The sequence below is a fragment of the Megascapheus bottae genome, chromosome 21 (assembly GCF_031878675.1).
Source record: "Megascapheus bottae isolate mThoBot1 chromosome 21, mThoBot2.hap1, whole genome shotgun sequence".
Taxonomy (NCBI): Eukaryota; Metazoa; Chordata; class Mammalia; order Rodentia; family Geomyidae; genus Megascapheus; species Megascapheus bottae.
In genome coordinates, this window is record NC_143529.1 from 19,770,346 (window position 1) to 19,914,524 (window position 144,179).

A 144,179-nucleotide genomic window follows, 5' to 3' on the forward strand; every position below is an offset into this window, starting at 1 on the left:
TGTAGTCCTCCAGATACTAGTGAAGGACAACACTACTCTTGCCTACGTGACATGCCACATCACTACATGTAGTAATGTTGCAGTGAATGCACCAGAATATTGTGAATAATTTTGTGAGCTCTAGTAATGTCACCTCATGGAGGGTAGTGAAGGTCCTTCTCTTTGATATTCCATCCGGAACAACATAGCTTAGAGGAGGCTCTCAAAAGGAGAACCTGAGCAAAAGAGTGAAATGCAGTAGTGAAGGTTCCTTCAAGGACAACATAGTGTTCTTTAATGAATTTTATTTCCAAGTGTATGCACCTACCTAGGTGAAATAATAGACATCCTTCCTCTTGTACTACATTTGACTTGAAGTTTCTCACTTGATAGGCAGGTACTCTATCTCTTAAACTATGAACCCAGACCTTTTATGTGTTAGTTATTTTTTGGATAGGAGAGTGTGTTGAGGTTATTTTAGAAAGAGGGAAGTAGGGATGAGGGAGATGACAAACTGCCTCTGATGAAAGTATATTTTTTGGACAAGAATATATCTAAATGAAATGCTCTTGAATTTATACAACTAATTGATATTAGAAAGTGTAAGAAAAACAGAAGGAACCAGAAGCAGGGAGGCAATAAGGAGAAAGAAAATATTTTAAAGGGATAGAAGTGAAGCCTAAGAAGTGATTGGAGAAGAGAGGCTTAGATTTTAACAGGGAGAGTGCATATATTAAATCAAGACACACTTTAAAATATGTGCAGACAACATGCAAGGCCAGGAGGAAAATAAAGCTCTATTCTGATTTCATTGGTTTGACTGATTTTCAGCCCATTAACTGACATGCAGTTTAATTTCCTAACAACATTTTTTAAAGACTGTTGTTTTGCGTAAGAACTTGACTTTGAAATTAATCCTAGATGTTAATGAAATATGCATTTGTCCAGCATTGTTATTGATATTTTAGGCTGGGATTTATAAACACTGGCAAATGTGAATATTTTCCTATTGTTTTAGTTTGGGGTAAACTCAATCATCAATGTTTTACATGCATTTTCAGTGCTGCCGGCGGGGTTCCTGAAATAGGGGGCAGGGACTGGAAAAAATAGGAGAGAGACAAACACATGGGGTGCGGGAGGTCTGCAGCCCAGGTAAAGACTGCCGCCCTGTTTATTCTCAACTCAAGGCTTATATCCCTTCTTGAAACCAAGGAACTTCCAGGTGTTATATTCATATGGTAAATCTCAGGTCATTTAAACAGAATAAGGCCAGAAAACAGTAAGACAATAAAGCAATTGTCTGATGCAAATCAAGGTACAGTTTGATTCCACTCTGGCTCCCAACACAGTGCTACTGGTTTGACTAAGAACAGAAATATTATTCAGAAGAACTAGACACTTAAAAAACTGAACTATAATGTAGATTGGGGTAGTTTTGCTACCATTGACATACACATTGAAAAGAAATATTTATCACAATTGTCTTATTTTAAAGCATAATATGGTGCCACAATATAGCTCTGTATCTATTGATGAGAAACCCAGAAACATAAATCTAACTACTTTTTCAGTAAAGCCATTATAATGTGGGAACAGTTTGCTTTCTGCAGAAATTAATCTGATAATACAGGGCTTATAGAACAGCTCCACTGTCATGAACACCTCCCACAGAACATGATGAAATATCCTCTTGATGTGGTCAGTAATGAGAAAAGAAAACTACATAGTGCTTATTATTACAAAGTCGAAGATGTTCCCAATTTCTTCCCTGAGGGATTGCTATAGTCTAATTCCTTGGAGTCTGTTGCGCCTTCAGAATCATTTGTCACACATTTTTGAGAAGTCATTAGCATGCCAATTGTCGAAGGCATATTAAATGCCACTTTCTACATAAAATGAACAGGAGAGATGGGTTTGTCATCTTTGAGAAAAACAAAAACAAAGTTTCTTTACATGGTTCTGGCCTTTATTTGACAAGGCTCCTGGAATCCTACCCTTTACTTTATATTCAACTATTGTTTCTACAAGACACTTATTTAAAATAAAGTTTGATCAAGGTGATATAATATCTGAAATTTAAGAAAACTGCAGTGTGGCCCGGGGGGCGGGGGGAGTGAAGTGGAAGGATGCAACTGAACTGATTTGACACCTATTGATAAATGTTCAACACAGATTCATGATTGCATGGAAATTACCCTTTCTAGGAGTATGGAATATTATCTATCTGAAATTTCCACAATAAAAAACAAAAGCAAAGCTTCATGATTTAATTGTTTAGAAATCAAGGACTCACATGCATAATTGGAGTAATACAGCAGTGTTGAAAACAAAGATTAAGAATTAAGATTGAATTTTGTGGAATACGTTTTTATGGAAATTTTTTTTTTTTTCAAATCAACCAAGAAGTGAGTTAATAGCATAAGAACCTTTCTGGAGATTGATAGAGAAATAACACCAATTTTCTCATCATTTTCAATTTGTACTAATTATGAATAATTCTAAAGTCTCTTCAGGATGTTTCTGGGGTGAAATGACATCTAAGTTAACCTCAGCTACTATAAATGACAGCTTGCAGCCAGCCTGAGATTTTTACTGTCTACAAATATACCCATTGAACAAAGGAAAGTGTAGAATGAAGCCATTTGAGAGGGAAATACCCAAGTGAGTATAAAACTGGATGAAGAAACAGAGCATTCACACACACACACACACAAACACACACACACACACACACACACACACACACACACAGTAGAATCATCCTACCTTGTGTTTGAATTCCTCGCCAGTTTCTTTCTTGCAATTACCAGGAGCCATCTATTTTTCCTCCTCATATCTTATTGCTTTCTGTTTGACATATCTTTTTACATGTTTAATGGGAATGAAAACCTATATTGCAAAGAGGAGTTATAAGAGTATATAGGATTTGTTGAGGTAATATTTCTAGAACATACTTGGCAATTCAGTAGATGGAAATGACTTATCCTATCATAATCTTAACTGCCACTCTACTTGAAGTTCTGTGAGCTAAATTCTAAGATATCATTGGATATAAGTGGCATAGTTTTTCAACACCAGTAGCATACAAATTTCAAGCATCTCTTCAGGAATCCCTGATGGAACCAAGCTGAAAGAAGGTTCAGCTAGGTTTGCTCAGAGTCAGTCATGCGATTCTCATCTATACCTGTACCTTTTGGTTGTTTAAATCAAAAGGAAAAAAAATGTAATGTGCATCATTGCATCACTTTAGGTTTCTCATTCTCTGATATAAACCTGTCTACCCAGATTAAAGGGAGCTGCAGTGCAAGGGGATACATCTTCAGAATTCTATGCTGTTGAATGTTAAGTATTTTATACTTTGAGAGACGTGCGTGCGTGCGTGCGTGCGTGTGTGTGTGTGTGTGTGTGTGTGTGTGTGTGTAATAAAAGCAACCCATTGGCTTTAAATAACAATTATTAAGCTGGCAAATTTATCATCAACATGTTTTACTTAGTCTATATAAGTTGTTTTATATCAACATCTAATACTATTTAAAATTTATCTATTTCTTTTGAACAAATAATTATCAAATGAGTACTAACATCTAGGTAGGCACTGCTGTTAAGGATATAGATGTTCACGGGATAAAGTGATGATACTCCTTTAAGATTGTAGAAGACCAAGACCACAATGTTTTCTAAAGTAATGAGTACATCAAGAGGCTCTGAAAAGAGGTCCAAAACTTCCCTCAAAATCAAGAAAAAAACTGTCTTTATTGTGAGAGTTATTTCTGAAGAGACTTATTTGAAGTCCTAATTCTACAATTTAATTTTGGGCACAATCTAATCAGTCAAAATAAATGATCCTCAGGTATCCCCATTAATAAGTCAATATCTTAAGAATTACTTCTTTAAAATAATTTATTTTCAAGTTAAAAATGCTATTAGATGAAATTTTAAAAAGTGATTTTTACCAACCAAAAGTTAAATAAAAAGATTAAGTGAAAATTTATAACTTAAAGCTGATAGCATTTGAAATAAAAGTTTATAGACTCATCACTAAATAAAAAAAATAATATTGTGAAATGAATGGTTTTGCCCTGGTATTGTTTAATACTATCTGCATATATTAAATATTTCAAACTCCACAGAAAATCCCTAGGATGTAAATACAGTTACTACGATCATAGAGATGAAGATGCTAAGGCACAAAGAAGATTCAATGAGAACAGAGAAGAATTGTGGTATAAGCCCAGACTTTGGGCTTTTACTCACTACACTATGTATTATAACTACTTTTAAGTTTTCTTTTCCAGTCCTGGGACTTGAACTCAGTGCCTGGGCACTGAGCTTCTTTTCCTCAAGGCTAGTACTCTACCACTTGAACCACAGCACCACTTTTGGCCTTTTCTGTTTACGTGGTACCAAACCAAGCGCTTCATGCATACTAGGCAAGCACTCTACCACTATGCCACATTCCCAGCCCTACTTTTAAATTTTCTCTATGTTTTATGTTGTCTTGACAAGATGTAAACTTCTGGCTAAAAGATACTGCTCTTAGAAAGACCAGCCAATATTTACAGATAAGAAAGGGCCCAGCATGTCTTTGACACAAACCAATCAATCATGAGTTACACCACTCCATTTAGCCCTTACATACAGGAAGTAATATTTCTCTGCCTTTCTTAATCCATTATTCCAGGGCTAGGTTTTGATCAATGAGGCTATTCTCTCAGATCTCAGCCTCCTGAATAGCTAGGATTACAGGCATGAGCCATCAGCTCACTGTCTTTTACCTCTGGATTCTGAGATCATGAGTACAATGAACTTTTTTCCCCAGGGTTTCTCTGTCTCTTCTTGGAGGTACAGTGGACTGACCATTTCATTAAAAAAAATGCAAAATCCATTATGTGTCCTCTTTGTGTCAGTTTTGAGTATAGCTAAACATGATATCAACAGTTTTTGAAGACTTGTTATTATCTGGAGTCCAGAGTTCTTGGCTGGGTGCAGTGACTCACACCTGTAATCCTAGCAACTCAAGAGGCTGAGATTTGAGGATCAAGGTTCAAAGCCAGCCCCAGCACAAAAGGACCTGAAATTCTTATCTCCAATTAACCTCTGAAAGGAGAGGTGGTGCTTGGCTCAAGGGTTGGGCAGTAGCCTTGAGCTGAAGAGCTCAGGGACATTGCCCAGGTGGAGTTCAAGCCCCATGATCCACAAAAAAAAAAAAAAAAAAAAAAAAAGTTCTTTCACATGCTGGTCGCCTTTCACAGACTGAAAATCCTGTCTGTGTTTTGGTTCATACTATCTAATCCATTGAATCACCACTTTTGATTGGTGAATAGGTCTAATGTTTTCTTTTTTTTTTGCCAGTCCTGGGCTTGAGCTCAGGGCCTGAGCACTGTCCTTGGACTTTCTCAAGGCTAGAGCTCTACCACTTGAGCCTCAGCACCACTTCCAGCTTTTTTCTATGTATGTGGCACCAAGGAATCGAACCCGGGTCTTCATGAATGCTAGGCAAGCACTTTAACCACTAGGCCAAACTCCTGGCCCCAGGTCTAATGTTTTCTTCCTTCCCTCCCTCTATCCCCTTCCTCCCCCACCCAAATAACAACTCCATTTTTGGCCATTAATTGAAGATAAGAGTCTCATGGGCTTTCCTGCTCTGAGTAACTTCAAACAATAATCCTCAAATCTTAGCCTCCCGAGTAGTTAAGATTACAGGTGTGAGCCAACAACACCAGCTTTCTTGAAGACATTATTCATGAAGTTAAAATTATATACTGACAGATACACATACTGATTGCAAATTTGAATTAAGAGTTTTACTTAATCCCAAAAAACTCTGGAACAAACAGTCAAGGTTAAAGCTCTAATTTAAAACTATAGTATAGTACACAAAAAGAAACATTAAAACACAATAACGTTAAGACCTCACGCCCCATGCTCACATTAGAAGTTTGTCCTTCCATTACATCTTATCAAACTTCCATTTCTTAAGCAATAACTCCTTAAAGAAAATAAAGTTGCCCAATTGTTATTTCAACTTGGTTACCTAAACAGATTGCAAGCAATAACTGTTAGCATTTAACAGTTAAAATTTATATTCATAGCTTCTCTAATTGCTGTCAGAGTTATACATTGTTGTCAACATATGACATTATACAGAAAGCTGTTTTCTCTTGTAAAGAGCCCATTTAGCTTGAAGCTATTTTGCTCAAATCACCTTTGTGAGATGCCTGTAAACACAGTCAAGTATGGTTCCAGTATGATAGAGCATCTGATATTCCTGACAACTACAACATGGTTACAACATAATAGGCCACTCTTGTTTGTTCAAAGAGCACTCATGTTTCCATAGTAACTTTCTTTCCTGTTTCCATGTTCAACCTTTTCCATCTAGTAAGGGTAAAGTGAAATTCTTTGACTTATTAATGTCATCCTCCTTTTTGATCTTTCTTTCCTGGGCTTTATTCCTTTTCATTTCTCTCCTTTGCTTCTATTAGCCCCTTTCACTTTCATCTATTTCTTTCCCTGCTTTAATACGTTTTCCACACTTCTCTGGCCTCTGATGTTATTTCTCTCGTGTCTTTTTTCAAAACAGTAAACATTTTTGTCTGATGTGTTTACATCATCCTGAAACCACTTTAACTGGCAATGTGAAACCTCACTCACGAAGTCAGATAGTCAGGTTGCCAAGACAACCTCCAATGTGATCAAGCTCTAGCCCTTCCTTATAGAACACTATTCATGTTGTCATGACAACCTGTAACACTCCCTTTAAGCACCTGAATGTACTTTGGTCACAATCAGGAACAACTAATACATTTCTGAAAATTTTGACATGAGATTAAATTCCCACCCTTCCAAGCTGACAGTAATCAAATATGTAATTCTTAAAACATAAGAATTTTACTCTCCTAGTGGAAAAAAGACATAAATGAAACAAATACATGGCCAGGGAAATTATTGTTTACTATAACATTTGTAAAATTACCTGATAAACTGTGAGCTGTTTGTGTTTTTTAAAATTTAATACATAATATTGAAATCTGTATATTCTTACTATCTCTGCATACTGGCATTTGTTTCTTAAATTTAATGATTCTCATAGAGCTAGGTATAAGGAACACCAAATATTAGACAAAGGCAAGTGTTTATAAAAGTGAAATTTTATGCTGGGTACCATGGCTCACACCTGTTATCCTAGCTACCCAAGAAGCTGAGATCTGAGGATCGGTTCGTGGTTCAAAGCCCGCCAGGGCCCTAAAGTCCATGAGACTCTTATCTCCAATTAACCTCTAGAAGATGAGAAATGTGGCTGTGGCCCCAAGGGTGGGGCAGTAGATTTGAGCTGAAGAGCCCAGGGACAGCCCTCAGGCCCAGAGTTCAAAGCCCCACCACTGACAAAATTTAAAAAAGTGAAATTTTATGCCATTTCTATTAACTGTATCTCTTTTCTAAAAGGTCTCAATGATTTTTATAAGCTAAATATATTTTTGACTAAAGTTGCTTATTTATTGATGATATGTAGATAGGCTACTGAATTACCAACAGAGAAAAAATGTATTACTTTTTAACAATATTTTCCCTACTTTGTGTTATCTAGAAAGTACTACACATAAAACTTTTTAAAATAGGAGATCTGCAGAAGATGGCAGTGGTTCAGTGTGAGTCTTTCTGAGCTCTCGCCAAGATACCAGTTCTAGCATCATAGGGGAAAGTTCATACCCAAAGATCCATCCTAAGTAAACTTTAACACCACAGATATCTCAGTCAGAAAGGAGAAAGGCAGAAAACCAGAGCAAGAAGACAACGTGGAGCGGTGCTAGCCACTCTGAGCCGCCATGGAGACAAAGTCTACCTCCTGAACCTGAGCAGATGGTGCTTCTCGACAGTGCAGACCTGCCGTCTCCAGACAGTGCCACACAGAGCCTGCTCCAGCCCAGAGCCATCATCCAGCTGTGGCACAGACCTGCCAGCTTCCGAACCCGAAATACAGCAATTTATGAGTACCTCCGTGGATGTTTCCACTTCTGCTCGAAGAAGGGCATTGAGAAGGAATCCCCTCCTCAACCAAGAGCAGCGCCATCTTGACTGCTGGCGAAAACCCTGTCAGACCAACTGGAAACTGAGAAGTGGTGCTGGCAGTGCCATCATTCAAAAGGGCAAAGGTTTTCGCAGAGGCAGCCTATCCGGAAGTCCAACCCTGGTGCTAGTAGAAGTTCCTCCCCCTGGGAGGGGCCGCACTCCTGGTAAAGAAAGCCACTCACAGCTCCACCGATTTTTCTTTCTGCCCAATCAAGCAAACTGATCAGAAAAACTGCAAAGCCGAATCACAAGAGAAAAAAATTTTTTGAAGTGACTGGATCCCGAATTTAGTGGAGCCACAAGTTTGTTATCCTGTTCCCCCACCCCCCAAAAAAGAAAAAAAACCTGAAGAATACCCCCCTTTTTTCCTGTCTTTTTTCATTTGCATTTTTATGTTTTTTTTTTTGCCGTTTTACCTTCACCTTTTTTTCTTTTTAATGTTATGATTCCTTCCTTTTTTCTTTTTCTGCTTTCCTTCTGTCATTGTGGTCGTTCCTAGAAATATAGTTACAGCACTGGGTACAGACTGGATACAAATGATATTTTTATTGATAGTCAACTGATTTTTAATCTGTTGGTTCTTAGCCCTAATATTTCTTGTCTAAGAACTCACAATTGTAGAGGATCTCCTCCCACCTTTTTTCTTTTCTTTTTTATTGTTGTTTATTTTTACTTTTTAAAAATTTTTACCATTGAACTCTCCATATATACCTTCCTCTTTTCTTTGTATGTTCTTCTTACTCTTCTTATTTTCATAAGTTTTATCTTTTTCTTCTAAATTTTATACTCAACTATTTTACTTTTTTATCACTTTGAGTCAGTTATCCTTATGCTATCCCTTTTCTTCATTACTATATTAATCTTACACTACTCTTTTCTTACCTCCCCTCTTGTCTTTCATACTATTTTTCTGTCTCTGATCCTCTGTTAATACTTTAACATTTATAATGCATGGATCTATAGTTGATAGTTGTTGAGCAATACTGAATATATAGGTGTTCAATTATACTGTAGGTCCAGAGGTACTTAAATACAATAGAGATTGAATTGAGGGTGGGTTTTTTTTTGTTGTTGTTGTTGTTTTTTTTTTTTTTGGTCATAAAACGCTGACTGGTAGCAGTACTAGATTTGTCTGTAAGTGCACAAAAAGAGAGAGAGAGTGATAGTAGCAATCTAAAATTATGAACAACTATTGTCTGGCAAGCTAAAGAGCTCTAGGTTGGTTATATCTTTAAAAATTGTAACCTTTTGCAGTATTAATCTTGCTCCCATTTTCAAATGGGCAGAACAAGAAACTCAAATGGAGGAATAGCATCTCCCACCCAATATAAAGAGGCAATTGAGCAGTCAATGGCAAAACTAGAGGAGACTCCTCCAAACGCTATACAAATGCAAGTGATAAACATTATCAATGAAAAGTTTTAAAACATACAGAAAGAGATACGCAAGGAAGTTGTATCTAAACGAGATGAAACCAGAAAGAAGGTGATACATGTATGAGAGGAAGCCGTAAAGGAGGCCATAATAAAGGATTCACAAAGAAAAATGGATGAATTCATAGAATCCACAAACAAAAAGCTGACCGAACTCCAACATATGTCCAATGAGAGTAAGCTGCTGACCTAACCTCTCAAATGGAAATCAAAGACTTAAATAAGTCCACACATGATCTAAAACAAGAGATGGAAAGCATCAAAAATGAGCAATTGGAAGGGAGGAAGATGAAGAATAAAGTAGAAAGTATTGATAGCAAGTTAGACAATGCGGAAGAAAGAATCTCCGGGTATGAAGATAACCTAGTTGTTATAGAGAAAGAACAGAAAATGAGTCAAACCAAATGTAGGAAATATGAGAGAAGGCTTCAGGATGTACAAAATACAATTAGGAAGCCTAATTTAAAGCTAACTGGTATTAAAGAAGGCCTGGAGAAATAACTCAATGGTATTGGAAATATACTTCAGGAAATCATCTCAAAGAACTTCCCAAATATCCAGAAGGGCAGGGCCATCCAGATACAAGAAGCTTTTAGACCTCCAAACAGACCTGACCAGAAATGGACATCACACCGCCACATTAAAATTCATATAGGACCAAGAGAGACCACAGAAAAGATCCTAAAAGCAGTCAGGAAGAAGAGAACAATCACCTACAAAGGAAAACCAATCAGAATAACCACAGATTTCTCACCAGGGACCAAGCAAGCAAGAAGAGATTGGAAGGATACATGTCATGCCCTTAAGACAGATAACTACGAAACAAGACTACTGTACCCAGCTAAGCTCTCATTCATAACTGAGGGAACAATAAAAACCATCCATTCCAAGGAAAGTTGCAACATTATGTAGCATTACAGAAAATTCTCAAAGATGTTCTACACATTGAAAATGAACACAAACATGGTACTGACAAAGAAATGGCACCTAAAAATCATACCAACTAAGTACCACAAGAACTGTCAAGCCACAGGCCCTAATGAAAGTTTTTAAAAATGGCAGGAACTAGTAAATATTTTTTTCAATCCTAACTCTCAATATCAATGGACTAAACTCTACAATTAAACAGCATAGACTCTCTAGTTGGAACAAAATGCAAGATCCATCATTCTGATGTCTTTAAGAGACACATCTTGCCCCAAAGAACAAACAATTTTTGAAATTGAGAGATTGGAATAACGTTTATCAAGCTAATATCCCCATAAACAGGCTGGAGTTGCCATCCTCATAGCAGATAAACTAAAATTAGTGAGAAAAGACAAAGAAGTTTGTTATGTACTAATAAAGGATCTCTCCTTCAGGAGGACATAACCATCCTAAATATCTACACACCTAATCCTGGATCATCTAACTTCATCAAGAAAACTTTACTTTCACTAAAACCACACATAGATCAAAACACAGTGATTGTTGGTGACTTTAACACACCACTCTCACCTATGACAGATCAACCAGGCAAAAACTCAACAGAGAAAACTTAGAATTGAACAAGTGTATAGACCAACTCCATCTAACAGACATCTGCAGATTATTTCACCAAGCAACATCACAATATACGTTTTTTTCAGCAGCACATGGAACATTCTCCCAAACTGGCCACATTTTAGGGCACAAAGCAAACCTGTGCAGTCAGAAACACTGAAATTATTCCCTGAATTGTCTCAGACCACAAGGACTTCAAATTGGAACTGAACACCCATCTCCACCAATGAAAACCCTGTAACTCATGGAGATAGAACAATACATTGTTGAATCGCCAATGGGTTGACAAGGAGATCAGAACAGAAATTCAACAGTTTATGAAATTTAACAAAAAGGAGCACACAAAATACCAGCTCCTTTGGGACACAGCCAAGGAAGTACTCACAGGAAAATTTATAGCTCTGAGTGCTTACATTAACAAATTAGAAAAATTGCAAACCAACAATTTAATGTCACACCAGAAGCTCTTGGAAAAAGAGCAACAAACCAATCCTAATCCCATTAGAAGGAAGCAAATTATTAAAATCAAAGCAGAATTAAATGTAGTGGAGCCCCCAAAAACTATAGAAAGAATAATCATAACAAGTAGTTGGTTCTTCGAAAAAATTAACAAAGTTAACAGACCCTTAGCAAATCTTACCAAAAAATGAAGGGAGCACACCCAAATAATCAAAATCACAGATGAGAATGGTAATTTCATGACAGAAATTACCAAAATCCAGAGCATCATGAGGGAATACTTCTCAAACTTTTATTCCAACAAATTTGAGAATCTATTAAAAATGGAAGATTTCTAGCCAATATTAACATACACACACTGAACCAAGAAGAACTAACCAAACTAAACAGGCCTATTTCAAGGACTGAAATAGAAATGGCAATAAGAGACCTTCCATCCAAGAAAAGGCCAAGCCCAGACGGATTCACAGCTGAATTCTATAAGGTCTTCAAAGCAGAGCTCACAACAGTATTCCTCAAGATCTTCAATGAAATTGAAAATGAAGGCTCTTTGCCAAACACATTCTACAAAGCCACTCTAACCCTCATCCCCAAACCAGACAGAAATTCATCAAAGAAAGAGAACTATACACCCATTTCTTTGATGAACATCTATGTAAAACTTCTCAACAAAATACTGAACAACCGTTTTCAGCAACTCATCAAAAAAAATTATAGCATATGATCAAACAGGATTCATCACAGGAAGGCAAAGCTGGTTCAACATACGTGAATAAATTAACATAATTCAACACATCAACAGAAGCAAGGACAAGAATCACATGATTGTCTCAATAGATGCAGAAAAGGCATTTGACAAGATTGAACACCTCTTTGTGCTAAAAGCTCTGGAGAAACTAGGAATCCGTGGAATATTCCTCAGTATAATAAAGGCTATGTATTACAAACGCAAGGCTAGTATTATACTTAATGGTGAAAAGCTAAAGCCATTTCCTCTAAAATCAGGAACAAGAAAAGATGCCCACTCTCTCCACTCCTCTTTAACATAGTATTAGAAGTTCTGGCCAGAGCAATAAGGTGAAAACAAGAATAAAGGGGATCCACATAGGGAGAGAGGAAGTGAAACTTTCCCTCTTTGCAGATAACATGATTCTGTACTTAAAGAACCCTATAGACTCTGCTTCCAAGCTGCTCCAGCTGGTTCAAAACTTTGGCAAGGTGGCAGGGTATAAAATTAATCCTCAAAAATTAACTGCCTTCCTATATGCCAACAATGAGAGGAATGACGCAACAATCAGGAAAGCAACTCCTTTTGCAATAGCCTCAAAGAAAATAAAGTACATAGGAATTAGCTTAACTAAGAATGTAAAGGAACTTTTTGATGAAAACTTTAAAAACCTGAAAAAGGAAATTAAAGCAGAACTAAGGAAATTGAAAACCCTCCCATGCTCCTGTATTGAAACAATTAACATCATGAAAATGGCAAGCTTATCAAGAGCTATCTACAAATTCAACGCAATACCCATCAATATCCCAATGTCATTCTCTAAAGAAATAGAAGAGGTAATCCAAAATTTCATATGGAATAATAAATGATCTCATATAGCAAAAACAATTCTTAGCAGAAAGAACAGGGAAGGAGGAATTTCATTAGCAAACTTTAGACTCCAATTCAGAGCTATAGTGACCTAAACAGCTTGGTATTGGCTCAGGAATAGGATTGAAGACCAATGACATAGAACTGAGGACCCAGATATTAACCCATAGACCTATGAACACCAAATCTTTGACAAGGGAGCTAAAAAAATAGAATGAAAGAAAGACAGCCTCTTCAACAAGTGGTGCTGGCAGAACTGGTTAAGCACCTGCAGAAAACTAAAGTTGGATCCTTCTTTGTCACCCTGGACCAGGGTTACTCCAAATGGATCAAAGACCTGGAGGTAAAAGCAGATACACTGAAAACTTTACAAGAAGGAATAGGAGATACACTAGACCTCCTTGGCACAGGTTGAAACTTTCTTAATAAGGACCAAGAAACACAACAAATCAGAGAAAGTCTGGATAAGAGGGACTGCATTAAACTGCAGAGCTTCTGTATGGCAAAAGATATAGCTAGCAAATTAACTAGAAAGCCTACAGAGTGGGAGAAGATCTTCACTAACCATACAATGGACAAAGGCTTCATATCTAAAATATATCAACAGCTCAAAAAATTGAATCACTCCAAAACTAATCTCCAAAGAAACAACCATCCCATTAAAAGATGGGCCAAAGACTTAAAGAGAGTCTTCTCTGAAGAAGAAATAAAAATGGCCTATAGACACATGAAGAAATGCTCAACATCTCTGGTCATAAAAGAAATGCAAATCAAAACAACTCTAAGATTCCACCTCACTCCAGTTAGAATGGCCAGGATCAGGAAAACGAATGACAACAGATGCTGGAGGGGATGTGTCCAGGAGGGATCACTACTACAATGTTGGTGGGAGTGCAAACTTGTTCAACCACTATGGAAAGCTGTATGGCAGTTCCTCAAAAGACTAATCATAGAAGTCCCCAATCATCCAGAAACAAGGACATACTAAATCCAGTAGCACAACGATGTTCATTGCAGCACTATTTACCATAGCAAAGATATGGAACCAACCCAGATGTTCCTCAGTTGATGAGTGGATCAACAAGATGTGGTATTTATACACAATGGAATTCTATGCTGCAGTCAGAAAGAACGACATCACCCCATTTATAAGGAAATGGAAAGACCTAGAAAAAATAATATTAAGTGAAGTAAGCCAGACTCAAAGAAACTTAGGCTCAATGGTTTCCCTCATTTGCCCTAATTATTAGAAACCTTGGGCTCTCCTAGCAGAGATGTACAATAGAACAAATCCTAGATACATAAGGCCATATAGTATAATGGTAAAATGTAAGGACCTCCATGATATAGAAACAAAAGCCATATAATGAGTGATTGTTTTCCTTAATGTACTATGTTTAATCTCTTTTGCTGTCCCATGGTTATCTCATATTGTTAAAGTATTTCACCTTTTTATTTCATATATTGTATGTATGCTTATTTGGTTATTTGAAATTGGATAGGGAAAGGGGGAAAACAATATGAGGGGCGGAGGTGGGAGTGGGGGAAGGGAAATGGTGACCAAGACATGAGAAAGGATATCAATGTCTGTGACATAATGCACCTTCTATCGGGTGAACATAATGTAACCCTTCTATTAATTAGAATAAAAAATATATGAGAAAATTTTAAAACTTTTGAAAATAAATTTATGACTTCCAGCTATTTTTAATTTTTGCCTGTCTTATAATTCCAACATTTGTTATATTTTTCGTCCGTGGACATCATTATTTCCCATCGGCATGGAATAGTTAAAATTCAGATAGTATCCAGTGGATTTGTTAAAATTAAGGTCAACTGTGTATTTGCCAGGTTAATTGCATGTTTTTATAGTAGGCCTGCTGAGATTAGTTTTAGAAGCCAAATATACATCTAAAATACTCTGCAAAATTCTATAGGTGTATTCATACATGTACTCTTTACTAGAGCATATACTGGGATCAGGGTTGTGTAACTAAGCAAAGGAAGTGTTGCTAAAGACAGTCAAGGACCACAGCCAAAATTCTGGAACATAATAAATCATCACATAGTATTCACATGGCATGGAAAAGCTGATTTAGGGTCCGAAGAATTGATTTAAAAAAAAAAAAACACTGAGTCTATCTCACATGTACACTTTGTATCCCCACCATTTCCACATCTGACCATCTCTTCTACTATGGCCCATCATAACATTCCATACATACTTACATTCAGGCTCAGGGTGGTGTTACGTCTTTAAAAACTAAACAGGCATTTTGAACAACACATTTTTGGCAGCAGAGCCTGAACAACATTTATCAAATACAGTATAGGGAAAGTTCTCACTTTGCATTATAAAAAGGACAACCAGATATCAACTCTTACAGAAAGGAAATAAGACTGAAAATTTCAACCAACTGTTTCCACTATTTTCTTAAAGGTCTCCTCTATTGCCAGAGGTCTTGAATAGCCTCCTGCTCAGTCATCCAGAAACAGTTCTTCAATTAGTTGATGAACTTGGCTTCCACTTTGGGGAGAGAACCACCTTTTTCTGTACTTGCTTCCATTTTTGCTTTAATGTCTTCTACTGAACTAGGTCCTTTTGATGTTTTAGGAGGTTTTTGTTTTGTTTTTTTTTCCTGTTTTTGGAAGGATCTTGAGCTTTTCCATTCTGACTTGGTTTTTGTGCACTTTTGGCTGGAGTATCTTGAATAGATTTCTCCGCTGGAACATTTTCTTCTGCTTCTTCGTCATCAAAATCCTCCTCCTCATCATTATCTTCATCCTCCTCCTCCTCCTCGCAAGTTTTACCTGTTTCTGTGGAACCTTGCTGCCACCGCCATGGGCCGACAGCTTTCCAGACACACTGGGGAGTTTCACATCCTCTTCTTCCTCTTCCTACTCTTCCTCGTCCTCCACAGCAGCCAAATGCTGTTCACTGAGATGCCCAGTTCCTGAGCCACACTTCAGTCTCAGCACCACAGGTGGTGTTATTTCAAAGGCCCCCTCTCCAGGGAAACCCTTGGCTGTACAGACATGTTCAATGTTACCAGTGTAACTTTAATTGGATTTGCTTCACAATTCATCTCTTCTGCTTCTAAGATATGGAACTCATCTTTTGCATCAGCCCCTAAACTAAACGTTGTTACTGATCACTGGTGCTCGTTTTCATCATTATCCACCTTAAAGCGGTCATCTTTGTCAGCCTTCAGTTCACAACCAAAAAGGGAGTCCTGGGGCCACAGCGGACTCACGTTCACGTCCACCGAGTCCTCCACCGGCCGTGCGCGGGGAGGGCGAATGAGCAGAGAGACACAGGAGAATTGATTGTATATAAATGCCCATTATATACAGGTTCTACTCTAAAATTTAGAACTGATCATTGGTTTGATGATACATGGGGGGGGGGGATAAACAATGAAATCTATTGCAGGGAATAACAACAACAGCAACAACAACAACAACAAAAAGTGCAGGCCAAAAATCATTGACACTGATTTCATTTGAAAACTGTCATTGACATACATTAATTTCCCATATAATATTTCTATAAAAATTAGCAGGGAGGTTTTCTTCTTTGAAGCACAGTATTGTCTTTAAAAAATGGGGACTAGGAAAGAATTAACAAGTCCTAGAAAAATACCGATGCCTTTGACATCTTATGTATCAGAGTTATTTGGTAATTCATTGACTTGACATTTAAAACTTGATATCAGTCTTGCTAACCCTAGTGCCCGATTACTATTGACTGGATTTAATAGATATGTATCCTAAGGTACTGTCAAAATAAAGCTGGGTACTTTCCTGGTTCCCTACATATGAAGAAATTCTCTTCCACAAATGAAAAAAACAATTTCCCTTTAGGCAAAAATAGAAAATGGAGCTTTTGCACACAAATCTGTAATTGTCTAATAAAGAAGCACCAAGAGAAAGGAAATAACATCCTGTAAACTCAGTAATGATTTCCCTGATAACTCAAAGAGGGAAGAAGCCATAGATGTGAAAAAAGAAAAAAATTATATCCAAGAAAAAATGTAAGTCAAAGAGAAAAATCTAGCAAAATAAATACCATCAATATACACTACTACTCTGAAATTCTAGTTACTAGAAGATTAAGCCAATGTTTACATAGAGTGAAAGTTAGAATTGCCCCCAAATAGTCTAAAAGGAGACTATCTTTATCTCTACTCATTTATATTTGAGTTCAGTGTCTCACAAACCCTGACCTAACATAGATGATTGATTTAAATTATTTCCAAGTTAGAGGTGGAAATTGCAGGGGCCTTCCTAAACATCTTGATATCATTACTGTATTTACTCTTTTATTGTAAAGCGGACAAGGTGTGTGTAGCATTGTGTTAGCTGTGGGCAATGCAAACAGTTGCTGGGCATCCCAAACGCCAGAATGAGTGAGCCAGAGTTGGGATCAAGGAGAACACCACATACTACAGAGGGTGAGGCAGGGACTGACCCTAGCAACCAGCACAGTTTGGATGGTTGACTCAGGGACTGAGTCAGACGACATTAGTTCACATTGTGGAAAGCTCTCAAGAGGAATAAACACAGTAATGGTGCCAGAGTGTTCCAGATCAGGCATGACAATTCAAGTGAGCCTGGGCTGAGAAACATAAACACTTGGTCAAATGGTCTCTTTTTTGGAAAGTAAGAAAAGAAGAGCAGAAGAAAGCCAAGGAGTTAGTGCAGGAAACAGTGGGACAGGAAGTAAGAGCAAGAGTCAACAAAGGGGATCAATTTCTAAGTCCTGAGATTGACTTAACAATTGTTACCCTGTTTCTGAAGGAGAAAGACTAGACTCAAAAGGAGTACCATCCCCTCCACTTTGTCTTAAAGGAGCCAGTTTGAAAAGCTGGATGTTGAACAAGGGATCAGAAATGAATTTAGAGAGGTAATGGACTTTATGGAGAACACAAATAGTATAATTATTTAACAAGACTACATAAAAGACCAACAAAATCAGTACTAAGAAAGAGGTATTGCAAGCAGTGAGTGTGGGGCCAAAGAGAGACCGGTTGAAAAATGATGAGAGAAAGAAGAGAAGAATGCAGGCAGGAATTCATGGTATATACTACAGAACTGAGAAATGTAAGGGGAGGAGAAATGTAAGGAAGCGAGGTGAAGACATTGAAGTGATGACACAGCTCAAGATGCATGGGCCACATGAAATGTTTTGTGGAGTGGCAAAAAACAATTCAATGCATAACCTAAAACTGAGGTAAGTGAAGGAAGAGGTGGGTAGGGCGGGGTGGGTAAGAACGTTGAAAGTGGTGACATTGACCAAGATTCGCTGTATTCATAAACTGCTTTGGTGATCGGCAACTCCTTTGTACACTACTGAAAGATAATTAAAATATTCAAAAAATGTTTAAGACGTGATGAATAGTGACCGGTAACAACTTTCTGAACTTGTCACAGTGAAGCTAGTTTCAGAGACAGGAGATCTACGTAAAAATACAAATGGAAACATGTGTGTTTGCCACATATAAGATATAATGCTAAGCCTGGGAGAGGAGGCAAGGATGAAAGTATGGTAACTGCCCTTAAATATTTTATAGCCTAATAAAAGATAAATATTAATTCTAGGCTCGTAGTTTTGAAGGGTTAGTGACAGGTGAAGAAATAACTGTGAGGCCAGGATTTAAACTGACTGCATCGCAAACCTTCAGAACTATGCTGTGATTCCACTAGCAAAGAACAGTTCCACATAGGAGCAGCCACAACAAATATTACTGGAAAAAAAAGAATAATCTGGCCAATAATGGATGGAGATTTGCAAAGATCACCCACTTGGTTAAGAAATTTAGAAGCAGTGTTGTTGACATTATCACTTCAACTATATCTGCACAAAGAAAACATGACAGCTGAGCATGAAGTATGTGGGGTGTGTGTGTGTGCGTGTGTGTGTATACTTCTTTTAGTGCCTTCCCATTCTTATTCTTATCATATGAAATGTTTTTAAGCCTGAAAATCAAGCACATAGATGTCATTAATTCTATGCTTTCTCCCATTGCATTTATTTTTTTTCCTCTCTAGTGTGAAAATTCACTTTAAAAACTTTACATAGTCTTCTGCTATTTTTCTCTTCTGACAGGATTCTCTCAGTGTTCTTTTTTTATAATTTTTATTGTAATTAATAAACTGGTTACATGATATTTGCCAGATAGAAGGTGCATTAATTCACATACATTGATACCCTTTCACATGTCTTGGTACCCATCACCCTCCCCCACACACCCCCCCGTCTTGGTTTTTCCCCCCTTCCCTATCAAATTTCAAAGTATCAAAAACAAAAAGCCAATCAATCACAAACAGACTATTTGGAAAAGCATTAAATTTATGGTGTAAATAAATTACAAGTTTTAGATAAAATGCCACTTTCCTGTTTAGACTGCACATCAATACCTACTAAAAAGTGAAATCTTGGTAAACCTGAATTTCTTTTTTCTTTGCCAGTCCTGGGCCTTGAACTCATGGCCTAAGCACTGCCCTTGGGCTTTCTCAAAGAAAGAGCTCTACCACTTGAGCCACAGCACCACTTCCAGCTTTTTCTATGTATGTGGTGCCAAGAAATTGAACCCGAGTCTTCGTGCATGCTAGGCAAGCACTCTACCACTGGGCCAAACTCCCAACTCCATGAATTTCTTTTTAATTACAAATCACTGATTCTGAAGTATTCCCTAAAGGAATAGGTTTTATTTATCATTTAATCTTTGAAAATATTGAGTTTGGCTGTTCAGGAAAGTCAGTACACTCTAATGAATCAGAAATGACAGGTACGGTAATGGAGGATTATGAAAATAAGAAAGAAGAAAATATATTTCAGAAAGTATTTTATCAATACCTGAATACTGATATTTCATTGAGGTGCTATTCACGACAGCCACACTATGGAATAGAGTGTTACTCTGCCATTAGAAAGAATGAAACTTGGGCTGAGAGAGTGGCCTAGTGGTAGAGTGCTTGCCTAGAATACACAAAAGACCTGGGTTTGATTCCTCAGTACCACATACACAGAAAAAGGCAGAGGTAGTGTTATGGCTCAAGTGGTAGAGTACTAGCCTTGAGAAAGACCAGGAACAGTGCCCAGGGCCTGAGTTCAAGCTTCAGAACTGGCAAAAAAAAAAAATGAAGAAAAGAAGAGAAAGAATGAATGGAACTCTATTGTTTTCTGGAAAACTAATGGGACTTGTGGTAATTTATGAATTGAAATAATCTAATCTCCCCTCAAAAATATAACATGTTCTCTCCAATTTGTAAAAATTAAGGGAAACAAAGCTGAGTAAAACAAAATTCCAACATTAAAATGCTAAATGTGGGCTACTACGAAGTGTCAGACCGGATAGGGGAAAAGGATAAGAATAAGGAACAGAGGATATATGTACATATATATGTGTATGTATACATATTATTTATGCATGTATATGTACTTAGGAGAATGTTATGTAAAACTCTTTGCACAATTTGACTCATGTCAATAAAAAGTTAAGAAAACAGAGACAAATGAATAACATCCTCACTCTGATTTATTAAATTAATAATGCATTTTCTGGGGTGAGGAAAACTAAAGAAATTAGACTTTCAGAGACATTGTGTTTGATATATTTATTAGAATGTAATGGGCCATTAGAGACATAATTGGAACTCAGAACATTTGTCAGAATCTAAAATCAATTTGCATGCTACAAGTACTGAAATGGCTATTTAAAACTCAAGAGCCTATAAAACACGAAGCAAAAAAAGCAATAAAGACTGAGGCATGAAATGTTCAATATTTAGAATATAAGGAAGAGTCAATAAAGCCAACTTACAGGAAGCATCCAAGGAGGAGATAATACTCGATAGTGTTCACCATGACTAATTTTGGGGGAGAGAGTACCTTCACAAGGACAGGATAGTCACATGTGCTAAATAAGACCTAGTGCTATAAAAATTGTAATTTGCATTGGATTTTGCAACTCTTGAGACCACTGTTGATCTCTGTTAGAATAGGGTTTATAAGATAATGGGGGCATAGAAAAGGGGGTTCCAGTAGGAGGGAGATGAAGTGGAAGCTTCCAGTATGCACAAGCTAATTACAGGTTGAATTTACCTGGTCATAAGTTATATTTGATATATACATATACATATATACACACATATATGTCTTCAAACTTCTACGAACAAATGTTACTAATAGACATTATAACGTTATTGTATGTGGGTTTTCATTTATTGGAGAAAGGCAGGTTATGAACACTAAAACCCAATGTCAATTTATTATTGAAGAACAAAACTCAGAAACTATTCAAAGAGAAGCTTTAGTTCTAAGGCAGAAAACTAAAGTTTTCAAAACAACAAACTGTACATATGATTTTTTTGTCTAATTTTGAGGCTGTAACATAGAAAAGAATAAAGTCTTAGAGCCTAGCAAAACTTGAATGACCTGTGGAGAGCATAGCTGCCTGGACCTGGGAAGGCTTGCCGCAGGCCATCATACTGGAGAGAAATACAATGATTAAATTTCTATTGTTGTGACAGTAGACTAGACCATTACAGAAATGATACCAAACTAAAAGTAATATTATATATCTTACTTAAAATCATGTGTTTATCATATGATAAATTGTCAGGTGAGTACTTGAGCATGTATTGCCCATGAGTGTTCTCTTGTGGGAATGGCTAGGTACAAAGCCTACTTCCTTCAATGAATTAACTATTCTCGATCCTTTCCTCCTTGACATGACTACTTTGTCCCAGGAGCCCAGTAATCAGGCCAGTTCTACCACTTTTCAGCTAGGGGATGGTTTATGTATGTCAATTCTCAGTTCCTCAACTCCCTGTCCTGACTACATCCTCAATCCAGACAAGTCAATACAGAATGGAAAAACCTAAGGAGAGGACATGCTACAGTTTTCTTCACTGAGGAATCTTTCAATCTTTCCCAATTATGTTATCCTTTATAACTTTAGTTGCAATAAATCTCCCCTCCCCCAGAAATTAACCGAAGTATTTAATTAGCATGGATAGCCAAAAGAAGACAAAAATGGATAGCCTGCACTCTTGAAATACAAATTTCCAGGGATAACAAATGCAGTAGTGATGCTTACTAGACACCAAGTTGAAATGAACTATACAACAAGGTGTATAGGGACAAGAGAGAAAAATTTTGAGAAGATGATGAAGTAGTGACACTTTTCAAACAGAAATGTACTCATTAACTGACTTACATAACTGTAAATTCTCTGTACATCACCTTTACAATAAAAATAAATAAGATAAAATAAAATAGAAACTCTTAAGACATGATATAATGATACCTATTTTCTAAAATCCACACAAAGAAATATACAAAAATATAAGTTGTTGACTAAAATCTGTGTGACACCTGAGAACGAAATTCAATTAACCTTGTACACAATAAATTTGCATCCCAACTTCCTTTAATTTCATTAACTTGAATAAAAAAGGTCTTAATCAGCTGGGTGCCATGGCTCACACCTGCAAGCCTAGCTACTCAGGAGGCTGAGATCTGAGGATGGTGGTTCAAAGCCAGCCGGGCACTAAAGACCATGAAAATCTTATCTCCAACTAACACCTAGAAAACTGGAAGTGGTGCTGGAACTCAAAGGGTAGGGTAGTAGCCTTGAGCTAAAGTGCTTACAGACAGTGCCCAGGCCCAGAGTTCAAGTCCCATGACCAACAACAAAAAAAAGCCTTAATCTACACTCTGTCTTGTTTAAACACAAAGATTAAAATGCATGATTAAATGAAAAATACAAAGTTAAATCTCTGTCATTTTCTCCTGTTAGTCTTTTCTTTTTAGCATTTTGTTCCAACTAAAAGCAACTCTACCAGTAAGAATGTATACATTCTTGGAGGGACCTTCAGTAGTAGAGTGCTAGCCAGTGAGCATCAGGCACTGAGTTCAAGATTCAGTGTCAGACGTTACAAAAAAAATGCACAGAAAAGAATAGCAGTTTTGTTTTCATTATTTCTATAATAGTTCAGTCAAAATTAGCAAAATTAAAGATAACTGAATCAAAAATATTGTTTCTATACTTCTAAGGTAAAGTTACTAAATTATCTGAAAGAATTAATCATTCTGTATTAGGCCTGGATGAAAATAAATGCACACAAGTGAGTGTATGTGTGCGCGTTCACACTCACACGCACATGCATATACATTCAGGTCTGTACTGCTTGAAAGCTACACAAAATAAAGGCAGTAAACACTTTCTCTTCCCACTACTTTAATTCAGAAGATTAACATTAAAAATAATAGTGCATGAAAACAACTCTGCCAAGATCAGATTGACATTATTACGTGGCCCAATTCAAGACAATAATATTTTGGCCGTTGGCTGATCAAATACATGTGAAGGAAGAAGGCCTGTGTCATATACGAACCAATGAATTGTTGTCATATGACCTAAAAAGGGCATATTTCAATTCCTAAAATAGTGAGAGTTCAACCTATAAGACGGTGTACATTGTCTTGCCCCCCAACACCAGATGTCCAGGGTAGGGAGATGAAAGTTTATAATCAGGACCCTCGGGCCCTTATAACCCTCAGATTCAGAGGGCAGCATCTAGATTTCATAAGGACAAATAAAAACTTACCAAAGTTTGATTTAATTCTGGCATGTCATCTAAGTAAGTTCATAATCTGAAAGGACTAGGACAAAACATAGGCCATAAATGAGAATGAATTGGACATGAATGTCACAGATTAAACGAAGTCAGAGATTAAAGTAAAATGGTAATGGAATCTTGGCTTAAAAATAGGCTCATCACTAAGAGCCAATTATCATGTTACTGAAATTTCACTTTTAAGCTTCTTAGAGAGGAGGGGAAAGGAGTCCCCAGGGCCTTAAAAAGAATGCTTGAGCTTTGACAGAGAATTCTAACTTTTTTCAAATCATTACTAAGAACAAGGTATTTTTCGTGTGTTACCTCATATAACCTTTTCCATCATCTCAACATCGCATATGTTGCTGGGCTCACCGTCCACTTTCTAGATGAGGTTACAGTTGCATGCTACAAGTGATTGAATTATTATGTGGGAAGAACCAGGTCCTATCCACAGAGGCCCCGAGCAAGTCAAGTTTTGAATACATGTAATTATACGTAGATCGTTCTGAAGGTGAGAGAAAGCTGCCTCTGGATGAAGAGAGACTCTTCATCACTAAGAAGGGTCACAAAGAAGGAAAGCTATGACATAGAGCAGACACACATCTGTTTAGGGAAGTCTCTATAGTCCCTTCTAATCTGAAGATGCTACCACTGTGTATGGATGGAGTCTATGGGGTAATGGGAAGCATTTCAGGACAGAGGGCCTGAGCTAAGATAACTTGATTCTGCATCGCAGGTATAATACTCCCTAACAACTCTTTGATTTTGATCAAGTTGCATAATCGTCTGACGCTTTTCTCTACTGGTGGAGAGAAGAGTATCTGGCCTACAGGTTTATATATGAGATTATGAGAAACACTGTAAGCCTTGTACTATGTACATATGTACATATGTATGTTACCTGATGTGCAAAGAGATCCATAGCTATAGTTAATACAGTGAAGTAAATTACAAGGTGCTAAATTTATCCACAAACAGAACTTCCAGGAGATTGTAGCAGTAAAGAAGAAAAAAAAGTGTTGCATTGTGCATTCGATCACAGCCACTGAACTTGAAGAAAGATTGGGGCCCTGAGATAAAGAGAGAGGGAAGATAATAAAAGAAGACAGAAAGCCTCAAGTGAATATGGCTATGCATACCTCAAATTCTCTAACTGGCCTAAATGGTAGTTTTCCTTGCTAAGATAATCAGATGAGATAAATCAGTGTGAAACTGTGTATTCAAAATCCTGACATTCTTTTGGGTAGAAATTACTAGGAGTTAGACTTGTGGCGTAATGAAACAAGGCAATTTCTAATTTTTATAAAAGTCTTGTGCCAGTTGTAAAATATTTTTTGTTTTATTAACAAACAAGTATTCAAAAAGGAAATTGCTCTATACAATCACTGTCACTTAGATTATAATTAAGCTGAGGATTTGTATGTCATAAATACATATTAATCTATCTAATAAAACATTATATCTATAGAGTCATTTTATGTTTATGTTGTTATGTTTATATTTCCAATACTATGTCCATATATTGGGTATGCAAATATTGAGTCATAACTCTTGTACTGTTTGGATCTAATAGCCACATATTAAGGATACCATGTGTTTTTTTGTTCCTTTAGTACTAGAATATCGGTAGATAAAATGATCTTATTAATAAGGTTAAAAACAACCAAACATACTGTGGGTGGAAAGATGTGTAAGAAATATGAAGGAAAATCATATCAAAAGTAAAATCATTAAATAGAAAGAAATAAACAGCCAAGTGATGGTGGATCATGTGTGTAAATCCTATTTAGTGAGAAGGCCCGACATCTGAGACTTGCAGCACCGAACAACAACAAAAAATAACACCTACCTTAAGAAGAGAGAGAGAGAGGAAAGAAAGAAAAAAGAGAAAGAAGAATGGAAGGAAGGAAGGAAAGAAGGAAGGAAGGAAGGAAGGAAGGAAGGAAGGAAGGAAGGAAGGAAGGGAGATATGGAGCTGTGACCTATGTAGTAAAATACCAGCCTTGAGCAAAAGAGTACAGAGACAGCACCCAGGCCCTGCATACACATACAAAAAGTAGTAAAACAACTATATAATACCTCAGTCTACTAGGGCTAAAGAAAGAGTCCAAAGTAATGTTTGCCTTTGGAAATTAGTAATAATAAAATATAGTAATAATGGAATCTAGAAGACCAGATAAGGACAAATTCTACTTATTCAAACTTCATGAAACTTAAGAAGAAAGTATTTTAATATATGTGAAAGGAGATAACCACTAAACACAAAAAGAACAGGAAACAAACATGTTTAAATTATTTGCATAATCATCTCAATAGATACCTGAAATTTTGATTTGTAGATAGGATATTCATTTTAATTTGTAAAACTGGTAAACTATCTGTCATTGTTGAACATAAATAAATTATAGTTCTGAGATCTATGTGTCTAAATATTTTTAAAAATCTACTAAAAATTTCAAAGCAACACAACTAATACTTGGCAAATTAATAAAATACTGTTTCAAATGACCTTGAAACCTAAAAGAAGTCAAAGCAGCAGCCTGTCTAGAAATTGGCATAAATGAGAGATCATCATGATACATGAAGGCTAAGTTCAGAGGAAAAAAATAGGAACCATCATTAGAAAATTTAGAAGTAAACCAGTTATTCAATCTTAGAAACAACAACAAAAGAGCAAAATAAATTTAAAGATAGAAGTAATCAAGAAGAATGAATGTATAGATATATATATATATATACATACATCCTAAACAGATAAAGTATTTACTACATGAACAATTAAAAGTCAATAAGCTAGGTGTTTGAAAGACTGGTAAACACAGGAACTCACAATAAGAAAGAAATAGTTAACATTTAAAATGTTTAAAAGCATAACAGCTTATATGAAGAACAGATTAAGGTACATAATTTGCATCTCCATAGGAGTAATGTTGGTGCCTTGAAAAATGAAAATTCATTTAGAAAATGATATTATATTACAATTATGCTAAGTAGAGACTAGAATACAACAGTTATAAAAACATAAAAGGCTTTTCATTTAGGATTTATAAAGTTGATTCATAGTTCTGCCTGTGTTTCAAGGACAGATGAGTATTATTGCATTCTGTAGCACAAAAAGGGAAGCATCTACAGACTTAAGTTTACAAAACTTAGAGCCAAATTATAAATTTAAAATATGACAGAGGTAATTTCTTACTACTAATGAAGAAATCTGAATAGCTACTCATCAGTGGATTGAATCCAGTGACATATTAATATATTCAAGTGCTGTGACTCAGCAGGGCTTTTTGTTCATCATCAAATGGAAAAGAAAACAAATGAATATATCACCAAGTGTGGAAATTTGACACGACTGAGAAAGCTACTGAATTGAAGTGAAATAGAAGATGACACTGTCAACACCTGAGAGGTAGTGAACACATTCTTGTGCTAGGAATTTTCTCCAGGGAAATGGGTAGCATGTGTTCCTTTTTATCCACTTTAGCCAAAGTTCCGGCACTACCAGAAAACAAAAGCAAATAGAACTATAGAGGAAGAAAATGCATTCATGAAGACTCTGGAGTGGTACAAATGTAAAGAAAGACAAATAGAAGCCTGGAAAGGGGGAAAATTAATTGGGATCGTATATACTCTTTTGTAATTCGTAAGATAGAGTCCCATGCTTAATAGCTTGCCTTGTGAACAGGATATTCTCAGAAATATGTGGGAATAACCTTCAAAAGCTTTTCTAACATTTCCTTCTCATTAACTCCCTTGATGGTCTTTAGCATTCATGCAAACACGCAGGATGGAAGAACAGGCACATCCTGCCGGCCCTGAAGTCTTGGTACAAGTCCATCTAGGAGGTCAGAGGACATGGGGAAGTACTTTATTACACCAGAGCCAAACCCTCTTGTCAATCCTAATGTAATTCAATGTGCTATCTCTGTTGCTTAATTTAATTCAATTTTTTTCTTGACTGAATTTTGTTCTGTGTCAAATATATTTTTTATGGGTTTCTGTCATATGGAAACAAAATTCTTAGCAAGCTCACAGTGCAAACTTGCACTGCTGTTATATATTTTTTTCTTTGTTTTTTTGGTTTTTGGTGTGTGTGTGTGTGTGTATGTGTAGGAGGGGGGTCATGGAGCTTGAACTTGGCCTGGGCACTGTCTCTGAGCTCTTCCTCTCAAGGCTACCACCCTACCCTAGAGCCAAGCCCTACTTCCTGTTTTCTAGAGGTTAATTGGTGATAACAGTCTCAAGTCCTATAGTGCTCTGGCTGGCTTTGAACATTGATTCTCAGAGTAGCTAGGATTACAGGCGTGAGCCACCATGCCCGGCTTGTTATAAACTTTCTTTAGATACTAAACTACGTAACAAATTCCCCAATTAAACTATGTATATACAGAAACATGTACATATTCTAAATTAGATCACTTAATTGTAAAACCCATTAAAGCCATAGACTTTTAGGTCAATATTCAATATTACTCACTCCATCCAGATCAATGGGATGCAAAACCACATGACTGAATGCCACCAGTAAACTTTTAGGGAAATGGGAATTACCTCCGAGTTTAAATATACATATCCTACAAATGTATGTAATAAATATGTACCTATGTTCTTCACAGCTATTAAAAAGGCAGGTAAATTTTGAATTCTAGCATTGATGACCTAGTAATAATACTAAGGTAACTCCATTTTCACTGCAGTCAATAAGAATTCTTTCATTCTAGGAAGAATAAGGTTTGACTACTTCCATTTAAGTAAAACTTAAAATAATATATTAAGCTGGGCACTGTGACTCATGCCTGTAATCTAGCTATTCAGGAGGCTGAGATCTAAGGATTGTGGTTTAAAGACAGCACGGGCACTAAAGACCATGAGACTGCTGTCTTCAATTAACCATTAGAAAACCGGGAGGGATACTGTAGCTCAAGGGGTAGGGCGGTAGTCTTGAGCTGAAGAGCTCAGGGACAGTGCTCAGGTTGAGAGTTCAAGCCTCCTGACACACACACACACACACACACACACACACACACACACACATATATATATATTATTCTTTATCACATTAATTTGTATCCTAGTAGTAGAACATAAATTATATATAAAATTCAGTGAATCTATTTTTATTCAATGTTCATCTTAGAACAAATTGGAAACACTCAAAAAGCAAACCTAAATCTTGTTTTATGTCCATTCTTATACCATAAAACACTTCTGAAATTGAGAAATAAGAAAAAATGGACTTGTAAATTTAAATGAAATTACCCAACAAAACTTCCTGGAGGGTTCACAATATTGGAATCATTCTCTTAAGGAGAATGCTAAGTTAAATACCTTTGGATTACTCAGCATCCCTGCCATAGGCCTTTGTCAACAATATCAACAACAATGACAATGAAACAATCACAAAGCAACTAGGAAAAAAACCCTTAAGTCCTGCTTTTTGCTTTATGTTTTTTGCCAGTGCTAGGCTTGAGCTCAGCCCTGAGCATTGTCCATGAACTTTCTCAAGGCTAGAGCTCTACCACACGGATGGGTCTTGGTGCGTGCTAGGCAAGCACTCTACCACTAGGCCAAACTCCAGGCCCCCAAAACCTTAAGTCCTGTTTTAAGGATGTAGACCTTTATTTACTTAATATTTTTCAGTAAGCATACATCTGTATAACTGCTTGAGACAATCTATGAGCTCTGGTATGATCTGGTACCCATTTATTAAATGGCAGCTATTACTTATTACCTTCACCCTGTGTCAAGTACTTAGGTTAGTGTGCTAAAGTATGCTACAGTTATTTTACCTGTATCATCCAAACAGCCTTGTGGAATGAAGATTTTAAGGTCCTTTTATACAATCAAGAAATTGAGACTTAAAAAAAAAAGAAAGAAAGCTGTGTACAACCTTGCAGCATGAGAGGACTGGATTGAAAGTCCAGATCTATAACACAAGAACGATTTCAGTGTTTTCCCTATATCCATGCATGGCTAAAGTAAAACTGAAAGAAGTCCAGGCTATTTGTTTTTCCTCTAGGTTTTACTTCTGAAATAGTCATATCCGTTCACTGTGGGGAAGAAATTAAGCATCTGAACTCTGAATTCAAATGTCTTAATTCCAAGTTCCCATTATGCCTTGCAATATGTGACTTGGATAATAATTTATAACTCTGTGTCTTTGTCTCCTGAGTAATAGCACATCACTTGCAGGACTGCTTTGAAAGTGAAAAGTTAATCTGCATGACCACTTAGAGTAAAGTCAGGCACAAAGTGAGCCACAAACAAGCAGTAGTTATTGGTATGGGTATGTAAATTGTATTTGTGGAGAGTCCGCTTTAAATCTAGTCTCTGTAGAGACTCTCTTATGGAGACTCTGTCTCTAATGAAGTGTGTGTTCTCCTTGATTATAACCGGTTGCTGTCTCCTACCTTAGCCAATGACCAGATACAAGTTTTAACACACAAAACAGGGACTGCATACTATCACCAGGATCATTTTCAGGGGACCAAAGGAGAGAGTGGGAGGGGAGTTGGATAAAGACCAATGATGCCTGGACTTGGGGTGGACAGAAGCGATGGGGGAGGATATATCAAGAAAAGATGTTGAGTGCCTGTCTCTGTATGTGGGATTGAGGATCCCAAATGTTCAAGTTCTCATAGAAGTACACAATTTCAGTGATGGCAAATAAATTGTTAAAATAAGAAGATGAAGATGAAAGCTATCTTCTTCACTTTGTTCAACCTGCCTGGAAGATTTGTGGAAGCATACCTCACTTCCTTGAATCAAGAAGAATATTTGCCTATAAACGACCATATCGACCCACATTCTGGTGACTCACACCTGTAACCCTAGCTACTAAGGAGGTGAAGATCTAAGGATCATGATTTGAAGCTAGCCTGGGCAGAAATGTCTGTGAAACTCTTCTTTTTTTTTTGCTTTTTTTCATATATTTTTTATTGTAATTAATAGAAGGGTTACATGATATTTGCCAGATAGATGGTGCATTAATTCCCATACATTGATACCCTTTCACATGTCTTGGTCCCCATTTCCCTCCCCCCACCCCCACCCCTCATCTTGTTTTCCTCCCTTCCCTTTCCAATTTCAAATAACCAAATACAAATATATCTGATATATCAGGTAACAAAGTGAGATACTGTAACAATATGAGATAACCGAGGGACAGCAAAAGAGATGAGAGATAACATGGTACCTTAAGAACAACAATCATTCATTATATGGCTTATGTTTCTATATCCTAGAGATCCTTTCATTTAGCGTCCTTAAACATCCTTCAACATCACAAGGAGTAACATCACCCTAGGGAAGAAAGCAGAACCACAGAGGAATGGACTGTTGATAGCTTCAACAGTATGCAAAAAGTCTCATAGATAAGAGGACATATCAAAGAAGCCACATACCAAAGACTTCCTATAGTTGGATTTATTTGTATGAAGTATTAAACTAGAAAATGTCAAGTGCTAAAAGCCTAATGCAGACATTGTCAGGAGAACGTTACCCAGGTACTTTCTGAGGGGCTCTTCTGAAGAGAGAGAAGGTCCAGATCTTGATCTGCTTGGTAGTTTGTGTGTGTGTGTGTGTGTGTGTGTGTGTGTGTGACCTTTAAGATATGCATGTAAGATTTGTATATTTTACTCTGTGTGCCATTCTTCAATTTCAAAAATAATTTAATTTAAAATGATGGTTGCAAGCTTTGAATAAACAGCTTGACTTCCTTTAGGCCTCAATTGCTGACTGGAAACCCAGTGAAGTCATACTATATCTTTTATACAAGGTCATTGGATGCGGACAAAATTGGAAGCAATGGTTCCTAGAACACCTAGGGTAATCAGCACAGGCTAGAGACTGTACTGGTTTACTAGAGCCTGTCCCTGGTTTGCTTAAGTGTGTCAGGCACTGTTATAAGTACTTCCAACTTACTGACTCAACCCTCACTAACATTCTCATAGAAGCCTAGTTTTACAAATTGGAGAATAAAGACATAGAGGTTGCAAAGCTCAAATTTCCACCATGCATAGCTGGATCAGTCTTTGAAATGAGTTGATGTCGAGTCAGATTTGTGATGTTTGCAGTTTCTGCTGTCCTTATGGTCTTGCCACAGAGTAAGTGATATCCAACTTCAATGATACTCTTATTTTAACAATGAAAGAATAACTGATCTCTCTTTATCCAAACCTTTCCAGGCTCAACATAGTGGATGCTTTACTTTCATTGACTATATGTAAGGTTCTTGGCCACACATGGTGAGGAAAAGACCAATCTTTACCTAGAATAGTTCAAGGAACATTGCTATGTACACCATATATAGTACCGGATATTGCAACAAGTTATGATGAAAAGTGACAAATGACATTTTAGTCAATCTCCAACACTGAGTACTTTATAAAGAATAGATTTTTTTTTTAACTCACAGTTTTCCAAACTAGAAGTTTGCCCTTGGGTGACTCCATCTATTCAGTGGGAAATCCTTTTCCTGTGTCACGGTGGCATCATGATGAAAGCTCATGTAACAGGAAGTGACTACATGGTACCCCCCGGAAGCAAGAAAGGCTACAAATTAATTTATTGAGAGACTACCATATCTAGAGACTCACTTATTTTAGATGACAGCATCCTTGTAAGGATGATGACATCAGTAACATAACTGACTCCACTAAGCTACACTCTCAAAGTCTCAGCATCTCTTAATATTGACCCACTGGGGACCATGCCTCTAATACCTGAGCCTATGCAAGACATCAATATTATGTAAACCACAGCACAAGGTATTTACTTCATCAGAGATAGCTATGACTAAGGAGCTAATTATCATGCAGGAATATGCACTAGGAATAATTACTCTGCCAATGTTATTTAAATTTTTAGAGTATATTCAGATTAATTCTGCTTTGCCCCACAAGAAAAACCCTTATATTAGAAAATTGCTCTTATTTAAAAAACTATTAATAAATGTTTTAGTATTTACCTGAAAGATCCTTTGGATCTAACTACAATATCATACTTATCCTAAAACTATAACTCCTTGCTATTGTTATTAAATATTCTGGAGTATTCACCTTCTAGATGTCCCATAAATTTCCTTGTTTTTAGCTTATTTGATCTGATTTTATAATAAAATCTGCCTCTTGTGCTGGATGGCTATGTCTTCTAAGACATTTTAGACTATAGGTTCTTTCCTCAAAGACCTCCAACAACTTTATTCTGCTGCAAAACTTCTCTTTGCCTATTTATTATTTTAAGCGGGAAAATCATAATTATGTCATATTTTTAAACATAATCTCACATTGTCATACATGCAAATACCATAGAATAGTTATTGTAAGCAAATGTATTTGCCACATCACAATGCCTTTTTCTGATCATACATTTGAAATCAACCTTGTTATTTGGAAACATATACTGCATTAACAATAGGCCTCCTGCTCTGCAATGGTTAGTTGGTTAAAGTAGATGAAATTGTGTACTTTTTTGACCAGCAGCTCTCATTTTCTGATCCTGTCTCTCCAGGTTTTGGTAATTGGCATCCTATTCCCTCTACTTCTGTGAGTAAAAAGATAGCACATTGACCTGTGATATCATGAAGCATTTTTCTTTCTGAGCCTGCCATATTTTGCTTAGTATAATGTCATCTATATTCGTTCATGCTTACCCCAATGATAGCTTTGCTTCAAGGATAATAATATTCCACTGAATGCATATGTAATAACATTCTCATTCATAAGTACTCAAATTATTACCCTAAACTGGTTATGATGGAAAATGTTACAGTTGATGCAGAGCAAATAATTTTATTCTAAGTTTTATTTTTTAATTTTATAGAACCACCATAGCATTTCTAACAAGGGGTACACTGATTTATCTCCCCATACATTGTTTCCTTTTTTCACATCCTCAGCCCCATTTGAGACTTTCACTTTTAACAAAAGCAAGTTTTCACAGGTCAGAAGTCTGTCTATAGTATCTCACTCCTCTCAGCTCAGCTATTCAAGAAAGGAAAATAGGTAGATCGCCAGACCAGTCCAGGTAAAATAACACATACACACACATACACACTCACACACAAACCAAAGAAAAGAAACAAACAGACAAATCCCACCAGACTGCTCTAAAAACTTGCTAGGGGTCTGGCTCAAATTGTAGAGTGACTGCTGAGCGAGAACATGGCCTTAAATTCCACCTCCAATTCCACCACACAGAAAAAGAAAGAAAAAACAAATATAAGGTTAAATTTATTATTCTAATTTGTATTTCCCTTAATTACCAGTGATAACAGATAGCACTTCCCCATGAATCTTTTGGCCATTTGTATATTTTCTCTTGAGACGTGTCTACTTGTTACTGCTTATCAAGAGTGAGGAAGAGATGTCAACCTTTTCAATATAACTCATTCCTGGGCCAGGAGTTTGGCCTAGTGGTTAAAGTGCTTGCCTAGCATGCATGAAGACCCAGGTTCAATTCCTTGGTACCACATACATAGAAAAAAGCTGGAAGTGGTGCTGAGGCTCAAATGGTAGAGCTCTAGCCTTGAGAAAGTCCAAGGACATTGCTCAGGCCCTGAGCTCAAGCCCAGGACTGGCAAAAAAAATAATAAAATAAAATAAAATAAAATATATATATATATAACTCATTCCCAGGACTAATATTATTGATCGTTCTTCCCTCCTCCCTCCCTCTATTCCTTCTTTCCTTCTTCCTTTTCTCTCTTTCTCCTTTCTTACATACTTCCTTCTTCTTTTTCTCTTCCCGTTCCTTCCTTCCTTCCTTCTTTCCTTCCTTCCTTTCTTCCTTCCTTCCTTCCTTTTCCATAAACTCTGATATTTAAATCTTATAAGGAATCTATACCTCACATACAGACATTAATCCTTCCTATCTGTGACCACATACTGTCTTATGATTTTTGCTTTAATTCCTTTCATCAATGTTTCATCATTTCTAGTACATACGTTCCCTATATCATAAAACTTATACCTAAATATCTTGGTTTTACTATTATTATAAATGAGGTTGTTTTCTTATTTTTCTTTTAAATTATATCTAATGTTATGTACAAGAAATGCTCTTAAAAGAGTTTCCAATATAATTACATTGGAGATCATATTTCAAAGGCGGTTTGAAAATAAATATTTCTGGAAATTATGTAATATTTTTATGTCTATTGTCTTGATTTATTTCTAAAAATCATATTTTTGGACAAAGTATTGTATGTCCTTATTTGTAATTCTTCTTTGCTTTATTACTCCACCCCAGGCCCACTGATCTTACTCTCATCCTTACCCTAACTCAGTCACCTACTTCTTAGTTCTATTTGAAACAAACCTGGGTTTTGTAGGTCAAAAGCTGCACAGGGCAATCAGATTCTTGATGTTGCCAAGATAAATATTAGTCCTGGGAATGACTTAATCAGCAGAATGAAATCATCCCTTGGGCTTTCTGCATCCTCAGGAGGACAGGTAGAAGAAAGAGGGTGGGGAGAAAAGAGATAGCCAATATGCACAAAAATGAATAGATAAAATTTTCTGTATGATAAACCTTCTGTGCATGAGTTTAACTCAAGCTTATTTATATAAAAATATTAAAATAAATTTTCAATGACATAAAGTTGCTACCGTCAATTTCCTCATTTTTTTTCCTACTTTGACTGCAGAGCATCCTACTTTCTCCTGTCAAACCATTTCACATCAAGGTGCTTCAAAAATATTTGACATCTCTTTTAATTTCATGGGACCAGTTTAAGTAGGCAAAGATCCACTATTTCAGCCCAAAATACTGACCTCTCCAGTCATCCACTGGAGGGAAGCCACTCACAGAATTTTCAAATGTCCTGCAATTCTTACGAGTCACGTCTTTGGGTAGTATTATTGCCAAGATAAGTTGTATTAAACTTGTATCATTTTTTCCTTACTCTTGATGAGTTGTATCCACCTGTTCATTGAACTGTCACCTCTTTCCAGGATGACAGAAAGAAGGAAGAGAACAAAGTCTATCCTAAAATGTTGTTTTAACTTCTGAACAATGCTCATATTGTGAAGAAAACAGAACAGTGTGTTTACTAAGTTTCATCAGTGAAAAGACTTTCAACTTGGAACAATCAATCCCAGCTGCAAGTCACTTGATTTCATTCTCCTCTCTGACTTCATCTCCTGAGCCTGCAGAAATGTTCTTGGAAATTACATTTCTCAATTCCTTTGCCACTGAAGATTCAGCTGGAATGCTTTGGTGGGAGAAGCTTGTGAGAGATTTAGAAGGCAGAAGACAAAAAGCAGTGTTGACTCTCAGGCGGCAGCAGCAGCAGGCCTGAGGCAGTGACCTTGCCCATGGCATTACAGGTGACTTAGTTTGGGTGCTATATAAATCTGAATTCATTGGCCCAACTATTCTTGTTTTACTCTTTCAAATTCCTTTACTACATTTTCTGGTTTCTATGAATAACCAGAGAGCTTCTATTCTCCTGACCAAAAGTAAACTTACACTTCAAGAAAATGCCCAATGTTCAAATGCATTCAAATACTAATTTTCATTTCCTAAATTTCACAACACCCCTTCTTTGAATCTCTCTCGAAGATCTTATTAAATAGATGTCTTTGGTGTGACGGGTTATTTTTAGCATGAAATTGAGAAATTTACAGGCTCAACTTCTTTCTGTGAGCATGCTTTTTAGCTCTGTTTAATGTAGGTTAACTGAAACGGGAAGATAGTGGCTCTGGGCCAGTTTGAGTTTTAAAACCAGCAAATATCAGGGCTGGTTGTGTGGACCAAGTGGTAGAGTGCCAGCCAGGCAAATGTGAGACCCATGATCCTGAGTTCAAATTCTAATGCTCTTAAAAAAAGATTTGGTCTAAATTAAATAGAATATAAAATGACAATATAAGAGGATCCATCTGTAATTTTGTATCTGAAGTCCAATTTTTAACCTTGTTTCTTGAGTGATCTCAGTATGGTAGGTACTCATCTAAATGAGCTCACCGAGCAATCCAATGGATTAACTTGATTATCTTCATTGTATCTATAGTGTCCACTGAACCTTGTATATTAAAGATTCTTAGCTATTAGGGTTTTACTACACAAATTTATCAGAATTGGAAAGATTTGTTCCTAGCCCTTGTGTAACAGTTGTATCTGCTGCCAGAATGATGTAATTTTTTTATAAATAATACATCATTATATTAATATCCCATAATTAAAGAGCAGTTACTATATTCCTGGTACTATTCCATTTAATAAAAATTTATTTATAGCCGGGTGTGGTGGCTCACTCCTATAATCTTAGCTACTCAGGAGACTGAGATTTGAGGATCGAGGTTCAAAGCCAGCCTGGGCATAAAAGGTCCTGAGACTCTTATCTCTAATTAACCTCTAGAAAATGGGAAGTGGGACTTGGCTCAAGGGTTCGGATGTAGCCTTGAGCTGAAGATCTCAGGGACAGTACCTAGGCCGAGATCAAGCCCCCACCACACACAAAGTATTAATAGTGTATTCTATTTCTTAGGAAAGAAGATAATACTATTATTGTTTCCCTTTCAGAAATGAGAAAACTGGGGTTAAAAAGCAGGGAAATTTCCCTAAGTCCCATAGAGAGTTAAGTGAAAGAAGATAAAGTTTGTTGTTGTTTATGAGCATATGTGTTTTGTTTGTCTGCTTGTCTTATTTTGAGATAGGGTCCTGCTATGAGGCCCAGACAGTTTTGAACTTGTAGTCTCAATTGACTTTCCTTCCTAATTCTACTAAATAGAAGTTAGTACTATAGTCATATACTAGCATTCTCAGCTATAAACTGCAAAATTTCAACAAAATTGGCCTAGGTACAAATTTATTCAGTTAACATTATACAAATGACAGTGCAAAAAGGACTGTCTATTAACTACATTAATCATAAACACACATAGGAGTCTTATTCATAATTCAAAATAAAAACAGTGAAAAATAACCCTCAACAAATAGATAAAGAATACATACTATATCCACACAGTAGAATACTTTTCAGCACACAAAATAATGCAGACATTATACATGAAGAAACCTTGAAAACATTATACCAAGTAAAACAGCCAGACAGAAAGGCCACACAATTTATTTTTATTTTGTTATTTTAAATGTTTAGAAAAGGCAAATACCAACAACAAACAGATTTGCAGTTGTTTAAAGTCTGGGAATTTGGTGACATATGAAGAATGACTGATGATGGCAGGAGGATAATTTGAGGGTGATAAATATATCCTAACACTTATTTGGGCAGTAGTTGCATAACTCCAAGTAGACCAGAAAATTGTACATTTAGAAGGAAAGGCAAGTTCTGTAAATTTCCTCAGAGTCATTAAGGATGGCCTGCTAGAAGCAGGAAATACAATGGGAAGAAGAAAAATTAGACAAACATAAAATCTATAAATATGTTACAGAATATATTTCAAAACTGCTTTTACCTCATTCATTTGAAAGGAAATAAACAACATATAATAAAAGCAACATATAGCAAGGTGAGTAATAAAGTCCTAAGTCCAATAAACCAATGTACATGTAACACTAAGAAGGAAGGAAATCAGAGATTTCAAATGAAAATGATTGAATTGGTTACTTAGGAGTAAAATTATATTTTATCTGTAATTTTTGCACAGAATTAAGGAAAACTTGTGAAGGAGGATGAAGCCTATGGAAGCACACAAATGGCTTTGTGTACAATTATTTCCTCAGAATCTACTTGAGTCCAAGTTTCCAAACTTATTGAATAAATAAATGACAGCTGAATGTGTAGGAAGAAGGAAGAAGAACCACATGACATTTTTTTCCTAAAAGTTGTTTTCTAGGCTTCATATAGAGTGAGAGTGTCAACTGAAAATGAAGATTGAGAGAAAAGAGGATGGTAGAGCAGGTTGTGATGGAAATATGAACCCAAGGAAGTAGTGCTATGGCTCAAGGGGTAGGGAGGGCAGTAGTAGCCTTAAGCTGAAAAGCTCAGGGACAATATGCAGGCCCAGAGTTCAAGTCCTAGAACCAAAAAAGAAAAAAAAAAGATTATGAACTCCATAAACGTATTCACTCGTTGAATGGAAAACCCAGGCTTGCAGTTTGGGAAGGACAGAAGGATTAGTGAGAATACAGTTTTGGTGGCTATGTGGTATACAGGATAACTAACACCATTAGATCCAGTAAGTTTGGCCTTTAATGAAAGGGGCAATGACATACATTACTAACAGAAATGAGAAAACTAGAAGAAAAAATTTAAATATTATAACTAGATAACTGACCCCATTTGCTGATGGACTGCACTGGGCATGAAGAAAAAAAATGTGGAATTGAGGTGAATTCCAATGGACACTTTTTAGCGTAAGCACCAGATTGCAGAAAAAAATATCACGGTATTCCAATAGGAATTAATTCTGTTACCATATTGGAAATGATATAGATCAGTTGTTGAATTTGTTATGTCTTCGAACTCTACTACTGAACTCCATAAAGTCTAAGTTAAATTTCTGTTTTACTTTAAATCAAAGAAGGCCTTGAGTTTAAGGTCATAGATATACATTCTTCTCTGTCAATATCTTTTATTTCCTTAAAGGGAAAGACAAAATGCTCAATGTGCATTGTTTCCTGCCTAAGAGATTAAAGTGGGAGTGAATCTAAAGATATATATAGTTGGAGATGAACCAAAGAAACATGGTTCTCAAAATGCCTTTAAAATATCAAGAATAAAGAATTATTAAACAAATCAACAAATCATATGGGACTGTACTGTTTTATTGGTTTTCTCCTATGATCTGATTATTGAAGAGATATTCTATTGTCATTTAAATAGAATTGTGGACAAATGATATTTATTACCTAGATTTTATGTGTAATGTCTAAGGCTCTATAAAAGACTCCTTTTTGGATTATACCAGCTCTCATCCTCAGGAGCATTCATTATTTACAGGTAGTACAGTTCACACACACACACAAACACACACACACACACACTCACAAATAGGGAAGGAAAACTTCCTTTATTCATTTTCTGGGATGCACTATATCCTCCCATTAGGACTGAATAAAAACGTGTCCACCCCAGTACCCAGTGGGAAAGTGAAATTGCTTCAGTAGGTAATTTTCTGTGTTAATTCTATAGATTGACCAAAAAAAAAAGTAAACTTGTTTCTTTCAAATAATTGGCTGGAGCTATGTTTGCATTGGGAAACTTGTGAGCTGAAAATTTGTCTTCCTTTTATAGACATCTGTTAAGATTGACATACAATGTCCTCAAAAAGCATTCAAATTTTAGAATAAATATTAAAATTAAACACATGCACTACCAGATATTAATTGTGATATGCATTGTCTACTGAATGTAAAAGTTAATACATTAAAGAATGTATAAATAAGCTGTGAATTGTTTTATTATATTGATTTGATCTAAAATTATACCTGAGTTCATCTCTTCTTCACTATATAAATTAGGGTGGATAGATTATTTTATTATTACTAGTTTTTAAATTACACATAGTTCCTAAATCAACAAAACAGATTATATATCTTAGTATATACTACTTTAGGGATTTGCAAATATGCCTTCATCATAATGTGTAACTAAGAATATGAAATAATTGGTATCTGGTTTTAAAAACCATTTATATTATATATATATGTATATATATAGTTGCATTGTCTTAAAATAGTAAAATAAAATTGTTATAAGATCCTAAGACATGCAAATACCATTCAGACCACGAGGTGGCAGGAGCAGGCCATGCATTGTTCTTTTAGCGTTCTCCCAATGTTTTAGTACTTGATCCTCTTTATTATGTGGTCATCCTGGGTTTTTTTGACACAAAGCATTCACATTTTAAAAAGCCATCCTTTGCTTAGTCTGCATTTGCTGGTACACAGGCCATGCATATCTCATACAGAAAAAAAAATAAATACAATGGAAATCAAGACAATCCCAAGCAAATAAAATTTCAAGCCAATTCAATAATGCCTTCTGAGAGCTTGCATTTATCACTTTGACTTTATTGTTCTGGACTCTCTCTGAATCCCAGTGCAGCAAATGTTTTTTGCATCTCCAGTGTGAGAACATATTTTACAATATATATTTATAAAGTCCCCTTTCACCTATGCCCCAGAGTAATGTCAATGATATTTCCCGAAAATAAGTGCGGACCATAGGTATTTAGAGGCTTTGTGATGGGAAGAGATCAGAGTAAGCCACCTTTCTTCATTGTGTTTTTAAACAGATTGTCTACCCACATATAGAGAGTCAATGTTTGGGGTACAATATTACCTTCTGTACTTGGTCTTTGAAAATGCACACCTTCTGCTAGGATAATAATGAATCTCTAGCACCCCTTTAATGGCGTGTAAGCTTGGGTAAACCACTTAAACTCTGTTTCGATTTTTTTTTTCATATTGAAATAGAGGAAATAGCAACAGCCACCTCGTATACTTGTTCCAGGAATTCACAGAAGTGAAATAATTCACATGAACACCTTGGTCAGAACTAGGCCTGGAGCAAGGATTTAGGAGTGGCAGCCATTGTGTAGATGGATGCTGATGGGCAGTTTAGCAAGTGTCTCCAGCGACCTTTGCTCTATGACTAAAACAGGACAGTGGGAGAAGAGACAGGACAATGGACAACTTCAAAACATTTGTGTGTATGTGTGTGCGTGTCAAGGAAATGATTTACATACTGAGATTCCAAAAGAAACAGGAAAGTAAAGAATGGAAGGAAAAAAAGAGCAGGGAAGGGCAGGGGAGGGAGAGAGAAAGGGGAGAAAAGGGCAGTGGATCTGAGGGGAGGGGGAAAGAGAAAAAGAGGAAAGCTGCTAAGTGAGAGGAGAGACCTAGGAAAGCCAAAAGGGAGGGGGAGACCCACGGAGGGGGAGGACATTGTCACTAACAGGCAATTGTCAGTTTCAACATTTTTTTTTTTTGTTCTTCATGATTTCCCTTGCCAGACAGCACATTTTATTCCGTACTTTTCATGCTTATATAATTAAGTTTTGTCTTCACAATCTTTCTCTGAAATGGTCACAATCATTTATATTACTTGGTAATAAGATCCATCATTTTAAACTTCTCCCACATTAGTAAATGATTTAATGTAATGCAGTAATATAATATTAATAATAATGCAGGGATAATAGTATAATATTAATAATGTAATAACTAATGTAAGTTATTTGCAGTAGTTGCTTTTTTAAAATAGCATTAAAGCAAACACATGTATTTACATGCCTATTTCTCTAGTATTAATTCCATCAAACAAAATTTTGAGTAAAAACAAATGAACTTCGTTGTGCTTATTTCTCTCTGCCTGCCTTCCTTCCTTCCTTCCTTCCTTCCTTCCTTCCTTCCTTCCTTCCTTCCTTCCTTCCTTTTTTCCTTCCTTCCTTGTTTCTTTCCTTTCTTTTTCTCTTTCTTCCTTTGTGGAGTTGGTCCTCTTGAGCCACACCTCTAGTTCTTTTTTTTTGTTTCCTTGCCCTTTTATTTTTAATTGGGATTTTGAATTAGGGTCTGCTAATGCTTGCCTTGGTTATCTTAGAACCATGACTCATCTGTCTCTACTTACTATCATAAAGCAGCATGCCTGCTCTTCAGTCAAAATTCCTTGAAATAAAGCACCAACTTGATTTTCAAGCATTAGAACAATTTTATACTCTTACAGTCCATAGGAGATGATGTGTTACCCAACTCTGAGAAACTACTGTTCTTTTCCATATTTGTTTATTGTAATTAACAGAAGGGTTACATTATATTCACCAGATAGAAGGTGCATTACTTCACCAACATTGATACCCTTTCTCATGTCTTGGTCCCCATGTCCCCCACCCCCGCACCTCATCTTGTTTTCTCGCCTTCCCTATCCTATTTCAAATAACCAAATAAGCATATATACAATATATCAGATAACAAGGTAAAATGTTGTAACAATATGAGATAATTAAGGGACAGCAAAAGAGATGAGACATAACATAGTACATTAAGGACAATAATCACTCATTACATGGCTTTTGTTTCTATGTCCTGGAGGTCCTTTCATTTAGCCTCATCCTACATAGCCTTATGTATCTAAGTTTTGTTCTATTGTAAACCTCTGCTAGGAGAGCCCAAGGTTTCTACTGATTATGACAAATGAGGGAAACCATTGAGCCTAAGTTCCTTTGAGTCTGGCTTACTTCACTTAATATGATTTTTTCTAAGTCTTTGCATTTCCTTACAAATGGGGCATGTAGTTCTTTCTGACTACAGCGTAGAATTCCATTGTGTAAATACCACATCTTGTTGATCCACTCATCAACTGAGGGACATCTAGGTTGGTTCCATATCTTTGCTATGTTAAATAGTGCTGCAATGAACATCGGAGAAAATACATTTTGGTTGCTTGTATTTATGCTAGTCCTAGAGCTTGATGAACTCAGGGCGAGGGTATGGTACCTGATTTTTTTTTTCTCAAGGCTAACATTTTACCATTTAAGTGACAGCTCCAATTCCAGCTTTTTCATAGTTTATTGGAGATAAGAGTCCATTTTCCGGTCAAGGCTGGCTTCAGACCAATATCCTCAAAATCAGTTCTATGTTATTTCAAACAGAATTATATCAAGATATATTTTTAACTTAATGTTATGGGTGGGGGTTTGGCCTAGTGGTAGAATTCTTGCCTAGCATTCACGAAGCTCTGGGTTCAATTCCTCAGTACTACATACACAGAAAAAGCCTGAAGTGGTGCTGCGACTAAAGTGGTAAAGTGCTAGCCTTGAGAAAGTCCAAGGACAGTTCCCAGGCCCTGAGTTCAAGCCCCAGGACTGGCAAAAAGAGAAGAAAAAATTTAACGTTATTGTCTAGATGATATACAGAAAGGTTCCAAGTTACATGTGTAAGGTAATGAGTGCATTTCTCTTCAAATATTATTACACCCTCCCTCATTATGGATTCTGGTACTTTAGAAAAAAAGTGCAATTGCTTTTTAATTAGCTATACCTATGCTTCCAGGGTCCACATCCAGCTGAGAATCCACCACATTTATTCCCACATATGAATCATTGCTCATAAGGTTCTTTCCATAATTGAGGACTTTTTTACAGATTTTCTTACCTCCTCTTTCAACTTTTTAACCAACAATTACATTTGTTTTCTTGTATTTTACATCTTTGTCCTTCATATGAAACCCCCATCACATGCAAAGCCACATCTTGGGCTTATATCTTGGGTGTCTTTTAAGTCAAAGAATGAGTCTTGTACATTTTATATTCTTTATCGAATTTGCAGAGTATAGAGCTAATTGCCACATTTCTACTAATATCATTTTAACTAATATTAAAATAATACTGTCTAGATAGAAAATGTTAAGCTCATAAAGATAAATCTGCACTTAGGAGAGAATTTAAAAATGAATTCCCACTTAACATAATATATTAAGTATAAGATTTAATTTTCAAAGATACATGAGCTGGCACTTTGGTTAAAACTCTTAACAAAGGGAAATTTTTCAATGCTCTAACACAATTAGATGCACACCCACCTGCCCGATGAGCCTGCTTCCATGAAAATGCCCAGCATAATCTAGAGGCGATTTAATAGACTTATAACTTGAGGTTTAAGTGAGACCCATGATGAAAGTAGCTAAAATATCATACATCATGTAAATGTAAGGTTTTGTGTTTTTTCCTCCAGAAGAACACATATCTACATATCTGTGTGTGTGTGTGTGTGTGTGTGTGTGTGTGTGTGTGAAGCATCCAAACTGAATCAGTCAGTTTTTAAGAGATCAGTTCTTTGCAGCTGCCTCCTCACAATTTCCCTTGCAGCCGGCACAGCTGCATAGGACATTGTTGGAGGGCTTAGGAGAGGCACAGCTGTGCTTGCAAGCACACAGCTGTGCACCAGAAAAAAAAAAAATTTCTGGGTGGAGCTATTCTGAACCAATGCCACACATTGTTTTGGCCCCAAACTAATGGGACGAAGCAACTGGATTTATAGGAACACAATACCTTTGAGGTAGGTAGCAGGGGGCATAAATCCACCAAGTTGTATTAAAAACTGGAGGCCCAGTTCAGAAGGGAGAATTGAGTTCTGTTTCTTTCTTTCTCACACCAAACAACACACACACACACACACACACACGCACACACGCGCGCGCACACACTCATACACACACTTGCTCTATTTTGTTCTGTTTCTTTGTAGAGTTAATCTCACTGGATTATCACTTGAAATGACACTCATTTAAGTTTGCACTGACCCTGAAGCAAGTTTTACACATTGGTCAGCTACGCCAACAGAAAGAAAGAAAGAAAGAAAGAAAGAAAGAAAGAAAGAAAGAAAGAAAGAAAGAAAGAAAGAAAGAAGAAAGAAAGACAGTAAGAAAGAAAGAAAGAAAGAAAGAAAGAAAGAAAGAAAGAAAGAAAGAAAGAAAGAAAGAAAGCTTGTTCTTTCCATGTTTTGTTGCCAAGAAAACACAAACTAAAATTTCACAGATAATACCCACTCATTCAGTCTTTAATAGCTAAATTTCTACTTTTGATAATACAGAAATTTATGTCCATGTAACAGAATGTTATGGCATGTCTATAATATGCAACGGACTTAAACATTTTTTTCATTGATGAGGAGGAAAACAAGCATTCAAACAAGATTCATGAACACATTTTCATATTAGTGAATTAAGAGCACAGTCTGCATAACTGTGTGGCATGATTTCTAGAATCATTTTTGTATTTTAAGCAAAGTTAATTGTTTCAAGTTAAACTTTCAGTTCTGTGCTGCTTCTAGATTGAAAACCACAGATGTTAGACTTGGAGTTTGAGAAACTTGAAAAGGAGGTTGTCAGTATCATTTATTTTGAAACTTACATTTCAAAAAAGCAACCAGATAATAGTATTTTACTTAGATCTAATGTTTTCCTTGTGAGAACATTTTAAATTATTATATATTCTAATTATGTTTATGGAACTAAGTTTGAAGCAACACATTTAATAGCTATATGATATATAGATAAAGTGATACATAAAAGGGTCACGACTGTTAAAAAGAAACATTATATGAAGCTCTTCTGTTGTTAGGAGTTGGAAAGATGTGAAATTGGTTTTCTTCTTTTCTGTATGGTAACTATTTCCCCACTGCTGTTTGGACTTGCCTAGAGCTAGTGAGAGTGACTTGATTAATATTTCTCTTCTGTGTGCTAATGCCCAACTTTGCTTTTATTTGAGGTGCGTGAACAGCACTAGGAAGGAAGCTGACTTTTATCAACCTACAGATGAGGTCTCTGTCAGAATTTATCTACCAATCTGTGTGCAGAGTTATGCAAGGACTTCTGCCTACAAATCAAATCAATTTGAAAAATAGATTGCTAGTAACTAGTTAAACAGTTACATACACATAGGAAACATTTACTTGGCAGTGTCTGAGTCCTGTATGTCTCAATTGACATGAGCCTTTTCTCTATTCTATATACACATTTAGGTAATGTTGTCATTATGAGTTCATCAGCTACCCATTAACAAAAATATTCTTTTCTGTTTTTTTTTCTTTTCCTGGCACAGGCTTTCTTCTTCCTCCCTCTTCTACATATCTGCTCTTCTAGTAACTAATCTCTACAGCTCTGGCAATAAGAATATGAAGTGTTTAGCATGTGACTTTAGAGAGAAAAGTATAAATGTCAGTCTCTTTGCTCTAAAGCAAAGAATTAAATTCACACATCACTCCTTCGTACAAGTCTTTACTCATTAAATGCGTTTTAAACATATAACTATCTGTACTAGAAATAGCCATGTCGTTACACATTAGAATGTAGATGACAGCAGAAGAGCAGACTCCTATATCTTCAGCAGTAATTTTAAATGCAGATGGCTCTATGAATGGGAAGCTTATAGAAAGGAATATTTGTATGCCATAAAAATAAAACCTTGACATTTTTCTCCTCTCTCAAATGGGGGAATCATACAATCAGTGATTATGATGAAGATCAGAAGTAAGAAGACATGTTTATAACTAGATTTTCACTTAGATGAAACAAAATATAGCCAACAACTTTCCTAGTAATGTCCACAGAAGAGTGAGTTAATTGAGTATTTAAATCAGGTAGAGAATCTGGAAATATTTCCCCTATTTGACTCCAGATTTGGCAAGTGCTTTCCCATCATATGACTTCATGTCCTGGGAATGTTCATGGTGAAAAAACAAGGTTTTACGTCAGTAGAATTCTATAATAACCACAGAGAGCATCAGTTTTTGAAGTCAAGAGATAGCAAAAAAACATAAGATAGTTAACAAAGAAAACAATTGAAGAAAGCTTTAGTTGATGTTAGAATTTGGTCTAGAAGACAGTACTTGAATATTTTTTGTCAGTATGAGAGCATGAACTCTCAGGGCTCTGTGCTCACCATTTTGTTCAAGGCTGGTATACTACCATTTCAGCCTCATCTCTATTTTTGGCTTTAAACAGGTTAAATAGTGATAAAAATCATACAGAGTTTTCTTGTCTGAATTGTCATCAAACATTATCTGCAAACCTCAGTCTCCTGAGTTACTAGGATTACAGACGTGAGCCACCGGGGCCCATGACAAACTCTCAAATAGCCTTTTCATTCAGATGGAAATTGTGATCACTTATCACTTACATCTGTTCAGACATTTTTAAAACAATTTAGTATATATGAGGCTTGTATACACACACACACACACACACACACACACACACACACACACACCCCATGTTCACAAGTTCTACATCCCCATGCAACCAATCACAGGCAAAAAGTATGATGAAAAAATACCTGCACTTCATATATACAGAATGTTATTTCTTCTCATTTATACTTAAACTATAACTATTTACTTTGCATTTACAATAGGTAAATGATGTGAGTGGGTTATATTCAGTAATAATCCATTTTACTTGAACACCAATATTTAATTTTAGATGAGCATAGTAGAAGGAAGGGAATGTTGGAGTCTTGTACTAATGCCCTAATGTACTAACCCCTGAGATGATTGATTATGTGCATTTGTGAGAGTGGGTATTCACCATACATTCATCATATATATATCATATATGTAAATATATACAAGAATACATATATCACATATACTGTATATTATTTGGGGGGGATATTTACTGTGTACATTGTATATCTGTACATTCTCAAATATATATGATATATTTATATATACTTTCCTAAAAGAAAATGTAATTAATATTCATGACTGCTAATTACTTTTAGAACAAATTTACAAAAGAGGCAGTAAAAATTCACTTTTATAATTTTGTAGCTTAGTTTCTTATCTATGTAGACACACTTAATTGTAAAGAGAGAGTTTAAATAATTGAACCTCAGTGCTTCTAGTAAAGTTATTAGAGATATTATAATACATTGCATCATGCAATCTTCAAGGTAGATCTTACTGTGAACCTCCAGTCTAGGGAAGAAGGCAGATGCTTTTATTACACACAGATCTTCAGGACAAATTAATTCAAATGGTTTAGTCAGTTAGGAACTTAACTTCCCAGACTATTATAAGAAACTCATACTATACCTAAGTAACTTAATTAGTATACTGGGACACTGGGACACAGTCAACATCTGCATTAAAACAAATCTCTCCTAATTGTTAAGAGCAGCTTTTGGGCCTGAAAAGTTTCCAGCCAATTCTTTGTGTCTTTCACCCTAATTCATCACGAGTTTGCCAACCACTATTAAAACACTTTCAAGTCTAAATGTAAGGCCCATATCCTGACATTGATCCAAGTGCGGAACTCCCACTGAAGTCGATGAGAGTGTTGCATAGAAATCAATGACAGGAGATGGACCTCAAGGCTGGACCCTGTCTCCCCTGGAACCTTGCACTGTTTGCATTGACACTCAGAAATTGGAGAATATTACAAGAAATCAGATGCATAAAGCACAGCATTTGCAGGATGAGCTCCATTCTTCTCTCTTCCTTCTCTGTTCAAGTTGACAGTAAATTCAACACTAGTGTGGATGAGCAGAAGAAACTAAAGAGTGTTGGACTGTAAAACAGGCAGCTTCCATGGAGATGAGCTTGACTAGAATTTCATCTCTCACCACACAGGTGAGCAGGGCTTGTTTGAATCACAGCTTTGGTGTTGGCAAAGACACCCACTAATAAGTCAATTGAGTTCTTTTTCTAGCTCAAATTTTTGATGTGGCCATGGTAGGAGAGTTTACAAAAACACACTTCCTATTCAAAAGTTGACTCTTATAGAATATTTTTGTCATCTCATTTCTAATAGCGAACTCTGTAAATTATACTGCAAGCCCATGAATGCTGGAAACAATCCTCCAGATTTAAATGAAATCTTTTATCTAATGAATGTAAAACATTTTACACATGTTGAAAGCAATGCTTTCATTGTTGCAGAGTTTGGGACAATTTTTTTTAAATCTTCAAGAAAATGCAATCGCCTAGAAAGCAATTTAAATGCATCCTTAGCTTTCTAACACTATTATAACCTCGGTTCACTTTTATATATGAAACATGAAATAAGTAGAAAGTTACAATATGTGCTTGGTCTCTTCCAAGTTTTAAATACATTAGGGAATTATTTTCTAAAAAAGGACATTGTGAGTTGCACTTCTGCTCATATAAATATGTGTTTAAAGTGAGCCAGTCCATTATTCACCACGACCTTGCTTTTTTTCTAAGTCAACTGGAAGGATTGTCTAGAATCAAGGGCTTTCAATATTTAGCTTCCTTTACAAATTCTGGTCCAACTCCAGTGTCCAACTCAGTAGTCATAGGCTGAAGACTAAGAATATGGGTTTCTGGCAAGTTCCCAGGTGATATTGCACTACTAATGAAGAATAACACTTTGAGAACCACTTGTCAATAGATCTCAGCCTGTGCCAGTTATAACATTCACCTGGGAACCTCTGATGGTTCTGTCACCTACCCACTCCACCTCAGCCCCAAATTAAATGGAGCAGATCTAGAGGTGAGTCTGAGGATTTTTTTATTCTAATAAACGCTACAGATTATTCTGATGTAGTTTGCCACAGAAGATTCAAAGATAATAGTACCTCTGAGTTTTTTCAACCTGTGAAATAACATAATTTCCTTTTCCTAAATCATATAAAAAATTAAGATATAAAGTCAGAGAACAACCAGAAACACACACCAGTGTGAAAGATATATCAGTGTTAATGCTAAGAGCTACTGTAGAAAGAAAACTTTACACAAACCTGCCATTATAGACTTATTTGTAATAATATATATATTATGTTGCCAACAAGAAAAAATGACAATCAGATTTGATCATTAAAAATATAACCATTATGGGCCGGGAGTTTGGCCTAGTGGTTAAAGTGCTTGTCTAGCATGCACGAAGACCCAGGTTCGATTCCTTAGTACCACATACATACAAAAAAGCTGGAAGTGGTGCTGAGGCTTAAGTGGTAGAGGTCTAGCCTTGAGAAAAATCCAAGGACAGTGCTCAGGCCCTAAGCTTAAACCCAGGACTGGCAATATATATATATATATATATATATATATAACCATTATATCTGACAACCAGGTCTTACATATTGTAACAAATTTGGGTTGGGTCTCTTTTTCTTTGGAACAAGAATGAAAAGAGCTCTAAATGGCATACTAACAAGAATGCCTAGCAGGAGTGCATTCAGTAGGATTCACAAAAGTTGAAACCCAGGTGCCAGTGGCTCATGCCTATAATCCTGCTGTCACTAAAGTGGTAGAGAACTAGCCTTAAGCACAAAGAGGACCAGGGATAGAGCTGAAATCTAGGTTCAAACCCAAGGAAGACTCCACATCCCCTTTCCCCAGTAATAATGAGTATTTCAAGTTTCCATTTGGCAAAGTCAATAAAACTATGTGCTTCATTAGCAAGATTCTATGTACACTTTTGGATTGTGGAATCAAAATCTATATCTAAATGTAATCCTTTTCTCATTACTTAAATAAAAGACAATTTGAGGAAAAACATATCCTTTACCTCATCTTAGGAAACAATGGACCACTCAATATCCTTACATGCCTCAATTCTCTGTGAGGGCACTGATTTTTAGGGCTGTCATTTTCTGACTTAATATTGAAATAAAGATTCCCCACCCCCTTGTATCTGTAGGACCAGTTCTGATAAGTCACTGAAAACAGAAAGAACAACAAAATTTTCTTTTTAAGTTCTTCATCTGCAATGTGAAAAGGTTGCTGGATTATTTCTGAGGGAAGATCTCATCCTTACCCAATTTATTTTTACAACTTCTTGTTTAGAAGTTGATCTAAATGTCTATCATGTAATTTTTTAACCAATACTTACCTATATTTCTATATAACATTTCATTATTATAAATGATTTCACTCCTATTTCATCTCCTAAACTGCAATATTTTTTATCTGAAAAATAAAGTATCTCCCTTTTTGACCACTGATCAGTATTCTTCATATTGTGATTACCTAGTAATTACATTTCTTTCATTAATCAAAAGATTGGGTATTAGAAATTAATTTCTCTTACTATGTATATATTTTTCATGTACTACGCAAGTCTCTGTGAGTGCTATAATTGTAACCCTTTATAATTGGCAGACATTAATTACTGAAATTGTACCAGAATTTCCATATAATTTTACATCAGTGTCACATGAATACCGAGCACATTCATCATGTTTAGAATACCAATGAGGGAAATTAACTCCAAACTACTAAAATAAGTAAGACTTAGTGAGGGAACAAGATATACCAATTCCTAAATTCTAGCTCCCAAATAATATGTCCCTTGTGTTCAAGCCTTATTAGCTCTAGAGCACTTCTTTCCTACTAACTAAAATTAGTCAGCTTTCTCTTATTAGAGGGCTTGGGAAAGTGGAGGGAGAAGAGAGTCAAATCATAAACGGCTCGCAGCCAACATAGACAGTTTCAGCATAATGCATTTGTCCTTACCAACTCATCTTGCAAACATCTTGTTTTCCATATTCCTCCTGATCATCCGGGCTTATTTTCTGAGAGCCTGTCATCTCCCTGTTGCATAGCCATATACTACAGATTCTACTTCCAGAATTTTTGTGTTTTATACATCTCGGAACCATTGGTTACCTATATAACTTGAAATGCAAAATTACATACTCAGCACAAGTTCCCCTTATGTATGGCTTTTTATCAGAGTCTAACAGAGAGCAATCACCCAACTTGTTATGAGGGCCATATATTTTTAATTTGCAACTGTCAGTAAGTAAATCCAGGTCCCGCGCTACTTCTGTTAAACATTACAATTCCTCTTTCAGTCTTCTGGCCCAAGCTTCTTACTATCTTAACATAACCCATATGGCACTATCAATGGCATGGTGCTTGTAATCCACTGCTCACTAACTTCCTGGCTTCTCCCACTGCCCCATGAGCGAAGTCTGAATTCTTCAGTATGCAAACATCATATTCATACTTATACACTCAGTATCCACCTAGCCCAAGATTCTTGGCTTTTGAGTTTTGATGTCAAAGTGTACCCTAAAAATCAGACTCATTCCACTCACTTTCTTTCTTTCTTTTCCTTCCTTCCTTCCTTCCTTTCTTTCTTTCTTTCTTTCTTTCTTTCTTTCTTTCTCTCTTTCTCTCTTTCTTTCTTTCTTTCTTTCTTTTTCTTTTTCTTTTTCTTTTTTTTCTTTGTGGGTCATGGGGCCTGAGCACTGTCCCTGAGCACTTCAGCTCAAGGCTCCCGCCCTGTCCTTGAGCCAAGCCCCACTTCCCATCTTCTAAGGATTAATTGGAGATAGAGTCTCTGGTCCTTTTGTGCCAGGGCTGGCTTTGAACCTTGACCCTCAGATCTCAGCCTCCTCAGTAGCTAGGATTGCAGGCGTGAGCCACCACACCCGGATCCACTCACTTTCAAGAAAGGATTCTAGTCAGCAGTACTCTATCAATTCAATAATTTTCAATCACTTTAATATTGTTACACAAGACCCTTAATGCTTAAAAGGTAATATGTATTTGTTCTGTGCTGTCCCCAAATTAGCAACATACCAAAGAAAACGATATATGGTCGTGTTCTGATAAAAGGTGGCAGACAGCCATGTGAAAAAGTGAGATGAACAATGTAAATAAACAAATCTGGCCACTTATTAACCAAAAGACCAAGGGAATACTTTAAGGTTTCTAGATTGAGTAAAGAGAACAAAATCTCATGTTTTCTAGATTAATTTCACACATTTACTACTTTCTTTCAGAATGCATTGATTTTCAGATGTTTTCAGGATCTTAAATCAAATCTAACCTATTGTGCTTTCCTGTCATAGAGATGCCTGAGCAAAGTCAATAACAGGTGATCATAAGGGGAATTAATCCTCAATGTCAAAGGCACAAACAGCCTTGTGACATTAAAAAACCTGCCTCATTCATAGCAGAAAACCTTTATTCCATCCAGAAAAACAAATGACAGGTATGTGTGTTCTACACACACACTCCACACATACATGTGCATACACGTAAATATACATGTAATATATTACAACACACATCCATGTACATACCATAAGCACAAGAAAACAACTCTGAACACTGTCAAATCAAAGCAAATGCTCTTGATCAACTCTTATCAAGATTTGTAACAGGTGAATTCATTGTCACTACTGTCAGTTGTTACACAGTTGCAGTACTGCTGCTCAAATATTATTGTGATAGAAATTACACTAGAATCTAAGAAGTTAGGGTCAAGTGATATTGTTTGTTAAAGTAATCTGTGGCAAGTATTCCAAACAATCCCTGGAGTTTGGGGTAATACGTTTGGGGGATCAGAAATTTACATGTCGCATGTAAGCTATGCTTAAAAACTACTGGGCTATCTTCCTCAACAAGAAAATTGCCCTGTCCATTACCCAGGTCCTATTCCAAGGAAACTGCAAGGATGTGGGATTCTTGTGCTCTCAACATCCCCAGCCTTGAATCTCCCATATGAAATTTACCTTAAAGGCATTTCTTGGTTTGTCGTCTTTTTTTTTTTCCCCAAGCAGTGTCAGGATTAATTCAACATTGGGTTTAATTAAAAACACATTGATAAGAAAGAAAATAGTAATGATGATTCAGATAACATCAGTTCAATTATTCTGTACAGATTATATAGTTTAGAAAAGCCTCTCAGTAGATACTTTGTATTGCTGATATAATTTACCTGTTTCAAGTGGTAATTTAATTCTCCCAAGATTTTGTTTCAGTTCATTATCACATGCTTGGATTGTTTTGCTTCTATTTATTTATTTTTGTTTCATTTTTCCTTGTGCAAGGAAATCATGTTTTTTTCTGAAAAAAACAAGTTTGTTAGCAAGAATAAGTCTAACAAGCCATTCAAATAATAACTGTTAATAAATGTAATGAGAAAAGCTGAAAAGAAACTTCAGAGAGTGTGAGGAACCCAGAGAAGACCTTTATCAACTGACCCCAAGGAGCTAAATGGCTGAAATCCTACAAGAAGCATCCCAAATACACCCCAAGCTCAAAAAAGGAAGCCTTGGCTTTGGATTGGTTAACAAGTTGATACTTAAGAGACAGGAAGCAAAGCAAGGAGTCAGAGTTAATGTTTAAAAGACTCTACAGTCTTCTGGATAGAAAATTACAGTATAGAGTTCAAATTTTAATCAGCAAGTTGTAGAAAGCGATTGAAAGTTTCTAACGAAGGGAAAAATACATGTTTACTATGAGTTGCTCTATGTAAGGAGTCAGTCAAAAGGACCAAGACTAAACCCAGAAGGCTCTTTTATGTTTATCCAAATGTGAAGACATAAGATTATAACCTGAATTATAACTTGCAATATAGAACTGAAGGAATGAAACTCTGAGTCAATATTCATGATTTCACCCATGAGAATATATTTTGCCCATGTTTCCCACTTCACAATAATTAACTGAAAATTCTATGAGATTTTGGACTGATTATATTTAATTTGAAATTTAAGCCTCAGTTGCTAAGCATGTCTCCAAGAGAGAAAATGTGTAACATTTTATGTTATAATGGATTCTGCTGTAATTTCACTTTGGATACACATAACAAGATGACTGTGGAATACATTTTCTGTATCTTCTTAGATACAAAATTCAAGAATCCCACAGAATAACCATTCTATTATGCTCAGTTGCTAGTGTATTCCAAATTGTAACTAAAATAACTATTTTCATTCTCTCAGGTAAAACCGGTTTAGGGTAAATACTATTGCTATTTTTCACTGTAATCTTAGCTACTCAGGAGGCTGGGATCTAAGGATCACAGTTAAAAACCTGTACAGGAAAAAAAATTCCATGACACTCTTATCTCCAATTAACTATCAAAAAGCTGGAAGTGAAAATGTAGCTCCAAGTGGCAGAGTGATGGACTTGAACAAATAGCTCAGGGACAGCACCTAGGCCCTGAGTTCAAGCCCCTGAGAGAGCATGAAGAAAGGGAAGAAGGGAGGAAGGAAGGAAGAAAGGAAGCAAGGAAGGAAGGAAGGAAGGAAAAGGAAGGAAGGGAGGGAGGGAGGGAAGGAGGGAGGGAGGGAGAGAGGGAGGCAGGGAGGGAAGAAACAAAGATGATAATAAGCAAGATATACACATGCCTGTTAAGTGGAGGTGTTAGGGAAAGGAAAAACAGTATTCTAGAGGATTCCCAGTGGGTTAGAGGGAAGAGGAACCACCTGTGTAGAATACATAATCTTCAAAAACCAGCCACCTCCTTTTGCCTCTGCGGCTTTAGGCAAAAATAAAGTCCTGGTCACTTTATTTTCCCCTTTCTCAGTGGAACCTATTGAGGGGTTATTCAATGAAAAGCTTTCTTGTATGGGATACACAAATGAGCCTGTGGTGTTTGAAAACTTTTTCAAAATATCCCCAATCCTCATTTAGCGATGATGTCTCTCCTCAGTTCCAGGAGCCACAAGAAGTTCAGTGCCCCTCTTCCTTAGATAAGGAATAACTTAGGCTACCATATAGTTTACTAAGTTAAAATTAATTCATAAAATCAGTACATAGTTGTATATATCACACATCAATATGGTATTTCTAAGTTAAGGAAATACTGATATAAGTCTTTTTATAATCTACCTCCTGCTCCATTTATTCAACCAATCTCAGCATTGCCATCGCCCAGGTTGAATTCTAGACTCCTGACAAGCCACATCCTTTCCTATAGCTGAGACATCATAACTGTTAACATGGAATTCTCTCTCCCTCCTCCTCTCCCATGTAAAGCTACCTAGTCTTTATTTTCATCTCAAAGCCTGTATTTTTGAGATTCTAAACAATCTTAGTAATCTAATTCCTCTAGGGTATCTGATACTATTTAGGAAATTAAAATTTCAATCTAGGGCCCTTGTTTTTAAAGACAAGCTCCTTAAGCACCATACAAATAAAGTATTGGAAAAAAATTAAAAATTGCAGCCATTTAGATAAAGAGTCTCAGATTTAGATTTTCAAAATAAAACTTGGAAGATTGAAAGGACTTTTGAAGTCTATAAAAGAGGACCATGGTTAGATATTCTGGTTAAATGTGAAAGAAATATTAGTGTCATTATTAAACTTAAAAAAGCTCATGAAATGTCATCCAAAAAACCACACTAATGTACAGAAAGAGCAGAGGCCCTATGACTTATTCTGTCTCAAGCCAGTCGCTGGTGGTAGCGGGAGTGATGAGAGGTTTTCTCCATAGACACAGGGCCCTGATTCAGCCCTCTCGTTTGTGATTTTAATGCCAGACACATCCACTTTCAGCTGGAGAGCATTTGTTGGGAGCTGCCGTGGAGAAGGACATACTGAGAGAAAAATGCACACTCTTAGCAACCACCAATGGTAAAAAAAAAAAAATACAAACCCATTGATCAGGATCTGAAAATGATAAAATATAGAAACAACGTGATCTGCTATTTTGTGCTAAATGTTAGCTAGACAAACAAAATGGTATACAGCAAGACAGGTTTGATTTGATTCTACAGGTATCATCCGATCTATCCTTTCTTTCTGACCCTTGGGCAAGCTGCCCAAATAAGCCTTTAGGATGTCTAAAATTCATTGTTCTTTTTTTTTTAATTGCTTGAGTATCTTCTTCCTAGTGTGGGAACAGAATTTACCAATGTGTGAACAGAATTTACCAATGTGAACTTCCTAGATTGGGTGGATACAAACCTGTTGTCACACAAATTGGAATTTAGCCTGTGTAAAACAGACACCCACCATCAGAAACTATAAGAGAAATAAATGAAGGACTAACTCTAATGTGCTTCTGTGCCTCTGACCGTGGCCACTTGCCCTTCTTCCTCTATTTCTGATCCACAGAGGATTTCACAGAAACAAAGGTTGAATAAAGGATGAAGTAAAGCACCAGAGATTAAATCATAAATGGAAGTCCAGCCTTCTCCAGGCATGGTATCTTTCTCAACTGGAGAGACAGTGATTCCAATGTTTGCCTTGCCAAAATCTATTCAGCATTAGCTGAGCCCTTAGTAGGTGCCTGCATCATTAGTAAACAAATGTCACCCCAGGTACAATTTCTATTTTCAGTGGCTTAACCTTTTATTTAAAGAAGACAAACCGAGTAGACAGATCATACGGAACTACTTTATAATACTTGCTAGGAAGAAGGAGAGTGAGCAGAAGGGTGTAAGAGAGATGCAAAGCTTCACTGTGGAGGCAGTAAGGAGAACATCTCCTTAGGGAATGAGATTTTAAGCAGTGGGTGTGGGAAGGGAGGGTGTGGAGACAACATTCCAGGACAAGGGGATAACATGTGCAGAAGGCTCCATGGCAAGGAGGAGTTTCATATGATCCAAGAACAGCAACTGTGTGGCTGTGCTGAGGGGGGAATGGCACGAGATAAGACTTGTGGTATTATTGTAAGAATTAAAGGAGAAATGTGTATGAACATGCTCTACAGAGTACAAAGTCCTGTACCTGTGAGAATGAGTGCACAGTCTCAGGGGTACCACCCTCAGCAGGAAAAAGAGTCAAAAGTGTAGAAAGAAAAATAAAGATCCTCGAACAGGACTTTAGTTCTGCTCTACCCACTCTAAACCACCTGTTTCGCCCATGGTTTTGTCATCAACCAAAGCATGAGAAGGTTTTGGAGTTTGCATGGAGGCCGTCTTATCTCTCCTTTCTATAGCAAAGTGGGCTGTAACTTCTCTCCTGTCTATGTGGAGGAATCAGAGGACATGAGAAAAATGGCATCACATGTGTTTCCTTTGTGACACACGAGGCATTCAGAAAAGGGAATGGGAAACGCTAGATGCTCCTTCCACTCAGTTTCAGTCTCCTCTCCCACTCACTTTCCAGAGGAATTTAAAAAATGGAATGTAGGAGGAAGAATGATGGGGCTATCTTCCAACCAGCCCAGTCGCTCACTTATTAATTCATTTAGTCAATAAGCAAACTTTTATTGAGTGCCTATGAACCCCTGCTGATACTAAATAGTCAAAAGGTAGATATTTATTATGTTGATTTATTTTCATAATCATAGGAACTGAGAACTTGGAGAGGGTTCCTGTTTAAGTTATCTTCTCATCTCTTTTATGTAAATATGCTGTTAACTCACATGGATAATGTGGATTTTTAACTTCCTGGAAAAGAGCCCAGAACTAGCTATCTGGCATCAAGAGAGCTTAAAAGCCACAGGTGAAGAATGAAAGACGGGTCTCCTTGGCACCAGGATGTTGAGGACCTGCTGTGCGTGCAGCATACACTGGAGACAGTATATGTGACACTTTAGGTGGGGGTGAGCTCACTCTTCTTCTCTGAAGAGCTGTGAAGAAACCGCCTGGCTTGGAGGAGATTGCCACAAGGAAAGCTTGTGTCTCCCTCAATAAGTGCTATCTCCAGATTGTTTTGTCTTTCGTCTGCTAAGCACTGAATAAATACTATGGGAACACTGAGCTGACGGGATGCATAACAAGGTATTAGGAAATTGCTGCATTGGGAAACAGAAGGAATGACAGGAGTGTTTTTAAAGTCTCAACCTAAGAAGGCATACAGAACACAACTGAGGGATTGCTGTGTTCATGAGGCTGAGAGAGAGATGAGGATTCTGGGATTTCTTCCCAGTGGATGATCAGGAAACCATTTGAGGAGGAAGCTAACTCTCCTCCCTCTGCACAAACCAGATTTTTCCGTCACTTTTCCCATCCTCAGAGCCTTTAGAAATATCATTCCCCTTGGAACTTTGTTTTTTCAGTGTCTGGTTGACAGAGGCCGTGCCAGGGAATGCTTTCGACTCTGTGTGCCCATATAACAAGAGCACCCTCTTGACACCTCACTTAAGGCACACTGTGTTGATTTTATATTACTTCTATCGATCCCCTCGCTTCCCACAAGGCTCTGTGATACTTGAGGTTAAGTCCATCCCCTCTGTCAACACCAGTGCTCACATAAAGGTGGGTTATTTGTCAGATTGCAATGAGCTATAATTCAACAAAGAGGTGCTGGATTTTAATGATGTGAAAATATCTGCATTGACAAGTGGGTCAATTCAAGCACAATTCATACAGATCGGAGTTTCCCAAAGAAGAGTGGCTGGAGCCCATCCAGTGTAATGTATTCCAAACTTCTTCTTCTTTCTCTTTTCTGTCTTTCTTTCTGCTAAAAATACAAAATCCTAATGTACGTGTGCACACACAGAGTTTCCAATCAATAAGCCTTGCTAAATCATCAGCATGATTATCCAAATAGTCACTAAACACATGGCAGAAGACAGCCATGCAGATTTCTGTGAAGGAATGTTACTGTTCTTTGATGTTCACACTAATCTGCATATTTCCCAGCACTTACAGACTAACAGCTGCTCTTCATCATGCCAAGGCAGTTGCTAGTAGTACTCAGTAGAGAAAAGTCTTTGAAGGGAAAACAGGAATCTTAGAGAAGAATCTAAAATGGACCGAAGAGAAATCTCATTCTAAACAGTTCTAAGTACATAAGCAGAAATTCATGGTGATTCTGTGATTGTGACAGAAATAAAAAAAAAAAAAAGAGTTGTCTCCAAAGGCTCCTGGTAAAGCATTTCACAGGTGGGACATGGTGCAGCCTGCCACTGAGGTAAGAAAGGTCATACATTTCCAGCCAGCCTAGGCTACACTGAATAGATAGATAGATAGATAGATAGATAGATAGATAGATAGATAGATATTTATTTGAAAAAAACTCAAGCTTGTGCCGGGAGTTTGGCCTAGTGGTAGAGTGCTTGCCTAGCATGCACAAAGACCCAGGTTCGATTCCTTGGTATCACATACAAAGGAAAAAGCTGGAATTGGTACTGAGGCTCAAGTGGTAGAGCTCTAGCCTTGAGAAAGTCCAAGGGCAGTGCTCAGGCCCTGAGCTTAAGCCCAGGACTGGCAAAAAGTAAATAAATAAAAAACTCAAGCTTGAATAGAATCTTATTAAGTAATCAAGGGAAGTGATTAGATCACAGTCACTGCTACACATTGTGGAAGCTCTCTTTCACAGTGGCAAACTAGACTGTCAAACATTTCTTTGAAGCTAGTGCAAACAAAGTCCTTTCTGTCTCTGAAGATCAGGTGTTCAGAATAGTCCTGGGAATATGAAAAACTGGAGCATGTTTATTTCTTAAGATGACCCAAACAATAACATGTCAATCCTGGGGTCAAAAGGAAAGTTCTTTTCCAGCAGGAAGTATGACAGCTAGAGACTCATAACTGACAAACTAGAAAGGCTCAAACTTCAAATACAAATTTCAAAGTACAAATGATGGTCTTACAAGTATATTAAAAGGCATAATCAAGGCTACCTACATTACTAATAGAAATTGTGTGTGATGTGTGGTTTGCTGAGTGTGGGTACATGTAGGAGTACGTGTGTGTGTGTGTGGGGGGGTGATACCCAGATTTGAATTTTAGCCTTTAGGCTTGTTAGGAAGGTAATATACCATCAAACAATGCCTTGAGCCCCATTTTTGGCTGATTACTTGAGAGATAGGATATTTCTTCCCACATCAATGTATATCTGAGCACCCTCCACCTATGTTATGGTTCCTGGTAGATAGGTACATGACCATCTTTTCCTTGAAAAGGGATTTTGTGAACTCCTTCCTGCCCAGGCTCCCAACAGCATCAGCCTCTTAAGTAGCTAAGATTACAGGCATGAGACACCAGTCTCCTGCAGGACTATGTTTTTAATGTCTGGCCCTGGACAATTTTTAGAGTGTACATCTGGACAATCAAATTTAGGCCCATATTTGTCATTCTTTGACATTGGAGGGAATTTCAAATCTTCATCCTTTGAATCCAACCCTTTTCTCATTTACTTTGCAGTCATTATAATGTCCCAATTTACTCATTGTTTCCTTCTCTTTTGCTTAACTATGAACCCAACTTTATGCCTTCTCCTTGAAGAATCCTACTATTTTCCTTTATTTCCTATACACTGGTTTTCATCTCTAGGTTCACAAATTCCTAAGGTAGGTACTGCTCAGTATCCAGTGGGGAATTCCACATACTTACACCGAATACTGAAAGAAATACCAAGGAACCTGATTCAGTTAATTATGGAGACCTAAGGTCAAAACCATCCATTGCCCTTCTAACAAATTCCAACCTCCACCCCTGTTTATCTTTTGCAGATGATATAGTCTACTTAGATTATTTTGTTACACACTTTTCAGTCTCCAAAGGAAATTGCAATATTATCCTGAATTCCAAATGGGTGTTCTGGTAGAAACGCATCATCTCTCTTTCATCACTATTCATCAATCCTCTGATAGTTCACCAGAAATCACTTCAATAAGAAGAGGCAGGAAAAGGAGGATACTGGAAAAAATATCACAATTTGTGTTGGTGGCCTTAGTTCCCTAAATAAAGTGACACTGTTTATCCTTTGGGATATCCCTTTATGAACTTAACACATTCTCTTCATTTTAGACAGCATGAACACCATTTTTCAGATGCCTCAAAGACCGAATGGTTTCAGTAAAATGGCTAGGTTTCATCAGTTTTTCTCAATCCATTAAAAATATAATAAGGTACTTTGACTGTACCTAGACTAAGTGAAATTGACTCCTCTACTATCTCCAACACCATCTCAATGGTAGTCAATTGTTCTTTTGCATGAGTATATTGTGTGGTGTTATGATGAAAGTTGCAAGACGGAGAAAACTGATTAGAGGACTTAAAAAAAGAAGCGAAATAAGTGAGCAATATGACCAAGCCCTAGATCTGAGCCCTACAGATAGATGTAACATGTTGATTTCTGTTCAGACCCTACTGTGACAAGAGATAGCATTCTAAGTCCTTAGTACCCCAGGATTTTTGGCTTAGGAAGCCCACAAAGACACCTGACAAGACATACCATTTTAGTGGTAGTTGGTGGCACCAATTATTTTCAAATGACTTGTTGGCATTGGATGTCAAGAGTATGCCTGAGTCAAAGTACATGAGGAGACTTGTCATGAGCATATTGAAGACTCATGGCTGGGAACCCCTGGCAGCAGTAGAAGCACTAAGGTAGTGACATAAACACCCGTGTCTACGTGCTAATGTGCACATTTGCATATCTTCATCAGTTATGATGGTTGTGCAATAAAAAGAAAAGTTGTAAGCGCCCTGTGAAAAATCATCGCATTTAAAGGAAAAGTACTGAATCGTTTCAGTGGTTCCTCTCTGCCATCTTCCATCAAAAGTCAGCCTGCCACAATCGATAACAGCGATGGGTAGTCTAAGGTAAATGCTAAGTGTTTCCTTCTGTCCACAAATATTACCTCAGCTTGGACTAATTTGCTCTAACATCCCCTCAGAAATGACTTCATAGAGAACCATTTTGGTACCATACTGTTAACTGGTTTCTTAAAGTGTTGATGTACACATCCATACAAGCCTAATCAAATGTTAACCATTGTCTACTGTATAAAAATATTGCAGGAAGTTTATTTTAGAGTTTAGAACAAAAGATAATTGCATTTATTGAAATTATCAGTTTTATTTTACACCTTACTTGTTACTCATGAAGAAATTAAGTACTTCTATCACCATTCTACAGAGAAGATGAACATAGCTCATAAAAGCTAAACTTTCCCAAAGTACAATACAAGGAAAGGGCAGAAGAGGAACAAGAAAACAGAAAAAAGAAGAACAGGAAAAAATAAATGGCCCTCATAGTACCATTTATTTTACCATTGCTTTTCTGGATAAATAATTTTATTTCCCATCAAAGTTTATGCAAGTTGTATTAACGTACTAGATTTCCATATTCCATATCTCCTACAGAATCCCACATCAAATTCCACAGCCTATTTCATCTGGATTTCCTGTGTATTGTTCTAATTATTATTTTAGAGGTTAAATTATTTTTGTAGCTCTTTGCATACAATCCTTGGAATCTTTTTTTAAAATTAGTGGAAAATATGTAATCAAAAACTTAGAAGGCATTAATATGCACATTCTTGTTTTTAACCTTATAATGCAACCAATTTAATGTAAAAGCTTTGCATCCAATAGCTAATCTGTGAAGTCCCATTATACTTGAGTTTTTTAACTTATCTTTTGACTTTCTTGTCATTATCTGTCATTACTAAGAATGGTATCACATATGCAATTGAACATAGTTAAAACTCTGGACTAATGAACAAACCTGGAGGTTGTTCAGAAGCGCTCTCAAATCCATACAGTCATGAACAAAATTACCTGGAAGTTTGCTCATTACCCTGACTAGTGAGCAGCTCCAGTTCAGGTAAGAGAAAGAAGTTTGTTCCTCACCAAACTGCTATTTCCAAAATTTCAAAGATGTCTATCTACATTGGCCAGAATGAGCAGAGTTTCATGTTGGCATTGTTAATTTTGTGCCACAGAGCATGCTTGTTTCTTATTTGTTCAGGTAAGTGGTATAAAAATATTACTGTCTTCAACTCTATTTCTAGACAACACATTGCAAGATGGAAACTCAGTTTGTGGTCACTTACTTTGTCTTAGACCAATTACTATGGTCTACTCTCTACACCCCAACCTGAAAGCTCTCTTTTATGGCCCAAAACTAAGAGATCAGTTATCAAGGGTCCTTGCCTGAAACTTGTCTAAAGAAGCTAGAGGAAGAGATTTTTCATCTTCTCTGTTTCTATGTTCTCCAGCCACCCACAGATTTATACTACACAGAACAGGCCAGAATATGAAACTGAAGCTAATCAAGGAAATAAAATTTGGGCAGAGGGGAACTGGTAATGATTTGGACTGGCAGACCTCATCAAAACCACATGGCATGAAACAGTTGAGCAGTTCTTCTGAGCATGCCAATCAATAAAAACTCCCTCGAGTGTGTACCATTCACAATGCAACTACACTAAGCATGCCCTTTTCATTTATGTGAGCCTACATTCCAATAACCCTCCTCCACACACACACATACACACACGTTCCAAACAGAAAAGATGTAAAGATGCACTTATGGTATGGTAAACACTCCTTACTTAAAATCTGCTTTATAATACTTTGTGAAGGTGGTGGTACATTATTCCAATGTAAATTGCAAAATGATAAGGTAAGGTAGAGAAAAATCTACAGGGATTTAGTAAAGACAAATTGAGCACTGTTGAAAATTGTCTTATTGAGACAATGAACACAAACAGCTATGATTGTTCAAGTGTCACAGGCTTAAACAAACACGTGGACTCTGGCCAGGTTGTGATCCAGAGACATTGGTCCTAAAAGGAAGAGTGCTCCCAGACTTCAGGCCAGAATAACATCAAGTTTAGCACTTTTCCAAAGAAAGGGGTTATCTTGAAGCCAAAGGTCCAGGAAAGGCAGTCACTAGTCAGACAAGATACTGGAGTTACAGCCACCTCAGACATTAGAAGTCAATGGAGAAAGTGACAAGCCAGGGTAGCCACACTGAAGGTGTTACCAGAGACCATAGAAAGAGAAAGTTTATTTGGAATACTTGCATGTTACCATATGCATTAAGTTATCATGGAAAATTTATTAGAATCAAGCGCAAACCTGTCATAGACTTTTCTTTCACTGAATAGTTGAAGGATATTCTTACATCTTTCCTTTCTGTGTGGATCAAGGCAACAAGGACAGGAGGAGGAAGGCAGGACAGCACATGGATGAAACATCAGCACAAAAATGTCTGGCCTTGAGCCACTTGCACCTGGTAGAGAGTGTCAAAAAGGAAAAACAAACCCCACATTTATGCCCGAGGCCTTGCAAATCTGAAAAAAAGAAAGTCGATTAATTCTTTCAGCAAATATTTATTGAGTATCCATTACCTGTCAGACAGTTTGCTAGGGACATAAAGACAGAGAAGACAGTCTCTTCCCCTGAGGACATTACAATACCAAAATGAGGCCAACAACCAAAATATATACGTGAGGAAAGTTCTAACCAAGGCGTAAGTTACTAGGAAAAATTGAGTGAGAGAGCCCTGACAAAGCAAGTAACGGGACAGAACCAAGCCATAAAGAGTGACCTAAGATACATATAAAACTAACGCCAACTCAAAGATTGGATTTGAGATTAACAAATACTAAAGGGTAAGGAAATCATGTCCAGACATATTTCTTATAAATGCTGAATACTTCCGGCTTTGGGATGGGCCAGAAATATCAAGATAAAACAAATTTGGTATGATCTGCTGAAACCAGGAAGTAACAAATGCTATGATAATGAGACCTAGAGAAAAATAATAACAGTAATAATAATAATAATAGAAAGGAGAAGGAAGAAGGAGGAGGAGAAAGAGAAGGAGGAGGAGGGAAGGAAGAAGAAGAAGAAGAGAAAGAAGAAGAAGAAGAAGGAGAAGGAGAAGAAGAAGAAAAAGGAGAAGAAGAAGAAGAAGAAGAAGGTTTCATAGGGCTGGAGATATGTTGGTGGTAGACTGCTTGCTTATTGTATATAAAAACCTACATTCAACTTCAGACACACACACACACACATAATGATTTAACAGGTACAAATGATGGTGAATTTGAAATGAGACCTAGGAAAGAGAGACCTAGGCATGCTATTATTTTTACAAGAATCAGTTCAGGTATTCAATGTAATGTTCATTCCCTTTAATCCTGAAATCTTCCTAACAATTAGCAAGTCTTAATTTGTCCCTATAGAGAATTTAAATAAATTTTCCAAGCCTCTGTCTGTCTGTCTGTCTCTCCTTTCTTCTCTCTAGTCTCTCTCTCTCTCTCTCTCTCTCTCTCTCTCTCTCTCTCTCTCTCTCTCTCTCTCTCTCTCTCTCTCTGTCTTCTCCTCTCTTTTCTCTCCTCCTGTGACCTCTTGTAAGTCTTTGATCATTTGAAAGGAATGTGTGGGTGATGTGTAACCTTTAGAAATGCTTTTCTGCCAATTTACTAGAGGGCAGTTTTCTTCTCCCCACCCCTTCCACTTTGCCCTAAGTTCTGCAGAAAGCCACACCTCACAGAATTGTGCAAAACTGTTCAGAAGTGCCCTTGAAAAGGCTCTGATGGAGAGAAGAAGGGAATTTAGACTGTGAAACCAGACAGCACACCCCCCCCCCCGCGCCCAGGAAACCAGATTTTTGTGGCCCCAAACAATCGCATCTCTTTGTGTGGGATGATGCCTTGGTGAATCATACTGCTATGTGTATTTTTAGATTATGAGTAAAGTAATAATAAATTTCCAAAAGCAGTTCTCATCTCTTTAGAATCTCAGAAGGAGTGAAGAGAAGAGCCGAAGAGCCAAAGGGATATTTAAAAATCAGCAATGTTGTTATTATGAGAGTGAAGGCTAAATGCAAGAAATCAACCTAAGATAAATGAGTTCACTCAAAAGACCTGAATCTGAGTTAGTCCTCTATCTGAGCCCTGGGATAATTCATCTTACAGCTTCTCCCTGAAAGCAGATTGGTACAATTTGTTGCGGAATAAGTAATCATGATTGTCAGTGAACCAATTGGTTTTTATTTAATTCATTTATCCATATCTTATTTTAGTATGAAGTCGTATATAGGAATGACAGTCTCCAAGTACTTAAAATTAAAGTTATCTTTATAAAACATAGTTATTAGATTCATAAGAACTACTGCTTTAGATAGTAAAAGAAGAGTTAGAGGTGTAACTGAGTAAATCATTATCTGGTAGCCTAAGTCATCATCTAGAGACCTGAGTTGGGCAAGGGCTTCTCATTTTAGGAGTTCAGAATCATTCCAGAGGCTCTAAATTGCTTCACAGAGGGATTTCCTTGGAGAGGAAACAGGAATCTAGTGAGAAATCCAGTCAGTGTCAGCTGGGAACAGAAAGACCAGTAGTGGTGTGAAAGTAAACTAAAAGCTTTCAATAAAGGAGGGTAGCAGCCCTGGTTTCTATAGATGGATTACAATTCGTATCCTAAGGGGGATGCATTGACCTAAAGTCTATAGAAGATCATCTTTTGATCTTGTATATATATTTCACCCAAATAAATTTACTAGTATTTCATATGTAGATTGTAAATAGTACATGAATTAAATGTGGATGGATTTGTAACTATTAGTAACTAGATTTTTTTTGTTTGTTTTTTTTTGTTTGTTTTTTTTGTTTGTTTGTTTGTTTTTTTTGTTTTTTTTTTTTTGCCAGTCCTGGGCTTGAGCTCAGGGCCTGAGCACTGTCCTTGGACTTTCTCAAGGCTAGAGCTCTACCACTTGAGCCTCAGCACCACTTCTGGCTTTTTTCTATATGTGGTACCGAGGAATCGAACCCGGGTCTTCATGCATGCTAGGCAAGCACTTTAACCACTAGGCCAAACTCCCGGCCCCTAACTAGATTTTTTTTAAACTAAGTATCTTTCATTGGTTGGCTTTTGTTTATTGACTTTTATTTATTTTATTTATTGACATTGTCTAAGATTTAGTAGGGCTCTAGGATATGGAAGCATTAAAACCAAAATGGTTTCTGAGTGAATCAGAATACATCACAAAGATCAAAAGACACTATGAAAAAAGAGAGAGGCAGTCAGTGCTGGCTTATGCCTATATTCCTAGCTGCTCAGGAGGGTGAGAGCCATTCAAAGCTGAGCAGCGTACTAATGTCCTTGAGACTCTTATCTCCAACTAACACTAGAAAAACAGAAGTAGCCCTGTGGCTCAAGGAGTAGGGAGGTAGCCTTGAACTGAAGAGCTCAGGGACAATGCCCATGCCCCAGAGTTCAAGCCCCATGACCGACTTAAAAAAAAAAAAAGGAAAAGAAAAAGGAAAGTGTTTAAGTCCAGGACAACCACTGTAGAGTACCCTTTGTCTTAGTCTGTGAGGTTGCTGTACCAAAAGTTAACGTAGGTTTAGGAATGACAAGTACTTCTCATAGTTTTGAAAATTGGGAAGACCACCTATTCCCTGGATCCCCACATGGCAGAAGGGCCAAGATATTACTCTGGCCTCCCTATCTATGAGGGTTCCACCTTTGTGATCTAATCACTTCCCAAAGGCCTCACTTCCAAATCCCATCACCTTTGGGATTAAGTTTCAACAAAGGAATTTGTGGGGGTGGTGGAAGCTGGTTTCTGTCCAGCATGCTGTTTGCTAATGGGAGGATTAAGCAAAATGATAAAGACTCAAGTGGGCCTCTATACAGACCAGAGAGAATTTCTCTGCTTTAGCTGGAATTGGACAGCAAAGACTAGAAGATGGCTTGGTAGGTACTACATTAGAAATGATGGTCTTAAGTACAATAGGACTTTATAGACTAGTTCAGACCCAGTACCTTCAATTTATCTTATATGACCAGAAATACTTCCACATTTTCTCATTTTAAAAGTAGTCAGTGTCAGTAGCTCACTCCTGTAATCCTAGCTAATCAGAAGTCTGAGATCTGAGTTTAAAGCCAGACTGAGCAGTAAAGTCCATGAAATTCCTATCCAATAAACTACACACAAAAAAGCCAGAAATGGCTCTGTAGTTCTAGTGGTAGAGAGCTAGCCTTGAGCACGAAGAGGCTTAAGGATCAATTATCTGTACAAGTTTGAGTTAATCTTAACTTTTCCAGACTTATTTTCTCTATTAATTAAAAATAACACTAGCATATCCCACAGGTTTTTTTTGTGATTGTTAGTGAATCATTTAACAAACATCCATCTTAGTTTTCATAACTTTTATTGACTCTAGCTAATATCCAGGGTGTTATTTTCTGTCATTTCCCATAAACCTTGCAAAAGAAAACTTGGGATCTTATCAACATTACCTCCTATCAAAAATAGCAAACATCACACATTTAAATATGTATCTTCTGAGTCTAGGGGAATCCCATTTCTTTTAACCTGTCCAAACAGCTTATTTTTGTTGTCCAGAAGGAATTATTGATAACAGTCCTATCGTTCACAATGGTAAGCCAGTCTAGACAATGATGGAGTCACCTAAAATTACCTGTGTGCCTCTAGGGGTCCACAAACTATCAGGAACATGGATCCACATGTCACACATGGCTCACAGAGCACCTGGCACATGGAAAGTCCTCAGACCACAGCAGTCATCTCAATTCCAGGATCATAACATCCGCATACCATACTGAATAGCATATTTCTCAGAGTTTAACCAAAGCAGGTGTAGGAAAATATAGACTCTTTAAAAGGTAAAGAAAAAAACGTATCTAGAATTCCATGCATTTGTTCTCCGAAGCTTTGTGAAATCTATATTAGGGGCAAAGTACCTTTCCCCTTAAGTTGTTTTGAAAGTGATTTCAGCTCTTCTGGTGCATTTGATGTGTTATGTTCTAAATCAGTGGAATCTGTCCTTTGTCTGCTTCTTAGCGTAGAAACACACACAGAGTCCAGAAGGAAGGTACTTTCCCATTACTGACATTCACTTCTAAACATTGTAATGTTTGCACACTGAAACCATGGTTTTTAAAGTACATACTGGCATTTTTGAAGATGTTTTGTGTGCCACTTCTTGATAGTGGATGAAGATAAATGAGATTACAAAACATATTACATTCTAAAGTAAGACACTAGATATAGATGAATGTTTTTTTTTCCTTTGGGAGAAAATTTAGTCAATATAACTGAAGTTATTTCTAAGCAAAATTCTGGGAACACAAAAGATAGGACTTCATTCTGGACTTCATCCATTGTCTCTTTTTCTTGTTAAGTTTCATTGCAATGTCACTAATTTCATCTTGACTTTTTTGGAAGTATTTAAATTAAAAGGAGTATATGAGCTCCAAACTAATTTAGAAATTCAATATACCACTAATAAAATTGTCTCAAACACTTCTTTGTCAAAACTGAAAAGCTGAGTCTAAAATTGTGTGGAAATGCACATGACCTAGAATTGCAAATACAGTTTTTTTAGGTGAAAGAATAAACTTCCTTATTTTAAAAATTTACTATAAAGCTATGTAATCAAATAATGGAATTGTAGTAGAAAAAATAGGCTCATGGAGATAGGGCCAGAAAAATCCAAAAATATGGCACATATATTTTTGTTATATTTTATTAATATCTTCTTTTTAATACATTTTAATTAATTAAGAAAATTGTATATATTTCTGCTGTAAACTTGAGGTTCTGATAGTCATTTATAATGGCTCAATGAAGCTTGTTTTGCTGATGAAAAATTATAAAAAGAATATAGTCACCAAAAGAAGACAACCTGTAGAATTGGAGGAAATATATAAATAATTCATCTAACAGAGGATTACAATCCAAACTCTGTGAGGAACAGAAGAGCAAAAAAACAACAAAAACCAACCCAATAATCAGATTTTAAAAGCACAAATGATTCAATATTTCTTGTAATATATTTTTCAAAAAAGATATACAAATACAAAAGTATGTGACAAAATGTAAATCATTGTGGGAACACAAATAAAATATAATGAGATATCATCTGGCTTCAATTAGAAGAGCTGTAATAAAAAGAAAATAGCTACTCAGGAGACTGAGATTTGAGGATCGAGGTTCAAAGCCAGCCCAAGCACTAATGACCAGCGAGACTTTTATCTCCAATTAACCACTAGAAAACTTAAAATGTCCCTGTGGCTCAAAGGATAGGATAGTTGCCTTGAGCTGAAGAGCTCAGGGACAGTGCCCAGGCCCAGAGTTCAAGACCCACAACTGACAGAAAACCCTCAAAACTTTACAGGAAGGAATAGGAGATACACTAGAACTCATTAGCACAGGTTGAAACTTTCTTATAAAGGTCCAGAGACACAACAAATTAAAGAAAGTTTGAACAAATGGCACTGCATTAAACTGCACACTTTCTGTATGGCAAAGGACATAGCTAGCAAGTTAAATAGAAAGCCTACAGAGTGGGAGAAGATTTTCACTAGCCATACAACAGACAAGGTCCTCATATCTAAAGTATAACTACAACTCAAAAAATGAATCTCTCCAAAACAAATCTTCAAAGAAACAACTATCCCATTAAAAGACTTAAAGAGAGACTTCTCTGAAGAGGAAATAAGAATGGCCAATAGACACATGAAAAAATGCTTGACATCTCTGGCCATAAAAGAAATGCAAATCAAAACAACTCTGAGATGCTACCTCATTCCTGTAAGAATGGCCATAATCAAGAAATCTAATAACTAGTACAAACCTTGGACTCTCCTAGCAGAGGTTTACAATAGGGCAAGCTAGATAGGTAAGGCCATACAGGATGAGGCTAAATGAAAGGACCTCCAGGATATGGAAACAAGAGCCATATAATGTGTGATTGTTGTTCTTAATGTACCATGTTATTTCTCATCTCTTTTGTTGTCCCTTGGTTATTCTCACATTGTTACAGCATCTTACCTTTTTATCTGGTGTATTGTATATGGCAAAACCCATATGCTTGGAATGGGAACCAAGTTGTAACGAAAGTGTTGTGCAACACAAGCCATATAGGGGAATAACGAGGGGTGAGTTGTGGGGCACGTCATATCAGGAAAATGGGCTAATTTCCTGGTCTTGAGATCCAACCTGCCTGTCATCTGGTTGGGAGGTTTGGCTAAGGCTATCTCTAACTCTGGGATTGGCCCTACTGCCCTCTCGGACAGCACCTACCTCCCCCTGCCATGCCCACCTCTATGTTGATAGGCTCCTGCATCCTATACCTACCTATTGTATTGTCCCAATAAACGAGTCTTCTCCTGTGACAGTCTCCCTGGCCCGTCTATGTCTTCCCTCTGGCGAGAGAGGGCTGGGTGAAGGCAGCCAGTCGGCCCTAACCTTTCTTGGTCTCGTCTTAGTCGGGCGTATTCTCTCTGCCCCTCTCGTGGGTCAGGAGGCAAGAAGGACTAAAAACCCCGACATTGAGCAAAGCAACTAGTTCCACTTTTATATAATAAACTCGGACCACTATGACTGCTTTCACCCTCCTTTCTCAATTTTTCTAAGTCTACAGACCAAATCAAAAACCTCACCTGAGTCTTCTTGGAATTTTATAAATGACACCATTTGGAAAATAGGATGTTTAATAAATATTGAAAAATAATAATGAGGCACATTGTGTATTTCCTACCATCTGGAAGTTTTTGTATTAGTGTTCAGCTCTCACGTTCTTATTCTTCTCCTATTTAATTATATGTATTGTGCCAACATAAATAATTCCTTCCATTGAAGGAAGTTATTAAATATTCTCATTTGTTATTTTTGAACCTCAAAATATTAATTATTTTATTTAATCTTCTTGGGATGAGTCACTCCCCTTTTTAGTTTTACTTTCAGACTAGTTTTTTTTTTTTCAGACCAACTACTAACATATCTTAAGTGACATTATTTCTTTTCTCTTTTTTCCACTTATCATTCATCTCATGTGGTTACTGTATCTGACTTTGTTACCTGGTATATTGTATATACACTTATTTGCTTATTTGAAATAGGGAAAGTACGGGGGGAACAAGATGATTGTGAATGGGTATGGGGAGAGAAAGGGGGACAAAAACATGAGAAGGGGTATCAAGATGTGAGAAGTAATACACCCATCACTTGACAAATGTAACTGTAAACCCTCTGTACATTATCTTGACAATAAAATACAATTGAAAAGGAAAAGAAGGAACTGTTTTTTTTTTTTTTTATTGCCAGTCCTGGGCTTCAGCTCAGGCATGAGCACTGTCCTTGGGCTTTCTCAAGGCCAGAGCTCTACCATTTGAGCCACAGCACCACTTCTGGCATTTTTCTATGTGTATGGGACTGGGGAATCTAACCTGGGTCTTCATGAATGCTAGGCAAGCACTTTACCACTAGGCCAAACTCCCAGCCCAGGAACTATTTTTTTAAGAGACAAAGCATCGACAGGTGTTTGGCTTAGTGGTAGAGTGCTTGCCTAGCATGCATGAAGACCAGGGTTCGATTCCACGGTACCACATACCTAGAAAAAAGCTAGAAGTGGTGTTGTGGCTCAAGTGGTAAAACTCTAGCCTTGAGAAAAGTCCAAGGACAGTGCCCAGAACTTGAGTTCAAGTCCCACAACTGGAAAAAAAAAAAGATAAAACAGAACAAAAGGTGGTAAGAATGTGGAAACAGGAAAAAAATTTGCACACTTTTGGTGTGAATGTAAAATACTACACCTATTATGGAAAACAATATGAAAGCTCCTCAAGAAAAAATGAAGAAAAAATAGAAATAGAATTACCAAGTGAAATAGCAATGCTATTATTGAATATATAGCCAAAGGAAAGAAATCAGAATATCAAATATAAACTTATACTCCTATATTCAATGCGTCACTGTTCACCATTGGTATAAAGTAGAACAACTTGATATTAGTAAGGTTAAAAAATAGAAAACAACTTTTGACTCTTAAATGGATAAACAAATTCAGTGGATCCTAGTCCTGAGTACAGAAATTAAGCCATATAACTTATAGAAGAAATTATAAAAGAAAATCTTTACACTCCTTGGAAAAGTAGTTTTCTAAGTTAAACACACATACACATGAATACATACATACTATAAAACAGAAAATACAAGCTAAGCCATAAAAAATAAGAGTTTTCAACATGACTGGTCAATTAGCACCTTAAAACCAATATTGGATGCTGAAGACATTGAAGAAAGATAAATTAAAACCAAGAGATACCACTGCAAGTCCACCAAATTGGTTAATATCAAGTGTGTCACAACAGAAATTATGATACACCCTACAGAGAACAATGGTGTAACAGCTTTTTTTTCTACCCCCATCTTTTAATACCAAAGATTACTAATACAGGGAAGCATCTGTTTGACATGTTCATATATGCATACAATGTCTCTTGATTAGAGGCACTCCTTCCATCATTCTGATATAATTGCTTTCTTTTCTTTCCTATAATTGCTTTGTTAAAATACTTATTAAAAGTTAAACCTGTGTGCCAGAGCTATATGACTCTTAGACTTTTTTCTCTTGAGAAATAAAAGCATGTTGCACAAAGACTTGAAGCACCATATTGTTTAATAGATGCATGAATAAATTAAATAAAGTATATTTATACACTGAAGTACCACAGCACATAAAGAATGAACCACAGACACAACATGAGGGAAGCTCAACATGATTATGTTACCTTAAAAATCTAAGTAAGGGCATTGAGTATGGCTCAAGTGGTAGAGTACCTGCCTAGCAAGCATTAGGCCTGAGTTCAAGCCCCAATTACAACCCCTGAAAAAAAGCATAGTTTAAAAAGAGCACATACTTTATGGATTCATTTCTTTGAATTTTTGAAAAGTTCAAACTGATCTGGAAAGGAAGCTATTGGTTTGGAAGAAAACAGACTGGTCTGCAATAGACAGTACAGAATCCTTGTGTCCATTGAAAATGTTCACCACATCTTGATCATGGAGGTGTTTTTAATGGATGTTCAAATTTTCTAGAATTGATTCAGATGAGGCAGCTCAAGCCTGTAATCCTAGGTACTTAGGAGGCAGAGGGGCTGAATTCAAAGTTAGCCCAGGCGAAAGGAAGTTTTGGAGACTTCCTCTCAACCAACAGCTGGACAAAATGGTGTTTGTCTGCCAATCTGAGTACTTGAGAAAGAATAAATAGCAGAGTCACAGCCCAAGGCAGCCCCTGGGACAAAATGGGATCCTTCCTAGCAAATAACCAATGTAGAAGGGATCAGAGGCATGGTTTAAGTGGTAGTCTGCCTAGCAAATATGAGGTCCCTCGTTCAATCCCAAGTATCACCCGAACAGTTATATTTGAATTATTCAGTTTAAACACATGTTATTTATTGTATATAACATATATCTGAGTATGTTTGATTTAAAATTCTAAAGACTGTAGAAAATTATGATCATAAAAAGATTTCAGAGGTTTCCTATTCCTGTATGTATTTACTGATTCATATGATTTACACTCATTCCTTTCTCTTTTTTTGTTTTGTTTTTTAATATATTTTTATTTTAATTAATAGAAGGGTTACATTATATTCACCAGATAGAATGTGCATTCCTTTCTATGTGCATTTATTTGCTTTCTTTTTCAGTTACAAATAGAATTTCTGATCCAAGAATGAAGTTTATATTACCAAAAATAAATAATGAGGGGTGTCTATATTGGTGGAATTCACCTTGTCATTAAGCATGGGAGGATGTAATACATAACACAATTACAACACAATTCATCCCAATGTAGGGAAGAGCAAAGCATTGTATCAGCGAAGTCCAGGCAGATATTTTCTCTGAGTGCACAAAGCAGAAGAAAAGGGAAGACTACAAAACACAAACCAGCAGAGGTCAAGACTGTGTAAATGGTGGATTTGGAACAGGATCTAAAGGGTGATAGGTGAGCACTCCAGATTCAACATAGAGCATGGAAAAATGATATGGAAAGATATAAAGTCACATCTCATCATTTGTGGGATTTTATTCCAGAATTTGTTTCCTGCAGATAGCCAAATGGATGTATGCCCAAATTGATGGATTCTATCTTTGTATATCATCTGTGCATATCCTCCCTGGTCTGTGTTCATTCAATCATCTCTAGATTACCTGGGATAGACAATACTGTGTAAAATGCTTAATAGTTTTTATACTACCTTGTTCAGAGTCTGCTGACAAAGAAACTCATCTGTTCATGTACAATGCAGGAAAAAAAATCTATTTTGTGGTGAAGAGGGATTGAGACAAAATCTTACCATGGTTCAGGCTGACCTTGAACTTCTGATCTGCCTGTTTTGGCTTCTTGAATGCTGGATGAGGGGCATGAATTACTACAGCCAGTAGATTAAGCAAGAGTATCAAAAGGATAATATTTTTTTTAATTGTACACAACAATCTACCCCTGGTGGACAGGGCTCACTATGGTTAGCCTTCTGTAACAATATCACCCTTAAACCAAGAGACCTCGTCCCTCCTTGCAGCTCCAGTCTCCCACACACTGACTGAGAAATCTGGAGCTGACTGGTTGAAAGAGAATATCAAATTGTATGGGCCGGGAGTTTTGCCTAGTGGTAGAGTGCTTGCCTGACATGCACGAAGACCCAGGTTCGATTCCTCGGTACCACATACATAGAAAAAACCTGGAAGTGGTGCTGAAACTCAAGTGGTAGAGCTCTAGCCTTGAGAAAGTCCAAGGACAGTGCTCAGGCCCTGAGCTCAAGCCCAGGACTGGCCAAAAAAAAAAGGAGAATATCAAATTGTGTGCCACCTGAAAATACACATGCATAAAAGAGCTGCAAAAAAGGTTGGTTGAATCATTTCAGGGCTTTCACTCCTTCCTTGAGTCACCTGTGAGTTGGAAAGAAAAGGCAACTGTATGACTTAGCCTGCTTCTGGCTTTATCAGAAGTGATTAAGGGGAAATCAAAGATTTACTTTTCAGAAAATAGATTTCCAAGACTTTTGTTTGTTTTGTTTTAGTCAGTCCAGGGCTTGAGTTCAGGGCCTGGACACTGAGGTCTGTGTCTCAATATTACCACTCTTCCACTTCCAGCCACAGCACTACTTCTGGTTTTCTGGTGGTTAATTGGAGATAAAAGTCTTGGGGACTTTTCTGCCCAGGCAGGCTTTGAATTGCAATCCTTGAATCTCAGCCTTCTGAGTAGCTAGGATTACAGGTGTGAACCACCAGTGCCTACTCCAAAAACACTTATTCTGATGAAATTCCCAAACCAAAACACATTTTAGTTACAATTTAAATATTTTATCTGCCTTCATTAGAGCTTCTGATACTAAGTAATGCTGATACCTATCCTAGATCTTTGTTAGTGGTAGTGATGGTTGTGGGGCTTGAACTCTAGGCTGGGCTATCTCTGAGCTCTTTTGCTCAAGACTCTACCACTTTGAGTCACAGCTCTACTCCTACTTTTCTGGTGGTTAATTGGAGATGAGAGTCTCATAAATTTATCATCCCAGACTGGCTTTGAACCACGATCCTCAGATCACAGCCTTCTGAATAGCTCAGATTATAGGCATGAGCCATTGATGCCCAGCTCTATCCTTGATCTTGACAGGTTGAAATTGACTTCAGTTTTATCTTTTATAACTTTTTACTACTCTATTTACAAGCATGAGAGTTGTATGGATTTGGAAATGTTGAGATGCTTACAAACTTATAAGGTCTTCCCTGATTTGATGTAGAGAGTTATCTTGAAAGGGACCTTTAAACTCAATGCAGTAAATTTGAAAGCAGTTTAAATTCTGTTTTCCATAATATATAGTAAACTATGACCTTATATTCCATCTTAGTTGTTGGACCGTTCAAGTTTGTCATTTGGTAGTTAGTTATTTGGCCGTAAGCAAAAAAACCCTGACTTTAAAATATATAGGAAACCACAGGCAGCTCCTTAAGTACAAAAATTCTACCTGTTCTACATGGAAATTAGCCATGCTATACTTAAAGAAAATAATGTACCTTTTATTTTATTCTTTAATGTTTTCTTAATTCTTGGTGATTTATAATACTTTCTTTTCATAGTCATTTTATTTCTATAAGATACGTGAGTTAAAGTCACAACAATGATTGGGTTTATTATCTCTATCTCTATATCTATCTCTATATCTATATCTATATATATTTGGAAGTCGTGGGGCTTGAACTCAGGGCCTGAGCACTGTCCTTGGGCTTTCTCAGGCAAGAGCTCTACCACATGAGTCACATCGACACTTTCAGCCTTTTCTATGTATACAGTACGGAGGAATCGAACCCTGTTCTTTGTCCATGCTAGACAAGCACTCTATCTCTAGGCTAAATTCACAGACCTGTCATTATATTTTACACATACATACATACATACATACATACAGAATCATGTAAGCAAAGACTAATGTGATCATAAACATGTATGTATCCTTCCAATCATAGAATAAATATTCTTTGGGACAGCTATTAGCATAAAATGACAATTTGAATGAAAGTAAATTATATTTATGCTTAACAAATGTCTTTTGATCCATTTTAAGCTTTTGCCAAACTTTGACCAAGACTTAGCTCTGACTTTTAAAAGACGAAATCCATTCTGTTAGTTTAAAATCTGATTGAGACAGCATAGATAATACACACGACAAGTGAAAGGACATATATTGAACATAAGATAGGCCTGAGAGGATGAAATAAATCAAATAGTGCAGAGAGGCCAGAGACAGCAAACTGTCTCCTTCTTTTTTTTTCTTTTTTTTTTTTTTGCCAGTCCTGGACTTGAGCTCAGGGCCTGAGCACTGTCCTTGGACTTTCTCAAGCTAGAGCTCTACCACTTGAGCCTCAGCACCACTTCCAGCTTTTTTCTATGTATGTGGTACCGAGGAATCGAACCCGGGTCTTCATGCATGCTAGGCAAGCACTTTAACCACTAGGCCAAACTCCCAGCCCCCAAACTGTCTCCTTATAGCATAGAACAATACACAGTAAGTTATACACATTTCTTCAATTCACTACTAAGACTTAGGAAATACTTTCATTAAAAATTCCTACATAAGTTTTAATAAAGTGATCATCATAGTAATTCTGATATGGGCAAGGAGGTTTCCTTTGGGTTTGGGAGTAGTTATGGATTCTATTGACCAGAAAGTATAAAACAAGGGAACGAGTCTATTAAAGACTTGTTGAAGATGTTCTCATCGCTAGGCACTTCTCCATAGTTTTCATGACCTAGAGAACAAGCTTTTCACCAAGGAGAGCATCTGGAGATTCTATTTTATTTTCAGGTCTCCTTGGTAAAATTTAGTCCATAACTGACAAATAAAAACTAATGGAAAAAGAGAGGAAAATGAGTGTGCACACACTACATGTGTGATTAATAACGGTATTATGAATTTTAAATTAGTACTCTCGATAAACGATAAAATTCTTATCTTATTGTTTTTAAATGAAACTATACTCATGATCCCTTCCACTTCCTTCTCCCCATTATGTCTCAGGATCTGGACTGTAGTCTGAGGGAGGTAAGCTGCCTATCACATGGGGTCATGGATTTTGTCATATGGAGTTGGGGCTGTTCTGAGAATGAGGGGACAAGGCTGCTCTCACTTACTTCCCAGTTGTCCTCTAACTGGGCTTATTGCTCCTCCTGGGAAAGCCTCATGACACATGGGTTTGACTGATTTACCAGAAGTCATCATTGTTTAATGCAGAGATTGTTGGGTTCTGCTTTCCTGAGCTGCTATACTTGCAGAAATTTGGCTAGTGAGTTAGAGCAGAAGTCAATAGGGACAAGCAATCAATGTTCTTGAGAGTCGCCTTCATACTACCCAAGAAACCACTAGAAAAGCACCTGAGGGCCTTTTGTGTGCTCTTAATTCCCTTCTCAGCTCTCATGTGTGGGGACAGTCTTCAAACTCTGACTTCTGTGTCTCCTAAATGCACAGGTAGCCACCTCAATATTGCTTGATTCTTACTAAATAATTCCACTTCGTTAGTCTTATCTGAATTCAACCTTTCCTGACTTTTATATTCCTCTGCCACTGGGAAATAAGTCCTCAAAATAACACCAGACAGGATAATTGGAGAGGAGACTGAGGTAAAACTGTCAACATGAGATTTAAAGTATAAGTCTACTGAAAATGGAGGGTCCTTCTCAATTTTACTCTGCCCAATTGATAAAATGTTCATACTAGATAACAATCCAAATTTAGTTATTAATTTAAGGCAATTTAAAATACAATCTTCAATTTTTTTCAAATGTCTGCATTATCCACAATGGTGATAAAGTAAAATGATGATAGATTCACACAAATGTGAGCATTAAGGAGTAATGGCCACTGTGTGCCAGTGGCTCAGGCCTGTCAACCGCTACTCCAGAAGCTGACAGTTATGGTTCCTGGCTAATCCATGCAAATAAGTCTTTCAGATGGTTTTGGTGAAAAGAAGCTGGGAGTTATAAGACATTATTTCATCCTAACAATAACAGGAATTCTGAAACAAGTGGATCACAGTCATGGTGAATTTCTGAGCAGGAAGCAATAGCCTATATCAAACATAACCTGTGTAAATATGAGATGGACTTGTTGCTCAATGCAGATAACCTATTTAGCAAGGCACTGAGTTCAAATGCTAATATAAAGAAGTAATAATTGCCAAAATTTTCCAATAACACTGTGGAATACACCATCTCAAGACTCAATTTGTTATAAATGTCTTGGCAAGAATTGCATGACGGAGATAAAAAAAAACAGTTATCTACCATAACTTATTAACTTATTAATAATTTTGATTATCAAAACTTCTCCTTCAACTAGTCAATTATTGCTAATTACTTCTCATAATCTTTGCTTGACAAAAAGACATCCATATGGATGGTTATATTCCCTGCCTATGAAATATTAAGAGAAATGAGTCAGGAGTCCTAGATGACAGAAGTTGGACTTGCCGGGTATATGCTGCAATTTATGCACATTCAGCCCCATACCCCTCCACAAACAACATCTTTTGTTCACTTGTCTTTCAATGCCACTGCTTTCTGTGAGGCCCATGGGGCTGCTTTACTGCTCAAGAAGCAAGCAATGCCTTGTATCTTTATGTGTTGCATATGTGTTGTATCAGATTGAAAAGAAAGTCAAATTGTCTGCTGCCTCTAGCCTCCCCTTATTTCTGTATCCTATAACTTTCTTTTGACTACCTCAGTCCTCAAGAAGGAAAACATTTAAGAAAGATATGGTGTTTCTTTTTCCATATATTTTTATTATAATTAATAGAAGAGTTACATTATATTCACCAGATAGCAGATGCATTACTTCACATACGTTGATACCCTTTCTCATGTCTTGGTCCCCATTTCCCTCCCCTGACCTCCGCCCCTCATCTTGTTTCCCCCCCTTCCCTATCTGATTTCAAATAACCAAATATGCATATATAAAATAAGGATATGGTGTTTCTTAACTTTTAGCCCCAGCACTTGAATGGCTGAGACAGAGAGGTCAAATTTGAGGGCGGCCTAGGCTACATGAGGAGACCTATGCATAATACTATCTGCAGCTGCTGTTGCACCATAGTTCTCCACCTCCTCAGAGCTGTAATTCTAGTCCAAGTATTGGCTGGTGCATGCCCAGTTTCTCACAGGAGTTTTGAAGGCAAAATCTTCTGCTTTTAGCTCAGGCCATCCTTGGACAGCATCCTCCTCTATTCACTTTCTCAGCAGCCAGGATCACATGTGCATACTACCATGCCCAGCTTGTTGATGACTTGTATACTGGCTGGCTACCCTGGGACTGTGATTTTTATTTCTCATGTAGCTGGGATTACAGATATACATCCCCCCCATAAACATACATACAAACACCTGGCCCTGATGAGATCATTTTTATAGCTTTTTATGTGTGTGCTATGTATGCACATGTACATGTGTTTACATGTGTGTATATGTAATATAAATCTAGCACATGCTTTTTACATCTGTGTGCATATGTATATGTGTATCATGGGTGAATCTGTATCTTATCGTGCATGTACTATTTGGAAAGTTCCTGGGGAAAAGACCCAAATCTTTATATCCAGATCAGCATTCTTTTTTGTATGTGAACATTTCTCCTTGTTCTGTTCACCTAACATGGGAGTTTGCCTGAACTGAATTTTGATTACTTCTTTTGTCTAACAGGAGAAATGTTTTGGGGGGATGGGGGATCATGGGGCTTGAACTCTGGCCTGGGTATTGTCTCTGAGCTCTTCAGCTCAAGGATACTGCTCTAGCCCTACCTTTGAGCCATAGCTCCACTTCCCGTTTTTCTAGTGATTAATTGGAGATAAAAATTTCACAGCTTTGTATTGCCTGGGCTGGCTTTGAAAATTGATCCTCAGATCTCAGACTTCTGAGTAGCTAGGATTACAGGCATGAACCACCATGCCCTGCACAGAAAAAGACTGTGGATTGTATCAAATTATAGACTCCTTTACCTGTGTTTTCATTGTGTTCTGTTTTCAAATCCTCCATACTGTCCCTGTGCAGAAAAGTCTGGAGGAAATATACAATAATGAAATAAATAAGTTTTTTGACTCTTTCTTGGGTTTCTTTTATCTAGTTTTCATTCTCTGAGCATTATTTTAAGAATACTGTGTGGATGACTCTCAAATACATAATTTGGCATCAACCAAATGGATAAACCCAGAGCTAAATGAATAGTTTTCTATCTCATTGTTTCTATTTCATTGTCACACTATGACTAGAACTGTTTATTTTCTTGCAGTTGTGAAAACTAAACCAAGTTTTCCTACTGGTTTGACAATCATTCTACCACTTGAGCTATACTCACGACCCTTCTGATTTTATTTTGTTTTTAAAGATTGTGCCTTTCTGTTTTCAAGATAGTGATCTGCTGTATTAAACTCTAGATCTCCTGCCTGTGTCTCCTGAGTAGCTGGGATTACAGGCATGTACTACCACATCTTGCACAATAGGCAATTCCTTTTAGTCCCAATTGATTCACATAACCATCACTGAAAGGCATGATTTTAAGGAGTCACAACCTTTATGATCTTTTCATAGTTATGAGTTGCTGTTCCCCAAATCCCATAGATATTTATACATTCAAGGTTTATGAAAACTCCTCACACTCTTACCAAATATCATTCTATAATTTAAGTAGACCAGTCCTCTTCCAAAAAACAAAAGCAAAAAAAAAAAAAAAGAAAAGATACAACATAAATGAAATTGTTTCCAGATTCCTTAGGCATGAGTGCTTCTAGAATAAGAGAGTGTGTTTTCTCAAGTACCATTCGCTTAAGTGTTAAAGTATTTGTTCCGAAGACTGAAACATATAGAAACTGACTGCACTCATTTGTGGTAAGCTCTCCCTAGCTAGAAATATGACTGTAGTCCTGCAATACTAAGTTCTAGTTTTCTCATATGGAAAACATCAAAACTAAATTCTCATGTTCTCATCTGCAACACTGACGCAGATACACATATATAGCAGCTTTAGAGAGCTACGTTGAGACATAAAATAATCCACTTAAAACTAAAACAGTGTATAGACAATTATGCACATAATATTTTGCAAATACTTTTAATATAGATGAGTGCTGCTGGATTACATTTATAATTCTATAACCAAAGCCATGGTAACTCTCATCTCCCATCAATCAGCAAAAAGGTGGAAATGGAGGTATAGAGCTCCACATTTGACTGAGAAAGCTAAGGGAGAGCATACAGCCTCTGAGTTCAAGCCCTAGTACGAGTACTATGACTACTACTACTACTAATATAATATAAAAATAATAGAACTACAAATATCAAAGAAGTGAAAATCATGAAGATACAAATATCAACTATGCATTTTATTCTACAGATTCAAATGTGAAGAACAAAGTCTAAGTCAACATGAGTCCAAACACCTGAAATAATTCTCTAGGACTGAAGCACTTGAGTATCATGGTTTAGAACATTTGGATATACTTTAAGTGTTAATAATTTGTTGACCCGAATAAGACCAATCTGTAAAACATGTAAATGTCCTAGAGTTCCAACTGAGAAAATACCTGGGACATGTGTTCTCCCTGCCCTCTATCCCCACTCCAAGCTAAGATACTATAACAGATTTTAACGGAAACTCAATCCTCTCTGCTGGAAACGCTAATCGCGGTTCATGTTCTCATTTTGGGAAGTTGGCAGTAGGACTGTGGTTATCTCAACAAACTTTTTACTTTCCATCTGAACATTTTACTGACATTTAGGAGAAACACCATTAAACTCCCGGGTTTCTTACTGATGTGGATCATAATAGTTCAAAAAACAATTCATGTTCTGATTGGGCATCCTAAATACATTTTTAAAAGGACAAGTCAGAAAATTATAACACAAAACTAAATATTTCTCTTATTATTCATCGCAATGCCTTTCACTAATGACAATGGAACAAATGGCATTGAGTTTAACTGCTAAGTGTCCATTATCAAATGCTGAGAAGCTGTGAGGACTCACCCTTCCTCTTGCAGAGTAACCTGAGTGCTTTCCACACTTCCATCAGCTCTGATAAGGTGCACCGAATTATCTTTCCAGCTACAGTTGTGTCACCTGAATGCAATTAACACCTTATTAAGTGTAAAGGCATTTCTACAGGTAATAAATTAGTCATGGCTCAGTACCTTGCAACACTGCTTTAGTACCATACTTGAGACACTCACTGTAGGCTATAGAAATGCTGAAGACAGAAATTCTTTACAGCAATACAATTACAGAGATAATTTTATATTTGCCTTAGTAATGTTGATTGCACCAGGTCTCCCAGGGAAGAAGGTAATAAATTGAAGATGTCTCTCTTTTATAATGGCTTAGAAAAGTTGTTTTATATTCAAAATTTTGTGCCAGAAAGCTGACAGTGTATTTCGGGAAACATTTCATTAAATTTATGTCATTAAATCATTCATTCATTTATTCTTTCCACTTTCTTCCCTACACTGGAAAAAAATAAATGTACAACCTTAAATGAAATAATTTCAATGTAAAAGTACAAGATGTATGAGAGTCATATCTTAATAGTTACATGACACATCAGTATTTTAAATTATTTTACAACCAGTTTATTTATGTGAAAAATTTTACCAATCCCCAAAGAGCCCTCTTACATTTGTCCTTATCAGTTAAAATGCAAACATAAACAGTATGTTCAATTATCATTAAGAATGAAGAGAAAAAAATCTTCATTTAAAAAGATATTGATAGATTCATGCACCCTTCCCAATTTTAAATTAATATCAATTTCTATATAAGTTTCTGGGTTTATTCCTCTTCTCTTAAGAAGGCAGAACTAACTACAGATAGGCACAGAATTTGTAATTTGTTACCATCTCAGTTCTTCCAAGAGAACTGGAGAAGCTCTCATAGGTTCAGATAACAGCAGATACTTGATTTCTCCATTAAATATTTGCTTGAGTTCTATTACCAAAAAATGTCTGCAGAAGAGTATACCCAGGGTAGAAAACAATTCAAAAAATATTTGCAAATAAGAATCTCTTTTTGCTTAAGGTACTATGTTATCTCTCATCTCTTTTGCTGTACCTTGGTTATCTCATATTGTTACAGTATCTCACTTTGTTACCTGATATATAGGATATATTTGTATTTGGTTATTTGAAATTGGATAGGGAATGGGGGAAAACAAGATGAGGGGTGGCGGGGGGAGGGAAATGGGGACCAAGACATGTGAAAGGGTATCAATGTATGGGAATTAATGCACCATCTATCTGGCAAATATCATGTAACGCTTCTATTAATTACAATAAAAAATATACGAAAAAAGAATCTCTTTTTGATTTGCCTGATATATATTTTTAAGGTAAGGGATGTGATTCCTTTCTCCTTTTCAGAAAAAAAGGTGTCCTAGTATTAAATGCCACATAAATAGCTAATCGAGTTGATCACATGAGACACATCTCAAGGTAGGAAGCTCCCGGAAGGAATGGGGTCACATTATCATTGCATTTCTATGAATTCCAATTTGGCACTCTTCAGCTTTCACATTCAGCTACAAATTGAAACATGATCATATAATCCACTACAAGTTTGACTTCACACTTGTCCATTTCCTTGTGCAACAATTAAACTAAATTCTAAAGTGAAAGATTGACTTGCTGAAGGCAGATGGTGAGACCTTAGATATCAAGATGCTTTGAATGGAGTTTTTATCACTTGATTACCAGGCCTGGGAGGGGACAGAGCAGGAACCTTCCAAAGAACCTCTGGGCATTTTGTTCTCTTGTTTCCAGAACCAGTACTTGATAGATTAGAACATCCTCTTATATTCTTGTAGGACATCCTACATATGGTACCAACTGCTTTTCCATTTGATTGGCAGTAGAATAAAATGCCTTCCTTGTGACTCAGTAACTGCATACCCAAAGCTATGGACATGGTAATGGAAATATAAACATACATAGACATAAAAACCTATGACTCTATAGACATAATGTTTTATTTCATAAATTAATATGTTTCTATGACATACAAACCCTTAACCTAATTTTAATTAAGTTCTAAATACTAAGTCCCAGTGATTGTAAATAGAGATTCCCTCCTTGAACACTTGTTTGTTAAACTTGTCATTTAAAATATGATGTAAAAAATCAACGTTAATAAATTCTCTAATAAAAAAACAAAGATACAACAGACATATGTGCCATTTTTATCTTTTGCAATGTATTGTCACAATCTATAATGATTAGAATAATATTTCATTAATTAAATGAATTCAACATACATTATAAACATTACTTATACAAAAACCTTAGCTTTCACAATTGTGATGCAGTTTCTAAAATAAACCAGTTGTGATAAAAAAATGCCTTCCTTGTACTATGATATCTTATTCTATCAAGATTTCAGAATATCCTCCCTCACCAATTTTTATATCAGGAATAAGCCAATAGATTCTGCATAAAGTTTTTACAATTTGTAATTTTAGATCTGTTTTATTTGGACTTTTCTATGATTTATCAAATCTCAAAATTCATTCTATCAATGCATATCAAATATTGTATATCTCATGCCTGTAATCCTAGATACTCAACAAATCTGAGATCTGAGGATCACTGCTTAAAGCCATTCTGGGCAAGAAAGTTGGTGAGTCTCTTATCTCCAGTTAAAGATCACATTAGCTCATTATCTATGATGATGCTAATAAAAATGAACTCCAAGATATGGAAACAAAAGATTTGTTTTTGTTTTTTAATACATTATATGAAATTATTTCTTTATCCTTTCTGGGGTTTGCCCTTTGGGTTATTAACTGTTGTCATTATCTTTAATTCTTGTATATAAATTTATCTGATTTGAATAAAAGATGGGGGAACAACAAAATTGTGACACAAAGGAAAAAGGGCAAATCAATGGTACACATGACAATATGTTGGAAATGAACTTTACAACTTTGGAGATTTGAGGGTAAGAGAAGTTGGGAGAAAAATGAGAGAGGGAGGGTAACAGAGTTCAACAAAAAATGTACTCATTACCTTAGGTATGTAACTGTAGCCCCTCTGTACATCACCTTCACAATAAAAATAAATTTAAAAAATCTGAAAGTGGAACTGTGGTTCAAGTGATAGGATGCTAATCTTGCCCAGAAAACAAACTAAGGGTTAGTGTCCAGCCCCTGGCTTCATGCCCCAATGCTGGCATAAAAAAAAAAATAAATAAATAAATAGTTCTGTGTAAGAATTGTTTACTTTTATTCAAAATATAAATTACCCCATATGATAAGGAGCAGTGAATAAACCTAGGTGAGGAAGGGAACAAATCATTCATTAAGTGAAAAATAATATCCCAAGTATAAGCATCTTTCAATGCATTCAACTTTTACATACTTGAGTCTTCACAAGTTTTATTTTTCCACGATGACAAAAATGATGATTAAATATTGTTTTGAGTAAAAAAAAACTATTGGCTACAGTTACTTTAGAATTGGCTTAAGAAGAAAATAGGCTCAGTAGTCATTGATGTCTACAAAGTAGTTAGAAAGGAATTTGGAGCCTTTACTTACAGGTATTTATAAATGCTTAGATTATTATGATAATACTATATAACTATTACATAATTATAACTACAATCATAAGACCTAAAGTGCCTTTATTTAAATTGGTATTTATACCTATTTTTAACACTGTCCTTGATAATAGCTCTGATATTTAATAAAGAAAAACAATACTAAGCATTAAAACTACTATTCTTTTATATTATATATAAGATGCCTATCATCTGGCCATATTCCTAAATTATGGAAGAAAAGCATACTTGGACTATGTTTAAGGGCAATATTTTGCACAGTGATTCAAAAAACTCATTGTTGGATTCATTGCACTTCTGTAAATTTAAATTATAGAAATCAGGTTGACTCAGGATTATGGAAATTTTTTTGATTATGACACAATCTAATTAAAAAAATTCATACAACCCAGAGAATTGTATCAAGTGAATTGTAACCTGTCATTCTACTTGATTAAACTGGATTATTTTTTCCAGCCTCCTAAATGAATAGCTACTGCAGTATTTTCATTTTCTATATATAGATTTTACATTTGTAAAAATATCCTCCAACAAAGTTTAAGCTAAAGAGCTCAAGGTAACCACAATACTATTATGCCACTGCCAGAAACAATTTTATAAATGGACATTTCTCATATTCCACATTATGAAATCTTTTTGTTCTTGTTTTTGTTTTGTTTTGGGTGTTAATACTGGAGCATGAACTTAGTGCTGCCTCACTCTCTCACTTAGCTTCTTCACTCAGAATTGACACTGTACCACCTGAGCCACATTCCCAGGTCCTTTGTGACATCTACTCTTAAATATAAACTGACTATCAACACCCATGACTAGAAGAACATGTTGAAATGATTCTATGTACTATATGACTTCCATGCTATATCATAACCATATACTTTCCATTTTGGTTTTTTGCTGTTGTTGCTTATTTATTTCTTTATTCAGTTATTTCTTTATTTAGTTATTTTGAGGAAAGATCTTTGAACTCTAACAATGCAGTGTTTGCAAGTCACACCTGCCCATTCAGGTGCTCTGGTGAACCATCCAGTTAAGGTACCCAAAATATTTATGATCAACCACCAGATATGTGAATAAATGAGCCAGAAATGAACCCATTCTTTAGCTAGTCATTTAATTCTCTTTGTGGCTAAAGTCTCAAACCAGCCATCCTCACAATGCCCTTTTCTGAGTTCGTGAAGAATAATCTGCTCACATATGTAGATAATGATCACTTTTGCATCTCAAATATTGGAATGGTGTATTTTAAGCTTAGATGCATAATTCTGAAAGTTCACAGAGTGTAACTTAGGTGTAGAATCCATATTTGGTGGCATGCACAAGGCACTAGGCTTAATCTCCACTACCAAAATAGTAGTTAGATAGATGATAGATAGATAGATAGATAGATAGATAGATAGATAGATAGATAATTTGGAATATATACTCCTCCTCCAGAAAGAAGTAATTATTTCCCACTAAAAGAAAAGAAATGATAGTGTGTTTTCGGTGGGTCATTGGACTTGGACTCTAGGCCTGGGCATTGTCCCAGAGCTCTTCAGATCAAGGCTACCACGTTATCCTTTGAGCCACATGGCCACTTCTGGTTTTCTAGTGGTTAATTGGAGATAAGAGTCTCATGTTCTTTAGTGCCCAGGCTGGCTTTGAACCATGATCCTCAGATCTCAGCCTCATCAGTAGCTAGAATTACAAGGGTGAAACACTGTGCCTGGCAATATCACTGTTTTTTTTTTTTTTTTTTGCCAGTCCTGGGCTTGAGCTCAGGGCCTGAGCACTGTCCTTGGTCTTTCTCAAGGCTAGAGCTCTACCACTTGAGCCTCAGCACCACTTCCAGCTTTTTTCTATGTATGTGGTACCCCGAGGAATCGAACCCGGGTCTTCATGCATGCTAGGCAAGCACTTTAACCACTAGGCCAAACTCCCGGCCTCACTGTTTTTTTTTAAATCAATAAGGTTATCAACTATCCAGACATCCAAGAACACAAAATAAAGCATTTAAAATTTGTTGTATTAATAAAAATCAAACTATTTTATAAATGTATCAAAACATCTTGCTTTTCATGATTGGACTTAAAATCAAATTTTCTGACAACACACTGAGTTCATAGTGAGTTCCTTCTGTCAGGAGGATACTCCCATTTTGCTGCATGGCTGAAGACCTTGACCTCAGTCTCAGCTCTTCTAACAGCACCTAACTTCCAAATGTGGAGAACAGAAAACTGCTGTATTTTTACCTTGGGAACATATACAACAGTATAGAATTAATTGCTACAATCAGGTAAGATATAAATGTTCTTGAGAACAGAAATTAATGTTTATTTTATTTTATTTTATTTTTGTCAGTCATGGGCTTGGGCTCAGGGCATGAGCACTTTCTTTGGATTTTCTCAAGGCTAGAGCTCTACCACTTGAGTCACTGCACCGCTTCTGGCTTTTTACTACGTATGTGGTACCAAGGAATTGAACTGGGTCTTTGTGCATGCTAGGCAAGAACTCTACCACTAGGCCAATCTCCCAGCCCCAAGAAATTAATTTTTAAAAATGAAAACAAATAATCTTGGGATGGGGGCAGGTAGTATTTACTGGATCTTGAACTCAAGGACTTGTACTTACTAGCACGTTATCATTGAACCAGCCATTCATTCCTCTAAGCATAGTTAGTACCTCTTTAGGATAGAATTTTGCTTCACACCTGGGTCCATCTACCTGTCTTTCCTATGGCTGTACCTTTCAATAATCTGATACAGTCCCAATGTAATTTACTTGTCCCTTTAGATTAGTGATTTTTGTGATATCTACATATAAATGTCAGGAAACTATATGAGACTAATTAGTTATTTGCCATATAGACATTTTTAAGCTAAAACACATTAAATCATTTATCCACAGAGGAATGTCTACTGAAGTGGAAGTTTAGAGTGTTAAGATATAAGCACGGACACATACAACAGCATATATGTACATCTACACATATCTACATATATGTACATATATATGAACATATATGCATACACATATGTAGTTGCATGGATACATAAACATATATATATATATATATGTAATAGTCTGCCATTGGGTATTCCCAATGTCAAAAGGGGAAGGTCTAGGTTAGTTTCTTAGAAGTTACTATATAAATGGATGCCTGAGCAGCACAAAAACTGCATCAAAAAGAAACAGATAGTAATACATCTCAGTTCCAGGCAGAGTTGCCCCCATATAAAGACGTTCAGAGGAGAAGAGAATGACATGAAAAGAACTCCAAGCACTTCAGTTTGGTAGGAGTTAAAACTACGAGGTGGAGAGAGGCAGTAGATGAAAATAAACAGGGCAGTAGGGCCAGAATCCAATCTAACACATAGAACATCCTATACAAGGTTTTATACTGTGACTTTGAAGTGTTTTAGTTCAGGGAGTGTCATGATCAGACTACATTTTCTATATATGTCTCCTTGAACTGGACCAAGACCTTCCATTAAAAGGCAGTTTGCATGGCTCAGTAGTGGATGGTTCATACCTATAATCCTAGCTACTCATGAATCAGAAAGTAATAGTTCAAAACCAGCCCAAGGAAGATAAGTCCTTGAGATTACATTTTTGAAAAATAAACAGCAAAAGCAAGCTGGGATACAAGTTTACATGATAGAGTGCCAGACGGTAAGCAAGCTGAACAATTTTAAGTTCTGAGTATACAAAAATAAAAATAAATAAATAAAATATAACAACAAAACAGAAAAGAAAATCAAGACATGGTTTGTACTGTTCCAGGAAAATACAATTGTGTTCTGAAATAAATCTGTGGCAAAGGAAACAGAGGAAAAGTGAGATGTCGGTGATAGGAAGTAGCACGTCCATGAAACTGGATATCACTTTAGGGGAGCTGCAGAAAAATTCAAAACTTGTGAATGCACCAGGAAGTCTGGCTGGAAGAACTACAACTTTAAATAAGAAATGCAAGTAAAAATGTTTAAATGGGATAGGGTTAAGACACATGCAATTTTTAAAACATGTTTACTTGTATAGTTGCTTAAAGGACATGCCAAGGGAGATTTCAAAAAGATTCCTACGCCTGACACTCAGGAAGTATTTCATTCTAGAGCTGCTAGTTGGAAACTATTTTGTAGGTGGTATCAGACACATCAATGGATGAGACCACCTTGGGAAAATATTTCAAGGGAGAAATGTAGAGAATTATGTGACTTAAGATTGATGGGAGAGAATCATCACGTACTGACTATCCTAGCCAATGACTGTTGCATATGGTCATGTGATACAAATTTCTCTGTTCAGATACAACTCTGATAAGGTTTTCTGCAAAATGAGAAATTCTTTTATTCCACAGCCTGCTAAATCACAATAGGATTATTGGGATCTTTTACTAGTAGTTAATGGTAACAATGGCTGTGGCTGCAGTATATAAAAGATTTTGCACACTATATAAACCAGGAGAGTCTGAGATGTCTGATTATTACAGTGCCAGGATTTTCTAATCAGTAAAGACACGTTTATTTACAGTGAGGTAGTCATAGAGACCTGAAAGTTGGAGATATTACCAGGTGCTGTATAACTAGCTATCTAAGAACCACAGAAGCCAGTCTCCTGACCATCGCCCAGCAAAGGGAAAACATAACTAGGATGATCAAAGTCAGGTCAGTGAGGCATAAAGTTTAAAGAGACTCTATTTGGAAGATAATAAAAGTAAAAAGGGCCAGGAGTGTGGCTCAAGTTTTAGAATACCAGCCTATCAAAACCCAAGGCTTGAATAAAATTTTGCACACACACACACACACACACAAACACACAGGATTTTCATAGTCAAGACTAGCAAACATGACTTTAATAAAGTAAAATGAACTTGACTAATGGGAAAAAATTGTCTACTTTGAGTTATACTATTCATGTTACACTATATATAATCTCAATCTAATTATGAAAAGATTGCTTTTAAATGTAAGCTGTTACATAGGTAAAACCAACAGACCAGTAGCCAACTACCACTGAAAATGCAGTTTGTTTCAATTCTCAAGAGCAGGACATACTGTGTCCTACACTGTCCAACAGTGAAAAGTAGAAGCAAAGCTCTAGCCGTTAATGATGTTTCCATGAAAGAGCCAAGGAAACACAGAGTGAGCAGGTTTATGGATGACTAATCCCAATTATTTCAGTGGACTGAAAGCAAAGCATGGATCTTGTCTGGTACCTGACTGGGAGTGCTTAGAAACAAAGGAATATCATTTCCTGGGGTGTAGAGTCAAATAGGAAGGGGTGGCTCAGAGTAAGAGATCTGGACAGGTTAATTTGCACATGAAAGACACTCACTCTGGAAGTCTGCCTTGCAAATCTCCTTAGAAATGGCTCCCCAAAGAGGAGCCTTCTCTCTCCTGTTGGTAAGGGTACAGATACCAGAGTACTAAGAATACACAAAATAAGAAAACATTATGAATATAAAAGCCTTCAGACTGAAATTGAGGCCCATTCTAAAAATAATTTGCAATTTTCCTGACTGTTAAAATCATCAAAGTCAAAGGAAGACTTAGGAACAATTCCAAACGGAAGGAAAGTAAGGAACCAGGTAAATAATGCACTGTTTCAAGATCCTTCATATAAAGGATGGGATCTAAGGATTTTGAGGGGATATCGTAATGTTTTCTAGTTTTGATGGTGCTTGGGGGAGGGTGTGTGTGCAGGAGGGAGAGGGGAGGAGACAGCCAGCCAGCCAGACAGACAGACAGACAGACAGAGACAGAGAGATAGAGAGAGACAGAGAGGAGAGAGACACACAGAGAGAGGCACAGAGAGAGAGAGAGGAGTTGCTAGTGATTGAACCAAGGGGTTCTATGCATGATAGGCAAGCATTCTACCACTGACCTATATTCTCAGGCCTCACATCATTTGTCATAACAAATCTGCACTCTTTGTTTTAATTGAAATACTCCCTAATCTCTTAGCCTATAAGTCTTTACCTATTTTCTGTTGCCTCTAGTTCCCAAGACCCCCAATTACAAATCTCCTTACATCCTCAGCTGTTAAATCCTTGAGTATGTACTTATCATCAAAGAAATTACAAACAGGCTCACAGTCATAAAGAGAGCCTCAATAATGATGACCAAATCCATACCCCTAGTCTTCAATTTGCCTTTGTACTCAACATTTCTACCCAGATGTTTCAGGTATATCTCACATTTATCATATGGAGAACTGAGCTCTTGATTTCTCTCACTTTTCCACACTGGAAGTCATTCTCTAGAGCGTTTAATTCTAAGAAATAACATGTTCATTAATCTAGTTATTTACGCTAATACCCTTGAGGGTCATCTTTGGGTGCTCTGAAGTTATTAAGTGAACCCCTTCTTAGGCAGCTCATGCTTGTCCTCCTTAGAAATCCCTCCTGCCCTCCATCTACACAGCCACCCTTTCCCTGCAGGTGACCACTTAAATGTCACTGTTTAAATTCTTCTGATCCTTCCAAAAACTCTTTTGTCAAAGCCTGATGTCTTTATTTTAATCACAAAATGTCCACTATTGCCCTCTCTATATGATTCACTAGCTGTTTATGTCCTATGCTTTATTAATAAAACAGCTCCCACAGGGGTATCTATTTCAGTTGCTATACAGTGTGTGTCAGTATGGAGTTCCCAAGAGCTCTCCGAGTGTGTACAGTGCAGTGTTGCAGTGTAGATTCAGGATTCATTTTGTCCATAACACCATCGAATTCTTCTAAAAACATGCCACCTTTCACCAAACACAAACATTTCATTTTATTGCTTAAATTAAATTAAATGGCATTGTGGCTCAATTGGTAGAGTGCTAGCTTTCAGCACGAAGAAGGTGAGGGAAAGTGCCCAGGCCCTGAGTTCTTAAACTCTCAAGGCCAGAAAAAAAATAAAAATAAAAATAAAGAAGAATGTCAATTATCTAATAGATATTTATTTAAAAAATTAAACAGCAATGTGTGTTCATTTGAAGTCTGTACATATGACAAATTACTGTAATCATAAAAAGAAACATGGGTCTTGGTAAACATTAAAGATCTTATATAAAATTATTAAAGTAACTAAACAGGGAAGGAGAATTAATGCAGAAGGGAAACACAGATACATGATAGAGATATAGGATGTATACCGATTCTGGATGAAGTGTTTACTGAAATCAACAATTTTGTTTGTTGTTGTCTGCAATAAACGTCCCTTGGGACTTGGGATGACTGAAATCACAACAACCAAGGAAAGCCTCTGAATACGAAGTTGTGATTTTGAATACACATAGATGACAGGGAAGAATAATAAGAGTTATGAATTATGTGCTATGTGTACTAGGCTGGCATTAGAAGATTCCAAAGTTTAAGGAATTAAAGTGTTACTAATAGAAACAAGGTGATATGTAGAAAAGGAAAGTTTTCAGTGAATTTAATTATGTGGGTTTTTGAGAAAGCAAAAGCACTATCCAGTTACAGATGGACTAAAAGGTAAATGATTTGAAATCATCACTAAAAACAAAATGTATGAGAATGCATGATAATGTCAAAAGATAAAACATGAATGTTACCTCTCTTCTATGGCATCAACACCTTTTTAATATTTTTAGTTTTTATTGATGTCTCCTTGCCTACCTCCACCTCTAGTTAATATTTTATCACTTTTCACTAGTCTCTCTTCCCCCTCCATCATAAATCAAACTTTATACTTGCACAGTTACGATATTGTACTTTAGGGAAGTCTCATAATTTCTCTACTTCTTTGTACTTTCTCCTAATTACTCTGCTGAACAGAAAAACGTTTTAATTTTGTGGCAACACACATGCAAAGTTTGTATACTTTGGAACCTAGCCCAGTTAAACTGTAGTAACATAGCCCATTAATGTATGGCTGTTTACATGCAATTCAGGCAATTAAGAATATTTTTTCAGGTTTAACGAGTACTACATAAGCAAGTGACTGAACTTTCTAGTATAAACTCTGTGAACTGAAGGTTGCTTTTGATGTTGAATTGAGGAACATAGCATTGTAACAGTGTGCTAAGAAAGCTAAAGGACTATTTGCTAAAGGCAAACAATGTCTACATAGATCTGAGAATCTGTAACAGAACAATATAACTTAACCTATGTCTTCATGTTTAACGTGCATTTACATGTGTGTTTTTACATTTAGTGTAATTGCATCTTAATTAGGGACTGGCCCAGGTCCAATGATGAACCCGGATTTGGTTGGCCATTGTCTACTTTCAAAAGAAATGAAACAAAACAAAGCAACAGGAAAATAAGCCAAAAAAAACAAACAAAAGAAAAGTTTCAGAAACTTTAGAAGTTATTTAGGAAGGCCATATAATTAATGCCACTACTTTAGATTATATTTCTACTAATCTACTAGATGAGTAGACTATGTGTACATAAAAGGAAAGCTTAGACTTATATGCAGAATTAGAAAGCGCTCCCTAGAAAGTATTCAGCTGAATGTGAAAGGTCAGCTGGAGCCCTGGAGAAAGAGGACGAAGGAGGGCTGGGAGTAGACTAGTGGTAGAGTGCTTGCCTAGCATGCATGAAGACCTGGGTTCAATTTCTCGGTACCACATGCATAGAAAAAAGCTGGTAGTGGTGCTGTGGCTCAAGTAGCAGACCACTAACCTTGAGGACAAAAAAAAAAAAGGAGGAAGAAAGAAAGAGCAAGGCCACCACACCACACAGACAATGGATCTCATTTCCACAAACTCCCATACTGGAAATAAATAAGTAAATAGTATTTTGCTGGGCAGTGGATGAAACTAAAGTGAATCATGTTGAGTGAGATCAGAGAAGATCATAGGAACAAAAAGCGCATGGTATCCTTAATATGTGGATATTAGATCCAAAGAGCACAAGAGCGATGACTCAATATTTAGGTACCCATGGTTATGGGCATGGTCTTGGAGATATAAACATAACTACATAGACATAAAATTCTAAAATGGACATTATGTTTATCATAGATATAATGTTTTATTACATAGATTAATATGTGTCTATGACATACAAACCTTCAGCTTAATTTCAATTATGTTCTAAAATCTATATGCCAGTGATTATATATAGAGATTACCTTCCTGAGTACTTGTTTGTTAAACATGACATTTTAAATATGATATAAAAATCAATGTTAATAAAATCTTTAAAAAAAAGAAAGAAAGAAAAGGGGCCAAGAGTGTGCCCTAGTATTAGAGTGATTGACTAGCATGCTTAAAGCCCTGGGTTCAATTCCATGGTACCATATATACAGAAAAAAAAGAAAGGAAGGAAGGAAGGAAGGAAGGAAGGAAGGAAGGAAGGAAGGAAGGAAGGAAGGAAGGAAAGAAGGAAGGGAAAAAAGATGTGTCACAAGCACAAAATGTTTGGTTCTGTTAAATAAGATGTTATATAATTTCAATCTTCCAATGATCTTACATACATGAGGCATATGAGAATAAGCTAACCATTTTTCAACATTGGGGAAAATTATTTCAAAAAGGTTAAAAAAAACTTTTTATGGCTCTTTCAAAACATCACTAGTTGAGTTTATTTTCTACAGATGATCCCATAAAATTGTTCATCTTCTTGTGACGTTTTTGCTGATATTAATGGAACACCACAGATTATGTGGCTTATAAAGAGTAGAAGTTGATTTGGGCCACTGTCTACACCTCGATGATGTCCTCCAGCATGATATGATGCAAGAAAGGATTTTGGGATGCTCTATTTTGGGAGAAACACACAAACACACACACATGCGTACACACACACACATACACACAAACATAAGCATGTGGTTTATGTTAGATAACACACTCATGTGTATATATATATGTGTGTGCGTGTCTATATATATCTACATATATGTGGATACATGTTTGTAACATACAGTTATAAGGTTCATTCTACATCAACAAATATCAACCCATGAAATTTAACAAAAAATTTAAAATATATTTAGTTAGGTCTTATCAGTATAGATTAACAAATGATATAAAATATATTTAAAAAGCTATGATGAATAAACTCAAACCAATACAGATAAAACATTGTCATAAAACCTATCTATCACTCATCTATGGCCCAGCAATTCCATTACTTGGCATTTACCCACTCGTCCAGAAACAAAGACATATTAAATCCACTAGCACAGTGATGTTCATTGCAGCACTATTTACCATAGCAAAGATATGGAACCAACACAGATGCCCCTCAGTTGATGAGTGGATTAACAAGATGTGGTATTTATATGCAATGGAATTCTATGCTGCTGTCAGAAAGAACGACATCGCCCTATTTGTAAAGAAATGGAAAGACTTAGAAAAAATCATATTAAGTGAAGTTAAGCCAGACTCAAAGGAACATAGGCTCAATGGTTTCCCTCATTTGTCATAATCAGTAGAAACCTTGGGCTTTCCTAGCAGAGATTTACAATAAAACAAAATCTAGAGACATAAGGTCAAATAGTATGACACTAAATGTAAGGACCTCCAGGATAAGGAAACAAAAGCCATATAATGAGTGATTGTCGTCCTTAATGTACTATGTTATCTCTCATCTCTTTTGCTGTCCCTTGGTTATGTCATATAATTACAGTATTTTACCTTGTAATCTGATATATTGTATATATGTTTATTTGGTTCTTTGAAGTAGGATAGGGAAGGGGAGAAAACAAGAAGAGAGGTGGGGTGGGGGGAGGGAAATGGGGACCAAGACATGAGAAAGGGTATCAATGTTTGTGAAGTAATGCACCTTCTATCTGGTGAATATAATGTAACCCTTCTATTAATTACAATAAAAATATATGAAAAAAATAGTACTGAAAAAAATAAAACCTATCTAGGTAGTCAAAAGGATTGGTCTTTGAATCTATACCCCACAGTTGCTATATGGGTTGTGGTAATTTTACTGATCTCTGAAATTTTTAGTTTCTTAGTCTGTAACATGAAGGAAATAAATGTTAATGTGCAAACTTTTCTTTAAGAATTAGATAATGATTTATATGAAGTATTAATACACTTTTGGATAGTAAGCATTTTCTTCTCTTTTTTCCTTTGAAGTATAGTAAAACTACTTAAATTTAAAACTCACTTATAAACCATGAGAGAAAACAATCTTGAATTAATTGTGATTATTGATTTTTCTAAATCTTATTATTTCCTAAGCTACCTCCCTATATTGTTGCTGTCCAAATTAGCATGTATTTATGAAGAGATCAATTGAAACAGTACTTGAGGTTTAACAAGGATTCACTTTGTCTTATTTGTGTCTGTTCCATACAGAAACACTCTCATTTTTGCGAAGGCCACCTTTCAAATTCAATACTCAGACCTGGTTGTTTTGGAGAGAATTTGTAGTTAACATTTGCAGGTAGCTACTATTGGCTTCTTTGGGTAGCTTTTTCTGGTTGTCAGATTTAAAATACATAAAATATATTATGTAAATTCCCTAAAGATAGTAAAACAATCTATTCAAAAATACACTGTAAGGGTCTGTGAATTTGTAAGAAGTTACAGATGCCTCATTGTTTTTCATGGCAATTTATATGTGAAATCAGATCCAAAATAGCAACTTAGATGGCTCACATCTGAGTTGCTTAAGATATAATAACTTCGGTATAATAGCAAGCCCACAAAATTACTGTTATTTATAAACTTTATGATCATTGTATGAGAGATAAAGAAGCAGAGTTTTATAAGGACATAAGAAATAAAATGTGTATAAAATTATTTTATCATAAACATAAGTATGAATAGATTCTAAGATGAAAATTAGAGACTGAAATGTTATCTATAGTTCAAAAGCAACAATGATTTCCCCTCCACTCCTCTAAATTTCCCACTCCTTTTCATATTCCTTCTATGACACCATGGAAAGTATTTGGAATATATATTATTTTGTAGTCACAATAAGACTACAAAATAAAAATAATTTTTATTTTATAGATAAAGAAATTCTGCTTCATTAATTTCCTCAATTTTTTTCCAAATTTTTAAGTTAAGATTTCCCTCCCTGGTATTGGGGATTGAACTCAAAGACAATCGCTTGCTAGGCAACTTATTCTATTCATACATGCCCTTTTGCTTTTAAGGTTTTTTGTTTGTTTGTTTTATTTTTGTTTTTGTTTGTCATATAGGGTCTGTAATTTTGGCCTAAGATACTATTCTCCTGTCTCTGCTTCCAGAGCAGCTGGAAATTCAAATATACCTCACTTTTTAAATAAATAAATGCTGTATGCTAAAGGATAAAAATAAATAATACAGAACTTCTAAAATAAAAGTTTAAATTATTTCTTTCCAATTCTCTGTCCCCACTCATTAAGAACAGGAAAATTATTTATATGTTTCTAGAAAAATTCTGTTTTCTGATATGTTTAGAAAGTCCTTTTGCAAAAAAAAGTGTATGTGGAGAGAAATACACAATTCTCAAATACAAACCTGTAGAATTTTAAGAAAAATGAACACACCTACATAAATTTCACCTAGATTCAGGAATAGAATAATACCAGCTTTCCAGAGGCACTATGCTCTCTCCCAAGCACTACCTTCTCTTTTCTCCTTGTGCATTTCTTTGTATGTATGAATACATGCATATATGTATATATGTATCTCTCTGTCTTTCTGTCATCTATATATCCATCTTCCATCTATCTATTTATTTATCTATCAATCAATCAATTATTCCATCCATCCATCTTTTTTTTCTGCCTATCATCTTTATCATCTATCTATTTCAAGTATGGGGTTTGAATTCAGGACCTCGTACTTACTTATTAAGCAGGCTGTACTCCTTGAGCCACTCCTGACAAACATTTTTGTGATGATAGTTGTTTGAGACAGACCATACTTTAAGCCTGAGTTTCTATCTGTGCTTTTTCATTCTGTGATGATATGTGACATCAGACCAAGATACTAGCCCTACTAACATTAAAAAATTGTATATGTTTTTATTATATTTTGATATAACATAACATATTTCATTTTATCTCAATCACAATAATCTCTTTTCTGCCCAGGCTTACTTTGAATCTGGATCTCCTCATCTGTCTGTCAAATAGTGGGGACTACTGACTCAAGCCACCAAGTACAACTTCCTCTCTTTTCACTCTTATCCTGAATCACAGAACTATAAATTTGTTTGCCTGGATAACTATGATCAGACACAACATGTTATTCAGTCAGGATATTTATTGTGAATGACATGCTGGCATTTTTTCTTACTGTATTCTAATATATGAACAAGTCACTATTTACTCTCCACCACTGACCGACATTTGAGTTTTCTCAGATTTTAATTTCTATGTATAATGCTGCCATAAATTCTTGGTTGGAATCTTAGCTGCACATGTTTGAATTACTGTAGGGTATTTATATAGGAGTGTAATTACTGAGTTATATTTGCTACACTCAACTTTTAGGAGAGAGTGCTAAAACTTTTTCAAAGTGTTACCAATACTATCTTCTACCAGTTACGAATGTGAGAACTTCAATTATTCCTTTTCCTTCTTAACAGTATTGTGATAGTAGATTTTTATGGTCAATTTTGCTAACAATTTATTATTACTTTATTGTGATTTCAATGTTCATTTCCCTAATTTTTATATGTTTATTTACTTTTTTGGCCAGAATACAAAGAACAAAATATCAAGGCTAATCAAACAATTATCGAAAACAGAAGACTGTACAATATATTCAGCATTCTTACAAAGCTAAGGTATCCAAGACAGTACAGAATTTCAACAAAGATAAACAAGAAGGCCCAAGTACAGGATAATGTTCCCAGAAACAGTGCTGCATACAAATTCAGCCTTGGTTTATGACAAACGTGATAAATGCGAATGGAATATCCTTTTAATAAATGGTGCTGGATGACACAGCTGTCCGAATAGGGAATGTTGAATTCTCCTTTCCATTTAGAAAATAGAGAAATTTTCATACTAAAATGTATAAGGATAAGTCACTTTTGAAAGCCATGTTCATTGCATGAATCTATCTTAACTCATTCATTTATTCCTGTCTAGATTGAAAGCTTAGCTTTTTTTTTTCTAGACATTCCCTCCTGCATAGAAACTTTGAGAGTGTTTCTATATAGAGACTACTAAACAAAAGAGTTTGATAACTTAGAGTTCTTGACATATTGCCGTCCTCAAAGGTCACAGCTAAGTAAGCCCTTAACAAAAAGCACACAAAAGTGCCCAGATTGTAACATAAAGGACAGGTGTGCCGTATTTGTTCCGCTCTTACCATTCAAACTTACAAGGGACATCATGAATAAATTTCATCCTCTGAATAATCAGCAAGTGAAAAGGAAAATCATGTTGCCTCTGAAGAGATAAAGGCAAGGGCTAACAAAGCCCCTTCTAGAAAAGCAGTAGACCTCATGAAATGGAACCAGACTGTGGCTAGTTTTTGGAGAATGCTAACCCAAGAAGCAATATGCTGATGACAGTGAAGTGTTCTCAATTTCTGTGCTGATTAAATTACACCCAATTGCCAGAGATTGACTAAATGGTGTCATCAAGGAATTCTGAACTATTGAATATTGTGTGGCATTTAAGTAAGTGGGTCATCTGCTGGGGTACAGAAATCTCATTAAAGCTTTTCACTGGAATGGTATTTTTTGCAACTGGATTAGACTTTTATTGCATCCAAGTAATTCAGCTTGTGCTATCTTCCTTGAATAGAATGACTCCTTTTCTCAATATATATCTATATATATAGTTATATCTCTCTCTCTATATATATATATATTTCCTCCCCCTATCTTTTAGGGCTCATCTCAATTCCCATATTCCCCCTGCTTACTCTTCTTGAAAACTCTACTCCAGTTTGGCAAATCCACACAGTGTTCTCTCATTGTTCTGATCCACTTGCACCCATATATGCACTTTGGGTTTCCCAAAACTTACAGTGAAGGGATTCTAGCTTGCACTTTTTATGTTTTGGTCCCTTAATGTCATATCTAATCTTCATAGCTACTCATAGCTAAACTCATAGCTACTGTGGTATGTATTAATTTTCTCACTCACCAGATGGGAGAATAGAATTTCTGTGATTGTCCCATGCCCTTACTTTATCTCACAATTCCTGCAGTGGTACACTGTGATTCAAACTCAAGGTAATTTTATTTCTGAGTTACTCACCATGATATCATTCTAAAGGTTTGCTCTTTAGGCACTCTGTATTATAGAAATTGTACATGGACATTTAGTATCTGGCATCAGCACCCCTGTCATCACCATAGTGATAGGAATAATGGAGCTCCAGGGCTGGAATCTAGAGTCGGCTATTCCTTTCTATCCAGCTGCTGAAAGAGGCATCTGTAAGAAGGCCAGTGGGCTCTGGGTGGTGCAACTTCCACATTCCCTGATTTAAGCATTTTTACCTTGAAAATATTCAAGAACAAGAAAACCATGCCCATAGCAAATGCATACAAACATTTCTAAGATTCTACCTCACTCCAGTTAGAATGGCCAGGATCAAGAAATCTAGTCATCGTATCATTAGGAAAGCCGGGCACCAGTGGTTCATACTCAGGGGGCTGAGATCTAAGGATCACAGTTCAAAGCCAGCCCAGGCAGAAAAGTTTCTTGTGACTCTTATTTCAAAAACTAGAAGTGGCGTTGTGACTCAAGTAGTAGAGTACTAGCTTCAAGCACCAAGAAGCTCCAGGACTGTGTCCAGGCCCTGGGGTCAAGCCCTGTAACATACAAAAGAAAAAGATATAGGCATATATAATATATATTTATCTATAGTTTATAGCATATTGATGGTCCATCACAAAACTATCACTTGTGTTCATTCTTATTGGATTCATACATTTGTATTTTGGGCTGTAAATAATTATTGTGCATATGCATAGAAACTGAACAAAGCAAAAAAGTTGGAAAGTAGAAAAACATGATTTTAATTTCCTGTATTGTGTGTGTGCATGTATGCATGTACATGTGCACATACATGTGTACATCTGTCCTAGTAGCTCTTGAGATTAGGGTCTTCCTCTCTTCCTTAAATGTTTCACTCAAAGTTGGCACACTACCACTTGAGCCATACCTCTACTTCTGGCATTTTACCGTTTAGTATGAGATAAGAAACTCTTGGATTTTCCTGTGCAGCTACCTTATAACTGTGACCCTCAGCTCTCAGTCTCTGGAATAGCTAGGATTACAGGAGGGAGCCACTGGGGGTTCCTCCATTCTTGGTATTGGATAAAAAAATGCATTGCTAGAGTCCTTCTGAGTTCTAAAATCACTGCTGTACAAGCAAAACTATTTTTGAAAGTATGTTCCTGAATTGATTAGAAATTGAGTTTATTTACAAGGTTATCTGAGGCATTTGTTTTTTTTTTTCAAAGCACAAAACCTACTTTAATTGAGTCCATAGCAAGAGACATTTGAACTCAAGTCATAAAAATCATATGGATTTTTAAATCCATGGATATTCACTAAGATCATGAAAAGCACAATTATCTTAACTTTCTCACTTTTGTTTACACTTCAACTATGGGGCAAAAACTAGACAGATCACAAACCAAGTGACAGTGTGACAAGTCACACCTATAACTCTAGCTTCTCAGAATTCTGAGATCTGAGAATCATGTTTTGAAGCCAAACTGGGCAAGAAAAGCTTTGCAACTCTTATCTGTACTTAAGCACCAAAAATGTCAAAAGTGGAGCAGTGTCTCCAGTGCTAAAGTGCTAGCCTTGAGCAAGAGATCTAATGTCCAGGGCTCTGAGTTCAAGCTCCTGTACTGGCATAAAATTGACCAACAAATAAACAAGAAAAATAAAACAGATCTAGAGCCTGTAGAACTGACTCCAGTGATGATTTTGAGGATTTTCTTTTTTAGCAAGAATGTCTGTTTTTTTTTTAATTTTTTTTCACAAAACAGATTACTTTATATGGGCTTCTATATAATACTCTAACACTGCTACAGATATTTACAATAGAAGTTGGTAGAGCATTTATATATGGCATTGTATTATACAGTGCTTTACAGGAAAGCAGTATGCCAATATTTTATAATTTCTCACAAACAAATTGGAAGTATATGAAGCGCACAGATTCAACTGAGTTAAACCTCATCCTAAACACTTATTTGCAAAACCTCATTTGGATTCTTGTCTATTCAAGTCAAGGACAGCTATTTGAGAGGGGGAGGAGAACAGCAGGAGTTAAATTTGGTGTTCATTTACATGAAGGGAAATTTCTTGCCCCATTTAACTAATATCTTACTTGGTACAGTGTGATAAACAAAATTTAGTTGCTAAAATCTATTATACCTGCTTTAAATTGCATCTCCTTATTGCCAGAGGCTCAATAGATAGTTAAATCCAATTTGAGTTGCCAGCGGCTGTTAATAGCTGAGATTTCTATTTATTTGGCTAATTGTTCTTATCTAAATTATCACTGATGATGAAATTTTTTGCTACATTCCCACATAATCAGAAGTTCTAAATAATTTTTCTCTTTAAGTATAATGATATGGAACTAAAGGCCTATAAAAGTCTTTAGGCATAGATTTATTTATAGCTCATACGAGCCACATTTAATTTTGAAATAATTCCAATTAAATTTTGCCAGCATTTATGAAAGTAAATAATAATGTGAGAATAATAATATAAAATAATCATGAAGTAAAATTTAAAATTACTAAGTTGATAGTGGACTATCAAAGTATGAGTTATTTGCTGACTTACTGTGACTGCTCTTACTTTTAGCATTAGAATGCTCTCTGAAACTTTTAAAACTTCAAGTGCTCTGACTAGAATACAGCTTTATAGTTAATGTGTCATGTTTATTACATTACGCTGGAATCTGATTCTTAAATTAGTTACCGACTTTACGATATAATAACTACCATAAAATGAGAACAATGAATTGGAATGGAAACTATGTTGTTCATCTATACCTACATTGGCCAGCAGAGGACTCTAGAGAGCAAGCAAAGTTATGGAAATAAGGGATAGATGTTCAGTAATTTAAATAAAAATTTTAACTCTTCAGCTTTATGAGAGCTCTTTTTTTTCCTCTTTGATCCACGCCCCTTTCTCTTTTGATGTCTGTGCTCCTTCATCAGATAAAAGGCTGTCAAAAAAAAAAACTGATCAGAAGTAGACACAAGAGAACAGGTTAATCCCAAGTGCACTGGTGTAATATGTCACAAAACAGACAATGTAATTATCTCAGCAGCCTGTTTAACCAGCTAATTCGGCAGCTTTGCATACCAGGGTGAGCTCATCTGTTCACCGTATTGCCAGCCAGGACTTTTTTTTTTTTTTTTTTTAACATCATGATCACTAGTTTAACAAAAAGCTTGTAAAAGCCTGAGGATGCAGTGTTTCACTGAATGTGGTTTAACAGCTTCTGCAATCTTTTATTAAGAGAGAAGCAACAGACTGATGGAGAGAAGAGCTGTAGCTTTGTATTTCACAATACTTCTAAATGAAGTTACTGATATTTATATCAGTGTGTGTGTATTGGAAATAAACTAAGACTCTCTTTACAGGGAACCTCTGGAGAAATAATAAATGAATAAACAGAAATGCAATTTTGGAGGCAAAGACTTCTAAACTGGTTTTACCTTTCTTAGAATTAAATTTGCATTTTTCTAGCACCAACCCTCTTCAAGGTACCTGTGTGAGCTTTGTGGTCACACTGACCTGGACTTGGATTCTGATTTCTCCTTTTCATCCATTGATCTTGGGGGAATTGTCCCCATACAATTTTTTAATCTTAAAATGTGATAATAACTTATGTTATATGTAGTTACTGAGCGGCTTAAACTATGTGACAGCAATGTTTGGTACAAAAGATAGTGAAATAAATAGTGCTTATTGTTAGGTCCGTCCAGGAGAACATTCCCTCCCTCCTTCCTCTTGACCTGCCTGAAACCTGTAAGCACCTCACTGTCAGTCACCTGATGGTAAATCAGTAAAAGATTCAGAACCCTCATGTCACTTCCTCATCTGCTGAGGTCACTTCCTGAACCTCCCTTGTCACATCTCCCTTGGACAGTGAGAGGCTCCCCAGGCAATGAGATCACATCTGTGATCCTGCTGTGGTCCTGCCTTCCACCTTTTCCTATACAATATGACCAACACAAGTCCCCCCTCCTTTTCCTCTTTTTTCCTTCCCCTCTCTCTCTCTTCATATCTCAATCTTCTGTTAGCTGGCAGTTTGCTCTTCTGCCCCAATAAACTCTTTTCTGCCTGAACTGTGTGATGGTTTCCTCTAGACAACCCTTACAGTTATTATTTGAGGTATACACAAAAGCACCTGGGTGAAGCCATATAGATACACACACAGAGAAACACATATGCACACACCCGTATATATTTATTGATATGTATATATGTATATGTACAGTACGTATAAATGTACATACATACACCCACACACATATATGCATACACCTACGCACACACAAATATATAACTCACTATTGAAAACTTAGGAAGTATTTCAGTATTGTCACAAATCTTTTCCTCGGAAATAATTAAGGTAGATGAGTTCCCTGACCAGTAACGGTGCCATAAAACATGTCGTCTGGTAATCAGTACAGCACTTCATATGTTCAATATTTGTCAAATGAAATAAACATGCCAGACTGGGGAAAGAAAAATACTGCCAAATACATAGTTCATCAAAAATATTGACAATAGTTTAAGTGATACGTTTGACTGTCCAGTATTTTCAGTAAATTACACATTTAAATCAAAGCATAGCAAGTTCTGCTGTCTGGTAGCTCCCACATCAGTGATCAGCCTCATGTCACAGATCTTATCAGGGTCATAATTAAATATCAGCAATGGCAGGAGAAGCAACGCCTTGGCCAATACTAAAAAGTCTTAATTGGGAAGTGTGGGACGAAAAGGAAAACTGATTTAGAATAGTTAGTGGAAAGGTCTATTACTTTGTGAAACTGATTCCTTAAGGAACATGTGAATTGCATCTGAGTTGGAAAATATCCCAGGAGATGGCAGACAACACTTCATAATTGCAAGATGCTGAAGAGGAAGTTAACACAATCACCTGGCATTATGACCTAAAAATGGAAGGCCTTCTGCAGACCTGAAAAAGCAAGGGGAAAACAGAAAGCCTGCCTTCACTTTCTATTCTACTCGCTCAGGGACTGTCACCTCACCCCCAACTGAGGTTCTGACCATCTTCTACTGACATTCTCCTGTAACACTGCTATAATTAAGTCAGCTTCTTTTCCAAGTTTCCTCTAAATTGCTCTTCTCTTGATTACTCCACTGAGAGTTATACTGACATTGCAATTCTGAGAATCAAAACCGGAGCTTCACACATGCTAGGCAAGTGCTCTGCCACTGAGCCACACCCCCTTAAACTTTTGCAAGACTTGCTAACTCATCCTATTTTTCCATCCCTACAAAGGTCTTTTCTTCCCACCCGTTCTTAAACATATTAAGAACATGTTTTCTTTTAATGCTGCTTATTTTCCCCAATTATTCTCTTTTATTCATTCTCAATCTACTGACCTAGTAGCACAATGAAGCCAGAAACTTACTTCCTTCATTAAACTCAACTTCACTTACTTGTCTACCCCAGTGCCTAGAAAAGGATACACATCTCTCCATGACACACGTATTTGTTACATGACTAGTAGAGGCAATGAGCTGGACACCTGTTCCCAGCACAATCCTTGAAGGCTAGTATCGTATTATACAGTAACTGAATTTCCATGACCTGGTGTCACCATGAGTCTGTCATTTCCTGAAGTAGGGTAGAGCCTATATCTTACTCATCCTGGACTAAATGTCTATTGTGGTCTGGAAGATGGGAACATAGGTGTCTAATGCCCATGGTCAATGAACAAAGAAGAAAAGCCTAAACAAAAACTATTTCAAGTATTTTTTTAATTCAGTCGTTTAAAAATTAAGAATACATTTTATGATATTTTCCAAATCAATTAAACACATTGAGATTGTACTTCCGTTTTATAAAACGAAGCTGAGTTACAAATCATTCTCTGTCATTAATGCCTAGGGCAAGATACTGCTTTGATCCTTTTTGCACTTCTCAATATATCTCCAGTAGGATCCCATCATTATTACGATTCCTGACAAATACTGAGGGAAACTGAAAAAGATAATTGTTAAGTAATGGCCCACACCATTAATAAATGACAAAACCTCAGTCTGAATACTAGTATCTCTTCTTGAAGTTTTTCAATATTCACAGATAAGTCTGACCTTCCAATATTTGAAACGTCATTTTCTCCATTGCCTTTTATTATAAATACTATTACTTGTTTCTCTCCTCCAATAATCAGTTTTAATCACTAAATTAAGGATTTAAATGTGGTTATGTTTCACCTGGATATTATACTCTTCTAACACCTAATAATAAATTCCCCATCTCTCCCCAAAAAGGAGGTAGGTTAATGCTATCCTTGGGGTGATAAAAATTTAAATTTCAAAAGTCTCCTAAGTCTATTTATTACTGAATAAAGAATGTGGCCATACTTAACTAGAACCTGCATTTCAAGGTACTTCTATGATTTATGAATTTCTCTCCTGTTGAGAAGGAGTGATATACAGCTGGATTCTAATCCATTCTGATTCATTCAATGTGTTTTGCAACTCCTTATCACTTTCCCAAATCAATAAGCAGTTAACATGAAGTAGATGTATTCAGGTTTCAAAAGAGACAAAAATTAGACTGTGAACCATTGCTTGTTAGGGTGTCCTATTAACATATTTTTGTATGCCATCCATTCAAATTCCTTAACTTGTTTTGGTTTTATGAGATTCATTGCTCAATATTCCCCAGCTGTCATATAATTTACTCTTACACTAAGTTCACAGGCAATATTCATGTGCTTCAGTTAAAAGGGGTCATTAGTTTATTACTATGTATCTACATGGCCTTAGGCAAAGATAAAGTGTTATATAAATAGTAATTCTTGTAACAAACTAATAGTCCTTTGGAATCATTTTTTTCTAAATCTTTCTTTGGTTATCAAATAATTTTCACAGTTCTGTTCATGAAACTTAGCATGAGAATCTTTCCTTACAAGTGTTTACTCATTCATGTGCTCAGTATTTGGGACTTGTGCTTGCAATGAAAATAGTATTAAGAAAAAATCCACACAAAAAGTCAAATGAAGGTACATAGACATATTTGAATGCCACAATTATTCATTTAAACAAGCAGTTATGAGTTCTTTGCATATATTACATATGAGGCTAAGGCTTTGAGTTTGAAGGTAATAGTGTTGTATGTTATATGTATGATTACCTCAACTAGAATGCCATTTGCAAATATATCCAGAGAATACACATGAACTATTCTAGGATTTGAGCCCAAGAAATGTAAAAATACAAGTTACTCAAAATTTTTTCTGAATTACTGAGGAAAATTGGGAGCTTATGTGTATAGAGTCTTTAGAAAAACAAACATTTTCTCTATTGGTCATAGTTCAGGTGTGTTTGAAATGAAAGGGTAAAGGATAAATAAACTCTAACAAGGTTCATTACCTTACTTATGTAACTATAACCCCTCTATATCAACTTTGCTGAAAAATAAAACACAAAAAAACTTATTGAATTCCAATGTATGGCGTAAGTAGGATGCTTAGGCTGTGGAACAATAGCAAATTGTCTTGGGTTATGTCAAAATGATAGGGAAGAAGAGCCAGAGGAGATGACGCTGAGAATGAACCTTAGGCAGGGGCATTGAGAATTGTGCTTGGCAAGTCAAAGAGTTTACAGTTTGCTTTTAACTTTAAAAAATCCTTTCTACATAATTGTATCTTATCGTATAAATGGTTAAGAAATATTTCCTCCGAATCCACAGGCTGCCTTTGCAGTCTTGTGTTTCTCTTCATAGTAAAGTCCTTCATCTCTGCTTTTGCTTTTATTGTTCATGTTATATCTGAGTACTCATTGCCAGAAGAAATAGAAAGGAGCTTTCCTATTCTGTTTTCTTGAAATATTATTATGTGTACACAAAGGTTATAATTCCATAAGTCAGATGATGAGTACAGTGCATCTCTATCTCACTCCTTCCATCATTCTCCCCAGTTTTTCTCCCTCCCATCCTTACCCTCAAGTTACATAGTTCAGTCTTTATATAAAGTACATCAAATATAATGACTATATTTAATCACCCTTCCTCCCTCCATCCATGTGGCTCCCATTGCCCTTCCCCCAAACTTTTAATATACTCAACAACGATGCTGGCAGAGACAAAAACCAAAACTTCTACTTGTATTCTGTGTTTGTGGTGCCAAAGCTAGTATGCAAATCAGCTGTTCTTTAACTCCTTCCTTTTGCCTAACTATCCTCATAAATGGTTCCGTATGACAGCATTTAGTATTTTGTCCTTCACAAATTGTAACTAGATATCTGTTTTATTTAGACTTGGGTTCCTTATTCTTCACATAACCTTCTAGTTACTTTTCTCTCACTTTTATTTATTTATTTTTTTGCCGGTCCTGGGCTTTAGCTCAGTGCCTGAGTCCTGTCCTTGGACTTTTCTCAAGGCTAGAGCTCTACCACTTGAGCCTCAGCACCACTTCTGGCTTTTTTCAATGTATGTGGTACTAAGGAATCGAATCCAGGTCTTTGTGCATACTAGGCAAACACTCAACCACTAGGCCAAATTCCTGGCCCTTCTCTCACTTTTAGATACTGTCTTGATTATGGGTCTGAGGTATCTCCATTTATTTATCCATTTGTTGGTTCCATGCTTTAACACAGACCAAGTCTTGCCTTTCTCTACAACTCCTTTCTACAACTGGCTCACATAATCAACTGTCCTGTGACATCAGTGTTGAGCTTCCCATCAAGTGAGAAAGGCCAGGCCACAACAGGAAGGCTAGACAAACAGAATGAGACAGGAAGTGTGACCTACGAGGATATGTCATGAGTGGTTCATACAGACAGAGGCTCTGGGTACCATTAATTCATGAAGAAGCTTATGGATAGTATCCATGGCTTTTCAGATCCATACAAGAAACTCATGAACCAGAGTTGGAGTCAGGGATTAGGTGCCCAAAGCTACAAATGAAGCATGGTGTAATAGGCTAAAGGTAGTCAGAGATGTAGACTAAAACTATGATGGGTAGAATGGGAACCGAGAACCTGGATCACAAAGGAAAACATCAAGACAAAAATCATTTGGGTATATTGTAATCAAGGAATCCAAACAACTGGTAAAACTAAAGATGCGATCATGTTCTAGGAGCAGGTGCCTCCAACTTGTTCCTATGTGTTCCTACTTTCTTCTGTTATATGTTTAGAGTGATAAGTATCAAATAATACTCTACCTCTAAGCTATATCTAACTTCTATTTTCCTTTTGGTGTGTGTGTGTGTGTGTGTGTGTGTGTGTGTGTGTGTGTGTGTATGAGAGAGAGAGAGAGACAGACAGAGACAGACAGACAGACAGACAGACAGACAGACAGACAGACAGAGACAGGGAGACAGAGAGAGAAATGGAGACAGAGAGAGAAAGGGAGACAGAGAGAGAAAGGGAGACAGAGACAGAGAGACAGAGATAGGGAGAGATGGAGAGAGACAGAGACAGAGAGACAGAGGGAGACACGAGAGAGAGAGAGAGAGGGGGTTGAAGGGGTTGAAACCAAGTTCTAGCACATGCCAGTAACGGTGCCCCTTCATAAGCTAGATAACCTTGAGTACTTTAGAGATGGAGTCAATACTATAAAGATATTTTTGTATGTTTGTCAATAGCTATAACAGGTAGAGATCTACAGACTTAGCATTCACCACTGACTTTCACAAACATTAGATGCCCAAGTATGTATTTGCTTTATTTTTCCTATGCGTCATTTTCTCTACCAGAGCACACAAGCATCGGCATATAGTATCTTCAAATAAAGGAATCATTTGTGACTGAATATGGATAGAATAGGAATTATTTGTGACAACAGATATCTAGTTACAATTTGTGAAGGACAAAATACTAAATGCTGTCATACGGAACCATTTATGAGGACAGTTAGGCAAGAGGAAGGAGTTAAAGAACAGCTGATTTGCATACTAACTTTGGCACCACAAACACAGAATACAAGTAGAAGTTTTGGTTTTTGTCTCTGCCAGCATTGTTGTTGAGTATGTTAAAAGTTTGGGGGAAGGGCAATGGGAGCCACATGGATGGAGGGAGGAAGGGTGATCAATGTAGTCATTATATTTGATGTACATTAAATAAAGACTGAACTATGTAACTTGAGGGTATGGATGGGAGGGAGAAAAACTGGGGAGAATGATGGAAGGAGTGAGATAGAGATGCACTGTACTCATCATCTGACTTATGGAATTATAACTTCTGTGTGCACATAATAATAAAATTTCCAAAAAAATAGTTTCCCATTCTACTCCAATATCAACCTTTTCTCTATTATGTAACCATCTGAGGACAAATCACAAGGTTGTAGGCAATTATAGAAAATCCTCTGAAAAAAGTATTTTTATTATATTTTATATTATATATTTTTATTAACACTGATTTTTTTACATCATACTTCAAATATGAAGTTTCACAAATAAGTATTCAAGAATGGAATTTCTATATGCAATCACTGGCACATAAATTTTAGAACAAAATTAAAATTAAGCTGAGAATTTGTATGTCATAGATACATATCAAGGGATAAGTATGGTAAGAAAGACTTGTACTTCATTACCCTTATATTGTGTGGCCTCCTTAGTAAATGGACACATAACCATGAAAGAACGTAAAGCTGAGAAGCAACCAAAGGGCAAGCAGCTGACTTCGGGGATACCATTGGATCTGTGAGTTGGTCGTACGCACGATTGCTCACCTTTGGTCTTGTTACATAAAAGAGTTCCTCACAGTTAAACTTTAATGGATCATTCTTGAAACAAAGCATTCTATGTGAGGAATCATAGATGAAAAGGCTGATTTTACTGGAGTCAGATTACCCAGACTACCTGTGCAATATCCTGTAACTACTTGATATCATTTTACAACAATGCTGTTATCCAGCAATCTTACTCAAAGCCTGAATCTTCTCACGTGAAAGAGAAAGTTCTAATTTCCAAATGCAATGAGTGCCATGAAGTGCTGCTTTCTAGGTTTTTCAGATACTATTTTCCTAGACTTTAGTTCATGAGGATATAAGTTCTACAGTAGAGCACAAGGCTATGAATAAGAGGTGTCACAAAGCTTAGCCCATTTACAGACTGGTAGAACTTTAACAAATTACCATTACTATTGATGAAAGACTATAATAGCACTTACCCACAAGGAATTATTTTAAGTATTACCCTAGATAACACCTCTAAAGTATCTAGCCAAGATGGGTACCAATTTAGTCTGTAACAAATACACTTTATTCATATTACTGGTACCACTGTAGAGCCACATAGTCCATTTTAACAATCACATCACAGGGAAATTTAACCTATAATTAAAAAAAAATAGCTCAGAGCAATATATATAAATGACCACCTTGTAGGCTACTCTTATAAAGCGAAACAGAATGATGTTACACCACCAGAAAATATATTGGGGATTAATAAACCCAGAACATAGCAGTATAGATATATGATGGAAGGAAGGTAAGCCATCTTGTTAAAATACGTAAATATAGTGATTTACTTACTCTTACCATGTCTGAAAAGACATATAATGCTGTTTCTTTGAAAGAAAGTATGGTATTTATGAGAGTTAACCATGATGAAGCCATTTTGAACAATCACAGTGTGTTTTAATAAACATGGATGTGAAGAATATGAAATAAATTCTGTCTGGCCTATGAACACCAATGGAAAGGGGCCCAAAGCGAATCAAGAGGGTCAAGGATACTAAACATGATAAGAATCCCTTACTTATGTCCGCAAGATTAGTTTTTGAAGGTTAGAGAAGGGAATGAGAGAGTGATGTGATAGGGGGGTGAATCTGTTCATAGTTCATTGTATGCATGGATGGACATAGCCCAATGAAATCCCTCTGTATAGCTAATCAATGCTAATTGGAAAAAAAAGTGTTTGAAGAAGAATATTGAATCCTAAATTTTAAAGAAATGTAGCAGGGATCAAGCCCTTTCTCCATGATTTATTAGACCTGTAACTATGTGAGGCATTTTGGTATCCGTATGCATCAGCTTCTTCATCTTGAAAACAGAGATGACAGTTTAGCCCTTTTCTTACCTCCCAGACTGATTCTAAGAACAACCTCATGTGGTTACTATATCTGACTTTGTTACTTGGTATATTATATATACATTTATTTGTTTATTTGAAATAGAGAAGGGAAGGGGGAAAAAGATGATTGGGAGGAGATGAGGGAGGGAAAGGGGGACAAAAACATGAGAAAAGGTATCAAAGTTCAAGAAGTAATGTACCCATTACCTGACGAATGTAACTTAACCCCTCTCTACATTATGCAGACAATAAAATACAATTAAATTGAATGTGCGGTCTAGTTTTGAAGAAGATAATAAAGATTTCAATGAGCAGAGACATTAGAGTCTGTCTTCTGTGACATGTGCTTTAGGTTTGTTTCCTTGGGATATTTACTCACTGCTGACTCTGAAGTATCAGCGGAATTCTGAAACTGGAAGGTAACATACAGCCCTGTCCCCCAGTTGCCAGTAGATGTAACTGAAGCTTTTTGATAAGGAGAAGCCTCAAAGGCTCCCACATCTAGGGTTGCTCTCACTCTGCTCGCTGTAGTTGATGAGATGAAACTACAAGCATAGCATGTGACAGTCAGTTTGAGTCAAGGTTAAAAATCATTCAGTCAACAGCACACTCAGTCTGTCCAGAAAAACAAATGGATTGGAAAAGAAAAACCATGATGACTCAGGTTCAATCCCCAAAGCATTTTTAATGGGGCATTGATTCCACCTGGATGGTATATTTACTAAAAATAAAAAGTAATATTGGCAATTCCCTTTGTGGAGTTTCTTATAGACAGCTGTGATCTCTGAGAAACATTTGGAACGCTGCATATAAAAACTATCAATAACAGCATCCTCCTTACCTAGGATTATTTCTTTTTCTCATTCCACAAGAACTTAAACAAAAATGAGTTGTTTTCCAGGAAGCTAGAAAACTCTATAAGTCAGTAAATGGACCTATTATTATAATCGTCAATGTGCTTTTTGTTGTATTTTTAATGCAAGCCAAGCATCCACATAGAAGCTATTTTTTAAATATTATAGGCAGGTCCAAACACTGATTATGTTCAATATGAGAAAAAAAAAAGATGGGAGGAGGCTGCTCAGAAACCTAGAGTAGCTACTAATTCATATTAACAGGGAACAAATATTACAAGAGAATAAAAACAAGCCAAGAGTAAGAGGGCCATGTACCACTCAGGGGGCCACATGTGAAGGGTATGCCCAGAAAATGTGAGCTCTCTCTCCCTTTAACAGCCAACCATCTGAAAGATGTGGCATGCATTGGCTGACTATCTCCTATTAATGAAAAACTGACAATATGATATTTGATACATTTGTAAGGAAATGATCAGTGCAGAAATACCACTATATATCAAAGACTTCAATTATTCAACTGTAGTGAATACAAATGCCCACGGTTTCCCAGAAGAAATGGTTTCCTGTAGTTATTGTACCGATTTATTATCTCTTTACCCATGAATAAATTTTCATGCAGTTTTCTATTCTTCCCAATACTTATACAGTCATATGTCTTGATATCTGTCAATCTGAAAGCCATGATTGTATATGATTATGCTGTTAATTTGCATTTTCATGATTACTGAAATGACTACACACACCCCTTTCATGTGTTCCTCATTTTTTTCTCATATCTGCTCATGTCACTTGTCTATTTTCAATTTGGTAGCTTATTTTTTATGGTTGATACATGACTTTGTGACATGTAGGGGGAAGGTAAGGGGAAAGGGAGAAAGAAAAAGCAACTAATCCTTGCTAGTTTAACGTATTGCAAATGCTGTCTTCAATTTACCTGCAGACTTTTTATTTTTTTTTTTTTTTGGCCAGTCCTGGGCTTGAGCTCAGGGTCTGAGCACTGTCCTTGGACCTTCTCAAGGCTAGAGATCTACCACTTGAGCCTCAGCACCACTTCTGGATTTTTTCTATGCATGTGGTACCGAGGAATCAAACCCAGGTCTTCGTGCATGCTAGGCAAGCACTCTACCACTAGGCCAAACTCCGAGACCTACCTGCACTTTTAATTTCCAGTTTTATTTTAATTTTTGTTTGTGGGGCTTGAACTAGGAGCCCGGGCACTATCCCTGATCTCTTTGCCTCAAAGCTAGTGCTCTGCCACTTTGAGCCACAGCACCACTTCTGTTTTTTTGGTGGTTTAACTGGAGATAAGTCTCACAGATTTTCCTGTTTGGTGTTCCAACCAAGATCTTCAGATCTCAGCTTCCTCAGACAGCTTAATTTCTTTATGATGAGCAAAAAATTTTAGCCAACAAAGTTAATTTTAAGTTATTTCTCCAACGTTAAAACGCCTTGCTTCTTGACTAAGGAATTTTTCCTTACTCAAAAGATATGATGCATTCTTATCTTTTTCTAAATGCTTTAAAAGATTTCACATTTAAGCTCCATCTGGATTTGGGTTTATTGAGTCTCCTTATCACTGTGTAACTGTGAGTGTTTTCATTGTGATATATTTCTCCAACACTTGTGCAGGGTCAGGTCAAAGTAAAACTTAATGTTATCAAATCCAATGTTCAATTTTCTGTTCTGATTTTTTTTTCTGTGTGGTGGTGGTAGTACTGAGCTCGCACGGTGGAGTCTTGAATTTGCCAGCTGAACTTTAGATCACGATCCCCTCCTCAAACTTTGATGGTGCACAATGCCCACTTATTCGTAGACATGAGACCTCATTACTTTTATTCCCCCAGGCTGACTTGAAACTATTATCTTCCCAACCACTGGGCTAACTGATTGTAAATAAGAATTACCATGTCCAGCACTGGAGTGGTCTTTTTCATGTCACTTTTTTTTCTCTGATTTTTTTCATTGCTTTCCTCCATTTACCTCCATCTTCAGCACTTCTCCTCATCTACTTAGACCTTCCCTTTCTTATTCCAGTATCTATTGTTTAAGTATACAACTGTATTTTTATGACTCAGATACTCATTAGGTGAAATCTAGGTCACTCTCCATAGCACTATCCAAATGACTACTTGACTTTGCTTTGGGATAATCGAAAAGCATCTCAAAATCAACAACAACAATAAAAGTATTTCCTCCATTCACCAAGTTCCCAAAATCAGTTCCCTTTATTTTATGACTTGGGCCCAGTCTCTGCCTGCTCAGAGAATCAGAAATAGGAAGCCATCTACTCCCCCCTTGCCAGATCCCGGCTCAACCCTTGAGTCTCACCCATCATCCAGTTCTACAGACATCTCTTGAACACTCCCGTGCAGCTTCCTCTCCACTCCCTCCGCTGTGGCCTTCCATCAAGAAGCGCCCTCCACTTCCACTGGGGCTTTTGCAGCAGTCTTTTACAAGATCCTCAAGGAACAGTCCAGAACCCATCGCCTGCACTCGACATGTATAAACTGAAAACATGACCCAGATGCAAGTACGGCAGAACCCTCCCCTATACAACACCTCCACACTTCCCAACATTCACAGTGTCTCAGCCTCCCTCCATGCAGAAATGGTAACCGCCCCTGCAGGGACCAACACAAGCACCTGCTGAGATGGCCGCCTTGGATGAAGGAGGATGCTTGCCCACCTTCTCTGCTGCGTGTCAATGGTCCACCCATCTAACACTACCATGTGGATTCTCACTTCAGTGCTTTGTCTCTTCATCTCAAATTACTGCACTTGGGTTTCCTTCCTGACTTTCCAATTTCAGTCACTGCATCTTTTAACCAATAACAACAAGAAAAAAAATTCTAAAACTTCAGCTCCTATTTCAAATTAAAAATCACTTGCAGATATATTCAACCACCTCAACTCATGCATACCCAATACTTGTTATACAACCACCAAAGAATTATGCCATCCTCCCTCATCCAGGCTGTGTGTACTCCATCTTTACATGAAAGGATTCTGCTCTTTGAGGCTATACTATTCTGCTTTGTGAATCTATATGCCTCTCACTGTGGCTTTATTTCTTTTTCTGTACACTGGCAGATTAACAGCACATTCTTCTCTCCATCAGAGTCATCGCTCTAGGTACCATCTATGTCGCTAGAAATGGTTTAAATGCATGTGTGTTCCTAAAAATGTCTTATGTTGTATATCTTAATCCTTAAAGTGAAGATATCAGTGCTTAGATCCTTGGATGATTAAAGGAGGTGTTTGAAGAGGCAATCAGATCGTGAGAAGAGACCCCTGATGGGTAGGATGGATGACCTTATTGATAAAGCCCAAGAGACAGGTCTCACATTTCCCTCCACTGGAAGAAACAGCTACACAATGCCATGTATATATGCCTGCCAGAACCTTGGTCTTGGATTCTGAAGTATGAGAAATGAATTTCTATTGTCTGTATACCACTTTGTTCATGGTGTTTTATCACAGCTGCCTACACAGACTGAGACAAGTACTCTGGATATCAACACCTCCAAGCCTTGGCTGCTAACTAACTCCAGCATACTTCCTTTTATCATAGTATCATTCTCTTCCCACGTCATCTTGTCCTCTCACATGGCTACTACTGAGGACACTACTGAGTTCTTCCTTAGATGTCTCAGAATAGCAGAAAATAACATGTTACTGGTAAGATATTTGCATATCAGAAGGTAACAGATAAATTCCAGTATGGTTACAAAAAAACAAAACAAAAGAATATCCCTTATATACTGCAGACATTTTAGAAACCTAACACGTACAGGTAGGCTTGAAGATCTCCTGAAAGTTAAAACATATGTCCACATCCCTTGTTCACATCTGAAAAGAAATGTATAGTACTTAGTAGAATTATACATTCCAAGTGGTATACAGCACATTTGGAACTACTGCTCCTATACATATATTTGTATGTAATATGGAAAGTTTCCACATTTGATTGGAGACTAGAGAAAGAGAGAAGTCTACAGACTAAGGCTGTAGTCCAGACCCATTGGTGATCTGAGGCCCCAGCTTCTATCTTGCTAAAGATAGGAAAGGTAAACCTGAAATGAGAATACAAGACTATTGAGCAAGGCTATTGTGTGTACAGAAGAAAATGAATTACAAAACAATTTGGCAAGCTACCAGTAGAGACTAAGCATAGAGATCCTAGTAGACTCTTCTGTTCAGAGAATTAAATTACAATTCCTGTATTGTCATACTCAGTCCTATGGCTCAGGCTTTGCACATTTGGCCATCATGCTCTTAGAGGCATCCCTTCTTTTCGATCTAGTTTATTCCTGCTGAACTTTCAAATCTCAGTTACAGTACAAGCATGGGTGGAACATTTCCCAAATACCTCAGAAATACTTTGAGGTTTCTCCCCCATTTGCAAAGAATAGTATACTTGATCAGCATCTTCAAGTGGAAGGTGAAAATTCTATTTCCTCATTTAACCAACAATTTTACTGTAATTTTTAACATGTGAGGACATTTTTAAACATATTCTTCCTCCCTCCAAAAATTTATAAAGCTTCCTTAGAAATAAGTTAGGGTACTATTTTACTTTTATAGAGTATGTAAGAACAGTAAAGTCTCAATATAACATCCTCTTGATATATATGACTGTGCTACAGTGTACACACTGCTACAGATATTTAGCCTGGAAGGAAAAAGGCTTTTGGAATGCAGATATCACATGTCAGGGTATGTGGGGCTAGTGCAGAAGGGGCGATGCAGAAAACAAAGCATCTGCACATAGATGTGCCATAGCTGTGCATCATGGCTCATGGCCTTCTGAGGTTGCAGAACTAGATGCTCACAATGTATAAAAACATGCTGGCTGCCTGTAACAGCTACTGTGTGTATTGTTCCTTCTATTAATTACTAAATACCACTGTGAGTAGTCGTTAACAGACTGATATATATCTGGACTTGCTAATATCCAAGCTCTTAGCATCCCTCTGCCTGTTTTAGATAATAATGCTGCCTGCCTTTTAGGAGTTATATAGCCTGGAATAATTCAATGAATAAGAATTAATTTCCCCAGCTGGGCACTGGTGGTTCATGCCTGTAATCCTAGCTATTTAAGAGACTGTGATCTGAGGATTGCAGTCCGAAACCAGCCAGGGCAGGTAGGTCCATGAGATTCTTATCTCTAATTAATCACAAGGAAATCCAGAAGTGGTGCAGTGGCTTAAGCGGTAGAGTTTTAGCCTTGAGCAAAAGGGAACACAAAGACAACTCCCAGGCCCAGGGTTCAAGCCCCAGGACTGATTAAAAATATTAATTTTCCCCAGTTGAAATACTGGCTTAATGAAAGTAAGTTCCATGTTTTTGTGAGGGATAATGCACATAAATCAAGATATGGGCACATGGAGCTTGTTTACTATACAAGTTATTAGTTTTATCCTATTCACTAACCAAATATATGTGTATATATACATATATGCATAGGCATACATATGTACATATGCCTATGCATATATGTATATATGCACGTGCATATGTATATATATGTATATACATTTGCTTTGTGAATACAAAAAATGTGTATATATATGGATATATATACAGATGCAATACAAAAGTTGTTTTTAGGTCAAACTCGTATTTTTAATCCCAGCTTCTTGCGAGGCACAGATAGGAGGATTGTGGTTTGAGGATGGTCAGGGAAAAATGTCATTGAGACCCTGCTTCTAAAACATATCAGGCCTGGTGATAAAATTCACACTATTTGGGATGCAAAATGTAGAGGATTATTGTCTGAGTCCTGTCTAAGTGAAAATGAGACAGACAGACATGTAGAGGCAGAGAGAGACAGAAACAGTGTCCCTTTCTTAAAAACACTAAAAGCAGGGGCCAGGAGTTTGGCCTAGTGGTAGAGTGCTTGCCTAGCATGCACGAATACCCGGGTTCGATTCCTCGGTACCACATAAATAGAAAAAAAAAGCTGGAAGTGGTGCTGAGGCTCAAGTGGTATAGCTCTAGCCTTGAGAAAGTCCAAGGACAGTGCTCAGGCCCTGAGCCCAAGCCCAAGACTGGCAAAAAAAAAAAAAAAAAAAAACACTAAAAGCAAGAGAGGGTTGGATCATAGCTTAAGTGGTAAAGTGCTAGCATAGAATTCTCAAGGCCCCAAGTAACTCCCTACTGCAAAATATTTTCTGACAGCTTCTGCTATCTTGTAATAGAATTAGCTGCCTCACAGGAGTAAACATCACAGCACCAGAAATAAAATCCTCCAACCAAGGAATGATTAGTTATTCTGGGAAGAGTTAGAGGTTTTTTTTCTTAATTTAAAAAAGATATTCTGATCTGCTAAGTGCTGGTAACTTTTGCCTATCATCCTAGTTACTGAGGAAGTAGAGATCTAAAGATCAAATTTCAAAACCAGATGGGAGAGAAAAGTTCCTGAAACGTCATCTTCAATTAACCATCAAAAAGCTGGAAGTGGAGATATGGCTCAACTGGTAAAGCAACAATCTTTTGTTAAAAAAAAGCCAAGAAAAGGTATAAAGCCCCAGTGCTAGCATTAAAAAATAAAAACCCACCAAAATTAAAAAAGATACCCTTTTACATTATATTGTGACTACCCATTCCAATTTGTACACAATATTTCTACTTAGGAAACGTCCATCTTTTGTTTATAAGTGCTTTTCTCCTATATAGAAGTAGGAAACTAACCACCAAGTAAGAGAACGGTATTATCCTCTTTGTTTAATGTCTCTTGCAACTAGATAGTAATGCTAACTTTTCAAGTCTATGAGTTACTACTAGATGCTAGGTACAACCTCAAGTGTTAAAACCTAGTTCCCAACTTCCTCTCTGCTGATCTATTTCCTCAGCTGAGGCCCCTTGTGGTCTAGACAGCACATACAGGAATGACTACATAATCTAACATGTGCATAGGGAGAGGATGCTAGAGAAAATGAAGCTTTAAAAATGTATGTGAGCTAGGCACCAGTGACTCATACCAGTAATTCATAATCCCAGCTCCTCAAGAAACTGAGATCTGGAGAATTGTGCTTCAAAGCCAGCCTTGGCAATGAAGTCTAAGAGGCTATATCTCCAATATAATCTGACCAGCTTGGAGGCATGGCTTAAGTGGTAAAATGTTAGATGAGCATAGATGGGCAAGCCAGCTGAACAAACTAAGTGAGGGCAAGGTTCTGAGTTCAAACCTCATACCATCAAGGAAAAACAAACCATCAATGGAAATGTATGAGGAAGATAATAGGTTCTACGTTCTCATTTATCACATGATAGTTTGCCTTCCTCTTAAAGCAAAACTGTTTCCTCTGGGCATAAATGCTATTTTCCCATTCTCCATGTTATCCAGAAGCCCTGCAACCATCCTCCTCTCCTCTAGAAAATATTGAATTCTAGACACACAAGAACTCCCTGTAGAAACCTCTATATTTTTTCCTGACAAAACCATTATATTAGATTATACTTTACTTCTTATTTTACCACAGATTTTTATTCCTTCCAACAGTGTTTTGGGTTGTAAAAATGTAAAATTTAGAAAAGGAAATGGATACAAAATGAGTTGAATTACTCAAGCAGAGTATTGAAAGTTTTTTTTTTAAATAACATTGGTACAAGACTGGAATTCAATTATGGAATGTCTTAAAAATATAGATAGGCCTTATTACACTGTTCTCAAGTTTTTTTCTTTTTTTCTGGGTCTTCGACTCAGGGCCTGGGCTCTGTCCCTGAGCCTTTTTGTGCTCAAGCCTAGCACTCTACCACTTGAGCCACAACGCCATGTCCCCATGTTTGGCTTTTTTCTCAGTGGTTTATTGGAGATGAGAGTTCCCAGGACTGTTCTGTCTGGGCCTGCCTTCAAACCACCAATCTTCAGATCTCAGCTTCCTGAGGAGCTAGGATAATAGGTGTGAGCCATTGGCATCTGGCTTTGGCTATTTTTTAAGAAGGGAATTGCAATGGTAGGACAAAGGATGAAGCAATTCAGCATTGATACTAAATGCTATGTTACAGCTTGCAGAGAAAGTGGGAGGGAGGGAAAACTGGGAGAAAATGGGAGGGGGCAACACTGTTCAAAAAGAAATGTTCTCATTACCTGACATGTTTAACTAATCCCTCTCTACATCACCTTAACATTAAAATTTAAAAATAAAAACTAAATAAGTGAAAGAAAACTGCACAGAAATTAAACCTCAATTACTGTAAAAATGGATCTCTCCAAAATCATTGGGAAAAGGTGTAGTCTTCAAACAACAACTTCAAGTTAACTGTGCCTATTTTTTTTTTGTCATCTTATTCTCTTCTCCCATGGACTGATAAAATTTTTCTCCTTAGAAAACACTATTTTTTCTCCTTGGAAAACACTACTCAGATCTGGTTGCTGGGGGCTCACACCTGTAATCCTAGCTACTCAGGAGGCTGAGATCTGAGCTCTCACTTCAAAGCCACCTGGGAGCAAGGAAGTCTATGAAACTCTTATCTCCAATTAACCACCAGAAAATAGGAGCTCTCAAAGAGCTCAGGGACAGCACCCAGGTCCTGAGTTCAGGCCCTGAAACAGAAAAGGAAAGGAAAGGAGAGGAGAAGAGAGGAGAGGAGAAGAGAGGACAGGAGAGGAGAGGACAGGAGAGGAGAAGACAGGAGAGGAGAGGAAGAAAAAGGAAAAAGGAAAAAGGAAAGGAAAGGCTACTCAGAATTTCCATATGGAAATTTAAAACAGCTATTACACTTTTGGAAAATGACCCTGAGACTCCCAGATTATGGAAAGAATCTAGCCTACAGAGATCGCATAGAGACCCTGAGGGTGACACATTTGACTGCCAGCATCAAATCGAGAACACGGTAGGTACCAAAGGCATGCTGGACATTTTAATTGACTCTGCAATAGAAAGCCACTACCTGACTGACCAGGGCAAAACACTGGAAGGACACTCTGCTAAATCATGGAGACACGCCAAAATATAAACAAAATTTGTTTTTGTGAAATCATTTCCTGAGGTTCTCGGGTGATTCATTACAGGGCTGTAGGAAATGTCCTTTGTAGAACTTCCAGGGCCTCCAGTTCATTTGAGTTCTGTCTATTTGGAATAATTGTTTCTGCCTTCACCTCTTCAATTCTGGGGAAAGGGAAAATGCAGGGGTTTGAGCATGGATTGATTCATATTGCCAAGATGCCCTCTGCTTACTATTTTGAATCTTGATAAACCACTTTTAGTCATTAAAAATGATTTAATTTGCTTAGGAGTAAACTCCTATCTTTAATTTTTTTTAATCTGTATTTTTATTCAGAATGCAGCAGGACAGATGCACATGTGTGACTAACTCATACTCTACTTGACTTAGAAGATTTAGGATTTTTAGACAATGACACTCTATTTGTTCCATCTTGTGGTCTCTTGTGAAGAGCCTTGCAATCTCATCTTTCTGGTTCTTTTCTTGGGAAGAAGGAACCATCTGGAAAGATGCCTTTGCAGCTTTTTGGAAGGAGTACAATCTGATCTGAGTCATAAATCCAGCCAACAAAATATTAGGGTCTCAGTATAAGTTTTAAATACTTCTCCCTCCTTGCTAATGGTCAAAATGCTTGCAAGGGATGCCAGGATTACATGATAACTTGTGATTCATTTGTCCTATCTACCTGAAACTGCTTCAGAAAAAAAAAAAAAACAGTCAAGAATTGCGTAAGCATAGACGTGCAGCTTTCTTTTACTTGATTCAAAAGAAAAAGATAAGGCTGTGGTCTAGTGGTTTCCACTTATACTTCGGTGTCAGCAATTTGAGTTGTCATCTCATCCAACTGACTTTCTGGCTGACTCGGATCATCTAAGAAAAATTACCTAACTTCTATCTCATTTTCTCTTACCTATAAAATGGAACAAATTGTCCTTATTGCACAGAGAATTTAGTGTTTCTGAGCTGATATTTATAAATATCCCTGAAATGCATGCAGGGATGATCCCAAATATATACTCAACATATTTATTTTGTTTACTCTCAACTTACTTTTATGTCACTTAAAAATCTTAGGGAAAAAGAAAGGAGCAGTGGTATTTGAGATTTTGTTCCTATTTTCCCATTTATACACATCTTATTGGTAGTTCAGCAGTATGGAGAAAGATATGTTGTCTGCTTCTAGGTTGGGCAGTGATTCAAACTCCTGAGGTTAGTGGCAGCATCTCTGAGAAAGGTTCTCAGAGATTTCTTTTTTCAGAGCTCCATTTTCTTTTAATTAGCTCCCTCTCTGCCTCAGGCAACAAGTTCAGGGAATCAATAGGTTAACTCGAGTACAGACTTTGTAGGTATGGAAGCTGTAGTATGTTGGGACTTGTCAGACCCTGGATTCAGATTCCAAGAGGTAAGCATCTTTGGCCCAGGATTATTCAGCAAGAAGAGGTCATCCAGACGCAGCTCACCAGCTCCAGGAGACTTATCTATGATTCCCAGATGGGGACTGCTACTATTTCAGCCACAGGCTGTCCTTGTCAGAATCACAGAAGCCCCATCCCTGCAATGGTCCTCGACAGACACTGGCAAGGCATTAGTATCTCACTTGAGAGAAGCCAGGGTGCTCAATTTCACACATGGCTGGCAGGGTCCCCTGGATTATCACTCCTGTCAATACTAAGGCCCTCTTGAGGTCTGCTCTATGGTTGTACTTTGTAGAATTTGTGGCATTATGACTTTTTTTGCTTGTTATAAACATGAGCTATTCACAAGGCTGAGTACAGCTTTGCCAAGTGACCCCATGCTGGGCCTGTTTTCTAGAGTCACAGTTCCCTGCACTTCCCCTGGGGTTGGTAATTGTTCTGGAGTGAATGGTTCAAAGGTAGGAAGGAGGAGAATAAGTGGAAGGCTTTCCTGAGCGTTCATTATTTATGCGAGGAATGGAAACCGGGGAACTCCTTCTTTAAAAACAAATGTCAGATTAAGTAACATGGGGGGAAAAATGAAAAAGGCAAAGCCTTGGTAATAAATCAGTCAATAGCTAGGATTAAGTGACAGTAAATACCATTAGTCTGTGTTCTATTTGGAGCTTTCAGCTGCATGACCCTGAGTGTTTCTCTCAAAGAACCACAAGGTATCTGAGAAGCAGAGATAAGCATTTTAAAATTTCAAGTCAGTTAAATTTGAGACTATATACCCAATATAGTTTATATGTATATGTATGCATATGTATATATGTAATACTTATTATACAAAATATACTTATATATTTAAAGTACATTTACTCAAGACTTTTTAAGGACTGGTGGCCTGTGATCCTAGGTACTCAGGAAGTTGAGATCTGAGGATCAAGGCAGGAAAGTCTGTGAGATTCTTATCTCTGATTAACTACTAGAAAACAGGAAGTGGCACTGTGGCTCAAAGTGGTAGAGCACTAGCCTTGAGTGAAAAAGCTCAAACACAGTGTTCAAACCCTGATTTCAGGTTCTACAAAGGAAGGACAGTGTGTGTGTGTGTGTGTGTGTGTGTGTGTGTGTGTGTGTGTGTGTGTGTATGGTACAATATCTCTAAACTTCAAGCAGTAGGTTTAATTTTCTCATTTGAAGAAGTATAATGAATATACAAATGAGAGTCAATCTATTGACAACAGAAAAGCGTGCTTACTGTCACTTTTTTCAATTACTACTCATTTTTCTTCAGTTGCCCTAAACTTCCAGTTCCCTGTGTCTGAAGGTAAAAGAGAAGCTTATTGAACATGTTATATTCAAATGTGGTTAACATGCGATTTGCCAATGATTTTAGGCATCTGTGAACATTGAATATAATGACTAACTTGTCACTTGTGTCCCTACAACATATACAATATACAAATATATATATACAAATATATATAATTTATACAAATTATATTTGTATAAATATATATAATATTAATAAATATAATAAGCAGGAGGAAGGTTTCAAGGAAGGAAAGATAAAGATTGAGGAATTTGAGACAATCCTCTAGAGAAAGTCAGAATTAGCTCCAGGGATCTTAAAAGAATGGCAGAGATGAAAATTCTTTGGGGAAACCTTCTGGAATACAGATTCCTGCAGACTTCCACATGTGTTCAGTCTTTTGCTATACCTTATAACAGGAACCATTAGGATTTAATCCCCAATTCTTATTCCAGTTGCAATTTTCCTTTTCTGATATCTATGAGACCAGAGTAAATATAGTTGGTAGTTGGGCCATATGGCAGAACCCTACTAATTATGATTACAGATAATGAAAGGTTCTTCTGTGCCTTTTAACTACGCATTAGGCATTTCTTCAATGTTGGATAAAGAGTATCGATGCAATACCCAGAATTAATCTTTACTGCAAAAATAATAAATTATACCAGCCAAAATGCTCTCATCATTTCTGAGTCTTTAGGGTTTTTTTTCTTTGTGGTAATAGTAGGATGTGAACCAAAGTCCTTGTACTTCCTCTGCAAGGTAAACGGAGGAGAATGGAAAAAGAATAGACCAGACTTGATCCTCAACAGGTGAGGACTGTTTACTGAGGAACAGCAAGGGTCACAGACCTTCCCAAGGGATTGGAGGTCGTGTTTGGGACTGTATTTGGGGGTAGATTTATATAGAGCTTAATAAGGAAGCAAAAATTTAAAGATGGCTTATGGTCTCTTGAGGGCCCAGGGTGACGTTCTTGGCCAGGCCCACAATGGAGAGTTCCACCTAGGATGTCGGGGCTATTATCCCCTGGAGACCAAGGTCAGAATGACCTACCTGAAGACAAAAACATGAGCTTGCAACCTGGTGCTTTGCTTGATCCTGGGGAATGACAGGACTCCATCCTTCACTTCCCTAACATTCTACCATCTAAACCATATCCTGAACTCTTTTCTGCTCTGTGTGTGTGTGTGTGAGCCTGGATTCTCTCTCTGAGCTTTTTCCACTCAAGATTAGCACTCTACCACTTTGAGCCACAGTACCACTTCCATCCCTTTCTGCTTTCCATTCCTTTGTGTTAGGGTTGAATGTTTTTTACCCAAGTCAGCCTGGACTACAATTCTACTTCTTAGACCTCCCATGCAAACTGAGATTAACAGTGACCCCACCATGTCCAGCTTTCTAGTTGAGATAGGAGTCTTACTTACCTTTGGCCTTGAAACTCAGTTCCCCTAATCTCTGTCTGAAGGGTAGCATTACAGATTTTTGACAGTGAGTTACCATTGAAACCTTATTTCAGTTCTTTCCCTGTGGTTTCTAGAATGGGAGAAAGATGCTATATCCAGGGTGGCCTCACTTATCTGATTTACCTCACTCGGTGTTCCCTGCATTCCAATAGAAATAATGACGAACTATTGACCCTTACATTTGACCTGTCACTTCTTTGCCTTGCTGTTATTTTTCTGTTCTTGTCTATCTTCCCTTATCTTCAGTACATAGGACAAAGATTCAAAACTGTGAGGGAGACATTCAGAAGTTCAGTACTTGCTGAGTTATCTTATTCTGTACTTTATGGCGAGTAAATTGAAGCAGATCTTTTAATAGTGGTGATATATGGAGCCAGTTTCACTAAATCCAACTAACAATAGACATCATTCTACTGTGCATTTCCTTCCTAGTGCCACTGCATTACTACCAAGACAGGGTCTTCAAATCAGCACGTCTGAGAACCACATTCCATAATCTGATTCATTCACATATATGAACAAGCTGATTATTCTTGTGATATCTGAAGTTTGGGTTTTGCTTTTCTAACATTTATCTTTACAGTATAATGCATCTCTGAGCATGCTACAGAGAAATTTGTATGAAATTCTAAAATGGATAAGATCATGGCTTCTATTCTTTGATTTCTCAAAGAAATGAAAATGAACTTAAAATAGCTAGGTATGAACACTAGAATCTGAGGGAGACATTAATATGTAGGAGTCTAGTAGTTTTTCATGATCACATTTCTACTTTGCCTATTTCATTTTCCTTTCAATTGGTGGGCAAATTTGACAGCCCCAAAAAGGCAGACACTAATAGCAATGTCAGGGGCCAATGACAGCACAAGCTTTCCTGCATCACCCATGTTTCAAGCCCTGTACCACATGTCTAATTTTAGTATTTGGCTCAACACCAGGCACCTGGAAATGGCATTCAGCCAGAGAGGAACACAAAGCTAAACAGTGGGTGAGCAACTGCATCTGTCTCCTCATGTTTTCTCCTTCCCAGCTATTAGGTAAATAAGGTAGTTATTAGGTAAATAAAGTACTTATTAACTGATGACTTATGCAAAGCCTACAATTTCAGTGTTCACATTGCAGCTTACACACATATATCAGGCTATCAGCAAGTCACATTTTGATCATATTTGTATGAAATCCAGTTTGACCTCCTACTCAGTGCAATCTCTGAGGATAGATGTCAAGTAGCATATTGTTGAATCTGTTGAAATGAGAAATTCAGATCTGGTAAGTTTTCTGCAGGAGCATGGACCATCACACATGAACGTACAATAGCACTCAGGACTCCTGACTCCATTTCTTCACCCACAGAAACCACATTTCCTCTTATGCCTTCTCACTTCACCAATCCACAAACCCTTTAACTACCCCTGAAATATGAAGACATTTCCCGACATCTCCACAAATATAACAGAAAGCTTTTGCGGCGTCATGTAACCAGACTTACAACCATATGCACGCCTTGCATGACCAAGAAAATCACTCATCTCTCTACTGTGTCCAATTCAGCATTCTTTGCAATAGACCATGGTACCTGGAGTTTGAAGGCCAATTATAGTGCTATAAATTTCAAGGGAATCAGATACACATGCATGCTCATACACATGTGTGTGCCTGTACACATACCCACACACACACACAAACACACAAACAGTACAATGGCAGGTTTGCTCTAATACTTTGTCTTTTCAAGTCAAAGCATTGCTGGGTTTACTTGTTTTGAAAGACTAAAGTGTATTTCTTTCTTGGAAGAAAATATGTGGTTATACCCCCCAAATCAGAACACAATTTAAAAATAAACTTAGAAATACAATTATGAATTCATGTGTTTATGCACTATATTCAATACTAATATAAGTCCTGCATAAATCTATACTTTTCATATTGTATGGCCTGGCTCTCTTGGTCTCATACTATTCCAAACATCAAAAATGACATGATCCGGGACTCTGTTCAGCATTACACAAATGCAGTCAGATAGCCCTTTCCAACAAGACCCCATCTCTCCACTTGCCATTTGAAGCTTTTGTGTGGGTACCTTAACCTGATTGCAAAGGCAGGACCCACGGTCACTAACGTGCCATATGGGGTTGTTAATCCCTTATGTCAGTTTAGTAGGCCTGCCTTAATTAAATACCACTATTAAAAGCAACAGATTCTCTCAGTTTTAGAGGTCCAAGATCAAAGTGCCAGTAGGTTTTGTTTCTTCTAATCCTTGGCTCTTGGTGGCAGATGATCACCTTTCCATTGGGTCCTAGGGAGTCTAGCTTCTCACTTCTGATCACAAGGACATCATTAAGATAGCACTGAGGTCCACCCTATTGGCCTTAGGTTAAATTACTCACTCCTTTATGGGCCTATGCCTAAAGGCAGTCAGCTTAAGCAGTATTGAGCATTAATGTGTCAACCTATGAATTTAGTGGGAGGATACAACTTAGTTCCTAACATACTCCATGAGTGACTGATGTAGAGAATTCCGATGAAGGAATTCTCTCATTCAACACCTGGACAGATGGTTCTGATTCACATTCATACAAGGACTCTCAGCTAGTACCTGGTAGTCAAACAAGTGGGCACTTGTACTACTAACAGGATAGCTTGGGGCTGCTGCTTCTTCCCTTTTCATCCTGGTTGTCCTGTGCTTCATTCTTTCCTCTCCACGATGATCATAAATGACCATATGTACAAGCTATTATTCAGATTCAATCTCTGAACTGAGATATCCATGTGTTTTCCTTTCATCTTTATAACAACTACGCGAATGTCTATCACACTGTTGCTTCACAAATAAAGAAGAATGAGAGGATAAATGACTTGTTCAGTGTTACACAGCTAGTTAGTTAACAAGTCCGAACTCTAATTTTTCTGACTCCAAGCCTTAGATTATCACTTGGGAATCACAAGATTTCCCAGCAATTACTATCTGTTATCAGATCAAATAAAAGGCATTCTCTCTGCAAATTCTAAACACTGCTTACATAGACTAGAAACAAAGACATCCTACGTACATAACTCATTTCCCTATCACTTAACTGCTAACAATTTTTCCTTTCTACTTGTATCTGAGATTATATTCTTAAATCAAAAATATAAATTATAATATATTACCATTAAAATATAGCTTCCCAAGTAAACCACGTCTCACAGTCAAATTAGGGAGGCTCTTATATCTTAATCAAAGCCTAACAGTTTAATCGTTCATTAAACGTGAGTGTAATTTAGTGCCCTACTATGCAATCATTATTGTTTCCTGAAAACCTGGTGTGATGGGGTACAATAAATGAAAACTGAAATATTGCCTGTGTAAGGTTATTTATTATTTCTTCTAGCTAAAAACATTCATAACTGAAATTTATTGGTCCATACTCCCTTCATTATAAATATTTTATGTTCTGCCTAAGGGATCCATGTCTTAGCATTTAAATGTCTCAATCTTGTGTCAGTAACAGGAAGAACCAGTTCACTAGGTGGAATTTTTGCCCTTTACTTTAGAATGTTACAATAATAATAGGCTATAAATATGTTATAATTATCCTTTTGATCACCACACTAGTTTTTTTTTACTCTGAATTAAATTCAAAACTAAAGCTAAATTGCTAGACCAAAAAAATGATAGTAGTTACCTTAAAATAAGATTTTTCTGAAAGCTCTATTAATATAGTCAAAATGTTTACAATGAACAGAATAGTAGACAACTTTTGTTTTTACTTCTATTTTCATATTAAATAGCATGTATACCACCAACTTTCCCTATCAACAATTATTGACATTAATCATATTCTAATTTTTGTGGTCACCGTTACACATCAGTAGTCAGCGTGGAGCTAGCCAGGTGGTTGATGTCTATAATTCTAGCTGCTTGGGGGGTGAAGATCAGGAGGTCTGCATTCAAGGCAAATCCAGGCAAAAGCCCCATCTCTTCATCCCAACCAACAGCTGGATCCAGTGCATTTGCCTGTGACCCCAGCAATGTAAGAAGCTGAGTTCAAGAAAATCATGGTTCCCAGTCTGCCTGAGTAAAATGATTCTCTAGATCCCATCTCAACAGGAAAAGTGAGCTTGGTGAGTATGGGTCTGTCATTCCTACTAGAGAGGAAAGTATATATAAGAAGATCTCAGTCCAAGCCAACCTGAGCAAAAAGAGAGAAAGTAACTCAAAATGATGCAAGGAAAAAGGGCAAGAGGTAGGGCTCCCAAGACAGAATGCTGACCTAACAAGTGGTCAAACCCAATTACTGCTTCAAATTTACTTTTGAAGAAGAAACATCCTTTGATGCTATATTGTCCTAGGAAAGGGTATTTCCATGAATAAGGGGGAAATGAAGCATATAAATAAGTGGATTTTTTATGGCAATTTTTGAAATAAACAATGAATGAAGAAGCAACTTTACTGAGCCAGTTTCATGAACAGTGAAAACATGTAAATGGAGACAGTCAAATGGTAGACACTTTTCACAAAGCACAGACAAGAAACTTGGAAATTGTTTTGGCCCTCAATATAAGTCCAGGAATTCCTATATTACATCAAGCTCATCAAATGCTTTATTTTTTCTTTCTTCAGTATTAGGGCTTAAACTCAAGGCCACTCACTCTTGCTTAGCTGAAGGCTAGTGCTCTAGCACTTGGAACACTCCTTTACTTTCTGCTTTTTTCCTGGTAAATTGGAGACAACCACTCAGGGTTGTCTTTTGTCAGGTTAATTTCTTACTACAATTCTGAAATTTCAGCCTTCTGAGAAGCTACCAAATGCTTTCATAGAATAACTTTACTTACTAAAACATAAATCTGCATGTCATCTCCAAGGGAAAAAAAAGATGCATTTGTTAAGACTCTAATATATTTCAGAAAATGAGTTCAAATTTTAGTATTCAACGTCACAATATGAGGAAGTAGAGCTGTATAGGAGTTGTTTAGATCGTGAGAACTTCACTTTATGAGTGGATAGGAATGATATAAAAGAATTAGAGGTTGCAAGTCTAACAGGGCTTGCTTTCTCTCACCTTCCTGCCTTTTGCCAGGTGATTACAGAGAAAGAAAGACCTTGCCAGAACACTAAAACTTGAACTTCCCAGTTTCCATGTCTATTAAAACAAAACAAAACATATTCCCTTCATAAATTACTCAATTACATGTATTGTAGTAGCAGAAAAATGATGGCAAAGAGGGTGGTATTGCTACAGCATTTTTTTACAATGTGGAGATGACTCTAAAACTAAGACAGGGTAGAGGCTGAAGGGATCTATAGGAGTGAGTTAGAAAAAGCATAGATTGGACTGGGAGTATAACCTACTGGTAGAGTGCTCGCTTAGCATGCATGAATGTCTGGGTTCAATTCCTCAGTCTCACATACACAGAAAAAGCTGAAAGTGGCACTGTGGCTCAAGTGGCAGAGCACTAGCCTTGAGTAAAAGTGTCCAAGGACAGTGCTCAGGCTCTGAGTTCTAGCCCCAGGACTGACAAAAAAATTTAAAAAAGGAAAAGCATAGATTTCCATGTGTGCAGCATTAAGAGAAACTTGGATGAGAGCTGAAACAACAAGATTTATAAGAAAAAACTCCATCTCTTAGGAATTGTGTTGGTGGCTTTAATCAGACTATTGGTTGAAGATGGATAGTACAAGGTCATTATAATAAGGTTTCTTATGGAAACGATAAAGGAGGAATTGCAACCTGAGTGAAAGCTATCCTTGTCACATAATTTCAAAGAACTTGCAGAATTGTGTACCTATCCTAGGACTTTGTGAAAGGCTGTGTTGAAGAGTGATGTCCATGGTTTGAATAAGGCCTCTCCCCAAAGATTCATGTGATATAAACTTAGTTCTCCAGTGTAGTAATGTGGAGAGGTGATGTAATCTTTAAAGATGGGGCATAGTGGAAAATGCTTAGGTGTTTCTTGACACCCTTGGAAAGGGATTAAGGGAGAAGTGGATTCGTTTCTGCAACAGGTTGGTATGGAAGAGTGAGGCTGTGTAATCTCTCTCTCTCTCTCTCTCTCTCTCTCTCTCTCTCTCTCTCTCTCTCTCTCTCTCTCTCTCTCTCTCTCTTTCTATTCCTCTCCCTCCCCATTCTTCTCCCTCCCCCCTCTCTCTTGCTATGTCATACTATCTACCATCTTAGGGTACAGTCAGAAATCCAAACAGTAATGAACTGAGATAACTGGAAGGAGAAATATCTAAATTCAAGGTGTTTCGTTGTTTCTCTGTGGATATTTATGGTAAAAAAAAATGGAAAACAAGGGGGAAAAAAGGATTCAAAGTCACAAATTATTAGGGAGGTAAGGTGGAAAGATTTATGCCTGACCATACTTGTTTGTTAAACATGACATTTGAAATATGATGTAAAATCAATGTTAATAAATTCTTTAATAAAAAAAGAAAAAGAAAAACATTAGGCGAGAATTCAAAAGGAGTAGCCAAGTGCACATTTGCTGTAGTGATTGAAATGAGTAATGTCGTGGAGTAATGTCCATGGAGAAATGACACTCCCCCTTCTCCTATCTCTGATGGTTCTTTTGTCCTATGCTGCCACTGGACGGGTCTCTCCAAACTCAAGCATAGTACACCTCACTGTCAAAGTCATGATTCAAATGGACTAGGAGCATGTCAGCCCACCACACCAGAAAGCGCTAGTGATGAGTCTTTTTTTTCCATATATTTTATTGTAATTAATAGGAGGGTTACATTATATTCACCAGATAGAAGGTGCATTACTTCACAAACATTGATACCCTTTCTCATGTCTTGGTCCCCATTTCCCTCCCACCCCTACCCCTCATCTCGGTTCCCCCTTCCCTCTCCTATTTCAAATAACCAAATAAACATATATACAATATATCAGATACAAGGTGAAATACTGTAACAATATGAGATAACCAAAGACAGCAAAAGAGATGAGATAACATAGTATATTAAGGACAACAATCACTCATTATATGGCTTTTGTTTCTTTGTTTCTTTTTCTTTTTTTTTTTTTTTTTTGTTTTTGCTAGTCTTGAGCTTGGGCTCAGGGCCTGAGCTTTGTCCTTGGGTTTTCTCAAGGCTAAAACTCTACCATTTGAGCCACAGCACCAGTTCTGGCACTTTTTTTCTATCCGAACCTGAGTCTTCGTGCATGCTAGGCAAGCACTCTACCACTAGCCAAATTCCTGGCCCCACTTCTGGCTTTTTTTTTAGAGGGGTACAAATTCCAAATCCAGCCTTTATTGCCTTATTTCAGTGGCTAGGCTGAGGAAGGAGGCTCCACAAAGATTAGCTCATTGATTCCCAAGGCAAGGCAGCTAGAAGAGAAGCTCTGGAGTGCTTTTCCATCCAGCTGAGGGGCTTGAACTGAAGGGAGGGGAGAGGATGCTGCTGCTACTGCTGTAGTCAAGAGACCTCAAGCAGCAAGCTGACCTCCAGAGGTCAGGACAGACTCGGAATCAGGCGGGCATCACACAGGAATATTGGATGTTATTAGGGTACGTGGCTTGAAAAGGTGACAGAACTCTTAGGGTCCCCAAACAGCATTGAAATCTCATTGAGAGGCTCTTGGGGCCTACTGGCTCCAGGGACTAAGACCCTCAGGGAAGCACATCCCCAAACTGAGACATTCCCAACGGAACTCTAACATCTTTCCTCAGCTATTCAGCAAGGAGCAGGAGTAGGGCTGAAGGGAGTTGAAAACAAAGGGGTTGAGAAGGCAAAGAGGCTGAGGGGGAGCTTGAGGTGAGCACCAGGGCTCGGACATGTGCCAGAATCTAAAAGGGGTATTGGGCAGGGCCTCTAGCAGCCTCCCTGCTGCTCTTGCTGGCGGGTGAGGTTGGCAATGGAGCTGGTGATGCCACCTATCAAGGTCCAATACTCATCAAAGCTTATCCATCCATCATGGTTGGCATCTAGGTTCTGGATGAGCTTGTCTGCATTTCCATCAGCATGTGGTTTAGCTCCTTCTGGAGCATCTTTCGGGAGCTCCTCTTGTTGATCTTGTTCCTGACCAGGCTGTGCTTAGACCCATATTTGTAGAAGTTTTCTACCAGGACGACCACTGCCTTCTCCAGATCAGTATAGCAGTCAGCCATCTCACCACCTCAGCTCCTCACAGAACCTCTCCCTCCACTGGCCTTCTAGAAATCTTCTTTCCCCCAACCCTGGCTTTTTTTTATTGTGATTAATAGAAGGCTTACATTCTATTCACCAGATAAAAGGTGCATAACTTCACAAACATTGATACCCTTTCTCATGACATGGTCCCCATTTCCCTCTCACCCTCCCCCTGCTTATCTTGATTTCTCCCCTTCCCTATCCTATTTCAAATAACCAATTAAGCACATATAAAATATATCAGATAACAAGGCGAAATATTGTAACAATATGAGATAACCAAGGGATGTCAAAAGAGATGAGAGATAACATAGTACATTAAGGACAACAGTCACTCATTATATGGCTTTTGTTTCCTTATCCTGGAGGTCCTTACATTTAGTGTCATACTATATGGCCTTATGTATCTAGGTTTTTGGTCTGTTGTAAATCTCTGCTAGGAGAGCCCAGGGTTTCTACTGATTATGACAAATGAGGGAAACCATTGAGCCTATGTTCCTTTGAGTCTGGCTTACTTCACTTAATATGATTTTTTTCTAAGTCTCTCCTTTCTTAAAAATGGGGCAATGTCGTTCTTTCTGACAGTAGCATAGAATTCCATTGCATATAAATACCACATCTTGTTGATCCACTCGTCAACTGAGGGACATCTGGGTTGGTTCCATATCTTTCCTATGGTAAATAGTGCTGCAATGAACATCATTGCGCTAGTGGATTTAGTATGTCCTTGTTTCTGGACGATTGGGTAAATGCCAAGGAGTGGAATTGCTGGGTTCTAGGGGAGCTATATGTTTATTCTTTTGAGGTACGGCCATACAGCTTTCCATTGTGGTTGAAGGAGTTTGCACTCCCACCAACAGTGTAGCAGTGATACCTCCTGGCCTCCTGGCTACACCCCTGCCAGCATCTGTTGTTATTAGATTTCTTGATTGTGGTCATTCTAACTGGAGTGAGGTGGAATCTTAGAGTTGTTTTGATTTGTATTTCTTTTATGGCCAGAGATGTCAAGCATTTCTTATTTCTTCTTCAGAGAAGACTCTTATTAAGTCTTTGGTCCATCTTTTAATGGGATGGCTGTTTCTTTGGAGATTAGTTTGGGAGTGATTCAATTTTTTGAGCTGTTGATATATTTTAGATATGGGGCCTTTGTCCATTTTATGGTTAGTGAAGATCTCCTCCCACTCTGTAGGCTTTCTAGTTAATTTGCTAGCTATGTCCTTTGCCATACAGAAGCTCTGCAGTTTAATGCAGTCCCATTTTTCCAGACTTTCTTTGATTTGTTGTGTTTCTGGGTCCTTATTAAGAAAGTTTAGACCTGTGCCAAGGAGACCTAGTATATCTCCTAATCCTTCTTGTAAAGTTTTCAATGTATCTGCTTTTACCTTGAGGGTCTTTGATCCATTTGAAGTTAATCCTGGTGCAGGGACAAAGAAGGATCCAACTTTAGTTTTCTGCAGGTGCTTAACCACTTCTGCCAGCACCACTTCTTGAAAAGGCTCTTCTTCCATTCTATTTTTTTGTCTCCCTTATCAAAGATTAGGTGGCCATAGGCCTGTGGGTTAATATCTGGATCCTCAGTTCCCCTTCAACCTGGGAAAGCATTTGAGTAAACTAAGCCCAGTGAAGCCTGTGATCAGGACTGCCAGAAATCTTAGGGACCCAACACAACCCCATTGCACCCAAAATGCAAGACATCAAGTTAAATGAGTTATCCTAAAGCTGTAAGACTTACTATTACGTTTCCTGCTGGATTTTTTGTCATCTCGATATTCTATTTTCAAGATCATGTAAATCTCACAAGTCCAGAGCTGAATTGTTTCACACATCACTGATTCCCATGAAATTCTAGACTTTGAACTCAGGGAATGACGCTGGAACAAGATGCTGAGCCTCCTGGGATGTAATGAAAGCATTTTGTATGTGAAAGATTATATATTTGTTCAAAGACAAGCACACGCACATTATCAAAAAAATAGGTTGTTACCAGGTGCTAGTGGCTCATACCTGTAATCCTAGCTTCTCAGACGGCTGAGATATGACGATCATGATTCAAACTATCCCTGACAAGAAAGTTTGTGTTCCTCCACCCTCTAGTAATCCAAAAAATATCACTTATAAATTAGACACTTTTGATAGCACCAGATAAAAATGAAAACAATAACAAGTAGCATGTTCTAAATGCGTCTCATAAAATATTTGTATTTTAGTTTTCTAAAAATTAAATCTGCCACAAATAGTATCCCATGGACTAAGGTTGCAGAAATAGTGGACTTAGAATTTAGTGCTTGGTTTTTGTTTGTTTGAATTTGTTTTTACAAACATTTTATTTTTATGCCAGGAAATACTGACCTGGAAGATGATATCAGGAGTTTATATAAATGCAGTTCTGACTGCTCAACTGCAATAATGAAGCCACAGAGGAAGAGAGGGATCAGATATTTTAAAGAAAGCATTGTGGTTGCTGAGCTCAGATTTTTGATGGAACATCTATACAATCCAGATATCACTGGCCCTTCTTCTGGCTAGTCTGAAGAGATGATCTGCATAGTACAACAGTCTTCATGAAAGCACTGAAAAGAAAGCCAGTACTTTATACAAGTTTTAAGCAGACATGTAGCTGAACCGGGTTCAGCTCCTTACTCGCACTCATTACCGTTGCAGCTGCTTCTTTAACACCTGTCATCTTTCTAGATTCTTCTCTGTAACTGCCCTAAAATTTCATTATATTATAATCCAAACTTGTATTCCCACATCTACTTCATTCTCTGAGCCTTTTCTGTTTTGAGAACAGTACAGAATCCTTCCTGCTTATAGCCATGGCATTGGTGTTAACTTATGTCTCTTTCTGGTTTAATATTGCTGTCCCTTCTGCATGATCAAATAATCCAGAAAGATAAAAATTCAAACTGAAGTCTAGCATACAATTGATAATTTTAGGAAGTCTGTAATACCAAGTAAGTGGAAGTTAAGGAAAACAGCATTTAAAAGTTTTAATCAGAGTGAGGAGAAAGCAAAAAAAAAAAAAAAAAGAATATTCTCCGTGTAGGTCAAGAATACCTTTCATTAATGACAAAGAGAAAACAAACCTTAAACGGACAGAAAAAAATGCCAAGCATACAGATGAGATGAGACTAAGCACTAGGTAAACTTCTGATTCTGAATTTTTCCAAAAGGTTTCTAAACAATCTACAAATCAGATCACTAAACCAAACATTGCCACTGGCCTTTGAGGGACAACCAAATGGCAAAAGGGGAAAAACTGTATGCAGAAAATACTAGCCAAGTTTGAAAAATGGGACAAGCTAGAATCAACTTGATTATTATATTGATTTCAGCTAAAATTTTTGAGAATCTCTTATACAAAGAGATATGTGTGGGGAAAATGAAGAAGCAATGATCACTAATGCCTAATGTATTAGTCAGAGTCCAAGCATGGAGGAAGGGACACAGGTAACAAAGCAGGGAAGGAGGAAAGGGGCTCTTCACTGAAACATGGGTCAGACTCATAGGAAACAGTCAGCGAAGTGACTATAGAATTAATGCCACCTACTGCAGCACTGACTATATCTCCCACAAGGCCCCTTGGTAAAAATGATTAAGAATTTCAAGACAAGGACAACAATGCCTTAAAACAGTTGGCAAGCTCTAAACGATCACATAGGTTACAAGTATCACTGACATTTGGGTTTGAAGTGATAGGAAGGCAGAAATGTTTGAAATGTAGAGAAAATTTAGCTGTCTCTTGAGTCCACTGGAGGGACATTTCCACCTTTGGTTGAAGAACTGAGTCACTTACACTGACATATTCTCTGCAGTTGTGGAGAAAGATCTAGGGAAATGCGTAGAATAATCTCATTCTCCTGCCAGTGCAAGACCTAGGAACTGAGCTAATATGGTGCATGGACAGCCTCCAGGGGCAGGAAGAAAGGCCAAGATGAATGGATTGGGAGGAGAAGGAAGACTATTTTTCATACCTTTATAAAGTTATGTTCTTAAGTCTGGGAAACCTGCAAGCTTTGCCTATAAGGACTCTATCTAGAAAGATATCTGATCAAATGCATTAGCTATTCTCTTGGGCAAGATGTGGAAAAATATGTTCTAAAAGCAAAGATCATTATATGGCTCCATAAAATGTTAAACAATGATATCACAATCTATTGAGTTCTGGGTATATTCAAATCGGAAGGGAGACACCACATGTACCACAGTTCCTATCTAGCTCCATGTTTTTAATTTTGATTTGTAGATTGCAGAAGAGGTGGTTCATGAGATATAGTTTTAGATTGCTGTTATGGATATTGAACATTCTGATGAAAGAATTAGAATCTAAAAGCATCTTGACAAGCTAGAGCAATGAAATATAAAGATTTGGCCAACAGGAACAGTACAATTAATTTAACAATATAAAAAGTCTTCAGATTTGTTCTCAAAATTTAAAAGCCAGAGGCACAGGTTTAGAGCAAGAAAGACAACATGGATCATGTATTAAAATGACTCAGACATGGTTAGTGGAAGTTAAAGTCAATGTGAGTCACAAGCACGGTGAACCCTCCAAAAATGCAGATTAGAATCTTAGGCAGCATTAATTTAACAAAAGAAGTGAAAATCCAAATCTGTGATTGTGTTCATCAAACCACACCTCAAGAACAGGACTTACTGTCATCTATGGATTGGGATAGATTCTGAGCAGAGTAAACTTGGAAAGGAGAAGAGCTTTCTGAGTAAGGACCAACCACAAAAGCTGGATTGGCTTTAATAATTGATGCCAATGACAACTTGAACTTTGCTGTGGTAATAATATTGCTCCATCAGCAAACAAAAGTAAAAGAGACATGCATAAAGTCAGAGATACATGGGACAAGATGAGGGAACTCTTGCTTCCCACGCCTCTTCTCAACCACCCACTTCACGTGTAGAACTCAAAATCTGCCAGAACAGAGGATACAGCTATCAAAAGCTCATGATCCTCTAGAAGGGCAGAAAAGCACAGGGTTTTTTTTTTGTTGTTGTTGTTTGTTTTTACAGGGATCCACTTCATTACCACGTAAAGAAATCCTTGTTGCACCACAGTGACAGTCTTCAGAATCATGTCTTATTTTCTTATATCTATTGAGTATTGTTCAAAGCTAGTGCAGACATGAAAAGTCCTTGAGATTCCTATATCCACGTAACCACCAGAAACCAGAAGTGCTGCTGTGCCTCATGTGGCAGAGCACTGGCCTTGAGCTGAAGATCTGATAGACAGTGCCCAGGCCCAGAGTTCAAGCCCCATGACTAACCAAAATAAAGAGAGAGAGAGAGAGAGAGAGAGAGAGAGAGAGAGAGAGAGAGAGAGAGAGAGAGAGAGAGAGAGAGAGAGAGAGAGAGAGAGAGAGAGAGAGAGGGAGAGAGAAAGAGAGAGAGAAAGAGAGAGAAAGGAAGAGCTTGGTCAGGAGGCAAATGAAGTCCAAATTTTATCCAAATAAATCACCAAGACTGTTATGTGGAAGAATCATTATCACAGTCCTCGAATGTCTGAATGGATAAAATAAAATCTTTAAAGAAATCAAACAATGGACATGGGAAGCAAAATGTTTTCCAGAATGAACATAAGAACACAGACAAGGTAAGTCTTACTGCACATTTTATGCAGAGAATTTAAGCATGTGGTGAGTATGCAAAATAGTTTGTAAAGATCTCTTCCAAGAATGAGTTTCTATGATTGGTTACTTCATTCCACAAACATTTATTGAAAACCAGCAATGTAACTTACATCATCCCAAATGGGAGACCACATCAAGATGTAGAAGCAAGCTATTTTTTGAGAGACAAGTCTTATAGAATTATAAAATAATAATCCAATGAGAAAATGTCAGGCATCTTATCAATTTCATAAAGACAAATAAAGTAGGTGTGGAGAGTGAACCATGGATAGAGAGAAAGAAGACATGAGATATTTAGGAAAAGTCTTTCCGACCAAGCAAAGAACTCTGAGTCTTCAACACCAGCCCCTTCCTAAGGTCCTTTAGTTTTCTTCAGTATGTTAATTACCTCCCCCATACAGTTTCCTTTTTATGTCTTTTGTATTACATTTTAAGAAATTGTGCAAAGTGGCTTCAATTTAACAGGTCATTTTGTGAATACTCAGAACCTTCATCAATGTCTCTCCAACTTTTCTCAATGCCATCCATCCTCTCAAGTTACCTAGTTCCATTTTTACATATGTACCTTGAGTATTGTTACTGTAACCTCCCTTTCTCTCTCCACTCACTTGTCTCCCTCTCCTCATCCTCTTGCATACTCCTTAACTCTTAAATCCAGAATAATTTTAATTTCTAAACTTAGAAATAAAGTAAGAGTAAAAGTAAAGTAATAGTAAAACCTATTGCGTAGGCCAGGAGTGTGGCCTAGTGATAGAGTGCTTGCCTAGCATGCACAAAGCCTTGGGTTCAATTCCTTAGTACCACATACACAGAAAAAGCCAAAAGCAGTTCTGTGGCTCAAGTGGTAGAGCACTAACCTTAAGAAAGCCAAAGGACAGCCCTAGGACTGGAAAAATCAAAAACAAAAAAACAAAAACTATTGCAGGGGAATTTAAGAATGGACTATCCCTAACATTTTAGGCTTTATTTAAAATTATGCACAAGTAACTTTTTGCATATATTTTTATTGTAATTAATAGAAGGGTTACATTATATTCACCAGATAGAAGATGCATTACTTCACATACATTGATACCCTTTCTCATGTCTTGGTCCCCATTTCCCTCCACCCCACCCCCACCCCTCATCTTGTTTTCCCCCTTCCCTATCCAATTTCAAATAACCAAATGTGCATTTATCCAATATATCAGATAACAAAGTGAAATACTATAACAATATGAGATAACCAAGGGACAGTAAAAGAGATGAGAGATAACATAGTACATTAAGGACAACAATCACTCATTATATGGCTTTTATTTTTATATTCTAGAAGTCCTTTCATTTAGCGTCACACTGTATGGCCTTATGTATCTAGGTTTTGCTCTGTTGTAAATCTCTGCTAGGAGAGCCCAAGGTTTCTACTGATTATGACAAATGAGGGAAACCACTGAGCCTATGTTCCTTTGGGTCTGGCTTACTTCACTTAATATGATTTTTTTTTAAGTCTTTCCATTTCCTTACAAATGGGGCGATGTCGTTCTTTCTGAGAATTCCATTGTATACACAAGTAACTTTTATTGATCTTATATACACTATACTTGTCTTCCCCCATCTAAAATTTCATATTTTAGCTCAGATCTGTCTTTATAGTTCTAGGGTTAGTTCTTTGAAAAAAGGAGCCACATAGATTTATTTATAGCTACCACCGATCTCAAAGTTCTATCCTCTTCATTAAGTGAATAAATGTAAATATTTATTTTTTAATGGAAATGTGTATTTTATGACATAGACAAAATAATAATATCTGATGCTAACATTTAATATATCTGCTATTAGTCAGAGAAAGTAAAGTACTGTTATCCCCCAAGCCTCAACACTAACAGGAAGCCAAAACAATTTGTATAATTCATGTGTTGGGG

At 36.9% G+C, this 144,179-nt stretch overlaps 2 pseudogenes; both read right to left on the reverse strand.

Annotated features, from left to right (window-relative positions):
* Nucleotides 1–15,527: 15,527 nt before the first annotated feature.
* Nucleotides 15,528–117,880, reverse strand: LOC150048723 (nucleophosmin pseudogene; annotated as a pseudogene).
* An 18,438-nt stretch (nt 117,881–136,318) lies between these two features.
* On the reverse strand, nt 136,319–136,614 carry LOC150048724 (protein S100-A16 pseudogene; annotated as a pseudogene).
* Between the last annotated feature and the right edge of the window lie 7,565 nt (nt 136,615–144,179).